The sequence below is a fragment of the Peromyscus maniculatus genome, chromosome 2 (genome assembly GCF_049852395.1).
Source record: "Peromyscus maniculatus bairdii isolate BWxNUB_F1_BW_parent chromosome 2, HU_Pman_BW_mat_3.1, whole genome shotgun sequence".
Lineage (NCBI taxonomy): Eukaryota > Metazoa > Chordata > Mammalia > Rodentia > Cricetidae > Peromyscus > Peromyscus maniculatus.
In genome coordinates this window covers 135,436,404-135,539,456 of record NC_134853.1, presented here as the reverse complement: position 1 = coordinate 135,539,456, position 103,053 = coordinate 135,436,404, and the positions used below count along the sequence as shown (strand labels likewise).

The 103,053-nt window shown below is 41.5% G+C and overlaps 4 protein-coding genes, 1 non-coding gene and 1 pseudogene across 15 annotated transcripts; 3 read left to right on the top strand and 3 right to left on the bottom strand.

The window, feature by feature from the left end:
* Positions 1-471: 471 nt before the first annotated feature.
* Positions 472-4,934, bottom strand: Ccdc17 (coiled-coil domain containing 17). 2 transcript variants are annotated; one of them, XM_042271657.2, is made up of 13 exons: positions 3,766-4,934; positions 3,617-3,691; positions 3,349-3,520; positions 3,108-3,270; positions 2,940-3,023; positions 2,726-2,844; positions 2,429-2,539; positions 2,089-2,234; positions 1,887-1,984; positions 1,542-1,745; positions 1,222-1,426; positions 1,043-1,153; positions 472-778 (listed from the first exon to the last, which is right to left on the bottom strand). In XM_042271657.2, exons 1-13 carry the CDS (start codon positions 3,937-3,939, stop codon positions 650-652), a joined length of 1,791 nt encoding a protein of 596 aa, XP_042127591.1. In that variant the 5' UTR covers positions 3,940-4,934; the 3' UTR covers positions 472-649. The 2 variants fall into 2 exon arrangements, with proteins under 2 accessions (XP_042127591.1, XP_042127592.1); XM_042271658.2 differs by having other exon boundaries at positions 1,887-1,981.
* Positions 4,935-5,090: 156 nt separating this feature from the next.
* Positions 5,091-59,063, bottom strand: Gpbp1l1 (GC-rich promoter binding protein 1 like 1). Of its 4 annotated transcripts, none has more exons than XM_042271661.2 (12): positions 58,958-59,063; positions 33,254-34,295; positions 32,096-32,208; positions 30,093-30,222; positions 29,241-29,527; positions 23,738-23,810; positions 21,316-21,509; positions 11,865-12,005; positions 10,520-10,678; positions 8,841-8,965; positions 7,707-7,809; positions 5,091-5,967 (listed from the first exon to the last, which is right to left on the bottom strand). In XM_042271661.2, the coding sequence occupies exons 3-12, from the start codon at positions 32,153-32,155 to the stop codon at positions 5,815-5,817; spliced, it is 1,425 nt and encodes a 474-aa protein (XP_042127595.1). In that variant the 5' UTR covers positions 32,156-32,208; positions 33,254-34,295; positions 58,958-59,063; the 3' UTR covers positions 5,091-5,814. The 4 variants fall into 4 exon arrangements, with proteins under 4 accessions (XP_042127595.1, XP_042127596.1, XP_006986633.1 ...); XM_042271662.2 differs by having other exon boundaries at positions 58,865-59,020; XM_006986571.4 differs by having other exon boundaries at positions 58,326-58,985.
* Positions 59,064-59,112: 49 nt separating this feature from the next.
* Tmem69 (transmembrane protein 69) lies at positions 59,113-64,465 on the top strand. 6 transcript variants are annotated; one of them, XM_042271667.2, is made up of 5 exons: positions 59,113-59,315; positions 60,226-60,306; positions 60,596-60,790; positions 61,422-61,557; positions 62,359-64,465. In XM_042271667.2, the coding sequence occupies exons 4-5, from the start codon at positions 61,516-61,518 to the stop codon at positions 63,058-63,060; spliced, it is 744 nt and encodes a 247-aa protein (XP_042127601.1). In that variant the 5' UTR covers positions 59,113-59,315; positions 60,226-60,306; positions 60,596-60,790; positions 61,422-61,515; the 3' UTR covers positions 63,061-64,465. The 6 variants fall into 6 exon arrangements, with proteins under 6 accessions (XP_042127601.1, XP_042127602.1, XP_042127599.1 ...); XM_042271668.2 differs by having other exon boundaries at positions 60,222-60,306; positions 60,596-60,719; XM_042271665.2 differs by having other exon boundaries at positions 60,222-60,306.
* Positions 64,466-65,744: 1,279 nt separating this feature from the next.
* Positions 65,745-65,820, top strand: Trnaa-agc (transfer RNA alanine (anticodon AGC)). Its single transcript has one exon. It is a non-coding gene; the product is annotated as a tRNA-Ala (tRNA).
* Positions 65,821-68,028: 2,208 nt separating this feature from the next.
* Positions 68,029-102,783, bottom strand: Ipp (intracisternal A particle-promoted polypeptide). 2 transcript variants are annotated; one of them, XM_006986578.4, is made up of 9 exons: positions 102,642-102,783; positions 99,231-99,572; positions 96,308-96,739; positions 90,468-90,623; positions 87,767-87,934; positions 82,953-83,090; positions 80,534-80,656; positions 76,494-76,714; positions 68,029-68,458 (listed from the first exon to the last, which is right to left on the bottom strand). In XM_006986578.4, the coding sequence occupies exons 2-9, from the start codon at positions 99,520-99,522 to the stop codon at positions 68,234-68,236; spliced, it is 1,755 nt and encodes a 584-aa protein (XP_006986640.1). In that variant the 5' UTR covers positions 99,523-99,572; positions 102,642-102,783; the 3' UTR covers positions 68,029-68,233. The 2 variants fall into 2 exon arrangements, with proteins under 2 accessions (XP_006986640.1, XP_042127589.1); XM_042271655.2 differs by having other exon boundaries at positions 102,062-102,670.
* LOC143271951 (glutathione S-transferase P pseudogene) lies at positions 68,744-72,918 on the top strand (annotated as a pseudogene).
* Positions 102,784-103,053: the final 270 nt, after the last annotated feature.

The window sequence follows — 103,053 nt, the reverse complement described above, 5'->3', positions numbered from 1 at the left end:
CATTGCTGTTATTTAGAGCAGTATAGACTGTGGGGTCAATGTACAGTTGAGGACTGGGTTGTGCTGAATGACATTTTTCGATTTGATCAGATTATTCCTCTGGACTGGTCACTAAGGCTGGGCTCATACTGTCTTCTTGATGTCTTTGCATTATATTTTAAGTCCTAAGTGTTTTTTCCCCATCATCTTTCCAACTGGAACAGACTTGATCATATTGACCAGTATAAGATATGACCAGTACAAGATCTTTGCTGATTGGATCTGTAGTTGGGTACAGAATGCAATTCTAGTATATGATCCTCTACTTGGTTCAATCTACTCTGCTATCTCAATCTTCAGGAGTTTCCTGTATGTTGGAAGCTTGAGATCGTAGATAGACTTCTGTCTAGAAGTTGGGAGCAGAATGAAATTTGACCATAAAGCTGGCTTTAGCAAAGCCTAGTTATTTTTAGAAATTTGAATGCCAGGCAGTTAGTGTGAATATCTGAAATCGTTTACTCCTCGATCTGCTTTACAAAAGGAAAATGGGTGCAGAAAAAGTCCTAGTTGGCTTGGTTGGACTTTATCATTACTTCCAGACCTCATTTAGAAGCTGCAGATCTAAATCTGCCTTTCTCTGCCTCAGAAACCTGATGTGTTTAGGTCAAAACTAGTGGGGGCTCAAATGCTCATCTTTATCCTTGACACTGACAAAAGCCTCTTCTGTGGGAGGTTGGGGATCAGCGAAGCCAGAACTGTGGGCGAAGGGACTGGTTTCCACTGAAGATGAGTTGGATACCTGTAGAACATGAAAAGGTAGGGTTTTTTGTTTTGTTTTAAAGCAAACTAGAGGTAAAAAGACAGATTTTAGAATTGAATTGAGGACAAAGTTTAAAAAAAAGCAGGTTCAGGTTAAGTGTTCTATTTCTGCCACACAGTATTTAATGGGTATGTTTTAAGGATCAAATGGGTTAATGTAGTCATTGATGCATATTAGCTAATAGAATTTGGTTAGCCAGCAGAAGCTGCTCAGTCATACTTCCTAGCTGCAGTGGACTCTTACCAGTGGTGGGTACTGGTATTCATGGGCACTTGCTGGATTGATCTCTGCCAATGTCTGAACATCTGCATCTCTTGAATTCACCAGCCTTAGAAAGAGCTCAGCTTGACCTGCCTGGGAGAGGGTAAATGGTACTCTTATCTGAATCTGGAGTAGACCCAGTCCCTACCCTCTGCACTCACCTGGGGAATCGCATTCAGCTGGACAAGGCTGAGGTTGGAGTTAGGAGGAAGGACCTTAAGTGGGAGGCGCCAACGGCCACTAAGCATATGCTTATCTTGGTCAAATAGCAATAGTGAGGCCCAAGCCTTTGGTTGTGGTGCCCATGTAACTCCCTGCCAGGCTTGTAGTTCACAAATCAAAGATACCAGTGCTGATGGAGGCAACCTGTACAACAATCAAAGCCTAGGGATTTTATAGGACTCAGCCCTCAGGGGCCAGGGGCCCTCATGTACAGATTAAATAGCATGAGGCGAGGCCTTTATGCCCGACCCCTACTGACCTGGGTACAGGCTGCCTGCTTGCAAGGATGGCACAATTGCCCATAGGTCCAGGAGTTGATGGTGGCGGTAGGCAAAGGGCTGGGGGCAATATTGTGGTCCCTCCTATATCCTGTCCATCCTGGGTCAAGCTTGTCATTAGCTGCACCCAAACCCAAGAAGCATCAAGGCCCCGAAGGAAGTCATAGAAAATGACAAGGCCAGCCCTGCAGAATACAAATCTCATTACAAAAACACCAAATGCCTCCCCCCAGCCAGTACTCCAACTCTGGATGTCTAATGTGGGTCCCGCTAAATGTCTATAGTGGCTGAGTTTAATAGGCTGTAAAGGAGAGAGGGTATCTCACCCAGGATCATAGGGTGCAGGGCCTAGAACATCAGATGCAGGTAGGAGGAAGTGACGATCCAGACTTAAGTTCCTTGTCATGGTTCCATTAAGTATCTGCTGTGGACAAGAGTTCAACCATAGAGAACTGCAAATTGCCCGTGCTCCCCAAACTGCATGTCAGGATTGCCAGCCTTCAACCCAGTTTCTGCCAACTTCCTCACAGACGTTGAAGTGCCACGGAAGTTCTGGACATTTATGGAACTTGTAAGTGGTGACATTGGGGGTGCAACTGGTGGAAGGAGGAGGGAGTTATCGCCCCTTCTACTCAGGTGTGACCAGAGATCAGGGAGTTGATACCCCCTGGGTCCTAGAAACAAACAAGTTGGTTTGAGCTGGAAGAAGCCTTAAACTGGGGAACACAGGGTCATATACCAAAGACACAGGGATAGGCGCACAGACACAAACCGATGATACAGACAAGGACTCATTCTCCAGGCATTCACCCCTTCCCTGGGTTGGGTTCCCTGGGATGGGCTAGGGAGGAGTTGGGTTTTCACTGACCCCAGGGTGCCAGACTCAGGCCCTTCTTCTGCAAGGTCCGGATCTCTGCCTCCAGAAGCCGGTTTTCGGCTTCCACTACTAGAAGCTCTTCAGAGGTGGCACTTGCTTTTTCTGAGATGCATTAAAGTGACATGTCATCCTTTATGTAGTTCTCCATCGTTAGGTTTTCTGCACAAGTCTGGATTTGTCAGCTGGCTCCCATACTGCTGGTGCGCTCCCTCACACCCTTTTCTCCTCCCAAGTCTAGGACCTCGGTGTGGAAAGGCCCTGTAGTGTAGGCTAGTCCCTTCTGTTCACCTTTGTGGTTCTGCGACCGCCGCAACTCCAGGGCTGACGCCTCCACTTGCAGCTGCCATAATTTGTCCAGAACTCCGGGGTCCCGGCCTCCACCGCGCACGTAGGCCTCACGTAGAGCCCTAGCAAGTAGGCGGCAGAATGCAGTCTTCCCAGACTGAAGAGCCTTCCGCTCCTACCGCCTCCCCCCCACATAACCCTTGTTCCGGGACCTCACCGGATCTGGGCGGGCAGCGTTCCCGGATTGACCGGTAGCGGAGGGCAACAGAACTCAGCCTCCTTGAGAGAGCCCCTCTGGATGCTGGCACGGGGAGATGATGTCACGGACCAGCGCCCAAGGCCCCGTCCCACCCGCGCTCCCGCAGGGCTCCGGAGAGAGCCTCACCTGGGCTGCGACTGGAGCGCAAGGATGCGCGCCCCCAGCATCTGCAGAGCGCCGCGCGTCCGGCCGGCCTCTGCCCTGAGTTCGCGGAGCTGGCGCTCCAGGCCGAATGGCGCGGATAATTCCCCCCTGGGTCCCGCTACGTCAAGGAGGCGCCGTTTTAGTTCTGAGGGAGACAGGGCTGAGTCAGGGTGAGTGCTCGCACGGCGGGAAGGCCCAGCGTCCACGCCACCCTACCTCTCACCCTCGCCGCGGCGCTCCAGAGCCCGGCTTTGCGCTTCAGTCTCCGCCACGCGCCTGGCGCGGATTCCCTGCAATGCCCGCAGCCTCTCGCCAGGGCTCCCTGCAGTCTGGGAGGTGGGACCCTCAGTTGCCCAGGGACTCTTTTCCCGTAGCGACAGCCTCAGCAATTGCACCTGCAGGTAACGGGACCCGCTATCCCTGAACTGGGTGATCTCCCGCAAGCATTATCTACAGATAATGAAATTTGTAGCTATGTTTATGTTGTGTACCTCCTCTGTCAACATCTTTAGAGCTGATTTGCTGGCCTCCTGCTCTGAACGGCTCAGTTGTTCTTGTGTCACAATCTGGGGACAGGGAGACTCCTGAGAATACTGTTTGCTGGAAAACCTAGCCCCAGTCATACATAGGCGACCCTTACCGTGGTGCCCCGCTGTTCCATGGCTACTGAAGGCTGTGTTCCATGTGCCACCTCCGGAGTCAGCCGGCCAATGCAGAATCGCTGGGTATGGGTAGCCAACAAAGCCCAGGAGCGGAAAACCATATCACAGAACTCACAGGTCAGAAATCCCGACTCCCCAGAGTAATCGGCCATGGGATGTGATCCCTTCCTGAAACCAGCCGAGTCCTACAGAAGATGTGGCAAAGGAGCCGAGAAAGAACAGAGAGGAAAGCCAACTCTATTACATCTCCAAGACCTTCCAATTTGTTTATGTTTGGGGAGGTGTCCAAGCTCCCTGGGCTGCAAGTACAGGCCTAGGCATGCCAGGAGGATGTATGCACCTTGCCAACTTTGGGAGGAGCCCCACTTGAGAAAGTGTCACCCAGTTTGTTCCACCCATCGCATGAGTTTGGCCAAGTCTGTGGCAGCAGCTTCGATTTCCTTGCCTATAGAAAAAGACAGCCCCCTTCACCTAACTGGGCCTTTATCACTTTGGTCATTTCATAGCCGGACAGGGAAGTGTTTGTGTCACTGCTGTTCTCTGAAGTGGACAGAATTCAAGTGAGTGCTTGCGATTCTCCACTGCAGGGAACACTTGAAGCTAGTTGTTCCTCAGTGGGAAGGAACCTTACTCCATCTTGCTACACCCCCACCCCCTGTCAATCACTGTCACTGCTGCATCTCCAGTCATTTCAGTCACTTGTCCGGACTGCAGGCAGCATGGGCTCCGTCACAGTCCACCTTCCTGGTCTTCATCGTGCAGTGGATAGATAGCCCGATACATTCACCTCCATCTTTCCGCTGGCCGAGCCCACACTACACTTCCTTTTTGAACATTGCACTCAAGCTTATATATTCCTCATTTCCCTGTCTTATCAAGGAATGATACTGATTTGTATCTAGTAGGGACAACCAAAGGATGCTGGTTCCAAATGTTAAATTTCTAGTCCATAAAACTTTGTTCTAAGGTTTCATCTTTTCTAAAACAACTACTTCACTGGCCACTCCCCATGTCCTCACTTCCTATTAACTAGGAAAACCAAGTCATAAAGTCCCCAAACCCATGCATACTGGTAAATCCTGGGCACTAAAAAAATTCTTTCAGGAAAGAAAATGTAGTTTCTTTATTATGAATAATTTATTGCACAGGTTCTTCTGCATCAAGAGTTTCTGCTGAAAGGAAAAGGAATTCAGGTGGTGCTGAATTCAGTTTTCTCCCAAAACTTCTAAAAGTATTTCCCCTAAAAAAAAGAATCCATTCTCTAATTTTAAAGAAAATATATTTCTTACACAAGACAATCCAAACTGATGCAAAATATTTATTCCACGTTAGTTATTTTATGCAGTAGTTTTTCCCCTCAACAGACTTGTGATAACCACATCTTTTAAATCTGTAAATAATGTTATCAAAATAATCTTAATCTTTGAAATCTCACAAAAATTCATATTTTACAATCCACCCTGAATATCAAGGCTGCAAGAATAACATTTCCTATATCCAAATATTTTACAGCTGTACCCAAAAAAGAAAAAAAGAAAAACAAAAACAAAAAAAAATAAAACAAAAAACAACCACATATGCTTGGTTAAGGGCTAAGTTACCCGAGCAGCCAAAAAAATAAAATAAAATATCCAAATTATTAGCATTAATTTAATACAATTATAACTTCAATAGTCACTTTGTCATTGACAATGATTGCTTGAGCACTGGGGTGAGTGCCCAAGGGCTGGAGGAGCAGCTGTGGAGCAGAGCCACGGCCCCGCATCTCTGCACAGCCAGCTTCCACTTGTGCACGGCCCACAGGTACTGTGTGTGTGCTTAAAAAATTCCACCACACAACTGTCTCTCTATTAAGCAGATAACAGAGAACAAAACAAAGCTAAGCAAGACAATTGCTCTCTCTTTGGGATGTGATTATTTCCCTTGTGCATGAAGTATTCCACAACATAAGAAAAGGAAAAGAACACTTTATATTCTCGAACACAAAGCTGAGCTCATGGGGCAGGTCAACCGTGAGCACTCAGTCTTCACTTCCAGGCGTCGTCATCCGATGTCTCGCTGCTGCTGGTTTCTGTGTCGGAGTCTTCACACTCGGGATTCATAGTGCTTCTCCAAGGAGAGAACAGGGTGGAACTGCGGCTCAACAGGAAGCCGTTCTTTCCAAATCCATTTCTTCGTAGCTATGCAGGAGAGAGAAAATAAAACCCTCCAATGACTATACTGGTCCATGAAGATGGAAGGAACTGCAGAGAGTGGAGGGGAATCCCAAAAGATGTAACATCTCTTCAATCTTTTCAAACAGCCTGCACACACTGCCCTGTGGTGGTATTGTGTTCCCCCAAATATTGTGCACCCTAATAAATTTATCTGGGTCAGAGACAGAACAGCCACTAGATACAAAGGCTAGAAAATGGTGGCACTCACACCTTTAATCCTAGCACTCCAGAGGTAAAAATCCCTCTGGATCTCCGTGAGTTCAAGGCCACATTGGAAACGGCCAGGCATGGTGACTCATGCCTTTAATCCCAGGAAGCGAACCTTTAATCCCAGGGAGTGATGGTAGAAAGCAGAAAGGTATATAAGGCGTGAGGACCAGAAACTAGCAGCATTTGGCTGGTTAAGCTTTCAGGCTTTGGAACAGCAGTTCAACTGACAGCCATTGGGATGAGGACTCAGAGGCTTCCTCCAGTCTGAGGAAACAAGATTATCTGAGAAGTTGGCCAGGTGAGGTTAGCTGTGGCTTGTTCCGGTTCTCTGATCTTCCAGTTCTCCCCAATACCAGGCTCAGGTTTGATTTTATTAATAAGACTCTTTAAGATTCCTGCTACACTGCCCCATTATGAGAATCTCCAGTGTCATTTATGCTTTAAAGATTATTATTATTATTTTTGGATTTTTTTCAGAGTTTCTCTGTGTAACTCAGAGATCTGCCTGGCTCTTCCTCCCAAGTGCTGGAATTAAAGGCGTGAGCCACTGCTGCCTGGCCAAGATTTTTATTTTTTATGTGTGTGGTATCCATGGAAGCCAGAGACCTCAAATCCTTTTGGAGTTACACGTGGTTGTGAACCAACATGGCTGCCAAGAATCCAACTCAGGTCCTACGAAGAGCTGGGCATCTTCTCCACCACCAGGCATCTTTCCCAGCCCATTATCTATGCTGCAGAGGAGGATATGCGAATGAGGGCTGTAGAAATTTCATTTCTCTTGTTCATTTTGGTATTGAAAACCCAGGATCTAGTGGTATTTTACTCAGCAAGAATCCAAGCATCAACTGAGTCAGTTTACATGAGCCTGTTGGTTACCTTGCTCTGGTCAGAGTACCAGAAGGACAGGGATGGTTTTCTGAGCACAGCCTTGTGGTTCTGGTAAGAGTTTAGAGCTGTGAGCAAGGAACCTGTTACTTAGTTTCTAAATCTGCTCACTGGCCTGGCCTCTATCTTCTGAGATTCCTACTGTAAAGGCAGTCTGACACCCACCGCTCAATTTTAGAGTTTCCTGGCCAGCTTCAGTAGGACATGGCTGTAATCTTAGCAACTTTGAGACAGAGGCAGGAGGATTGCTGTAGGTTCAAAGTAGCTTGGTCTACATTCCAAACTACCAGGATTACATAATAAGAACCTGTTTTATGTTCATTGGTGTTTTGCCCTTATGTAGGTCTGTGTGAAGGTTTCAGATGCCCTGGAACTGGAGTTACAGACAGTTGTGAGCTGCCATGTGGGTGCTGAGAACTGAACCCAGGTCCTCTGCAAGAGCAGCCAGTGCTCTTCACTGCTGAGCCATCTCTCCAACCAATGTAGACCTGGCTGGGATTAAAGCCGTGCATCATCACCACACGTGGTGTCTAAAGACAGGGTAGGAGACTGACTCTTAAGCAGTTAGTTTAGTGTCAGAGATGGCTCACTCAGGGCTGAGTGCCTACCTGTTCTGTTCTCATGTGGAACTCCTTGAGCTCATCCTCTGTGAGTGGAAGGCAACTCTCATCATTTTCAGGATATTCCTGCCATCCCATTGCTTTTAATAACCTGGAGGAGGCAAAAAGACAGGCAAGTCAACATGATGCTGGTAAGCTTGACCACGCAGCCTTACTAGCCCCCGTGTGACTGCCCAAGGCCAATGGATGTTACAGAAGGAATTCTGTCTTCTCCCTAGTAGATCAAGTTACTCAGTTGTTCATATCTAAATGGAGGCTCTTCACGGTTAAAGGGAAAGTGACCTATTAAAAGAGTAGAAACAGAAGATAAGATGGTACAACAAAACAAAAACAAAACCTTGCTACACAGAAGGCTTTCATAGATACAAACGGAGAAGGAGCAAGAAGTTAGTCTTTGTTCCTTGTGAACAAACTGCATACCTCTCTGGGCTCCACAGCTCTTTCAATTTTGTGGCTTTCTGGAGCTCTCACATAACCTCACTAAACCCTGAAGCGCCTCCAGACCAGTGGTTTTCAACCTGTGGGGTACAACCCCTTTGGGAGGTCAAGACCCTTTGACAAGGGTCACATACCAGATATCCTACACATCAGATATTTATATTATTATTCCTATAAGTAGCAAAATTACAGCTATGAAGTATTTACAAAAATAATTTTATGGCTGGGGGTCACCACAACATGAGGAACTGTTAGGTCCACAGTGTTAGGAAGGCCGAGAACCACAAGCTTCCTGTGAGAAGTACTGCCGTACTTGGCAGGTGCCATCTGCTACATGGCTGTAGAAGGCAGATTACTCTGCCTATAGACAAGGCCTTCAGTTAAAACAGTCGGGTCCATATACACGATTCCGTGGCTCCTCAAATTCCTTTTAAAGAGATTTTACAGTAACTGCTGGGTGGGGCCAACACACCCATAGAAAATCTTCTCTGCCCTGACTACATCCCTAAAACTGAAGTCTAAATTAAACTGCACAAATACAATGGGGACTGTGGAAAAAAGGTCAAAATCTGAGAGAAGGCCCAGTGGGCAAATGGCTAACGTGGGGCCAGGATTTCAAGGTCACATCTCTCTTAAGTTTTAAGTATGTCTAAGGGTCTTCTACACCATACATCTTATCCTCACCTGTGCTCTGCTTCCAGAGAGTGAGATAGGACTTCTCCTTCTTCTACAATGGGTAGAGAAAGACCGTTCTGAAGACAACCTTGTTCTCCATTTTCCTTTGGTTCGGGTGTGTGGCTGCCCTCCAACTGGAATAATAACAGGATGGACAGACTTGGTTCAATGATCATTTGTGGCAAGATAAGCAACCAGCCCAACTGAGAAGTTAGAACAGTGTTTCCAAGGGCACATCTCCCCGTCACCAACACAAGTTTTTCTCACTTCAAAACCAAGACCTGCTGTGCCAATAAACTAACTGGAGAGTCAGAAGATCCAGAACACGCAATGCTAAAGCTGTGTATGTGTGTGGGCTTCAACACAAAATCACTGAAGATAAGCAGGAGAGATCTCACACAGGTTTTAAGTAAGGCAGTGACTATTAGATAAAGCAACACATAACACATGAACAATACTTAACTAGACTTCACTGAAAACAAGTTTTTCTCTGTTAAAGACACCGTTTAGAAAATGATACGGCATGGCAGCATATGCCTGTAATTCTAGGATTGAGGAGGCAGAGGCATCAAAATCAACAATTCCAAGCAAGACCCAGCACTGCCCCTACATACACACACAGATAAAAAAATAGATGGGGAGGAAGAATTGTGAAAACCTTGTATGATACACAAAGAGCACTTAAAATTCAACATTAAGTAATTAACACTTTAATTCAGGAGGGGCTGGGAGTAGGTGCACATTTTTAACCCATCACTTGGGACACAGAATGCCTTCACTCTCTAAGCCATCTCACCAGCCTCCAAGACTACTTTTGGAGGAAAAATTTAAGAGATAGCAATTATAAGCTCCTCAAAATATAAATGGCATACACGGCAACCCCCACTCTGCTTCTTAGCATTGTACATCATTCTTATCAAATTCTAAGAATTAATGTAAAATGCTTCATGTTCAAATGTTCCTTCCAATAAAACCACACATGCAAGTATCAAGGCCAGGCTGGGCCAGGGGGTGCACACCTTTGATTTCAGCGCTCAGGTGGCAGAGGCAGATGGATCCCTAAGAGTCTGAGGCCAATCAGGGATACATAGTGAGACCCTGTCTCAAAGAAACAAAAAACAGAGACAGTGAGATGGTTCAGTGGGTAAAGACACTTGATGCCTGAAACCTGAGTAGTTTCCGGCCTCCACTAGTGGACTGTGGCACACGGCCATACCTACCTGGATTTTAAAAAAAGTTATAAAAGAAAGGAAACAGGGCTGGAGAGATGGCTCAGCGGTTAAGAGCACTAGGTGCTCTTCCAGAGGTCCTGAGTTCAATTCCCAACAACTACATGGTGGCTCACAACCATCTGTAATGAGATCTGGCACATAGGCAGAACACTATATACATAATACACAATAAATAAATCTTAAAAAAAAAAAAAAAAGGAAAGAAAGAAAGGAAACAAACAAAAAACCACCTGTAACTAGCTGGTGGTGGTGCATGACTTCAGTCCCAGCATTCAGGAGGCAGAGGCAGGTGGATCTCTTAGTTTGAGGCCAGCCTGGGCTACAGAGTGAGTTCCAGGACAGTCAGGACTACACAGAGATTGAAAAAAACAAAAAACCATAACAAACAAACAAGAAAGGCCCCATGTATAACAAACAAACCCAAACAGAGTACAACAGAACAACCCCTACTCTTACCCCCTCTAGCTTGTCACAGTCTCGGCTTTCTGAGCAGTCTCCATTTCGTTCATCCTTCAGAGTCTTCAGGAACTCACTCTTCCTGTCCGTGGTTCGGCGAGTCAATTTGGTCAGGCGAGAGGAGGTGATCTCAATGGGAGGGGTAGTACTGGAGGGACTCTGGGCAAACACCACAAACAGATTGCTCTTAACAGTAAAGGGCAAAAACTAGGAATCCCCGAGTCACTTTCTATACCATATTGATTCTGAACTTTTGCTTGAATAAACAGGGCTGGAGATAAGCTCAGTGGTTGAGAACACTGGCCATTCTTCCAAAGGACCCAGGTTCAATTCCCAGAACCAATGACGCAGGTCACAACATTCTGTAACTCCAGGGATCTGAGACATACATGTAGGCAATACACCCACATGCATAAAACAAAAACTCCCCCCACAGCAGCTCATTTAAAAACACTGTAATACAGACTCCTGATTATCTCATACACCTATTTTAACCCTTCCACAGAAAGCGGGGAGGTCCAACCTTGGTTTATTGAAGCACTCTCACCACCCAGTTACCGTGTACTTGACAACTATGAGCGTCGGTAAAGAAGCAACTGTCAGAAAAGCACAGTTACGGCAGAAATGGTGTCTGTTGTAACTGCACCACACATTGCACAAACAGTACAAATCAATGGAAAGGTCCAAGGGTGTTGTGTGTGTGTGTGTGTGTGTGTGTGTGTGTGTGTGTGTGTGTGTGTGTAAAGATCCCACTGTACAGCCCAGGCAGGCCAGGAACTTAAAATAATGCTCTTGCCTCAGGCTGTACTGTGATTTAGGCATTTAATACCACATATTGCTCCGAAATGACAACTTACACAAAATTATTCTTTTACAATTTTTAAGAAATAGTTAGGCTCAGCAGTTCAGAGCACTAGCTGCCCTTCCACAGGACTTGTGTTTGGTTCCCAGTACCCATGGCAACTTAAAACTGCCTGTAACTCTAGAACCGGTGGTTCTGACACCCTCTTCTATGTATACATACATATACATCCAGGTAAAATGGAGGGATAAGCAGGAGGATCAGATGTTGAAGATTGTCCTCAAAGTCACTATGGGCTACATAAAATCCTGTCTTCTTAAAAAGAAAAAAAGAGGGGCTGGAGAAAAGGCTCAGTGGTTAGGATCACTGACTGCTTTTCCAGAGGACCTGGGTTCAGTTCCCAGCACCCACATGGCAGCTCACAACAGTTCCAAGGGAACTGACATCCATGGCAAAACACCAATGCACATAAAATAAATACATAAAAGAAAAAGGAAAAAGGGCAATATTTGAAAAGGCTGCCCTATAATTATCCTCACTCACCTCTTTGGGAGAGTTCAGAACTATACCAGCAGCTAGTACCACTGGTTTAGTAACAGAAATTGGATTGGTAAAAGCAGATTCCCGGCTAGAGGAAAGGGATCCTGATTTGTGTTCCATTCTGTTAGCTTTCCATGCGTTGGGCTATATGGGAATAAAGAAAAATGTCAGTCAAAAGCAGCACACAGTCAGGAACTTAGCTTGCAAAATCATAAGAAAGTGAGAAATGTTAATGTGGGAATATAAATTACCAGAGCTTACCTGTCAACATGAATGAAACCTTTCTGAGCTTAGGCAGATGGGGAACAGATAGGCCATGAGCTGTGTGTGGGTAGGTTTAACAGCTTTCTTTATGGTGCTAGTTCTCAAAGCATTTAATTGCCCGAAAAGGAGACTTTCCACTCATTCACAACCCGACCTCTGTAATTTTGTATGTGTTGTTAACTTCCACAAAGCACCTCAGAAAAAAATGTAGTTTTCTAGAGATTTTGATAGTGACAGGAAAGTTCCATGCTAGGATGTATACTGCAAATGGCACACAGTCCTTGTTTAAATCCAGAGGCCCTTTTTTGGCTCGGTTTGGGGAGGTCTGGCCATGGTCCCAACCATAACAACATAGTACAGTTGGAATACTCCATTATTTTAGTCAACCACACTGTCTGAAGAGATCAAAGAAGATGATACAGGTCAACAGAAAGGATAAAAGTAATTGCAAAACTATTTATTCTCCAACAATGAAACAGAAGTACGAGATCTTCATGAAAAAGGAAGAGCCTGAATGAAAATAATTCCTTCCCATGATGTATTCTTGGATGCAGGTTGTCCAGATGACAGAACAGTTTTAGGAAGAAAACACACTAGACAGCATATCTACCACATATCAGGGCGTTGCCATAATGTTACTTTTACTTTTTTTTAAACATAGGGTTTCTGTGTAGCTCTGGCTGTCCTGGAACTTACTCTGTAGGTCAGGCTAGCCTCGAACTCAAGAGATCTGCGTGATTCTGCCTCCCAAGTGCTGGGATTAAAGGCATGAGCCAGCACCACCCAGCTCTTTTTTTATAGTTTATTTATTTAATGTATATGAATAATCTATCAGTATGGATAGATTTACATCAGAGGGCATCAGATTGCACTAGATGGTAGTGAGCCACCCACCATGTGTTTTTGGGAACTGAACTAAGGACCTCTGGAAGAGGAGACAGTGCTCTTAACTGCTGAGCCATCTCTCCAGCTCTGCTGCCTAGTTCTTTTTTAAACATTTACTTTTATTTGTTTGTGTCTGCACAAGGGTGTTGGATCCACTCCAACTGGAGGGAGTTACAAGCTGTTGTCAACCACCTCCTATGGGTGACAGGAGCAGAACGTGGGTCGTATGTGCTCTTAACCACAGAGCCTTCTTGCCAACCCCCATATTCTTTAATTCTTAAGACAACTACGTACGATGATTATGTTTACATTTACTGAGGACACTAGAGTTATGCAGTTTGAGTTCTAGAATTAGAAACAAGCCACCATGTCCAGCATCTCCTACTTTTTATTATATGATCACATAGCAGAAGTATTTCCCCTCAATCTTACACTACCATCATTTTACTGCCAACATACAACTGCAAGTCAGTGATCAGCTACTGTGGACTCATAGTCGCTAACAACTGCAAGTCAGTGATCAGCTACTGTGGACTCATAGTTGCTAACACTTAGTTTCCTCATATTTGCATTTAATCTATTCTATAAAACAGCTGTTTTATAAATAAAACTTGTATCCTTATATTAAAACTTTCAAAATACATTAGAGAATGATATATTGCTCATTACTAAAAATTTCTAAATCTGATTCCTTTCCAGTACACATTCATTCTCTATGTTCAGTTTTTATCTCCAGAATTCCTATCAGTCGTTATAATGGGCATAGTCTTCTAGGCTCAATATTATCCTAACTTTTAAAAATAATAGTTTCATTGCTTTTGTATGTATGCATTCATGTACATGTACATGTAATTCAGGATAACTGGTGGGAGTCAGTTTTCTCCTTGCACAATATGGGTCCCAGGGATTAAACTTAGGTTCTCAGGCTTGATGGCAAGTGCCTTTACCCACACTCAGCCAGACCATTCTGTTATCTTTTCCTTTTAGAAAACAGTAACCATTCAGTTTCAGTTGCTCAAATAATGTAAATATGTAAGGCTGCCTCTATTCACTCTCTTTCCATACTGAAGGTCTTTCTTCTCCATTGCTTCCCACATTAATCACTTGCTTTCACTCTGAATATGGCATTTCCTGACTCCATTTTGGTGTATACGCATGCACGCGTGCACGCGTGCACGCTCTGCCACATGCACATGAGTATGAAGTGGAGGCTCAAAATCAACACTGTGAGCTACCCTGGATCACTCCTCACCTTCATTCAGTGAACTCAAGTTTGCTGCTATAGTTAGTCCAGCTAGCTAGCTTGCTCAGGAGACCCTAGAGATCTCCACTTTTTGAGCACTGGAACTATAGGTATTAAGGAACTATCAAGCCTACTTCAATGTACTTGAGACAGACCTACTGATCGACTGCTGAGAATATGTATGCTGTGTGGATGAAATATTCTCTTGACATATGTAAAGTACATTTGGGCGATGGGGTAGTTTACCTCTGAGGTTTCTTTGATTTTAACTTTAATAAGCTCTCTAGAGATGAAAACCTGGTACTGAAAAATCACCCTCTTTCCAGCATTTTGGAGGACTGCTGTCATCCTCATCCTCATCATCCAGTTTCTCAAAGAGGGTTCTGGGATCTACTCCATCTTTTTTGGTGCAGCTAAAAGATAGGGATGGAGGAATTTTGTGCTCTTTTTTGAAAAATAGGCTACCAATATGAGCTCTGGGAGTTTGGGAACCACTAACCCAAAGCTTTTGCCTATGAATTCCTTCTACAATGGTTGCTAGACAAGCTGCTTTATTAGGATGCACTAACTTAGTCTATGCGACTGAATGTGCATTATTTGCCATGATTTCCTCTTTAAAAGGATGTACATAACAAAGACAGGCAGATCTCTGAGTTCGAGGTCAGTCTGGTCCACAGAGCAAGTTCCAGAGGGCAGAGAAACCTTGTCTCCAAAAAATAAAAATTAAATAAAAATATCAATCTAAAAAGGCATACATAAGCCTAGCATGGTGCTGCACACCTTTAATCCCAGCACTGGGGGAGGCAGAGGCACATAGATGTCTGAGTTTGAGGCCAGCCTGGTCTACAAAGGGACTTCCAGGACAGCCAAAGCTACACAGAGAAACCTTGTCTCAAAAGAACCCAAAAATAAATAAGTAAAAAAATACTCATATGTATAGGTGTATAGACCCACAGACAGACAGACACAGACACATACTTTCTTGTCCTGCTGGGGGTCAAATGCCATAAAATAATCTTTTTGATCTTTTCATAAAACCCTTCAAGTGACCAGAGAAACCTAGTGTGAGGCTGCTGAGCTGGAGGGAGCTTGAAGATCACCAAATCCCACACTTAGCTGAGGACTGGAATGCCTGCATACCCATCCTGCCAAAGATCTCTTCAGCCTTGGCACTTCAAAGGACAAGAAACTGGCTCCCTCCTGACAGCTGTGACTCTGAAAGCTGATTCTTCCTGGTTTTCACTGATTAGGTCTAGATCCAGAAAATCTATGTGCTTCCTTGGCTCCAGGAAAGCATCCCTCTGCAAACTGGGACCATCTCCTTAGAGGCATTTCAAGCAGCATGGCCCCAAAGCCGTTGGCTGTTCCTTATGAGGTCAGTTTTTAGGCACCTAATCAAGCCTGGAAGCAGAATTGGACATGGTGACCTTCATTCATCTTGGCTTCCTCCTGTTCCTGATGACAGCAGTCATGAGGCATGGCCACTGCTATTCTGAAAGGTGAGGACAAATGGACTGGAGCTCTGAGGGCTGGAGACAGCTTTCTTCTGGGGCTCGTTCCTCAGAGCATACTAACATGTCTTGGTCTCTCTGACATTAAAACAGCCTCCTACTCTCTATCAGGTTCTCTTTTGACAAACTTCTCAACTTCCAGTCAAATTGTCTGTCTGTCACCCTTGCCCTTTCTGCCCAGAAGCCACAGCCGATCCATTTGGAAAATTCTTTTCCGGTTTCCATAACGGTGCCCTGTCCTGTTTCCTGTTTGACATTTCTTCTCACTCACTCCATCCTCTGCTTCCCTTTAGACATTGCCGTCCTCTAGGGCACCGACCTCAGTCATCTGCTTGCCACCATCTATTTGAGGGGTTCCTTTCCTCTTTTTGGGATGTGATTTTTGTCTCCTCCCACCCTCATTTGGAGCTAGAGACTGGACCCAAATTTGGTAACGATTAGAAAGTCTTTTTTGTGGTGTGCACTGCTACTGTATTCTTGAACTTCTCATACAGCCCAGACTGGTACAACTGTTTTCTCCAAGTGTTCTGCCAGTAGGCATGTGCCTGAGGGACACAGCTGGTGGTAGCGCAGGGAAGAAAAGAACCCCAGGAACTGGAGGACAGAGTTGTGAGCCGCCATTCTGGTGCCAGGAACTGAACCTCGGTCCTAATGTGAGAGCAGCCAGTGCTCTGAACCACTCTCTTCAGCTAGGGCTTTAAAATATTGACCCCACTGCCTCCTGGATTTTGGGATTATAGGTTTACAAAACCGTTTTGCTATGAAATCTTTATAAATTCTTTACTTTTGTTTTTTGATACAGGGTTTCTCTGTCTAGCCCTGGCTATATCGGGGCTTTGTAGACCAGGTGGGCCTCAAACTAGATCCACCTGCCTCTGCCTCCACCTCCCTAGTACAGGGATTAAAGGTATATTTAAACTACTATCCAGCTTTATAAATTCTTAAGGATGGGTAAAATGTAAAGTGTGCTTGCCATGTTGGTAATAAGCACTGTTTACATTGGCATTTACTGTATGCCAGTTAAGTACTTCACAGAGTGTCAGCTACTTCTCACTGAAAAATTAAAGGTTGAACATTACCGCATCCACTGTGTATCTGCATCCACTGTGTATCTGCATCTCTACTGTGTATCTGAAATCCCAGGTGTTAAATCCCTCGGAACTGAAGCTGCAGGTGGTGGTGAGCCACCCCAATTGAGGTGCTCGGGACAGAACAAGGTTCTTACTGAACATCAACAAGTGTTCTTAACAGTCCCTAGACTGTCTCATTGTAACATTTACCCTTCTCATTTGAATATATTGTTTTTCTTATACAGCAGAAGCATAAATGTCCTAAATATTTTACAAAGATAATTGCTGCAGGGTGGATGAGATTGCCTCAGCAGGTGAAGGCACTTACAGTCAAGCCTGACGACAACCTGAGTTCAATCTCCAGGATCCACATGGTGGAAGGAGAGAACTCTTGACAAGATCTTGTCATTGGACCTTCACAAGTACCATGGAATGCAAGCACTCACACACACATGCGCACAATAAATAAATAAATAAGTAAGTAAGTAAGTAAATAAAATAAAATAAAATAAAAGCAGTAACAATAAAAAGGGTACTATCAGGCCAGGTGGTAGTGGTGCATGACTTTAATCCCAGTAGGCGGGAGGCAGAGGCATGGAAATCTCTATGAGTTCGAGGCCAGCCTGATCTACAGAGCAAGTTCCAGGACAGCCAGACCTCTTACAGAGAGAAACCCTGTCTCAAAAAACCAAGGGAGGAAAGAAGGTAACTATCTATTTAGATTTAAAATAACCCTAAAAGCCCATATGTAGATGAATTGGTCCCCAGCGACAGGAAAGTGTTATATGGTCTTGAATGTGTTACCAGTTTCCTGGATTCTTTTTGTGTCATCTCTTTCTGACCACCACAAGGTAAAAAGACTTTCTCTAGAACTCTGAAATACCACCCATGATGTACTCATATGAAACAGACCACCGTCCTTGAATGGCTTCTCTCTGCAGTACTGGGGATTACATCGAGAGCCCTGCATGTAAGAAGTGAGGACTAGCCCTGAGCAGTACCCCAGTCCTTCACAGGCATTTAAAGTTGCACCAATGACTGCTGCCTAAAGATTTCTTTACTTCTTCACTTCATTTAACTTTACTACCATCTACATCGCAGGGTCTTGTCATGCAGCTTAGCTGGCCTCAAATCCACCGTCTACCTGGCTCAAATGCAGGTATGAGCCATTAAACCTGCTACTTTGTATCTCTTAAGGCCTCAAGTCACCAAAAGTTTTCTAGTTGCAAACAGGAAAAACTTATCTTGGAGACAAGGTACACTTGTCCGGCCTGGAACTCGCAAACCCGTCCTTTAACTCAACAATTATCTGCTACCTATGCTTCTCGAGTGCTGGGATAAAAGGTGTGCAACATAACATGTGGCCTGATCCAAGTCATTGTCCTCAACTTGCCAGCAGCCAAGTGACAAAGGATTGAGAAGCATTATTGCTATTGTAAACATAGCTCTCTGGATTTCTGTGATAAATTTTTTTCTATGTATGATTTGTAACTTCTTGATAGTATTTAACTGTGTCAACTAAAGTTCTTTCCCCATACCTTACTGTCTATCCTCTTGCCTAGATAATCTGATCTACTGTAAGAGAAACAATCATTTTTACTGTATGTAGTAAGCACTCTGTCATGGGACTAGGTAGAGAGTTGTTGGATAAGCTGTTGGCTGCCCAAGTAGTGTCAACACCAGAGTTTGGATCCCTAGCACTCAAGAAAACATGTATGTAAATGCAGTACAGATGTGGTAGGCCTCCTGTAATTCAAGCACCCAGAAGGAAGACACATAAAATCCTAAGGCAAGCTAGTTAGACTAACTCAATCAGCAACCTCTAAATTGAGTTGTTTGATGTTAACCATATGCCTCCTACATACAAATACACATAAATCCATGCATGCACAACATACAAAAATACAGTTTTTAAAAAGACAGGTTCCCAGTCTTAATATTTACCTTAAAATGCTACTGAGGGGATTAACATGGCCCAGTCACCACCCACCCTAGTGTTTGCTGGTCCTAGAACTTCTGTAATCATCACTTCTTCGATGTCAAACATTCTCCAAACTCTGCTTATCTACCATACTCCAAAGATGCTTGAAATTTTTTGTTTCTTTAAGTAAAACCTTGATGAATGACCACAGTCTACACTGGTCTTGCTATTTTGGACTATATTTAATAATTAATTTAATTAAAATGTATTTAAGAGTCTTAAAAAATGTGCTGTTTAATTCCCAACCTGTACTACTATATCCAGCCATTACAGCACCAAGAGCATAAGAGATACTTTGTACTGCTCTTAATGAGCAAGCACATCCAATGTGCAGAATGGAAAGTGAACTGCTGCTCACTAGGGTTTGCTCTCAGTAAACAGCACATTTCACTTCAATCAGTACAGATCGAAAATCATCCAAGCAATTATGTGGTTTAGTTAAGTGTGCTTCTTAGAAATAAGAGTATTTCTAGCCTTAAGGTTACATCAAGAGGAGGAAAATAAATCGATGTGATGAGTGCTGCGACTGGGGAGACCCAGTGCCATGCAATGATGGAGGTGGAAGGCCTGTTCAGATGTTTAGACACAGAAGATGGCATAGCCTCATTAGGGATTTCTTCCTAGCTAAGAGAAAAGGGCCAATAGAATATACTTATGGGCCAAGCATAGTGGTGAACGCCTTTTATCCTAGCACTCAGGAGGTGGAGGCAGGCAGATCTCTGGAGGCCAGTCTGATCTATAAGAGTGAGATTCAGGACAACCAGGGCTACACAGAGAACCTTGCCTTAAGAAACAAATAATACAAACAAAAAGCAGAATGGGGGCCTGGAGAGATTGCACAGCAGATAATATGACTAGGTGGTCTTCAAAAGGAGCTCAGTTCCCAGAACCATTTAGGTGGCTCACAACTGTCTGTAATTCCAGCTCCAGGTGATCTAATGCCTCTGGCCTCCCAGTGCACCTGAACTTACATATCTGCACATAATTTAAAAAAAAAAAATAAAAATAGACCTTTACCACTGACTGCTGACAGGTATGATTCCTTATAGCCTAAGTGCTGGGATTAAAGGTGTGCACCAACATGCTGGACTTGTTTTTATACTTTTAAAGGGATGAAAAATTAGCAGCAGCAGTAGTCTTAATAGACAACAAAAGCTAGAGCAGACTAAAACATTCATGTGTGGCTCTTCAGCAAAAAAGATTTACTGTTCCGGGGTGGGGTGGGGTGGTGGGGTGGTAGTGGTGGGTGGTGGCACACACCTTTAATCTCAGCACTCAGAGGTTGAGGCAGGTGGATTTCTGTGAGTTCAAGGCCAACCTGGTTTACAGAGTGAGTTCTAAGACAGGCTCCAAAGCTACAGAGAAACTCTTATCTTGAAAAACCAAGTTTGAAGCCACTGAACAAATTTAGGAGTGGAATGATACACTCTATCCCTACCCCCAAGACACTCCATGGAGTCTTTTGTTATGTTGCCCAGACCTTGAACTCTTACAATCAACTGATTTTTCTGCACCAGCCTCTTGTGTAGCTGGTGCTACAGGTGTGTGTCAATGTACCCAACTATTTAAGAATTATCATTTTAGCGGGTCTGTGAAATATGGAGATTAAAAAAATAGAAGGGTATATGACTTAGTGACAAAGTCCCATCATGAGGTGATGGCGCACACCTTTAATCTGCACTTGGGAGACAGAGGCAGGTGGTTCTCTGAGTTAGGACAGCTTGGTATGCAGAGTTAGTTCGAGGACTATACAGAGAAACCCTGTCTTGAAAAACAAAATAGAGATCAAGTCCTAAACATTCTGTAACTGCTTGGCTGAAGGGAGTCAGGGTAGGTAGATAAAGAATATGAGGGGCTGGGCAGTAGTAGTGCCTTCCTTTAATCCTAGCACTTGGTATGCAGAGCCAGCCTGGTCTACAAAGTAAGTTCTAGGACAGCCAAGGCTACAAAAAGAAATCCTGTTTTTTGAAACACCAAAATAAATAAATAAATAAATAAATAAATAAAAAAATAAAAAAATAAAAATAAAAAAAGTCAGAAGGAAGCTGAAGGCAATGTATTCAATGTGATTGATCAGACAGATGTTAATACTATTAAAGGAATAACAGGGTGATGGCATTTTATCAGAGGAATAGAAAAGTAACTAAGGGCTGGAGAGATGGCTCAGAGATGAAGAGCACTGGCTGCTTTCCCAGAGGTCCTGAGTCCAATTCTCAACAACTACATGGTGGTTCCCAACCATCTGTAATGAGATCTGATGCCCTCTACTGGCCTGTAGACATACATGCAGGCAGAACACTATATACATAATAAATAAATAAATAAAAAAGAAATAATAAGGAACAAGCTTACAAAATGAAGGTAGTGAGTTGGCACTGGCAGACTGGCAATTTGAGTATAGTTCTAGACATGTAACAGGTACTGAATAATTTGTCAGAAAATACAAATATATTAAATGGAGTATGACTTATCAAACCCGTTTTTGAAAGTTCCTACTTACCTTAGAGGGAGGTGGTGCAGGCTTAGGAACCAAGTTCTTATAGACACTTGGGACCATGGTTGACACTTTGTTCCCATTTGCATGGTGGGATCCTGATGAGGTGAATGCAGCAGAGAAGGCAGCAGCAGGATCCTCTTTGGAAACTTTTTTGATGACTAGCATCTTTGAGGGTTGCTTGGCACTAGGTGGATTTTCTGTGAAATATAAGAGTGGAGACACAAAAGAATGTCACATTTGATAATTAACACAAAACAGTTTAAACAACAGCCTTACCTTCAACATAGGTGATGAAGTTGAGACCAGGGGACAACTATTACCTTGTGTTTATTTAACAACTACTCTGAAAAATGATAATATGGGTGGGGAGGTAGTCCAGCTGGTGAAGTGCTTCCCATGCAAGCATGAGTATATGAGGTTTAAAAACCAAACAAGCAGAAATCAGGTACACATGCTTGTGATCTTAGCATTGGAAAGATAGGTGAATCCCTGGGATTCTCTTGCCTGCCAGCCTAGCATACTAGGCCAATGAGACAGTGTTTTAAAAACAAGGTATATGGCTCGTGAAAAACACCACCCAAGGCTGACCAAGTCTTGCCTTTGTATGTGCATGCATGTGCTCATTGTCCCCCAGGAAAAAATAGTAACAATTTTTAAAATTTATTTTAAAAATGTATTTATTTAAGATGCATGAGTGTTTTGTCCGCATATCGCATGCATGCCTAGTACCTGTGGAGCCCAGAGGAGGATGCCAGATACCCTGGTGTTACAGATGGTTGTGGGCTGCCACATGGGTGCTGGGAATCCAAGCCTAGACCTCTAGAAGAGCAGCCAGTATTGTTAAACAAACATCTCTCCAGCCCCTTAATTTGTAGACAAGGTCTTACTATGTAGCTTTTAAAAGCCTGGAAACTCACTACGGAGTCTAGGCTATCTTCAAACTCAGAGACCCAGCTGTCTTTGTTTCTCAAGTGCTGGAATGAAAGGTCTAGCCATTATTATTTTTTTTAAAATAACATTTGTTAACTGTACAGAAAAAGGCAGTATATGAATCACGAAGTTTATAAACCAGTCTTGAATCAGAAAGATTAGCAGTCTAGTCCTTAGAAGGGTTTAGCTTGTAGGATAGATATGATGATCAGTCAGGTACAACCAAGTAAGAATGTATGCTAGTCATGAAGGCAGAGGTAGGTGGATCTCTGTGGTGGAGCATACTTTTAATTTAAAGGCAGAGGCAGGTGAATCTTGTTGAATTCAAGGCCCAGAAGGGCCACACAGTGAAACCCAGTCTCAAAAAACCACCACTAACAAAAATTATGAGAGCCAATGAGATGGCTTAGTACATACTGCACTAGCAGAAGATCTGAGTTCAGTTCACTGGACCCCCGTCACCTGTAATTCTAGTTCCAGGGGAGTCTAACATCCTCATCTGGACTTCCTAGGCCACCTGAATACATTACACACACAGACATACACCTCTCTCCTAAAAATAAACAAATCTTTAAACTCCCAAACAAGCCAAGTGGTGGCTGCGCATGCCTTTAATCCCAACATTCGGAAGGCAGAGACAGGCGGATTTCTATGAGTTTGAGGCCAGCCTGGTCTACAGAGGGAGATCCAGGACAGGCACCAAAACTACACAGAGAAACCCTGTCTGGGAAAACAACAACAAAAAACAAAACACACACACACACACACACACACACACACACACACACACACACACACACACCCCTCCTAAACAAACAAATCAAGCTAAAACTACCAGAAAACCCACCAAACAACAAAAACCCAAGTCTCAATTAGGATCCAACAAGCTTTCAATGGTTACACAATTATTATGCTTGGATAGTTTATGGAGATAGACCATTCTCTTTGTGAATGTTTAGTGAAAAGCTAACAAGTGTTAGCTACTCTAGGCAAAAAGATGAGAAACAAGAACTAAATTAAGAACAAAACAAAAACAAAAAAAGGAGGAAGAATATTTATTAGTCTACTCAGAATAACAATTTCAGGGTTGGAGAGATGGCTCAGAGGTTCAGAGCACTGGCTGCTCTTCCAGAGCTCCTGATTTCAATTCCCAGAAACCACATGGAGGCTCAAAACTATCTGTAATGACATCTGGTGCCCTCTTCTGGTGAAGGCATGCATGCAGCCAGAACATTGTATACACAATAGATAAATGTTTTTTCCCCCCGGGAGCTGAGGACAGAACCCAGGGCCTAGAACCCAGGGCCTAGAACCCAGGGCCTAGCGCTCTACCACTGAGCTAAATCCAACAATAGATAAATCTTCAAACAAATAAACAAATAAAAGCTATGCTTTTAAGATGGCAAAATCTACCTACCCCAACCCAACAATAGATAAATCTTCAAACAAATAAACAAATAAAAGCTATGCTTTTAAGATGGCAAAATCTACCTACCCCACACTCCAGAAGGGGTCCCAATAGGTCTGCATGGCTGATTCTGTTTGCCAGCTTCTGGATTCAAAGAAGGCTAGATTAAAAAAAAGGGGGTGGGAGGGGAGATTATGAGTGGTTGATAGATACAGAAAGCTCATCACTTTGGAATTTTCCACAAAGTATCCGTCGCCAAAGAAACTATCAAAAAATTATAAATTATCAGCTCCAACTAATTTAACAATATATTAAAAAGGTAAATTATGCTGAAATCTGAAATCAACATACTATGTTACTTGTAACTTTGTCATAGGATTTTATACACATAGACATACATAAAGCACAAATATGCGGTTTCTCGAACTGTAGCCATGAGATTGGATTCTCCAGAAGAGCTGCCAGCTAAAGTCATGCTCGGATCAAGAAAAACGGGCCTTGGCGGTTCATGTTCCGGTTCATGTTCCGGGAGTTGTATCCATGCCAGTGGATGTCCACACAATCCAGAAGAGAATGTGACATTGCTGCTGCCACTGTTGCTGTTATAACAATGGCGCACACCGCTGCTACTGTTTCTGGGATTACCATTTCATAATTGCTTACTACAGCTAGCACAGTTGAGACCCTGGCAACAAAAGTAGCTACTACAGTTAGTTAATCTTTCATTCTATTGGGCATGATAAATTTAATTCAGTAGTTATATACATCTCGATTGGCTTTGAAAATTATAAATTTATAAACTCAAGTTCCAGTTGCTTTTGGGATACTATCTTATAAGGACTCCAACGTACAGTATGGCTCGATAAGGAAGGGAATGGCTCAGTTGCCTTTAGCCTACTGGCTATGGGTGAGATAGGACCTCTGTTGGTCTTTTCTGTATCAAACACACAGATTGCAAGCCCAGTGCCACTTTGAGATCTTTGGCAGAAATTAACCATGCAGCTCACACACGATTAAGCCGGTATGATAATGAGTATTCAGAGATGGGTAATGCCTGGGGGGCACTCACCAACCTAAGACAGAGCACCTGTGTGGCCTGGGCAGGTGTCTCCATAATGGGTAAGGTGACCTGCTGACGTCCCACGCAACCCAAGTCAGAAGATCATTTTTTAATAAAAGGGGGACCTGCAGGGCCCCGGCCCCCGTTTTGGGTAACTGTTGCCTTGCTTGCGGACCTTGACCTTGATATCCTCCCAATGCTAATTCCCTGCCAGGTTCCACCCTCCTGAATGCTTAAGGGAAGTTCCTTGTCTGTGTATCCTGAATAATGGGCGTTAACAGCTTAGATGCAAGATTGTAAAACATCAGTAGCGAACTTCTGCCCTCCGGGGTCCTCCCATTGTGCTGTAAGCCTGTATTTAAGACCTCTTACCCCCTTCAAGAAATGACATTCGACATATTAAAATTTTATATATATATATATATATTTGAATGAATACTGTGAATGTAATCTACAAATACCACAAATGTGATTAATATGAGTGTAATTTAAAAATAAATAAATAAATAAAAAATGCGGTTTCTCATCTTTCTATAGGGTAGATATGCACAAGGAGGAGGCATAGGAAGCCACAGAACAAGAATGTGGGTTATTTTCCTCAGATTCAAGGAGAGTAATGTAGTCAGTGAAATGCATAGTTGTGGTGATATTGTATTTGTGCACCCCAGTAAAGCTTACCTGGTGATCAGAGGAAAAAGTCAGCCATTATATTAAATATAGAGGTCAAGGCAGTGGTAGCACATGCCTTTAACCCTAGCATTCAGACGCAGAGATCCATCCTGTGAGTTCAAGGACACACTGGGAACAGAGCCAGGCATGGTACAACATACCTTTAATCTAGTTAACCATAGAGGTCTGTACAGACAGACAGGAAGTGATAGAGCTGGGCGGAAAGAGGACGTGATGTAGCTGGGCGAAGACAGGAAGTAAGATGGCAGGGCACAGAAAGGTATATAGTCGTGAGTATACAGAAGTAGCTCTCTCTGGAGGCTGAGGAGTTGGTAAGGAGAGGTTGTCTGTGGCTTGTCCTATTCCTCTGATCTCTCAGTTTTCACCCTGATATCTGGCTCTGGGTTTTTTATTAAGACTGTTTAGCAATGTCTTACACAGTATTCACTGAAGTTGTAAGATGGCATTAGAATAAAAGAGAGCCATACTCCAGGGTTGTACAAGGAATAAAGACAATTAAAATAGCCCTTGTCCTCACAGGATTATTCATCATTACAAAGATAAAACTAATAACTAAGTAAGTATCATAAAAGGTCCTACTATGATAAAAATTCACACTGGGGAAGGACTACTGAGAGGGGTTGGATAAATCCTTGGCAGAGAAATGACAAGTTCAACTATAGGTGATGACAGTATGATTTCAAGAACTGAAGGCTCAATAAATACATCAAACCAAGTTTGGCATAGACTTAACTGTATAGAGGATAGAAAGGGTCAAACATAGTAGTGTCCAGAGTGGAAATTGTTCTTACAGATAAAAAAAGATTAAATACAGGGCATGGTGGAACACACCTTTAATCCCTGCATGGGGGAAGCATAGGCAGGCTTCCTCTGTGTGAGTTCAAGGACAGCTTGGTCTCCAGTGAGTATCAGGGCAGCCAGAGTCACATAATGAAACTCTATCTCAAACAAACAGATTTTAAAGTTATTTATGTGGATGTTCGTATGCTTAACTACAGAGCCATGCCACTAGCCCCTAGGAATGTGTTCTTAAATTGTATTCTATCTATAGTTCTCAGATGCTGTCCTCATTTATGCAGGATCTCCAATCTCATCACAATGATTTAACTTTTAATTATATGTTTATGTGTGCGTCTTTGTACCTCAAGTAAACGGGGTGGTGGTAAATGGGGGCAGCCACGCAATGTGAGCACTGTGAACCACATGTGGGTCTTCTGCAAGAGCAGTAAGCACTCTTAAACCCTTGAGCCACCTATCTAGCACATTGATTAGGTTTGTTTGTTTCTTTAGTTGTTGATTTTGGTTTCTTGAGACAAGGTTTCTCTGTGTGGCTCTAGCTGTCCTTGAACTGAGATCTGCCTACCTTTGCCTCCCAAGTGCTAGGATTAGAGGTTTGAGCTACCACCTTGAGGTTGATATTGTCTTTTTTTTTTTTGTAAATATAGTTTAAGAATGAGATAGACAACTGGGTTACAAAGACAGATCAAGAGAAAAAAGCCTGTACAAATGTGATGACCCAAGTATAAAATCCCAATACCCCAAAATGGAAAGAACTAAAAAAGTTCCCTTCTGATCTTTACGTGCTGGCTGTGGCACATCACTCAAACACACAAAAATAAATAAATGTATAAACAGATAACTACCACTCATTAAAACAAGTAGATTACTGACTAAACCAGGAACACTTAATAAGTTTTACCTCTACCCAAATCCTTCTCTTGTAAAAATAACTACCTAGACTTAAGGAATCATCTCTTTTCTTTTACTTCCCAGGTGTGCATTCATGACCATTTTTTTCTTAATTAATTTTTTCAAGATTTTTTTTAAAAGATGTATTTATTTATTATGTATACAGTGTTCTGCCTACATATATGCCTGCAGGCCAGAAAAGGGAGCCAGATCTCATTACAGATGATTGTGAGCCACCATGTGGGTGCTGGGAATTGAACTCAGGACCTCTGGAAGAACAGCCAGTGCTCTTAACCTCTGAGCCATCTCTCCAGCCCTCATGAACATTTTCTATAAGTTAAAGTTTACATTCTTGTTCCTATGGTGAAGGAAGTACAATTATGAACTCACGGATCTAACTATACTTAATGTAATGGAAACCATTATAGTTATCTTTAAATAATTTCGATCTTTTATTCATTTATGTATTTTGGTTTTTTCTTTCTTTCTTTTTTTTTTTGGGGGGGGGGGGCGGTTTCGAGACAGGGTTTCTCTGTGTAGCTTTGTGCCTTTACTGGAACTCGCTTTGGAGACCAGGCTGGCCTTGAACTCACAAGAGATTAAAGGCGTGTGCCACCACTGCCTGGTTCAACACCACATCCAGTTTTTTTTTTAATGTATTTATTTACTTTTTTAAATTTTTATTGTATGTATGCTTGTGGGCTTGTGGAGGCCAGAATGCCTGAGATCTTCCTGGAGTTGGACTTAATGGAATGATGTGAACCACTTGATGTAGGTGCAAGAAAACTGAACTCAGGTCCTTTGCAAGAGAAGTACTGTCTCTTACATGCTGAGCCATCTCTCCCTCCATCCACTTTTTTACATTCTTATCTTATATGTGAGTGTCTGTGTATGTATGTAAGGACATGTACCACTCAGTGTACACATGCAGTTCAGGAGACAACCTGTTAGTCACTTCTCTTCTGCGGCACAGACCCTAGGGATTGAACTCAGCTAGGTGGGCTTGGTGGCAGGCAACTTTATCCATGGAGTCAGCAAACTGGCCCATACATCTTTTTGATAGAGCCCTGGTAGCCTTTAATTCTTTCCCATGTAGAATAAAAAAATACTTCATCTTACAAATACCTAGTTCACAAATGTATTTCAAGACCACAATCTAGGTATTAGCTTGTTCACTGATATGGGGATTTGATTTGTTTTTATAGGGACATCCAAATTTAAAGACATATACCTAATAATTAACTGAAATTTCCAATCCAGTTAAAGTTGGGTTCAAGATTGGGTTTTGGGTTTTATTTTATATTAATGGGTTTCTTTGTCTGCATGTATGTCTGTGTTGCACATGATGCCTGTGGAGGCCAGAAAAGTGTGTTGGATCTCCTGGAACTGGAGTTACAGATGGTTGTGAGCTGCCAGTAAGCACTGGGAACTCAACTGAATCCTCTGTAATAGCTGCCAGTGCTCTTAATCATGGAGCCATCTCTCCAGCCCAAACTTAGAGCAGGGTGGCCTCGAACTCAAGAGATCCACCTGCTTCTGCCTACTGAGTGCTAATGTCCCACCATGCATGCCAGATTTTATATGGATGGATACTTTGCCTGCAAGTATATCTGCATATCACATGGAAGTCATAAAGGGTGTTTATCTCCAGAACTGGGGGTTAGGATAATTGTGCTGCCAGGTGCTGGGAACCAAACCTAGATCCTCTGTGAGAGCAAGTTTTCTTTTCTTCTTTAGGTTTTTTTTTTTTTTTGGTTTTTCGAGACAGGGTTTCTCTGTGTAGCTTTGCGCCTTTCCTGGGACTCACTTGGTAGTCCAGGCTGGCTCTGCCTCCCGAGTGCTGGGATTAAAGGCGTGCGCCACCACCGCCCCCGGCTCTTCTTTAGGTTTTTTTGAGACAAGTTTTTTCTGTGTAGCCTTGGCTGTCCTGCAATTCACTCTGTAGACCAGGCTGGCCTTGAATTCTCAGAGATTCACCTGGTTTATTTACTTTAATCCCAGAACTCTGAAGGCAAGGGCAGGTGGATCTCTATGAGTTCGAGGTCAGCTTGGTCTACAAAGTAAGACCATCACAAATAGAGACAATAGGGTCCTCTATTTTTAAAAGACATTGTTTGCTTTCAACTATGCATTTAAAAGCTTCATACTTACAAAGTCTTCCTCTTCAAACTGCAACTTTTCTACTTTATCCTCTTTTTTTTCTTCCCTAATCTCTGTTGGTGGTTTTTCTTGAAAGGTACAGCCTTTCCGAGAGTGGAAGCTGCCATTCCAGTGTCGATGGCTTCCTGTGCTACCTCCACTTCGTTGGCTTAGGCCATCATGACCTCGGGAAGAGCCATGCCAACCAGATAGATTCCCCGTGGTTCCAGAATATGTTCCCTTAGAGACACCAGAGTCCACAGAATCATGGCGGAATAAAGAGGGTTGGTGCCAAGAATCTAAAATAGCAAGGAAAATTAAGGTATTAGTTGTCTGTATCCTATAAATTCAGAAATAACTTGGCCAGATGATTCCTGCTTTGGTCAAAGTTACTTTCAAAAGAACTTCAGGAAACCTTTAAAATAAGAAGTCCACACAAAGAAACCATTAAATGCACCTTTCCACATGGTGCTGGAGATCAAACTCAGAGTCCTGCTGTGTTAAGTGCACATACCATGAGCCCAATTCCCAGCCCTTCTAAATAGTTCTTTGACTGAAAAGATGATCCATGAAAATGTGTTAGGTGCAGAAACCAGGTAATGACTATTTCTAGATTATGGACATATAAGCAACCTGAGTTTGGCCAAAACAGCAGTTTGTTGTTTTTGTTTTGGTCTTTTTGAGACAGGGTCTCACTATTTAACCTTGTCTGTCTTAGAATTAGGCAGACTAGGCTGGCCTGGAACTCACAGAGAGATCCATTTGCCTCTGTCTCCTGAGTGCTGGGATTAACAGTGTACACCACCATGCCTGGATCTAGGTAGCAGTTTAAATATATGGTCACAACAGCTGGAAATGACTCACCTCCTGTAGTCCGTAGAGGTCCATTGTTAAAAAAGCCATCAGAAGAATTATGTCGACGACGACTTACTCCAAATCTACCTTCTCCCCGGGGTAGGTGTTCTCCGTGTTTGTCTAAGGTGGCTGTAGATGACTAACATTATAAAATGTAGAGAGGCAAAGATTTAGTTTTTTTCAGTATATTATTGTGTTCTAAATCAGGTGTTAAAAACAACAGCCGGTTTGTGGTAGTACAATATCAGCATGAAGAAGACTGAGACATGACTGCCATGAGTTCAAGGTCAGCTACATAGGGAGACTTTGCCTCAAACTAAACAAGTAAACAAAAGCTAATAATTATAGATGTGAGCCATCATAACCAGTTTACTACAATTTCTGTTTTATGAGTCAGGGTCTTATTCTCTAACCCAAATGGCCTAGAATATACTATGTAGCCCAAGTTTGCATCAGACTTATGGCAATCCTACTACCTTAGACTCTAGAGTACTGGGAGTACAGCCATGATCTACCAATCCTGCATTACCATGGCCTTAAAATACTTCTTTCTAAACATTACTTCATATTTGTGGCAATACTATAATTTTAGTATTAGCATTATTTAACTTTATTTATGCATGAGGGAAAAATCAGGGTCATTAAGTCTTTGAATTTATACAAACAAAAGAAAGAAGCTTTTGGAAGACCACAGATTAACCCTAATATTCCTATTCCATAGGTTTTTATTTTAAGTCTCTTCTTTGGCGGTGTGGGGGTGTATGTTTAAGTGGGTATACAGATGCCTAAGGTTGACATAATGTGTCTTCTTTGCTTGCTCTCTACTTTATTTGCCAAGGTAGGGACTCTCACTGAACCTGGAGTTCACTTATTTAGTTAGTCGAGCTTGCCTGAGGGATCCTGTTTCCATTTTCCTAGTACTTGGATTAACATAAGAATTACTGGCAGAAGGCTGTACATGCCCAGGTTGTAAGCTGAGTGCTGGAGATCCAAACAAACCTCGATCCCCATCCTCATTCATCCAACCCTTTATAAAATGAACCTTCTCCCCAGCTTTCTAGATATGCTTTACCTCTAAGTGGCACTGATGGCTGATTTAAGTTGTCAGCTTCACTAGACTATGGGATGTCTAGGAAAAGCGATTCTTGAATATGATTATAAGTGGTTTCCAGCCGGGCGTTGGTGGTGCAGGCCTTTAATCCCAGCACTCGGGAGGCAGAGGCAGGCGGATCTCTGTGAGTTCGAGGCCAGCCTGGGCTACCAAGTGAGCTCCAGAAAAGGCGCAAAGCTACACAGAGAAACCCTGTCTCGAAAAACAAAACAAAACAAAAACAAAAAAAGTGGTTTCCAGAGAAAGGTTAGTGAACTGAGCTGACAAGATCCTGAGTTTTGCCGGCACTACCTACTTAAATGTGAGGAAAAAGGCAGACGAGCAAAGCACTGACTGTCCACCAGTTTCTGACCCTATCTAAACAAGGACCTTTCTGGATTTTCACCCTGTAAGGGAGAGACTCTATTTCTTAAGCCTTTAAACAGACTTGTGCCAGCCATTTTTCAAAGACCTTCAAGGGCACTTGCACATGTTTATATACACATTAAAGACAGACACAAACGGGGGGGGGGGGGGGGGGGGGGGGGGGGGGGAACGGACGGACGGACAGACAGACAGACAGAGACAGGTTTAGACACAGATGTGAACTGCAATAATTACTCATACTCTTCTTAAAATTTTTTTTAGATTTATTTTACATGTGTAAGTGTCTTGCCCGAATGTATGCATCTATGTGTACCACATACAGGCCAGGTGCCCAAAGAGATCAGAAGAGGGAATCAGATTCCCTATGGAAGATTTTCAGATACCCTATGGGTTCAGGGTATCAAATCTGGGTCCCTTCAAAATAACCAAACCAGAATAGCAGCACAACCTGAAACCTGAAACAGAAGCCACACACCAATCAGAATGAAAAGAACTGGTATGTTTGGGTAGTTACCGCAGAAATGGAAGAGGGTACCTTAGCTGACTGTGGCGTTGAGAAATTTAGCCAAGCAGGAACAAAGTCATGCTGCGCCATTTAGGTCCAGTGTCTTTTCAGCAAGATGAGGCATTCAACCTCATGGCCAGGATCTAAAAGAGACAACACAAATCACTCATGTATGACATAAAGGAGTCTGTGATTAATCTACAATCCTCCTTTACAAAAGACCTAACTTCTGAATTTGTCTACAGAGTACTTCCAAGATTCCAAATTTCACTGGCAGTGGTGACACATGGACACCTTTGATCCAACTACTTGGGAGGCAGAGGCAGGTGAATCTATGTGAGTTCGAGGCAAGCCTGGTCTACAGAGTGAGTGCCAGGACAAAAGCTACACAAAGAAACCCTGTCTCTGAGACTCAAGAACTATGAAAATACACACACACACACACACACACACACACACACACACACACACACACACACACACACACACAAATATGATGGTAATATGGAAGGCTATATGAAAGAAACAAAAATGTTCTTGAGTTTTAGCTAAAAATCAAACAAACATCTATTTAAAAAAATGGACAGTAGAAGCTAGGCCTGGTAGTGCACGCCTTTCATCTCAGCACTTGGGAGGCAGAGACAAGTAAATCTTTGTGAGTTCCTGGTCAACCCAGACCAGGCAAGGTTGCCTACAAGGCAAGGCCTGTTACACAAAGAAACCATGCCTCGAAAAAAATAACCCCCTCAAACAAACCCCAAAACCAGTAGGTACCTATAAAATATTGGTTCTCAGCCTGTGGGTCACAGCCCATGTAGGGAAAGGATCATTCACCAGGGTTGCTTATCGGATATTTATCCATGTTATGATTCATAATAGCAGCAAAATTCGTTATGGAGTAGCAAAGAAAATAAGTTACGGTTGGGGGGGTTATTATACCATGAGGAACGGTATTCAAGGGGCACAGAATTAGGAAGGTTGAGAACCACTGCTATAGAACCTCAAGAACTTTCCATTTACCTTACAAACATTTCCTCACACACCAACTTGTATTAGTTTTTCCTGAGATTCACTGATGTACCCAAAATTAAATTAAATTTCTCCAAAATTAACACTTCACAGCATAACATTTTTTTCATGGCATATACCCATGTATGTTTTTCCTAAAGACACAGGGATGATATTTACCCTCAGAGTGTCACCTCTGTGGTCCTGTTTCCAAAGTTGCCAGCTGTATCTTCCAGAGGTTTTCTTGTAAAAAGGGTGCTTAAGTAGCCTGGCCAGCAGCACGCCTTGTGATGAAGCACAAAGAAGCCCAGCTCTGTGTGGCTCACTCTCTTAATCCTCTCAATTACTCATCCTGAACTATCTAGTTCCTGACACGTTTTCAAAGGGGGAGGGGGGAGGGGAAGGGGGAAGGGGAACATAAGAAGTTATTTGTTACATTTAAAAAAGGGGGGAAAGGGGGAAAAGCTATGTCTACGTTCACCTCATTCAACTTCCCTGAGTAATGGCACTATGATGTTGCTTAAATAGGCAAAACACGGACATTTGCACAGTGAGTGCAAATACTGTTCATACCAAGACCATAGCTAGAAAGACAGGTGGCCTCAGGTGTGGGTAAGAAATGTCATCAAGGTGACAGATCAAAAGTGCAACAATAAAGCACTATAAAAGATCTTCTGAATAATCAATTCCAGTGGCAAAATATTCACGACAAAAGCCTTTAAAACACAAATCTCATTATCTTACACAACTGCTTAACACAGTGTGCAGATATATTCTTTTATCTGTCTTAAACTTCAAAATCTAAAGATACAATAAATCTTATTTTGGTGGGTTTTGTTTTGTTTTGTTAATTTTGATTTTTTTAAAGGAATCGGACAGAAACTTGATCTATCTTTCCTGCCACAGAATAGCAGCTTTCAAGGCAAATTTCTTGGTATAAAGCTTCTAAATATGTATCCTATTTCTTTGGTCTTTACTATTTATAAATTCAAAGCAAAATTGTAAGTAGAAAAGATAAGGGTCAAGAAGAAAGAGAATTCCAAAATGAGGGTTTCTTCTTATCAGTTTTCTGTATTTCACTTGTTCTCCTTCCCAAAACTGAACTGAGCTTCCAGAAGTGATATGAAGAATCTTCTATTGCCTTATTGAAGAAATCGATTTCTAATTTGGGTCCATCGCCATCATTACTCAATCATTAAAAAGGCCACTTGAGTGTACCAATCTATAAAAGAAGAAACAAGACATAATTATAAGAGGTAAAACCAGTCACATCTAAGTGCGAATGACTATATCAAACCACCATCTGGGCAGTGAAGTCCTTAAGGTCAACTTAGATACTAATTTAATTCGTCACTGCTTAAAACATGGCTACAAGTCTTTTTGTTGTTGAGACAAGGAAATTACTAGGCTGCCCATGTTTTCCCTGACCTCAACAGCCTCCTGTCTCAGTCTTCCAAGCACCCAAACTACAGGCATGACCTACCACGCTTAGCCTTTGTTTTGTTTTGTTTTGTTTTTTGAGACAGGGTTTCTCTGTGTAGCTTTGCGCCTTTCCTGGAACTCACTTGGTAGCCCAGGCTGACCTCGAACTCACAGAGATCCGCCTGGCTCTGCCTCCCAAGTGCTGGGATTAAAGGCGTGCGCCACCACCGCCCGGCTTACGCTTAGCCTTTGTTATTAAATCCTTTAAAGATTTTTTATTTGTCATCTGACCACAGATTTTTTTTTTTTTTTTTAATACAACCATTTCTCCGAGTAGCCATCAAAAGTAATTCTGAAATTCTGGGTCTTTTTACATGTAGGTTTCCAACTTACCTAATTGGTCAAAGCATATAATGTGTGTAAAAAAAACTACCAGTGGCATCACTATCTAATTTTTAGGTATTATTCAAAGGTAGATCCTTAAGACAACATATCTGCCTCATACATTTATACTGTACATATTTTAGATAATTATCTATTTAGAGACAAATAAAGCTCTTCTGATCTAACTTGTTATGTACAAAAATGATGCAAATATTTCTTTGGCCAATTTCCAACATCCTTCCAGGGGCTACAAACTTTTTGACAGGAGAACTTTTGTATCTTTGGGAAGGTTCTAGCAGGCTGACAAATCCTATGCATTACTGTGTTAAGTTCACAGAGTACAAAATACCATGTTCAAGACAGTAAGCATACATATCTGTGGGGAAATGAAGAGAAAGAACTATAAGGAGGTGCCAGAGGTATTTAATCACTGTTTCTCAAGTTGAGTACTGAATAAAAGACATTCACTTGCCAGGCGGTTGGTGGTGCACCTCCCAGCACTTGGGAGGCAGAGGCAGGTGGATCTCTTTGAGTTTGAGGCCAGCCTGGTCTACAAAGCAAGTTCCAGGAAAGGCTCCAAAGCTACACAGAGAAACTGTCTCGAAAAAACCAAAAAGACATTTACTTAGTCTCTATTAAGTATTAAAACAAATATATACAAAGTTTAAGTAAAAGATATATGCCTTTCACTGATCTTCATTGAATGTATGTGGAACAATCATAAAAACTGACCATATTGCTGGGCATGGTGGTATACACTATTTAATAGCAACACCTGGGAGGCAGATGGATCTCTGTAAGGTACAGGCCAGGTAGAAGACCTTGTCTTCTTGTGCATGTAATAGAACCTTGTCATGTTGTGGAATAATCTTTTTATACACTGTGAAGCTGTATCTTTGCCAAGGCACTTTCTGATTGGTTTAATAAAAACTGAATGGCTAATACTAAGCAGGAAGAAGTTAGGCGGGATTTCCGGGCAGAGAGAGAGATAAGAGGCGAAGAATCTAAGCATGGGAGGGATACCAGAGGACATGAAGAGGAAACAGGAGGTGCAAGATGGAAGGGAGGTAAAAAGCCATGAGGCAAAATGTAGATTAATACAAATGGGTTAATTAAAGTTACAAGAGCTAGCTGAGACAAGCCTACAATTTAAGCTGAACTGTCATAATTAATAAGTCTCTGTGTTATGACTTGGGGGCCGTGGGTACAAGAAAATCCATCTACATTGTCTCAAAATAAAAACAAAACAACCAACCAACTACTGAGCAGGGGAGTGGTAGGCGGCAGCACATGCCTTTAATCCCAACACTCGGGAGGCAGAGGCAGTCCTGAGTTCCAGGACAGACAGGGCTACACAAAGAAACCTTGTCTTGAAAAACCAAAACCCAAGCAACCAACCACCCAAACTGATTGTATACTCGTCAGAGAAAACCTCAACCAGTTCTAAAGAATATTCACTTTACTCTGACCATAGTATATTAAAATCACAAAATAACTTGCTCTTGTGCCTTCTACTCTTTCTTCTTTCCTGAAGAAATTCTGCACAAACTCACTACAAAGGCTCAAGCAAGGTAAAGGTATCTATCTATCTATCTATCTATCTATCTATCTATCTATCTATCTATGGCAAAAAATGAAGCTGCAGAGGCTCAGAGTGGCCTATCCAGGATATAAAGGGAATCCAAGTATGACTAGGAGTGAAGGAGGGAGGAAATAAACCATTGCAATTTCAAAGCATAATATCAATACTTTGAATAAATATGTAACATATGACAAAGTAGTACTTACTGGGAAATGAACTTTAAAAAACGTTAGCATTGAAACAGACTGCTAGAGTACTTGCCAAGCACACATGAAGCCCTAGGTTTTAATGACCCCAGCACCAGGTGTGATGGATGGTGCATGTGTGTCATCTCAGCATGTAGGAGGCAGAGGTAAGAGACTCATTACGTAAAGGTACCTATTGCCAAGCCTGATAACTTGGGTTCAATCCTCATGATCTACACAGTAGAAAAAGAAAAGAATGTAGTTGAAAGGTTCTCTGATGCTGCCCTCCCCTGTGGTCCCGAGTTCCTGGGGTCCCACCCAGCCCAGCAGGTCCCTCAGGCACTTATAAAATAATCATTCAGAGGTTTAATGTTAATTACCAACTGCATGGCCTATGGCAGGATTCTTGATAGCTAGCTCTTATAACTTAACCCATTTCTATTTATCTATAAGTTGCCACGTGGCTGTGGCTTACCAGTACTTTCCCATCTTGCTTCTCTTGGCAGTGCTGGCTTCTCTAGACTCTGCCTTTCTCCTTCCTGTCTCTCTCCTTGGATTTCCCATGTGCCTCTAAGCTGCCTTGCCATAGGCCAAAGCAGCTTATTTATTAACCAATGGGAATAACATATATTCACAGCATACAGAAAGTCATCCCCAAGTAAAAGAAGATTTTTTTAAATCGTTGTTTTGGGTTATTGTTGTTGTTGTTTTTCTTTGAGACAGGAGAGTCCCTCTCTGTAGTCCTGGCTGTCCTCAAACTCAGAGATCTGCTTGCCTCTGACTCTTTTAAGTGCTGGGATTAAAGGCTTGCTCCAGCACACCTGGCTGAGAACAGATTTTTTGAAAGTTGTCCTCTAACCTTCTTATTTACACTGTGGCATACACACCCATCCCCTACAAAAGAAATAAATCTTTTTTTTTTTTTTTTTTTTTTTAAGGTTCAAGAGGTTGGAGAAATGGTTTAGCAATTAAGAGCACTTGTTCTTGCAGAGGACCTGGGTTCCATTGCCAGACACCAAACACTGGCTCACAACCATTTGTAAATCCAGTACTCTCTTCTCAACTCTCTGGCACTAGGTACAAGTGCACACACATAAATGGAAGGAAACCTTTACACATGAACTGAAAAAAACCTTTAAAAATGTATGGTCATACTCTTCTACATAATGAGTTTGAAGGGACAGTCTAGGACACATTAAGACTCTGTAGGTTAAAAAGGTGAAAAAAATATATGAACAGTTATAAACTAGTACATGTGAACACACTAAACTGACAGAATAGAAAACCTGAACAAATTTTGTACGTCATTATATGTACCACTAGATACAAATGATTCAGAAAAATTGTACTGCCAAAAGAATCTCTGGTGAAAAACAAAAGCACGACTGATAACCTACTGTTTGTTTTTCTGGGCACAAGTTGGTATCTTGTTAGTGAGCTGTGAGATAGGCATGTTCATGCACTGAACTTTGGAGTTTCTGTCCAGCTTATAAAACAACTAGCTCATTTAGGGTTAATCCCTTGATAGTAATTATACAGCACATCACAGACAATTTATCAGGACTGTTGATAAGACAAGATTTGGGGAAGACCACACTTTTTAAAATTTTATTATTTTTAATTAGATTGTATAGGGGCCAGGTGTGCTTAGGAGATCAGAAACCAGAGATGGTTGATCTCCTAGAACTGAAGTCACAGTTTGTGAGTGGCCTGACGTGGGTGCTGGGAACTGAACTCTGGTTCTTTTTTAAATTTTAATTAATTAATCGATTGATTTATTTTTGTTTTTCAAGACAGGGTTTCTCTGTGTAGCTTTGCACCTTTCCTGGAACTCACTCTGTAACCCAGGTGTGCTCCACCACTGTCCAGCTCTTAACTCTGGTTCTTTTAAGAGGATTACACTCACCAGGCAGTGGCAGCACAGGCCTTTAATCCCAGTACTTGAGAGGCAGAGCCAGGCGGATCTCTGCGAGTTCGAGGCCAGCCTGGTCTACAGAGTGAGATCCAGGACAGGCACCAAAACAACACAGAGAAACACTGTCTCAAAAAAACCAAAGACATAATTATTTTTTTCTAGTACTCTGACTAAAATTACAAAGAACCTGAAGTTGAAAATAGGTAAATAACCTTCATTAAACACAAAGGGAAAAAAATGCGTTTTAAAACATCAATAATCGAGTTGGAGAGATGGCTCAGTGGTTAAGAGCACTGGCTGTTCTTCTAGAAGACTAGAGTTCAATTCTTAGCACCCACATGGCAGCTCACAACTGTCTGTAATTCTGGTTCCATGACTTATGGCACCCTCATACAGATAGACACGCAGGCAAAACACCAATGAACATAAAAAATAAAACAACCAAAAAAGTTGGCTAGCATTTCACAGTTGACACACCTTTTTCAGTACTAATCCTAAATTTTTGTAGCAGAGTTTAAACAGTGGTTACACAAGAATTATTAACTGGCTATGTTTTGCTACTACTATGAAAGCCTTAAAAGCTAGAAGTATTCCCTCATAACTACTTATCATATCATTATATGAACTGATTTATGTATCCATACTGTGAGCTGCCAGATTCTGGGGGCTAGGAACTGAAGTCTTCAAGAGCAGCAAGCCATTTCTCCAGCCCCTACCTCTTTCCTTGTTTTAAAATTTTTTTTGCTTTTTTATGCATATGAATGTTGTCTTCATGTATAAATGTGCATCATATACATACCTGGTGCCTATGAAGGTCAGAAGACATAGTAGAGCCCATGGAACCAGCATTTCAAAGCAAGCCACCATATCTGAGAGTACTGGGAACTGAACCCAGGTCCTCTGGATGAGCAAAAACTGCTCTTAACTGATGAGCCATCTCTCCAGCTCTGTTTTATAATATTTTTTTAAAGTTCAGGTTTTATTCAAGTTTTTTTACTCTTTCCTACAATATGTATCTAGATATATCTAGACAGAATTCCTGGCCACTCCCCCAGTTACATGACTGCATATGCGCTGTCCAGTAGCCAAGCATGAGGCTTAGTCATTCCAGAGTCTTACACCCTACATAACCTGTGCACTTAAATTGCGTATAGCATGATCACTTAATCTATGTGCATGTGTGGCATAGCTATGTGTAAGCCTGTAGTTGGAAATTTTCCAGTGTACCGCCTGATCTGCAGCTACTCAGACCCAAATAAACACACAGAGGCTTATATTATTTATATCTGCTCAGCCATTAGCTCAGGCTTATTACCAACTAGCTCTCATACTTAAATTAACCCATAATTCTTATCTACGTTTAGCCATGTGGTACCTTTTCTCAGTTCTGCCAAGGTACCTTTTCTCAGTTCTGCCTTGTCATCTTGCTTCTTCTGTCTGGCAGCGACTCTTGACTCAGTCCTTCCTCTTCCCAGAATTCTCCTTGTCTGCTTGCCCTACCTATACTTCCTGCCTGGCTACTGGCCAAACAATGTTTTATCAACCAAACAGAGCAACACATATTCACAGCATTCAGAACGACATTCCACAGCATAAGCCCATATGTGCACGTGCAGGGGGGATCCTATAAAAAGTGGGTTCCATCTTATCCCTTCTCTCTCTTCCTGCACAATCATTTCCTATAGGCCTTAGCACCCCCTTCTGTCTCCTTTCCCTAATAAACTCTTGCTGTGGATATCGCTCTATAAAAATAAAACATTGATTGGCCAATAGCCAGACAGGAAGTATAGGTAGGACTAACAGAGAGGAGAATTGAGGAAACAGGAAGGAAGGGAGAGACTGCAGGAGCCGCTGCCAGGACAAGGAAGATGTAAGGTACCAATAAGCCATGAGCCATGTGGCAAAGTATAGGTTAATAAGATTAATAAGAGTAAGAGCTGGAGAGAAAACTCTCCAGCTACAATCTCTCTCTCTCTCTCTCTTTCTCTCTCTCTCTCTCTCTCTCTCTCCTCCTCCTCCTCCTCCTCCTCCTCCTCCTCTCTCTCTCTCTCTCTCTCTCTCCTTTCTCCTCTCTCCTCTCTTTCAAGACAAGGTTTCTCTGTGTAGTGTTGGGGCCTGTCCTGGATATTGCTCTGTAGGAGAAAGCACATTGGGGAAGGTGAATATCTAGGGTAACAATTCTGGGCAGGTGGAGAAAGGAAGAGATTCAGACAGTACAGAAAGGGATGTCCAGAGGGACATAAAAAACAAACATCCAATTTTGGTTTTTCACAGGGCAGTATAATTTGGTAAGCCATAAAGAACTAAGTTGTGGAATAATTTTTTTGTACACTGTGAAGATGTGTCTTTCCCAAGGCACCTTCAGGTTGGTTTAATAAAGAGCTGAATGACCAATAGCTAGGCAGGAAGAGGTTAGGTGGGACTTCCGGGAAGAAGAGACTATGAGTCTAGGTGTGGGAGACGCCAGAAGACACAAAGAGGAAAAAGGAGGTTCAAGATGGAAGAGAGGTAAAAAGCTTTGAGGCAAAACATGTATTAATATAAATGGGTTACTTTAAGTTATAAGAACTACTGGGACAAGCCTAAACCATCGGCCAAGCTTTCATAATTAATAAGTCTCCATGTAATTATTTCTGAACTGATGGCCCAAAGAAAAATTCATCTACATATGGTGTCCAACATGGAGGCTCAAATATCTAAACATAGGGCCTGAGAAAGCTAAGAAAAGTTCTACACAAGGATATGGATGTGCCTTTCTAGTCCTACATTCTCTCAGGCTAGCCAGATTGTGGGCCAGAGCCAGTTGCCAGCACCATGTCCTACGCTAAGGCCACGTAGAAGTTGACATGGTAGTTTAAGATATGTCTCACGCAGTTACAAAAAATTAAATAGTTTATAAATGTTAAAATAAAGTCTTTAAAGAAAAAATAAAGTAATATAAAAAGAATAAGCACTCAGGAGGCAGAGCCAGGCAGATCTCTGTGAGTTTGAGGCTAGCCTGGTCTACAGAGTGAGATCCAGAACAGGCACCAAAACTACACAGAGAAACCCTGTCTTGAAACAAACAAACAAACAAACAGAGTAAGTCACATAAAAATAAAAAATATATGGGAGTCTGTATCCTGTATGGTGTTGTGTTGACTTTAATTTTTTTGAATGGTGATGAGCAAACGACAGCTGCTGAGAGACATGGGATTGTAAGAGGGACTGCTGAATTCAACCAGCATAGGACACTTTAGGAATGCCTTAACTTTAAAATGGAAGTCAAGCCGGGCGGTGGTGGCACACGCCTTTAATCCCAGCACTTGGGAGGCAGAGGCCAGCCTGGACTACCAAGTGAGTGCCAGGAAAGGCGCAAAGCTACACAGAGAAACCCTGTCTCGAAAAACCAAAAAAAAAAAAAAAAAAAAAAAAAAAAAAAAAAAAGGAAGTCAAAAAATGTATTACATTGGGGAAGGTTATGTTTTTCTTTCTACATGAAATGAAAGGTTATGGGTTCCTTTCAGGTTAATAGAGATCACATTTGGTTGGGGAAGACCCTCTGAAAATCTTAACAACTTACATAAAGAAATAAACCTTAAAAAAAAAAAGTAACATATAAAACAAAAAATCATCTCTGGCTGGCTTGTGTACAACACACAGTTCATACTTGTGTTAATGTAGATATGTATGTTACCTTTGAAAGTTTGTATGTTTTTAGAGCAATAAAAATGGATGGCCCAACTGATCCAGCCTCTCAGAGTGCCTGTGTTGCAGTTTCCTCAGAATTCTGTATCCAGAACAGCTTCAAGGTTGCTGACTGAGATGGTCCAGCCTCACAGACTGGACTGCAGATAAACCTTGCCACTTTCCCATTACACAGAGACTAGTTTGTAGCAAGAATCTTAGAAGTTCTTATTAATAAAATCAAACCTGGGCCAGTTATTGGGATGAAATGCTGGATGGTCAGAGAGAGAGAGAACAAACCACAGCTACCTCACCTCGCTGGATCCTCAGCTGGTCTTGTTTCCCCAGACTGGAGGCCTTCGAGTCCTCATCCAGAATGGGTCTCAGCTGAACTGTGCCGCTAGAAGCCTGAATGCTTAACCAGCCAAATGCTTAACCAGCCAAATGCTTCTAGTTCCTGGTCCTCACGCCTTATATACCTTTCTGCCTTCTACCACCACTCCCTAGGATTAAAGGCGTGAGTCACCATGCTTGGCTGTATCCTTGAACACCTGGATTTCTGCCTAGCTCTGCCTCCCAAATGCTGGGATTAAAGGTGTGTGTGCTACCACTGCCTATCCTCTATGTTTAATATTGTGGCTGTTCTGTCTCTGACCCCAGATAAGTTTATTAGGGTGCACAATATTTCGGGGAACACAATACCACCACACTAGTTGACAAATGTTCTGGATAGTTTTCCCAGGACTTGACCACCATCTCAATTTTCTGAAGTTCCTTAAAGATGCCAATACCTAGAAACAAGAGGAGGCAGTGTAGAGAATACAATGCTCACATTCCCAAGAAGTGGGGTGGGTGGTTTTTGATCAGTGGGTTATGGATGTTTATCATCATTTATGGGGGTTGGTTATAAACTGTTACTGGTAATGGTCAGGGAGAAAGCTAAACAAAGGATATTCGATTCAGGGAGCTCTTTCTGAAGGGAAAAGGGGGATATAGTATAGAAATGATGGGATAAAGGGGTGGATTTTTGAGTCTACTTTTAAACAACCACTAGTGTCTCAAATATTTTACATTGGTATGAATTTTTGTATGCTGATACAAATTTAAGGTTATTTTTGTTATACTGTATATGTTTCTACTCTTAAGGTATTGTACCCATGTGGCTAATTTAAAAACAAAGTTTTAGCCCTTGAAAGCTATTTAGGATAATACAGAAATACAGGTTAATAGTCATCTATAACAATCAAACTTACTGTAATGTCAGGTATGTTTTAAGGTCATACAAAGATATATTTTAGATAGGTGATCTTTAAACACTTCAAAGACACACAGATTATGGAATTTAAAAGGTCACAATAACTTAAGGCTCATCATGCCAATGAGACACGTCTGCTCCTGGCAGCACCAATCTACCTCAAAAAAGGATGATGGGGCTGGGTGGTGGTGGTGGTGGTGGTGGTGGTGGTGGTGGTGCACGCCTTTAATCCCAGCACTAGGGAAGTAGAGGCAGGTGGAACTCTGTGAGTTCAAGGCCAGCCTGGACTACAGATTGAGTCCTAGTAGAGGTGCAAACAAAACAACAAAACAAAGAACAAAAAAAGATGAAGGTCAACCTTCATATGGAGTTTGCTTTTATTTGTGGCAACTTTAGCCACTGAGCAAAGAAACTGCTCTTGCCTCAACTGCTGACAGAATGCTGCCCAAACTGGACGAGCAGGACACAAAAGGCAGCAATGGCTGAACTTTGCCAAGACAGGGTAGGACAGTCCTTCAAAATTCTTTCTTCACAGAAAAGTCTATCAGATATTTTAGGCTCATAAGCTGAAGACAGATGCCCCATTGTTGCAGAGGATCCTTGGTGTGAATATCCAGGCAGCCAAATATCTGTCATTTCTTAGTTTTAGAAGTTGTCTACTCTGCACTTCCTGTTTACTCAAGTAGTATTTTATTCTTATTGAGTTTCTGATGGAATTGAAGATGAGATAGTTAAAATTATAATTTTCTTTATTATTAAATTCAGAAAAGAAACTTACAAGAGATATGTAAAATATATAAGGTTGGGAGACATAAAAGCTTAAGTTGTTTAAGAAAATGTTTTAAGGCCTAAAAAGATATTTTTTAGGCTGGCAATATAAGCTTTGATAAAAAATATTTAGGTATAAAACTTTGGAGTCTAGCTGGGTGGTGGTGGCGCACGCCTTTAATCCCAGCACTCGGGAGGCAGAGGCAGGCAGATAGATCTCTGTGAGTTCGAGGCCAGCCTCGGCTACCAAGTGAGTTCCAGGAAAGGCGCAAAGCTACACAAAGAAACCCTGTCTTGAAAAACAAAACAAAACAAAACCAAAAAACAAACAAACAAAAAAAACCCCAAAAACTTTGGAGTCTAGACAAAGATAGGATAGATAATATAGTACTTTCTCCAAATTTGCCAAATACATATGGACTAGATATTGTGAATTTAATTCTTCCTTGAAAATTGTTCTTATTGTATATAGTTTTATTTTGTTAAAGTTAAAACCTTCCCTTTTCATTTTGGACAATACCTGACAATCTTTTTTTTTTTTTCCTTCCGAGACAGAGTTTTTCTATGTAGCTTTGGAGCCTGTCCTGGAACTCACTCTGTAGCCCAGGCTGGCCTCGAACTTACAGAGATCCACTTGCCTCTGCCTCCCAAGTGCTGGGATTAAAGGCGTGGCCACTACTGCCCAGCTGACAATTATTCTTATTATATATAGTTTTACTGTATTAGAGTTAAAAATCTTTTCTTTTTATTTAGACAAAAAGGAAGAAGTGTGTAATAATCTTTTTTTGTGCACTGTGAAGATGTGTCTAGGCAGAAAGAGGTTAGGCGGGACTTCCAGGCAGAGAAAGAGAGGAAGAGTACATGAATCTAGGCATGGAAGAGATGCCAGGGACAAGGAAAGGCAGGAGGTGCACTATGGAAGAGAGGTAAAAAGCCACGAGGTAAAATGTAGATCAATATAAATAGGTCAATTTATATTATATAAGCCTCTGTGTTTTTTGTTGTTTTTTTTTGGTGAGTGGCCCCACTCCAAAAATTTCGACTTCAGGCCTGGCAGAGAGAAGGGTAATTACCAAGACAGTAAAAGGTTCTTGTGGGGAAGTTCAGACCACTTTCCACAATGTTGATATACCAAAGTTTTCTAAGTTCCATTTTCTTGTTTGTTTTGTTGTTGTTTTTTGTCTGTTTGTTTGTTTTCTCAAGACAGGGTTTCTCCGTGTAGTTTTTGGTGCCTATCCTGGATCTCGCTCTGTAGACCAGGCTGGCCTCAAACTCAGAGATCAGCCTGGCTCTGCCTCCCCAGTGTTGGGATTAAAGGCGTGCACCACTGCTGCTGGGCGTTAAGTCCCATTTTCTGGCCACTGGCTATCAAGTTTATATTGTGCCCATATAATATTGCTAAAGAAAATCAAATTTGGGTTTTGTTTGTTTTGTTTTATTTATTTTGCTTGTTCTCACTTCCTCATAAATAATTTAAGGTTCTGAACAAGATAGCCCAATGGGGAGTCCGTAGATAGGTTAACACCACTGTGATGTTCCTTGACTATAGAAACTGTGAGAAAGAAAGGGAAAGAAAAACATCTCTGGGGTCTTTTATATTTACCTTTAAAGTTAAGATCAGAAATGACAGATCATCAAGATGAACTGATATAAAGTGAGTTTTGTAAATAATGGATGTGTGTTTAAGGAAAGAAAACTAAGAGTTTTCTAGGCTATACTGCACATGTATGTGCATGTATAACAAATAAATTAGGTGGTATGGGTAAAGTACAGGGGTCACTGGTGGTGATGGGTGCTGAATGACTTGATAAAGCAATCCCCCCCCCCCTTCGGGTCAGTGTACCTTTTATGTACCCAGGATTCAGCACTGCATGTCTCAATTTTTAAAATTACTTTTTATTTTATGTGCAGTAGTGTTTTGCCAGCACATATATCCGTGTGAGGGTGTCAAATCTTGGAATTACTGACAGTTGTGAGCTGCCATGTGGGTGTTGGTAATTGAACCCAGGTCCCCTGGAAGAACAGTCAGTAATCTTAACTGCTGAGCCATCTCTCCAGCCCTGCATTGTATGCTTTAAATATTAAAAATTCCAGGAGAAATGTGCCGGGAAACATTTCAGTCCATTAGTCTTTTAATAATGCCAGCCACTCATAGCAGAATAAACTAGTATATGGTAGAGACTTAGCAACTACTCACAGAAAAAAAGTAAAATCCTTACATTTATAGATTTTTAGAGGTAGGTATCTTTGTTTTTTGTTTTGTGTAGTTTTTTAGATAGGGTCTATTTAGTCCTGGCTGACCTAGAACTCTGCATGTAGACCAGGCTGGCCTCCTCCAACTCACAGAGATCCTCCTGGGATTAAAGGTATGTGCTGCTTCACAGTGCCTAGAGTTGTCACTGATAATAAAGGGAAAGGGTCTTTGAGTTTAGCAGATTAGTGAAGATATAAAATAAGATACAGTAAATTAGAGTTAGTAATTTAAGACACTGTTAATAAAAGGGAGTAATTTAGGAAATTAATCCTATTGCCCCACCCTACCTTGGGATGGCCACCTACTAGAGACATAGTTTAGGAGCAGTCTCTGAGATCTAACATATGTTTTAAGTATATATGAAATGGTCAAAAACCTAAAGAAAAAAGAAAAACCCTGGCATGGTAATAAGTTCTTATAAAACTAGGACTGGGGGCTGGTAACAAATTCTCCCCAAGTGCCTGCTTTGAGGGGATTTCTGCCAGGGTCCAGAACAGAAGCTACAAGCAGCTAATAATTCTAATCTGAGGGATATTCAATGAATCTAAGCACACTAAATTCTTTAGTCCGTTCCTTTATTCTTCTCAGTAAATTCTATCTACAAAGTTTCTTTTCTGTTCTCATACTTAGCTCCTCTCAGTCCTCCTGCTCTCAGTCCCTTCTGCTCTCAGTCCCTTCTACTGTTCTCTCATCATTCTACCTGGTTCTTTCCATCTCCGTCCTCATCAATCAATTCTTTTCTTGCTGCTCTCTCATGTCTATTTAGGTCTTTTCCACCTTCTTCCCCCTCTTTGTTTCCCCAAGCAATGCATGCATGCATGCATGCATGCATGCATACATACACATACACATACACACACACACACACACACACACACACACACACACACACACACATCCATATTCATTCATTAACAACTTGTTAGTAAAAACTACAAAGTAAACTCTCAGGGACAAGTATTCTGATAAGAGTCACACTTGGCAAAGACTTGGTCAGCTTAATTGGTGATTGACAACTGCAGGTTATAAAACATTCTGGCTATCTCTTAAAGGGATAGCTACAAAGGTTACAAGGAAAGAAATTAAACCAATGACAGATTTAAGGAAAAGGCAAAGAATAATGTACTATTTTATGTGATTAATAATATCCAGATATGCTTAGTCAGTTAACAGCCTTTTTCTGTTAGTCACCTGAATATCAGGACCTATATATAATTAGTCTTTTGAGCCTAAAATCTTGCATTGAAAACTGGTGTAGAAATAAGTACAAAGTATTAATTGTTATTTGAATCAAAGTGGGGAGGTGCTAGTGGAGGAAGCTTTGGGCAACACAGGTGCTATTGATCTCTTAAAAGACTAAGATATACCAAGGCCAGACACCTGCACTATCACTTCTGATTTACTATAATTCTTCTGAAGAGTTTTGATCTAACAAGGCCAGGTACCTGCAATTCCACTCTGTGGAAGTTCTACGAAGACACTTTGGCCAGTATTTACCTTGTCAGTGGCTAAGGATGGAGAGTAAGACCCCCAAGTGTCTACACTCCACATGGAACAATAGATACAGTGTGAAACATATTTTAGTATGTTTCTATTCATAAAAACTGCAGTTAAATAAGAAACCGTCTTCTAGACTATCCACAATTACGTGTGCTCATAAGATTGAGATGCAATCATGAGAGTACATGTACACATAACATGGAAATGCACAGTAAATGGGGAGAATCCTAGCTGTTATTGCACAAAAAGTTTATAACAGGAGAGACAGCCAATTGATTCAAAAGGCAATAATTCCATAACGCCTTGCATGATGGTTTCCTCTAACAGAACCCTTAGTTCTGATAGGTTGACCTTCTGACACTAGTTGTCACTGCTGTATACTTGCATGGACTTTTGTGATGAAAAGGGGTAGGTTACCTACCAGAGTAGCCTATTTGGCCAGTTCTAGGTCAGTGAGAGACTTGTCTTTAAAAAAAAAGGGGGGGGGGGCTCAGATTGTGCCTGAGGAACAACATCCAAAGTTGTCTTCTGACCTCCACACATACAAAGAACACGGGTATACACACAAAAAAGGCACCTTCGAGCAGGGGTAGGGGTGAGTTGTTAATGGACATAAATCTACATATTAACAAATGTTCCTCAAATAATCTGGCTGTTATGGTGTATATCTGTAATTACAGCAGGAAGATCACAAGTAAGGCCATGCTGGGTTACAGCATGAGAACTTATCTCAAAATGAATATACAGGCTGGTGACATGGCTCAACCAACCTATAAAGGTACTTGATGCTGGACAATACATATGTAAGCCTGATGACTGACCCAAGTTCAATACCTTGGACCCATGTAAATGAAGAAGAGAAGCACCAAGTCCAGCTATTTCATCACCTCCACAGAATTACCATGGCATGTGTGCCACACCCCCCATCATATACACAATAATGACTAATATTTTAAAAAACTGAGCTAGGCATGGTGGCATATGCCTTTAATCCTAGCACTTGGGAAGCAGAGGCAGGCAGATAATTCTTATACACTGTAAAGATTTGTCACTCAAATCGGTTTAATAAAACGTTGACTGGCCAGTAGCCAGGCAAGAACTATAGTTGGGCGAAAAACTAAGGATGACAGGGTGAGGAGTTGCAAGCCAGAAGCAGAGGAAGGAGATGAATGTGCCATGCTAATAAAAGTACCACCACGGGGCAGAGCTCAAATAAGGAATATGGGTTAACTTAAAATGTAAGAGCTAGTTAGTAATGAGCCTGAGCTATTGGCTGACTATTTATAATTTATATTAAGCCTCAAAGTCAATTATTTGGGAAGGGTTGTTGAGTATTTGGGAACAAACATCCAATTACAATAAAACTTTTAGTCAAAGTTGTATATCATTTCCTTTAAGATACTTATTTCTGTGTCTTATTTTTCTTGGTTTTGGTTTTTTGAGACAGTCTCATTATACAGCCATGGCTGACCTGGAATTCATCATGGGTGTTGCTATTGCTTCTGCCTCCTTTGCAATGGAATTACAGTACTTCCCCACCTTTAAATATTTTACATGGGAGGGTAAGTGGTTTGAATGGAAACATACCCCAGAGGCTCATATACACATATATTTGAACATTTGGTCCCCAGTTGGCAGTGCTATTTGGAAATTATGGAACCTTTAGGAGGTAGAGTCTTGCTGGAAGAAGTATGTACTGGGGTAGTGTGCAGTGGGGTAAGAGAGTAGAGGTGTGAGCTTATAGACTGGCCTGGCTTCCAATACTGGCTCTCTTTCTGCTTCCTGTGTGTGGATAAAAATGTAATCTACCAGCTTGCCATGCTTTCTCCATTGTTATGGACTCTTTCCTCTGGAACCATAAACCAAAATAATTCTTTCTTCTGTAAGTTACTGTGTGCGTGTGGTTTTTCAAGACAGGGTTTCTCTGTTTAACAGTCCTAGCTGTCCTAGAACTCTGTAGACCAAGCTAGCCTTAAACTCACAGAAATCCACCTGCCTCTACCTCCCAAGTGTTGGGATCAAAGGTGTGCACCACCACCACCTGGCCTCTAAGTTGCTTTTGATTGTGGTATTTTTATCATAGCAACAAAAAGGTAACTAATACAGGAAAGTAAGAGTTGAGGGAGAATGTAAGCAGATGGTTCTCTCCTGCCTGAGAGTTCTCCAATAACCACTCAGAGGCTTAATATTACTTATAAAATGCTCCGCCAATAGCTCAGGCTTATTATTATTATTATTATTATTATTATTATTATTATTGGTTTTTTGAGACAGGGTTTCTCTGTGTAGCTTTGAGACTTTCCTGGAACTCACTTGCTAGCCCAGGCTGGCCTCGAACTCACAGAGATCCACCTGGCTCTGCCTCCCAAGTGCTGGGATTAAAGGCATGCGCCACCACCGCCCGGCCAGGCTTGTTATTAACTAGCTCTTATTTTTAAATTAATCCATATTTCTATCTATACTTTGCCATGTGGCTTGGTACTTTATTAGCATGGCATATTCATCTGTTTGCTCTGTGTCTGGTTAGCAACTCTTGCCTCCACCCTTTTCCATCCCATCATTCTTAGTTTGGTCACCCCACCTATACTTCCTATCTGGTTACAGGCCAATCAGCATTTTATTAAACCAATTTGAGTGACAAATCTTTACAGTGTACAGAGGATTATTTCACAGCAGGAGAAAGTAATGGGGAGACAAATACTGCATGTTTTTACTCATATGGGGAATCTATATTTAAACATAGAGGACATAAGCCAAAGAGGAATATTTGGGAAGGGATGATTGTAGCTTAAGTTTTCTCGAGTTCTGCTCAAGCCCGCAGCCGTTCAGACCCAAGTAAACACACAGAGACTTATATTACTTATAAACTGTATGGCCGTGGCAGGCTTCTTGCTATTTAGTTCTTATACCTTTTTTTTTCTTTGGGTTTTTCGAGACAGTGTTTCTCTGTGTAGCTTCATGCCTTTCCTGGATCTTGCTCGCTATTTAGTTCTTATACCTTTTTTTTTCTTTGGGTTTTTCGAGACAGTGTTTCTCTGTGTAGCTTCACTCCTTTCCTGGATCTCGCTCACAAAGATCCGCCTGGCTCTGCCTCCCGAGTGCTGGGATTAAAGGCGTGTGCCACCACCGCCCGGCTAGTTCTTATATCTTAAATTAACCCATTTCTATTAATCTATAAGTTGCCATGTGGCTTATGGCTTACCCATACTTTTGTATCTTTCTTCCTCTGTGTCTGGCTGGCGACTCCTGACTCAGCCTTCCTCTTCCCAGCATTCTCTTCTCTGCTCCCGCCTATACTATACTTCCTGCCTAGCTACTGGACAATCAGCGTTTTATTTTTCAAACAAATCAAAGCAACACATTCACAGCATACAGAACGATATCCACAGCAGATGATTAGTAGGAGGGGATAAAGGAGGGTACAAAGGCCAAATATAACCAAAGTACAATGATAAACATATGAAAATGCCATCATGTTTTTTAAAAATAACCAGCTGGGCAGTGCTAGTACATGCCTTTAGTCCCAGCACTTGGGAGGCAGAGTCAGGCAGATCTCTGTGAGTTCCAGGCCAGCCTGGCTACACAGAGAAACCCTGTCTCGAACAAAATGAAACAAGACAAAACAACAACAAAAACAAAAACAAAACAAAAAAACCAAAAACCTGTCTGGGTCTTTGCTCCTAGTACTCAGGAGGCAGATCTTTGTGAGCTCCAAGACAGCCAAGCCTACAGAGACCCTATCTCAAAAAACAACAAACAAAACATACACAAAAGCTTTCAACTTCATGCTGTATTGAGACTACCATAAATAGAAATAATAAAATATACCAGAGAAAGCAAACTGTACAAATCAAGATCCTTTGCTGAAAACAAAATAAAACAAAACCACATTTAGGTAACTTAACCAGGATTTTATCAAACCACCAGAGTTCAGAAAATTAGGAGACTGATTTGGCAAATATATAAAACAACAACGGAAGCTAAAGCAGTTGAAACCAATGCAATGGTCGCAACACAGAAGAGCTGGCTTAGGAAACTGCCTGAGCTATCAATGCAACCAGCCGCCAAACGAATGAATTCTAAATAGTCTTTACTTCTTTGTAGCTCACTGGCACAGCCTGGGTATGCATATTCATGCACATAGTGGCTTCAGGATTCTCTCCCAGCAAGATTCATGAAAAACCAATATAAAAGGGGCTACAATGGCAGAGACAAAACAAACACTATGGGTTAGTGAGATCTCTGAGTTCGAGTCCAGCCTGGACTACAAAGCATGTTCCAGGAGAGCATAGACTACACAGAGAAACCCTGACTTGAAAAACCAAAAAACAAACAAAAAAAATCTCTTCTCAAAAAGAGATGTGGCTCAATGTCCTGAGACTGGAGAAGATTGTGAGCTACCACGTGGGTGCTGGGAATTGAAACTGGGTCCTCTTCAAGAGAAGTAAGTGCTTTTAACTGCTGAGCCAACTCTCTATCCCCTCACAGACTTTATGTGCTGTAAGAGTGGGACGCAGGGCCAGAATGGCTCAGCGGATAAAGGAATCTGATGTCAAGTCCAACAAATCTGAGTTCCATCCCTGGACCCACATGCTAGAAGGAAAGAATTGACTCTCGATAGTTGTTCCCTGGCCTCCACATATGTGCCAAGGCATGCATATGCCCATACAAATGCACATACACAAATAAATATGAAAAATTGTTTTAGAGTCCAATGTACAAGGTGTAGTGGCACATGTCTTTAATTCCAGCACTTGGGAGGCAGAGGTAGGTGGATCATATCTCTGTGAGTTTGAGGTCAGCATGGTCTGCATAGTGAGTTCCAGGACAACCAGAGTTACATAGTAAGACCCTGTTTCAAAAATACTAAAAGCCAGGTGGTGATGGCATATATCTGTAATCTCAGCACTCAGCATTTGGGAGACAGGTAGGCAGATCTCTTGAGACCAGCCTACAACAAGGGCTACACAGTGAAATCCTGTCTCGAGAACAAAAAAACAAACAAATAAAATAAATAAAAAGGAGTTTTATCTTTTTCCTTTCAACACTTGTTAAAAATATTTATTAATGGGGCTTGGTTTCCAGTACTCACATGAGTGAGCTCATAATTGCCTATAACTCCAGTTCCAAAGGATATTCCATACACTCACACAAACATGCAAATAGAAATCTTAAAAGAAAAAGGATTTAAAAATAGATAAATTATTCTGTAAGTGTACCTACAGATTCCAAGAAAGTCAAAGAAAATTTAAATTTTTAAGTACAAATAGGGATTTCAAGACAAATTTAAAATACAGTCAACCTCATGTTCAACTTTTTTTCATTCCAGTGATTTAGCCTTTATAGTCTTCTTAATAACAAGGCAAATGAGGTTGGCTGTTCTCATTAAGAGGATTATCTTCAATGTCAGTCCATGTCTTCTACCTTGTCGGAGACAGGCTCTCATTTGGTGCTGCACATGCCAGGCTACTAGGTCCCTGTACTTCAGGGATTCTCCTTTTTTCCATCCCCTTGCAGGAATACTGGACAACAGACTAGAAATGCTTTCACATGAGTTCTGGGGTTACAAATCCAAGTCCTCACACTTGTGAGGCAAGTACTTTATGCCCTGAGCCATCTCCCCAGCTCAAATTCCCTTTCTTTTCTCTTTTTCATTACACAGCATGCGTGTGGAGGTCAAAGGACAGTTTACTGGAGTTGGTTCTCCTAACGACCACACAGATTCCAGGGATCAAGCTCAGGTCCTCTCAGGCTTGGCAGCTACCCAACTGAGCTATCTTGTCCACCCTAAATTAGCCTTTCCTATAAACCATTTTTGTTAGGATGCCTTAAAATGCTCATGTCCCTTAATGTTACAACAGTTTAACTTTCATGTTTAAAGGCAGTTCAACTTTCATCACTGCAAAAACTAATGCAACAACAACAACAACAACAAACCCAACTAAGGTAAGATGTACTTTAACTCAAGCACTAGAGAGGCAGAAGCAGTCAAATCTCTATTGAGTTTGACACCAACTATGCCTACACAACAAATTCCAGGCCAAGCAGGGCTATAGAGTGAGACCAGGTCTCAAAACAAAACACAACAGCACAAAAAACCTCAACCAACAAGATCACAATAAAGACACCCCAGTTAAAGGCAGCAAGTCAAGCACCACGACAGTTCACTCAGGTTTTTGGGGCCTCAACTGTCTAGTAGCCAAATGATTCTTAGCCTCCTTTTTCTCAACTACAAAGTAAGGAATAAAACATCTGCTCAGCAAGGCATGATTTTGTACACATACAATCATAACTACTTGGGAGGAGGCAAGGCAGGAAGTTCACAGTCCAAGGCCTGTCATGGCAATTTAGTGAGAACTAGTCCCAACATTAGGGATACAATTAGTATAAGAGTGCTTGCTTAACATCCACGAGGCACTCAGTTCAATCAATCCTCAATACCACGTAGGTAAAAAAACAACCCCACAATACAGTCACAAAGTAATTAAGTTAATAAATAGAAAGCACTTTGATCTGGGCATGGTGGCACACACACCTTTGATCCTAGCCCTTGGGAGGCAGAGGCAGGTAGATCTCTGTGAGGCCAGCCAGGTCTACTGAGTGAGTTTCATGGCAGCCAGAGCTACACAGTGAGACCCTGTCTCAAAGGAAAAAAAAAATAAAATTTTTTTTTCTGGGTAATAGCCTCTCCCTGGCACATTAGCCTTAAATCATAAAATTATGATATGCTATCTTCTGAAAGATGATTGAGAATTGTGTTTTATCTTTAAATGAGAATTTAAAACTATACAGAGCTGAGCGGTGGTGGCACACAACTTTAATCTTAGCACTTGGAAGGCAGAGGCAGGTGGATCTCTGAGTTTGAGGTCAGTGGTTTAAAGAGCAAGTTCCAGAACTGTCAGGCCTATACAGAGAAACCCAGTCTTGAAAAAATGATAAATAGGGGCTGAAGAGATGGCTTAGCAATTAAGAACTGCTTTTCTAGAGGACCTGGGTTCAATTCCCAGCACCTACATGGCAGCTCACAACTGTCTGTATCTCTAGTTCCAGGGTACCCTCACACAGACATACACACAGGCAAAACACTAATGCACATAAAATAAAGTTAACTACTTAAAAAAAGGTGGGGGAAGCTGGAGAGATGGCTCAGAGGTTAAGAGCACTTGCTGTTCTTACAGAGGTCCTGAGTTTAATTCCAAGCAACCACATGGTGGCTCACAACCATCTGTAGATCTGACACCCTCTTCTGGCATGCAGGCAGAACACTGTTATTCATAATAACTAAATCCTTAAAAAAAAAAAGTGATAAATAAATAAATTATAGGGGTTAGAGATCTGGTTCTGTGGTTAAGAGCGCTTGTTCTTGCAGAGAACCTGGGTTCAATTCCAAGAACCCACATGGTAGCTCAAAACTGACTGTAACTCCAGTCCTAGGGGGATCCAAGGCCCTCCTTAGACCTCCAAGGACACCAGACATACATGTGATACACATACATACTAAGGCAAAACACGTACATTAAATAATAATAAAAATAAATTATAGGCTGGTGGTATATAGCACAGTGATAGCATGCTTGCAACATGCACTAGACTCTGGAATCAATCCCCCATATTGAAAATAAAAAGTAGCCAGATGTGGTGATGCATACTTTAATTCCAGCACTGGAAAGGTAGAAGCAGATGGATCTGAGTTCCAGGCCAACATGGCTCTACAGCTGTGGTTCTCAACTTGTGGATCACGAACCCCACAAGGGTCGTACATCAGATATTTACATTATGATTCCTAACAGCAGCAAAATTACAGTTATGAAGCAGTAACAAAATAATTTTATGGTTGGGGCTCACCACAACATGAGGAACTGTATTAGAAGTACTGTACTAATTCAGTAATTAGTAATTACTGAAGCATTAGGAAGGTTGAGAACCACTGCTCTACACAGTGAGACTCTGCCTCAAAAAGAAATGTACGTATATATGTACACACATGTACATGTACACACACACACACACACACACACACACTCATTTCCAAGATTTCTTATCATGCACAAATTATTGAAATGGTTGAATGTACCCAACTCTTCAACTAAGATTTTAAACAATCAAAGATAAGAATTGTTAAACTAGGGGCCAGAGAGATGGCTCAGACAGAAGAGCTCCGGATGCTCTTCCAAGGGTCCTGAGTTCAATTCCCAGCAACTACATGGTGGCTCACAGCCATCTACAATGAGAACTGGTTCCCTCTACTGGCCTGCAGGTCATATATGCAGACAGAACACTGTATACATAATAAATAAATAAATCTTAAAAACAAACAACAACAAAAAAAACCCAAATTGTTAAATTCAAAATAAAGGTTTCCTTCGAATATCCTCTCCCCAATTTCAAGAACTCTGAAAGAACATTGTCCATAATCAACTGAAAGAATGTTTAGACAAACAAACACAATTCATTTTGAGAACTCTCAGAAAAAAAAAAGTAAATTTAAAGTAAGGTCTCTCAAATAGTCAAAGTAATAATGTCAAACAGAAAGCAATTAACTTGTAATTTCTGAAAAGAACTTTACATGATTTTCTTAGAAGACCAACAAAAAATAAAGAATCTTGGGGCAGAAGAGATGGTTAAGAACACTTGCTGCTCTTCAGAGCACCAAGGTTTGATTCCCAGCACCCACATGGCAGCTCACAACTGTCCCTGACTCCAGTTCTGGGGGATCCAAGGCCCTCTTCTGACCTCAGTAGGCCCTGCATGTACATGTACACTGTACTCACACATACATGCAGGCACAATACCCATACACATAATAAATAAATAAATAAATAAATAAAATTCCTAGAAGAACAGACAAAAACCTTCCTATTTAAAAGAATGTATGAAAGTAATTGAAACCAACTCTCTGAAAGATAAGTTAATCTTGTGAATGGATTTTAAAGATCCATTCACAATTAGCATTCTACTTTATCTTTTGAATAGATAACAGCTACAACTCAATCACACCTTTCCAAAAACTAAAATTTGCTGGTGTTTCTGTTACACTTCTGGCTGTGTGGGTTTTTGTTTGTTCTGAGCAAACGAAAAGGTTGCTTTTTTTTTTTTTCTAACGACACAACCACCTGGCATTCCACTTCTGAGGATGTTTTCACTTGAAAATTTTTCTTTTTATTTCTTTATTTCACTTGCAAAATTGTTATTTTATAAATATCCAAACTTCATGGACTCTGAGGAGAAAAGGACCTTAAAAAAACATGAGATCTCCAACAAACTACAAATTTCGGTCTCCTGAGATCCAACACTCAGTATTTTATGAAATTTACAGAAGAAAGCGGATTATTACTAAACAAAAAACATGAACCACTACTAACTTCAGGTTTTCCGAGTAAGCAAGAAATATCAAAATTAAACTATTCAACACACTATACAAGCCAACTTCAGAGCACAAAAGCAGCAAACAAAACTGGTACCATAGCACAATTTCAGTACTATTCGCCACTACCAAACAACAAAAACAAAAAACCGCACCCATTCTTATGTAAACTTCTGAAATAAACTTCCTGAGCCTCACCTTTGTTTCCACCTACCCTCTCCAAAGAGCCCAATTGAAAAAAGGGTCAGTTAACGTCCAATAGGGAAAAACAACCGAAATGTTATTTTATTGGTACTTCCCCAGGCTACAGCCATTTTAGATTCAGTATTTTTTTTTAATTTTATGGGTTGGGAGATTTAGCATGGAATAAAAAATGACTAGTTAAGCCATTTCAAGACCAATCAATCCTCTTTCCCAATGGCACGGAGTTTGGTAGCTGGCTGATAAGACAATCTGAGGGGAAAAAGTCTCACTACCCCGGAGAACCCGGACTCCGGGAGGGAAAGTTCCCTTTCCCCCAGATATCCCACACTTGACTTACACGTCTTTTTCCTCGCTAAGTTTCTCTTAACTGGAAGACAGAAGCCTTCGGCTCTTATTTTCAAGGACGGGGAAAGAAACGAGTAAACGAAGTCACTCAACCACCACCAAGCCGGAACTCTCGGAAAGGAGCCCGAGCCGCAGGTGAGCGTTTCCGACCCAGAAGTTGAAGTCGGAGCGCTCTGGAACTGCCGCGGCGACGCTCGTGTGCAAGGCTCCTCCCGCTGGGGGGAGGGGGACGTTCCAACGAGACGACTCCCGGTTCCTCTCGTCCACCCGAGGCGGACCTACACCCAACCACCTGTGCAAGACCTCCTTCCAACTAGTTTTCATAGACGGCCAGTCGGGCAGCCGGCAGGGCCGGTGCCGGGACGACTCGAGGTCCACTTCTGCTCCAAGTCCAGAACTCGCACTCACCCGGCAGTGGCGGGGCTACGGTCCAGGACGAGCCGCGACGTCTAAGAACGCGTCCCCAGCTTCTCCGACCAGCAGAGGTGACTAGCCCACAACCATAACAAAGCTCTTCCCAAAATGGCTGCCCGGCCCACAAGGCACAGGAGGGGGCAGAGCGGGCGGAGGAGGAGCGACGACCGGTCGGGCCCGCCCCCTGCCACTCCGGCCCGCCTCCCACACGCCCACTCGCAAAGGCGCACGCGCAAGCGCAAGACCATGCTCCGGTGACTGCACCGGCGCCCGCGGCTCGCTCTGCAAACGTTGGGCCGCCCCAACAGCGGTTATCCCCCTGCCCCGCCCCCGGCGCCCTTCAGCGCGATACCCGGCTGGCCGGCTCTGCCTTCCGCAAAGCCTTTCGCCTTTCCTCGCGCCGTCCGTGAGGCAGGGACCAGCCGAATTCAGCACTTTCCCCTGAAAGCTCCCTGCCGGGACTCCGGCCTGGGAGCACGTGAATGTGGGTGGGTGTGTTTGTACTAGTTCTTCCCCGCCCGTTCTTTCTTCACCTTCTCACACCTCACTTGTAAGCCAGATTCTTCGCCAACTACCAGAATTAGCAAACCAGTTACGGAAGAGCGTGTTTTCCAACCCCTGCACACCTTTCGCTCCTCCTTTAACGTGGGCGCGTCGTTGAGACTCCAGCCCTCGGCGTGCCTTAGGTCCCAGCACTAGAAGCATGCGCAGTGGTGTCGTGCGCGCTACCCGCCGGGAGTTGTAGTTCTTGGGTATTGCAGGCGTCACGGAGCCACCCGGGCGCAGGTTGGAATTCTGGTCCAGCCGGTCTTTGCTAACAGACTCCTGGGTCTATTAGCACTCCATTGGGTATTGCACGACAGGAAGAGGCAGTACAACCAGACCAGAGAAGGAAATAAATGTGAAAGCCTCGGCAGCCACCCGCGTCTCTCATTACTAGAAGCTAACTCTTCTGCAAGTTTTACTACCACAGTGGGCCCCTATGTAAGTGAGCTCCTATTTGTTTTCAGCTTTTTGCACCAAGACCCAAGAACTCTCAGATTGTTTGGTACCTGTTCCTTTGGTCGGCTGATGGCAGACGGGAGGCAGTTACACTAAATCACACATTGGATAAGTTTAAAAAAATGATATGACTTCCTGGATGACCTCCAAGTCCAAGGCCCTAACGCCACACCTTAATTCATTGTGAATTTTGTTCCTAGCCCTCTGTATTCCTCAATGTAATTTCTAGGTAATAGTAAAGAGAATAATCGTCCACCCACCTCTGCCCAATAAGTAGTAAGACTCAAATGCAAAAAAAAAAAAAAAAAAAAAAAAGGAAGATGTGTCCAGCCGACTCAACCCTGTTGTATTTTGCAAAGTTAAGCGTTCTAGGCCAGCAGAATAACACATCTAAATGATATCTTGTCTTAAAAAAAAAAAAAAAAATGAAGTTCCGTAGATACGAATTCGGCCAAATAACGTCGGCCCAACTCCAAGTCTCCTCCTACCTTCCTGCACTACCATTAATGGGATTGTTTCAGAAATTGTACTCTACCTTCCTGAACTCCTAGATATATTCTGCTGCTTACGAATCCTGGCATAGAGACTCGACATCAATTAAAATTAAATTTTAGACTAGCACCCGGGGCCGCAGAGGTTGCTCAATGGTTAAAGGCGCTTACTGCTCTTACAGAGAAGCCCAGTTCAGCTCCCAGCACCTATACTGTAGGAGATCCGCACCTCTGGTCGTAGTTGGCACATACATTCAAATGCACGAACACACACATATAAAAATAACATAAAATAACTGAGGGAGGGAAGCGACCCAAAACCGAAAGAGAGTCGGAACTTGCTAAAACATGTAGTTCCCTTGTCTGTTCCCACCCGGACTCATTTTTCTGGCCTCAGGAAGTCCGGGGTTGTGTGATTCCAGTCGCCGGAAGTGCTGTTTCTGGTTGGGTTTGATCAGCTTTTCCCCGCGTGATGGTGGCAAGTATGTATAAGGGCTGTATGTATTTGGGCAGGAGGTTGTGGGGGGCTCTCTAAGGTCTGGTAAATAAGAGATGTACTGTCAGCTCAGACATCTCAAGGATTCTTGTGTCTAAATTCCGCTCCTATCTCTAAAGTGTTGGTTTGAGGCTCTCAGTGTGGTTGTTGCATTGGCGACATATTTGATCGTTTTCACGTAGATTTGCGGATGGAGCGTGGGCTTTCTATCCTTGATCTCCACATCACCTGCTGTCTCTGGGCTTTAGCCTAATACTTTCTTTAAATATTTCCAGATTCGAAAACACGTGCTACAGTTGTTACGGAGTTCCAAAAGGTGTACAGTTAATATATGGAAAACGTGTAGTTACCTTGTCCGTTCACAACTAAGCTACTATATTTGTGGCTGCTATCATTATTGTAAGTGTAACTTCCTAAGCTCCGAAGTAGACAATAACTAAAGAGGATAGACAAGTTAACGGGAATAAAAGGTATGACCGTCAGGTTTATTGATTTGTTTTTTTTCGAGACAGGGTTTCTCTGTGTAGCTTTGGAGCCTGTCCTGGATCTCACTGTGTAGACCAGGCTGGACTCGAACTCACAAAGATTCAAAGATTCGCTGGTATTAAAGGCGTGCGCCACCACCGCCCAGCTTTTGACCATCAGTTTTAAAGATGAGAAAACTAGCACCAAAGGAAGTGGTAGAGATGTTTACTAAATCCAGATGTTCAGGTTCTGCACATTGCTCTTTTTGGACAGCCAAAACCAAAATAATCAGGAAAACAAATTCTGATTTCCTTAATATGTTACTTTGAGGAAAAAAATTTTTTAAAAAAATTTATTTATTTATTATGTATACAGTGTTCTGCCTGCATGTATCCCTGTTGGCCAGAAGAGGGAGCTAAATCTCATTACAGATGGTTGTGAGCCACCATATGGGTGCTGGGAATTGAACTCAGGACCTCTGGAAGAACACCTAGTGTTCTTAACCTCTGAGCCATCTCTCCAGCCCTGAGGGAAAAAAATTTTTTTTCAAAATAAATTATGCTCCATCGAAGAGATTCTCATGACTTTACCTTTGTAAAATGAGGACAACTAAGTGATATGTTGTTTTCTGTATAGGACCTTTGCTTCAAATTCAGTTATCCGACTTAGCTGTAAAAATATATTAATCAGAACTGCATCTTCTGGAACAAGACTCTGAATAGAGACCAGTATGCTTCACTTCATCCAGAAATTTTCTGGAGCGTCTTCAAAGGTTGGTTGAGCACTATTTTTCAGTAACTGTCTGGCTGGGGCAGTAGCATATATATTCCTCATGTATTCCAGTGAGGGAGGAGAATAAGTAAAATATTACTGTGTCAAGTAGTAACTGCTGTGGAGAACTATACATTAGGGAAGGAGAATGGGGAATATCAATAGACAGGACCAGGAGAGATAGGCTCAGCCTTGCACATACTGCTGGGGCCTTAGTTTGATCCCAGCGCCCATGTTGGGTGGCTCACAACCAGTTATTCCAGTTCTAAAAGACTTGAAGCTTCCTCTGAGGGCACCCCCACTACAAGTAAGAATAAATTCTACTTGAAAATAATAGACAGGACATAAAACATAACATAAAAGGGTCAGAAATGAAAGAATGGCCATGTAGGTAACTGAAGGGAAAGCATTCTAATTGGAGACAGAGGAGTAAAGGCCAATATGACATCATTCTCAGCCTGCTTCCAAGACTCTTAAATAGCTGTTTCTCTTTTATGTGTATAATTGTTTTACCTATATGTATGTGTGCGTACCACTGCATGCAGTGCATGTGGAAGCTAGAAGAGGGTGTCAGATCTCTTTGGGACTAGAATTACAGCAGGTTGTGAGCCACCATGTGTGTATATGGGGTGGGGGGAGATCAAGCCTGGGTCCTCTGGAAGAACAGTCAGTGCTCTTAGTCACTGAGCCATCTTTCCAACCCCAAAATTGTTATATGTATATGGGGTTTTGCCTTCATGTATGTTTGTGTACTACATGTTCTAATTTTGAGTTTTATCTCCTGGTTCTATCTCCATTATAGATGCTGAAGTACCCTTTTACAGTGAAACTCAGAACCAGAAGAATAGATTTACTTGCTCCTAAGACATCTCCTCAGCAGAACCTTTTCCCTTTGCCTCCAAGGACTTGGCTTGCCCCATCATTTCAAGTGTATATGAAGAAGATACAATGCTATCATGCATCACCATGCAACTTTAAAAGACAACAGAAGGAAGCACTCCTTCCCTCTAGGCCACCAAGCACCATCACTTACCTACCTGATAGCCCAAAGCCAGCATTATATATAAGTCTTGTGGGGCTAATTCCCTTTATTGCTCCACCCCTCACCATGGTCATAACAAAGTCTTATATCCCTATACTAGCTCTTACTCAGATGGCTTATGGAGCCAGTTTCCTAGCTTTCTTGGGAGGGGTCAGATGGGGCTTTGCTCTGCCAGAAAGTAGTCCAGCCAAACCAGACTACATTAATTTAGCTAGTAGTATGAGCCCTGTTGTATTTTCATGGCTAGCCATCCTCTTTTCTGAAAGACTCAATGAAGCCATAGTCATGGTAATAATAGGTTTAGGGGTAGCATTACACAATGAACTTTTCCTTTTGCCACATTATCCCAACTGGTTCAAAGCCTTGAGGATAGTAAGTACTGTAGTGGCTTTTTGCTCATTTGTAGTCACTTTAATACTTAAAAGCATTTATCCAGAAAAAGGGACCAAGAAATTTGGTTAAGTAGAAATATAAAACTACTTTGCTGTGGAATAGCCCTTATGTACACTGTGAAGATGTGTTGCTCTCGTTGTTAATAAAGAACTGATTAGCTGATGGCTAGGCAGGATTTTCAGGACAGAGAGAATGTTGGGGAGAAGAAGGGTGGAGTTAGAGGAGGCACCAAGAGACTCAGAGCCTGCAGGATGGGAAGTAAATACATGAGGTAAATGAGCCTAAGGGCAGCATATAGATTAATAGAAATGGCTAATTTAAGTTATAAGAACTAGCTAAAAACAAGCTTAACCAGCATATAGATTAATAGAAATGGCTAATTTAAGTTATAAGAACTAGCTAAAAACAAGCTTAAGCTATCGGCCGAGCATTTATAATTAATATTAAGTCTCTGGTTATTTGGGGAGTGGCTGGTGGGACTGAAAAGAACCTAAACTACTTTACTGATATTTGCTACTTTGCTATAAGTCTTGTAAACCTGCTTTTTTTTTTCAAATATTAAAAAAAAATTTTTTTTTAAGTTCTGTCATGGGGGATATGTGCACAGAATACAGTGCCCATAGCACCAGAAGAGGGTATTGGATTCCCTGGAGCTGGAGTTACAAGCAGTTCTGAGCCACTCAAGGGTCTGGGCTGGGAACTAAACTTGGGTCCATAACATACATGGTCTTGACCACTGAGCCCTCTACCTCTTGCTTGTAAAGTTGCGTTTTAGCATCATACTTGGGTTCCTTGGTTGGCTCTTTTTTCCTCCAACTGGTGGGAATTTTATTCTTCAGAAACAGATTTTTTTTTTTTCATTTCTAAAAATTATTCCTTTTAGCCAAGAGATGTTGGCCCATGTGTTTAATCCCAGCACTCAGGAGGCAAAAGCAGGTGTGTCTGAATTCAACGCCAGCTGGGTCTATAGAGTAAGTTCCAGAGCTACACAGAGAAACCCACCCCGCCCAACCCCCCCCCCCCAAAAAAAAATTATTGTTTGTTTGTTTGTCTCACTATGTAGCCCTGGCATTTTATCTCTGGGAACTCCTTTTAGGTTGCTTTGAAGGTATAGAAATTAACTGGCTAAACTGTAAATAGAGAGTAAATAAAACTGCCCTAGGCAAAGGGATAGTACTACAGTCCTTTGAGGTTGGAATCCCTGCAGCTGCATAAGGCTAAATTCATTCTTAGGTATCTTTGAGTCTTCTCCCCCGACTCCCCATCTGCATGAACCCACATAATCTTGCTGCAGCTACAGAGACACTGAGATGATTAAATACTACTTGTAAGTAATTCATATTGAAAAATCTAATCCTTTATTGTGTCATATGAGGTTAGTTTTCATCACCTTTTTGTGAATTATAAGTCATCTATATAAACATTTCAGTGTTTTGATTATATTGAGAACAATAAAGACAAGATGAAAAATTTATTGGTCTAGTAAGCATGAAGTCACATTTCATGAAAAGAATACTCTTACTTCATTAGGAAGTCCATGACACCTTGAAAATAAATGTATTTTTGTCAATTTGAATAGCACTTGCCATTGGAAAGTGCATTTTTTTTTTTTTTTAAATAAGAGATAGGATCTCCCCGGGCAGTGGTGGCACACGCCTTTAATTCCAGCACTCGGGAAGCAGAGTCAGGCGGATCTCTGAGTTCGAGGCCAGCGTGAGCTATAGAGTGAGTACCAGAAAAGGCTCAAAGCTACACAGAGAAACCCTGTCTCAGGAAAAAAAAAGAGAGAGACATAGAGATAGGGTCTCAGAATGTAGCTCTGGCTTCAGTATGCAGCTCTGGCTGTCCTGGAACTCAATATATATATATATATATATATATATATATATATATATATATATATATATATATATATATATATATAGCCAGGATGGTCTCAAATATGTAGAGAACTGCCTGCCTCTGCCTCCCAAGTGCTGGGATTAAAGGCATGTACCACTATACCTGGCTTATCTAAGCTTATTTTACCTGACATAACTTAGTTTAATGAACTGAAATGATCTGTGGCTGTAAAGGTGGTAGACAGCAGTTTCATAACAAAAGACACTTTCACAGAAAAGCCGGACAAATTTCTTAGCTTTTGTTTTTTGGTGTTTTCTGACCAGACTTAGCCTACTGAGGCTTTTACTATAATAGCTTAGTGGTTAAGAGCATCATACTCAATTGCCAGCATCCACTGTTTAGAATTACATATATAATTAAGGTGATTCGTCTAACAATATACTGAAAGACTTTAGTAAAAAAAAAAAAAAAAATTAGAAATCACCGGGGAGAGGTGGTGACACACGCCTTTAATCCCAGCACTTGGGAGGCAGTGCCAGGCAAATCTCTGAGTTCAAGGCCAACCTGGTCTACAAAGTGAGTTCCAGGGCAGGCTGCAAAACTACACAGAGAAATCCTATTTGGGGGGGGGGGGGGAGAGGAAGAAAAAGAAAGAAATCATAGCCTTGAGCCAGCCAGTTAAATCTAAAGCATGCAAACCCTTAATAACATGGCTCTAACTGCCTAGCAAAAATAAAAGCAGTGATCACAGCGTTCAGAACTCAGCATAAAACAATTCTTAACAATGATTATCAGGAGAAACAAGTTTTTAGAAGCAGTTTTATTTTGTTTTTTCTCTGTGTAGAAGCAGTTTTAGATCCAAGATAGTTATAACTCACACAATCTTTGTCTATAAAAAAAAAAATTCTGGGGGTTGGGGATTTAGCTCAGTGGTAGAGCGCTTGCCTAGCAAGCACAAGGCCCTGGGTTCGATCCTCAGCTTAATTAAAAAAAAAAAAAAAAAAATCCGGGCTGGAGAGACGGCTCAGTGGTGAAGAGCATTTAATTGCTCTTCTAGAGGTCCTGAGTTCAATTCCCAGCAACCACATGGTGGCTCACAGCCATCTGTAATGGGATCAGATTCCTTCTTCTGGTGTGTACATAAAATACATGAGTAAATAAATCTTTTTTTAAAAAAATTCTACATGTACAGGTTAAATCTCTGATGAAGATCTGAAATGATTGGGACTGGAAGTGTTTTGGACCTCAGAATACACCAGATTTTAGACTATGTAGCATTTATCAGCTAAGCATCCCTATTCTGAAAATCAGAAATCTAAAATGATCCAAAACCCGAAACTTTTTTTTTTTTTTTTTGCATTGGATGTCAGCATTTAAAAGCTTTCGGGTTTCAGATTAAGGATGCTCAAAACTGTACCTATAGAGCCAAGTATGATGGTTCACGCCTGTTATCCCAGCACTCGGAAGGCTAAAGCAGGAAAATTGTTGAGAGTTCAAGGCTGACTTGGGCTGAATAGAGAAACTGTCCCAAAAGCAACAACAAACAATCAAAACCAACAAAAAGTTGTAACTACTATTCAGCTTTCTCCAAGCCAGGCAGTAGCATTATACTAAGCTACTACATAGGCTTACGCAAGTACAAATAAATTAAACAAAGCTTAATAATCTAAGAAAAGTCTCTCTTCTTAAAACTAAATAGATAATTTTGGTGACTATCTAGAAAATAAAGAAGAAACTTCTAAGCACATAATAATGCCTGGGGAATTCTTATACCCATTACATACTATTTCAATCAAGAACTGTTATCAAGGGGCTGGAGAGATGGCTTAGTGGTTAGGAGCACTGGATGCTCTTCCAGAGGACCCCAGCACCCACATGGAGGTTCACAACCATCTGTAATGCAAGATCCCAGACAAAACTGCAGGTAAAACACTCACACACATATTTTAAAAAAAAACTGTCATCAAGAGGGAATACAGCCAGGCTGTGGTGGCGCACTGCCGGGTGGTGGTGGCGCACGCCTTTAATTCCAGCACTTGGGAGGCAGAGCCAGGAGGATCTTTGTGAGTTCTAGGCTAGCCTGGTCTACAGAGCAAGATCCAGGAAAGGCGCAAAGCTACACAGAGAAACCCTGTCTCGAAAAACGGAAAAAAAAAAAAAAAAAAAAAAAGAGAGAGAGAGAGGGAATACAGAGATGGCTCAAAAGTTAAGAGCACTTGCTGCTCTTTCAGTTTCCTGCACCCACATCGGGCACCTCACAAACACCTGTAACTCCAGTTCCAGGGGCATATCACACCCTCTTCTGGCCTCAGCAGGCATCTATCTGTCTACACATGGTGCACATATAGACAAGCAGACACAAACACACACACACACACACACACACACACACACAAATTTTAAAAAGTAAACGTATTTTTATAAAGAACTTTCACCAAGAACTTGTATTGTCAGAATCAAAACAAAAAATACGAGTGGGTAAACTCTTCTCTTAGACTATCAAAAGCAGAAACTTTCCTCTCTAAACAGCTAGATATTGCTGGACAAGTGGCATAGGCCTTTAATCCCAGCACTTGGAAAGGTGGGGGCAGGCAGATTTCTGTGAGTTTTAAGGCCAGCCTGGCCTATATAGAAAGTTTCAGGACAGTGAGAGCTATGTGGAGACCCTATCTCAAAAAACAAAACAACAACAACAAAAAAAACCCAGATATATGCCCTTCCTAATCTTCTAGTGTTTTTACTTGGGGACAGTGAAAACTCCTGCCATTGAAGGACAGTTTCACTGGCTTTTCTCTGTAGGTCAAATGTTACCATGGAAACTATGTTCTGGAACAAATCATGAATTATAGAAATCTTTAACTTGTTTCGTGGAGATTATCCTTACATTGTATACAGGCTATGTTACAACTTGAACTGCACTAGAAAAGTAACCAAAGGTACTATTTCCCAGAAGTTTCTAGCAAACAATTTTTTTTGTTTTTTGTTTTTCGAGACAGGGTTTCTCTGTGTAGTTTTAGTGCCTGTCCTGGATCTCGCTCTGTAGACCAGGCTGGCCTCGAACTCACAGAGATCCGCCTGCCTCCACCTCCCGAGTGCTGGGATTAAAGGTGTGCACCACCACCGCCGCCTGGCTGCAAACAATTTTTACAACTAAGATTCTATTGATAATTGAATAACTGTAGGACACAAACACCATTTCTATTGTTGCTAAGCTTTGCAAATTAGTATGAGTTCTTTATTAAGATATATTCCATATCCATTCTCATTCAAAATTTTAGAAAAAAAATCACTCATCTATCTTCAATATATGTAATCCTCAAAAGAATCAAAAGGTCATATCACAAATATATCTTTGATTTATGAAAGGTCAGGACCTACATTTTCATTTATGCTTTCTGTGTCATAGCACAGCAACACCACCTTCACAACGACTAGTGATCATGTTACCAATTTCTGTCCATGTATCTGAATGAGGGTTGTAAACTTCAACTGAGTCCAAGGTACCTGGGGCCAAGAAATCATGGCTGGAAGAGCGGCCTCCAGAAACATACAGGAGACCATTGACTGCCACAACACACATGCCTGCTCTAGGCACTTTCATTGAAGCAACTTCAACCCACTTCTCCTAGTAAAGTGAGAAAAGATACAAATTAGTAGTGCCATAAAGTAATAATAAAATTTCTGAGAAATCATATATTCTAGACTTTACATGTTTAAATTTAAACAATCCGATTTAAGTAAGTATATACAACATTTTAAAATAAACTTTTTGGCAGGTATGATAAAACAGTAAGTCTAGAGAACAGTAAACATATCTGACTATAATATATGATTAAGAAATCATACAGAGGGACTGGAGAGAGGGCTAGTGGTCAAAAGTACTGCCTGGCTAGGCGGTGGTGGGCACACCTTTAATCCCAGCACTCAGGAGGCAGAGGCATGCGGATCTCTGTGAGTTCCAGGCCAGCCTGGTCTACAGAGCAAGTTCCAGGACAGGCTCCAAAAGCTGCACAGAGAAACCCTGTCTCTAAAAAACAAAACAAACAAACAAAAAAAAACAACAACAAAAAAGCACTACCTAGTCTTGCAGAGGACAGAGGTTCAGTTCCCAGCACCTATGTGGTGGCTAACAACAGTCTGTGACACTAGTTCCAAAGTACCTAATACTCCCTTCTGGACTCCGCTGGCATTGTATACATATGGTGCAAGACATTCATGCAAGCAAAACACCCACACAATGAAATAAAAAGAAGTAAATCAGTTTTAAAAATGTGTAGGAGTCATTTAAGTCAACACTCTGAGACCTGAAGTCTATGAAATATAAGTAAGTAATATATTCAAAACAAAGGGATGACAAAATTCTAAGAGAAAAAAGTTTATATATTAAAAGACTTTTTATCTTTAAAAGGTTCTTCAAAAATTTTATTTAGGTGGCTAGAGAGATGTCTCAGCAGTTAAAAGGACTTATTACTTTGGTAGTTTAATAATAATGGCCACATAAAATGATATTTTTGAGTGTTTCTTCACCAGTAAATGGTACTATTTGAAAGAATTAGAAAGATTAGGAGGTGTGCTCTTGTTGGAAGAAGTGTGTCATTAGGGGTGGGTTTTGAGGTTTCAAAAGCTAGCTCATACCAGCCCTAGGTGTTTCTCTCTCTCTCTCTCTCTCTCTCTCTCTCTCTCTCTCTCTCTCTCTCTCTCTCTCTCTCTGTGTGTGTGTGTGTGTGTGTGTGTGTGTGTGAGTGTGTGTGTCTGCCTATAAATCAGGATGTAGCTTCTAGCTTCTGCTCAGTACCTGCCTGCATGCCACCATGCTCTCTGCTGTGATGATAATGGACTGACCCTCTGAAACTGTAAGTGAGCCGCCCCCAATGAAATGCTATCTTTCGTAAGAGCTGCCTTGTTCATGGTCTCTACAACACTAGAACAGTGACTAAACCAGAAGCTGGTATCAAAAGGAGGGGTAATGCTGTGACAGGCCTGACCATGCTGTTAGTTGGAGGAATATGGGAGACTTTGGGAATTTGGAATAGAAAATCAGCTGGGTGCTTTAAGCTGGGTTTAACTGCCATACTAGTCGGGGCATATAAGACAGTATTTCTGAGAGCAATGTAAATTATGATAGCTCAGCCCAAGAAGTTTCAGAGGGGAAGAACATAATAATTAGTGGCCCAGAGACCATTCTTGTGATATTTTGGTAAAGAATATAAATGCTTTCTATCCTTGTCCAAAAATTCACTAGAGGCTATTAAGTTTCAAACCCAGGACAAATGGCTGAGGTGCCTATTTAACATATTGAAGCAGACCAGGCCACCAGGTTCTCCCAGAATTCCTCAGTCCCTATGAGGCTGGTATACCCCGCCCTCAACCCTGAACTCTCCAGCCCAGGGGCTGGGCTGCCCTTCCCCCAGAGGGTCTTCCCCATATAATCCAGACATTTTGGTTACTCTCCCTTTTTTGGGCTTTGGTCTTTCTGGCTGTGGCACCTGGTTTTCCTTTCTCCCTCTTCTCCCCACCTCCCCACATGGCCCAGCTCGGTCTGGTCATGTCCACTATGGACTCTTTCAGATGTCTGTGCCTCCACCTACACTCTCCCTTTTATCTACAATAAACCTTCTCCACCGTACCTAGGATCGGTCATGTCCTTTCCTTTCTTTTTTTCATTCAGAAGCTAAACTGAAGAGTTTTAGATTATTGGCATCAGCAGAGATTTCAAGACAGCCTAGTATTTATTGACTGTGTTACTCGATCAGTGGTCAAGGAGATAAAAAGTTTACAGAAAAGGCATCTGTGCCTAGGCTCTATCACTGTCTACAAAGTGCTGAGTCCATGTCTCCAACTGTGCAACAACCATGCCACCGAACACCACGGTCTACTCCCCAGCTTGAGGGTGCCATGAGGCTGTGCACACACTGCTGGCTAACCAGGGCCAGAGTTGGAAGGAGGAGGTGGTTACCAAAGACAGCTGGATGCAAGGCTTGCCCAAGCCCACCTGTCTGTGTGGGCAGCTCCCCAAGTTTGAGGATGGAGATCTCACCCTGTACCAATTCAATGCCATCTTGAGTCACCTAGACCGATCCTTTAGGCCTTATGAGAAAGACCAGAGGAAGGCTGCCCTGGTAAATATGAGTGGGGGGGAAGACCTTAGCTGCCTATATGTCACCCTCATCTACACCAAATATGAGGACGGTGAGGATGACTAGGTGAAGGCCCTGCTTGGACACCTGAAGCCTTTTGAGACCCTGCTGTCCCAGAACCAGGGAGGCAAAGCCTTCACCGTGGGTGACCAGATCTCCTTTGCCAATTACAACTTGCTGGATCTGCTGCTGATCCACCAGGTAGGTCCTGGCCCCTGGCTGCCTGGACAACGTTCCCTTGCTCTCTGCCTCTGTAGTGTATCTCAGTGCTACAAGATCAAGGCCTTCCTGTCCTCTCCCAACCATGTGAACCACCCCATCAATGGCAACAGCAAACAGTAATAGACAAAAGAGACAGGAGCTGCTTCTCCCCTTTCCCCAGGACTAATAAAATTTGTAGGACAGAAAAAAAAAAGGGTTTAAAGAAAACCCTGATGTTAAATGGAATAAAGAGAGTGGTGACCTCAGGATAAGACCCCAGCAAGCTAAGCTTCTAAACTTGAGAAAAGGAAATAACGGAAGCTTAAGCAGTAAAGGAAACCATCAACAACAGAAAGATGATGCAAATGTAACATGAACAAGAGGGGCAAGTTCCAACCCCATCAAACGGGAGAACTTGACAGCTTCAGCCATGTGGTTTAGCTTTAGAGTCAAAGATGCAAGAAAGGGGTTATGAAATATCCCTCTGTGGCTTTAGACGCTGAGGCCAGGCACGTGTCAGGGTTGTTCCTGCATGGAACTCAGACAGGCCATTGCGTGAAGCTGTGAAGATGAAGCCTGGATTTCTTTGGATCCCAAGACATTGGAGACGCCAGGGTTGTGGGATATCTGCGAGAGAGAGCTGCAGACCAGTTATGGAACCAGGCCAAGAGAGAGAAGTATGTTGGAGTTAAAAGAGCTGAAAGTAGCTGGAGATCTGAAAATCCCTTTGACGTCAGACATAGAAATGCAAAATTTGGGTGGGGATTTAGCTCAGTGTAGAGCACTTGCCTAGCAAGGGCAAGGCCCTGGGTTCGGTCCTTGCCCTATTGGGCAATTGAGAAAAAGGCTCCATAAGATCCAGCTATAGAGTATTTTCTTAATTAGTGATGGGAGGACTACTCAACCCACTGTGGGTGCTGCCATCCCTGGGCAGGTGGTATTGGGGTCTATCAGAAAGCAGGCTGAACAAACCACAATGAGCAAGCCAGTGTGCAGCACCCCTCCTTGGCCTCTGCATTGGATCCTGCCTCCAGGTTCCTGCCCTGTTTAAGTTCCTGTCCTGATTTCCTTCAGTGGTGGACTACAATATAGAAGTGTAAGCCAAATCAACCCTTTCTGCCCCAACTTGCTTTTAGTCATGGTGTTTCATCAAAGCAATAACAACCCTAACTAGCTCACATATAAAAATAATATTTGAGTATTTAAAAAAAATCTATTTCTTAGTTTGTGTGTCTGTGGACATGTATGACACATGCATGCATGTGGAGGTCAAATGACAACTTTCGTTATCTCCTTCCTGTATGTGGACTCTGGGAATTAAATTCAAGTTGCCAGGCTTGCTCTACAAGTGCCTTTACCCACTGAGCCATCTCACCAGTCCCTTTAAGAGGTTTTTAAAGTCTTATGCTAACAAAATCCCTAAAATTTCCAAGAAAATAATATAGTATATAATAGTCCTAAGATTTATTTAAACATGGAAACTTTATTTCAAGGACCATCAGGTAAAGTCCATAATCTGCAGAACATATTTATAAGGATTAAATACTATATTTTTATATAGCTTGAGAACAAGGACTGATTTTTCCATAGTGAAAAGTTATTTTTTTAAGGTTGGATGTGATGAAATACTCCTTTAATCCAGCACTCAGGAGGCAGAGGCTGACAAAACTATGAGTTCAAGACCAGCTTGGTCTAAATATTGAATTGCAGGCCTGCCAGTGTTAAACAGTGAGACCCGGCCGGGCGGTGGTGGCCTGGTCTCCAAAGTGAGTTCCAGGAAAGGTGCAAAGCTACACAGAGAAACCCCATCTCGAAAAACCAAAAAAAAAAAAAAAAACAAAACAAAAAACAAAACAAAAAACAACAACAACAACAACAAAAAAAAAACCCTCTTAAAAGAAAGAAAAAGTTTTAAAGGTTTGGGTTTGTTTGTTTGTTTTTTGGCTTTTTTTTTTTTTTTTTTTTTTTTTTTTTTTTTTTACACGTAGGGTCATCACAGAAACTTCACATTCCTTTTTTTTTCTTTCTTCTTCTTCTTTTTTTTTTTTTGCTGGCCTCGAACTCACAGAGATCTACCTGACTCTGTGTTTTGGCTTTTTGAGACAGGGTTTCTCTGTGTAACTTTGAAGCCTTTCCTGGAACTCATTTTGTAGCCCAGGCTGGCCTCGAACTCACAGAGATCCGTCTGCTTCTGCCTTCCAAGTGCTGGAATCAAAGGCGTGCGCCACCACCGCCCAGCCTTGTTTTGTTTTTTAAAGATTTATTTGTCCAGGCCAGGTGGTAGGTACATGGCTTTAATCCCAGCTCTGGGGAAACAGGCAGGCAGATCTCTATGAGTTCCAGGCCAGCCAAGGCTACACAGAGAGATCCTGTCTCAAAAGACCAAAATATTTGTTTATTTTTATTGATTGTATATGTTTTCACATGGATAAGTTTATGTGCACCACATGGGTGCAAATGTTAATGGAAGCTAAAGGGTGTTGGAACTAGGAGTTACAGTTATGAGCTGCCTGATGTGGTGCTGGAAACAGAATCCAGGTCCTCTGAAAAAGCAGTAGTGCTCTTAACTCATGTTTCATCTCTCCAGCCCCAGAAGTTATTTTTTAAAAATGAAGGAAGCCACTTGTGCACGCCTTCAAACCCAACACGTGGGAGGCAGAGGCAGGGGGATCCCAGTGAGCTGGAGACCAGCCTAGTCTAGACAGCAACTTCCCAGCCAGCCAATGATACATGGTGAGACTCTGTCTCAAAAAAAGTAATAATAATAATAATAATAATAATAATAATAATAATAATAAATAATAATAATAATAAAATATATATAAATAAGTTCTGATGTTGTCATATAAGTCTTTATGTTGTTGGCTGTATTTTTGCACTGGCGTCTACCCATCTCTTCCTCCGCTTGGTGCAGGCGGTGTCTGTGTCTGAGGGTGCCTCTCTTGTTCTAATTGATAGTCTTAGTCCACTAGGGGTTCTTGGTCAAATTGGTACTGTTGGGCTCTGTTTCTCTTGGAGCAGCTATTTCCTCTGTCTCTCTGTTGCATTTACTTCTTTGGGGCATACTGCATTTTCTTTTATTGTTTTGTTTTGTTTTGTTTTGTTTTGAGACAGGGTTGCTCTGAGTAGCCCTAGCTATCCTGGAACTCACTCTGTAGACCAGGCAGGCCTCGAACTCACAGAGATCCACCTGCCTCTGCCTCTCCAGTGCTGGGATTAAAGGTGTGAGCCACCACTTCCCGCTCATACTGCATTCTTGATTATATTTTAAAAATATCTTATTTTCATTTTTTTTAATTAGTGTTTTGCCTGTATGTATGTAAGTGCTCCATGTTTGCCAGTTCCAGAAAGGGATGCTGGAACCCTAGAACTGGAGTACAAGCAGTTGTGATACACCATTTGGGTGCTGGGAACTAAACCCCGGTCCTCTGTAAGAGCTGTAAGTGCCCCTAACCACTGAGCCATCGCTCCAGTCCCACTCTGGGTTATTTCAATTGTAGGTATAATATCCCTCTTATGTTTCACATGTTATGTCAGATGGGGGAGGGGAGAAATCAAACTTGATCATTATAACTATTGGATGTGACTTGATTTTATCCAGGTGGTGGTTGTTACTGTTGTTGTTTCCTTAATGTCTTTGCTTCTACTTCTCTCTCCTGAACCTGCCTTTCTTGCCTACTCATCCTTCCTCACAGTGTGGGTCATGACACATTAGAACTCCACATACCAAAGGTGTGATGCTTGGCCAACACGGGGGAGCCGTGAACTGAAGCCCCTACCCACCCCAAAAAAATCTGCATCTTGAAATATTTTACAGGTGAGATTGACTAAAGCTTCCACAACTGGGGAGAGCTGGAATGTCTCACATTGGAAGACAAATGATCTCAGACTATTTTTAGCCACTGAAAAGGCTCATCTCTGTGACCTAACATCTTCATATTAGTTAAATCTTTCAGGAATACATAAACAGACAATTAACTCCCACCAACCCAAAAGCTAAGAACTGGCCATTGGAGGACATGTAAGGCCCATAGCAGACACGTTCTTGCTTTTCTATCACCAACCTACTTGATGTTTCCACCAATGTGTGTAGTGTTCTGTGTATGCACATGTGTGCAGGTATAAGCATGTTATATGCCTGTGTCTGGAGGTTGGAGGTTGATATCTGTCATGGAACCTTGAGCACACCATTTCAGTAAGACTAGCTGGCCATTCTGCTACAGAGATCCTACATTTTCTGCCTCCCTAGTATTAGTATTACCAGCACACATAAACATGGATGACTTAAAAAGTGGTGCTTTGGCTTCTTGATGACAGGCTAAACTGTTAAGTTGATACAAATCCTTTCCTCCCCAAGTTGTGTGTGGACATGGTGTTTATCACAGTAACAGAAATCAAACTACAAAATGTGGCAAGCATTTTATCAATCTAGCCATCATCCCAGCCCCCTTCACTAACTTTGTTCTCTTGGTATAAAAATTTCATTAAACTGTTACCAGGTTGAAAAAAATATATAAATAAAAGGAAAAAAAAGAGAGGCTGGAGAGATGGATCATGAGGTAAGAGTACTTGCTGCTTCCAGAGGACCTAAATTTAAATCTCAGCTCTCATATCTGATGGCTCACCACCACCTATACCTCTGTTCCTGGGGGGTGATATCCTCATTTGACCTCTGCAGATATCTGAACACACATGGAAGACACAGACACACACATATAAAGAAAAACTTTCCTTTTTAAAAGGAAAAGAATATGCTAAAAGAAGAGACTGTGTACGGACCAAAAAGCCAATATATATATATCTGAATATATATATTGGAATATATATATATGAATATATATATATAGGTATATATATATGAATATATATATATATAGGAATATATATATTCGTGCTATTGCTGTGGATTGAACACAGGGACACACAGTGGCTAAGTAGGCCCTTAATTACTTAGTTAATACCCACAAACCAATAAAATACTTATAACAATCCACTGGTCCAAATAAAAATTGCCAGAGAAATCAGAAAATATCTTAAGGTAAAAATTAAAACTCAATAGTCCCGCAAGGCAGTGGTGGCTCACACCTTTGATCCCAGCGCTTGGGAGGCAGAGCCAGGAGGATCTCTGTGAGTTCAAGGCCAGCCTGGTCTACATAGTGAGTTCCAGGCAGGCTGTTACACAGAGAAACCCTGTCTTGAAAAAGAAAGAGAGAGAGAGAAGTTGACAAGTGATCAAAATAATGAGTAAAAGAGAATACATCCCTACAGATATAACAGGTATAGGAAGAAAATAAAACACTCAACATTTGAAATCCAACCTACCTCTTCAAAGGAGTACTTTTCTACAGTATGAAGAGCATCTTGTGTTTCATTCCACCCTCCAATAGCATAGATGCAGTCATTGAGTGCTGCTACCCCAAGATACGCTCTGCTGGTTCCCATAGGAGGAAGTGGAGACCAACGCTTGGAAAGTGGATCATAAACTTCAAAAGAACGAAGCTCCAGTCCCTCATTGCTGATTCCTCCAATTACATAAATTAAACCTGGAAAATGGAAGATTTGTGCTGTTTCTATTGAAAAGATATAGGCCAACCATGGTGGCCCATGCCTTTGATCCCAGCACTCAGGAGGCAGAGACAGTCAGATCTCTCTGAGCTCAAGGCCAGCCTGTTCTACATAGTGAGTTCCAAGACATCAGCTATAGCTACATAGTGAGACTCTGTCTTTAAAAAAATAAAAAATAAACTGGTTTTGGTACTTTCTCCCTATTTGTAAAAATAACTTAGGTGTTGATATGAGAGAAAATGACAATAATGGAATACTTCAAATACTTATTTTACTAAACAGCTACTTCTGACTATCTGAAATTTTTCCTATTTTTTAATAAAACATTTTATTTGTGTGTTTGTCTGTGGATCTGTAAAACAAAGATAGTATAAAACCAATCTGAACACTTACTGGTGGACAGAATGTTGTAGAATATTAATTTAAGATGTTACATTTGTTTATGCAGTGGAATTTTATTTAAAAATGCAAAGATATGTTGCATTCTTTTATGTTGCATTTGTTTACCTCTGTGAAGCTGAATGGTCAATAGCGAGGCAGGAGAAAGGATAGATGGGACTGGCAGGCAGAGAGAATAAATAGGAGGAGAAATATGGGAAGAAAGAATCAAGGAGTGAGAAAAGAAGGGGCCAGCCACCCAGCTACACAGCCAGCTACTGAGTAAGAAGTAAAGAAAGGTATATAGGATAAAGGTAAAAACCCAGAGACAAAAGATAGATGAGATAATTTAAGAAAAGCTGGCAAGAAACAAGTCAATCTAAGGCCAGGCATTCATAAGAAAATAAGAAGCTTCTGTATGTATTTATTTGGGAGCTGAGTGGTGGGCCCTCAAAGAAGAAAAACAGAAACAAAAAACAAAAAACCAACAACACTACAGTTTTAACAAAGAATGATAGATTGGTTCTTTGTGTCATATAATGAATACTGAGGTCAGAGGACAACTTATGGGACTCAGTTCTCACTGTCCACTATTGTGGAATATTAGTTTAAGATGTGTTAAGTTTGTTTATGCTGTGGATTATTTGTTCAATGATGCAAAGATGTGTTGCATTCTTTTATGTTGCATTTGTTTACTGCTGTGAAGCTGTGTTACTTTGACTGTCTAAAACACCTGATTGGTCTAATAAAGAGCTGGACTGCCAATAGTTAGGCAGGAGAGAAAAATAGGTGGGGTTGGCAGGCACAGAGAGAGAGAGAGAGAGAGAGAGAGAGAGAGAGAGAGAGAGAGAGAGAGAGAGAGAGAGAGAGAGAGAGAATCGAGAAAAGGAGAAGGAGAGGAGGACACCAGGGGCCAGCCACCCAGGCACACAACCAGACACGGAGTAAGAAGGAAAGAAAGGTATATAGAGAAAGGTAAAAGTCCAGAGGCAAAAGGTAGATGGGACAATTTTAAAAAAGCTGGCTAGAAATAAGCCAAGCTAAGGCCAGGCACTTATAAGTAAGAGTAAGTCTCCATGTGTTTATTTGGGAGCTGGCTAATGGGCCCCCAAAGAAGAAGAAGAGGAGGAGGAGGAGGAAGAAACAACTACACTCCACCATTTGGGTCCTGAGTACCAAACTCAGGTTGTCAGGCCTGGCAGCAGGCACATTTACCCACTAAGTCATTTCTCTAGCACCTATCTGAAGGTTTATTTCTTTATTTTGCTTTGGTTTTTTTTGAGACAGGGTTTCTCTTTGTAGACCAGGCTGGCCTCCAACTCACAGAGATCTACCTGCCTCTGCCTCCCAAGTGCTGGGATTAAAGGTGTGTACCATCATACCCAGGCCCTATCTGAAGTTTAACTTAGTTTTCTTCATTACAGGAAAATTATTCTAGCAATACAGAAACAAAATGTCATTAATACAAGAAGTAAAAGCCAGAATTTCTATATTACTAACACTAATTCTTTAATAGCAGTCTTAAAATGTATTGTGAAAATAGGGCCACAATAATTTTTTTAGTTTACACCTATTTAGTTTGTGTGCTCATGTGTACCTGTGTGTGCATGCCACAGCACACACGTGGAGGTCAGTGGACAATTTGCAGGAGATGGTTCTCTCCTTCTACCATGTGGGTTCCAGAAATCAAACTCAGTCAGACATGGTGGAAGCTCCTTTACCTGCTGAGCCATCTTATCTGCCCCTCAAGCTTTTTCTTAATCCCCCCAGAGCTGAGGACTGAACCCAGGGCCTTATGCTTGCTAGGCAAGTGCTCTACCACTGAGCTAAATCCCCAACCCCTCCCTCAAACTATTTTTATACACAGAATTTTATACACAAATTATACATTAAATTATACATTATACATATATACACAGAGATCTGCTTGCCTCTACCTCCCAAGAGCTGGGATTAAAGGTATGCACCATCATGCCTGGCTCCCCAAAACTATTTTTTTTCCATAAATTTTCTTTTGATTCTTTGAGAATTTCCCATCATGTATCCCAGTCCCACTCATTTACCAGTCCTCCTCTGTCTGCCTCCCAGCCAACATAAAAACAAAAACAAGCCAGGTGGTGGTGGCACATACCTTTAATCCCAGCACTCAGGAGGCAGAGCCAGGTGGATCTCTATGAGTTCAAGGCCAGCCTGGTCTATAGAGTGAGATCCAGGACAGGCACCAAAACTACACCGAGAAACCCTGTCTCAAAAACAAAAACAAAAACAAAACAAAAACCCCCAAAACCAAAAAAAAAAAAAAAAAAAAACCAAACATTTCACTCCTCTGTATTTCCCTTCTCTCCATCACATATTCATTTGTTCTATTGGCCTTGAGAGCTGCAATGTATTATATGCAGTATTTTTTTTTTGCCCAAACAGCTTTAATTTGCAAATGTTTATTGCAATGAGTTATTGATCTGGTTCAAGGCCTCTAGCTTCTGATATACTATCAATACTAGACCCTCACCAAAACTTCTCTTGGATATCCTGCTATTGCCCTACGTCATGGAGATCCTGTGTCTATGGTTCTACAGCACCTGTCCCTTTGTGCACTCTATCAGTTCATAGATGGAGTATATGGGGTGGACCAATTCAAAGCCTTGGATGTGAGCCTGGGCAGTAGCTGAGGTGGTCAGTCCAGGCTCCATCAGGACCAATCCCCTCAAGGAAGGGTCAGGGCTAGCTCTCCCATGTCCATGCCATCAAGGCCAGCTCTCCCATGGTTCCCAGTGGTAACAAACCCTCAGACATCAACAAAGACCACGGCTGCCATGGGGCCACAGACCCAGACATGGCCCTTGGCTGCAGCTCGGGCCTGGACATCACCATGGCCCTGAGTGGCAGCACAGGTCACTCATATTAGTATTGCCTCCCCCCTCCCCCTGTAGCAGCACGGCCCTTGTACGTCAATATGGCCTCAGGCCCAGACCACAGGCATCTGTAGGCCTTCTCAGGTAACTTGGGCCACGGACAACAACACAGACCCCAGCTGTGATAGGGCCATGGACCCAGGCAAGGCCCTAGGCTGCTGCAGCACAGGCCCAGATATCACTTGGCCCCAGGTGGTAGCATAGGCCACCCATATCAGCCTGTTCCTCACCTTTGTGTCTTCAGTTCTGCTTCTCCACAGTGCACAAAGCACTCTGCTTCTCCTTCTCTCCCATTTCTCCACCACACACCTGTTGATCACCGGCCATGGCCCGGATGCCAGGCCAGCCTGTCCAAAACTATGTTTTAACATGACTTCCATATCTTCAAAATTATTATATTAACCAAGGCCAATTCTAAGCCAACACACACACACATACATATATACCAAATGATAAATACTGTATTGCTGGTAACTGAACAGAAAAAATATCTTATAAAAGCATTACCTTGCATTTCACAGCACCCAAAGTAGTATCGAGACACAGCCATGTTGCCAACAACTTCCCATTTATTTTCATCAGGATCAAATCGTTCAATGGTGTTGCCAATCTCAGCTCCAACCCACCCACCTGGAACAAAACAAAAAATAATCATTTCTGAGATAAAGGAATCTTATTTACGACAAAGACTTTAGAAACAACCTAATCCAACTACTTCATATTACAGATGAGGTCACATGGACCAGAGAGGTGATCTGTCCAAGTTGACATGAAAAATCAAAATGTAGGGCTGGAGAGATGGCTCAGTGGTTAAGAGTGCTGGCTGCTCTTCCAGAGGTCCTGAGCTCAATTCCCAGCAACCACATGGTGGCTCACAACCATCTGTAATGAGATATGGCGCCCTCTTCTGGCCTGCATGGATACATGCAGGCAGAACACTGTATACATAATAAATAAATTAATCAAAAAAAAAAAGAAAGAAAAATCAGAATGTAATTATGAGTAAAGTTCAGATTTGCTCATGACAGAGTAAAACAAAAAATAGAAAAATTATCACAGTATGAGAAATATGATTTTTCCCAAAACTTTTTATTTTTAATTTTTGGAACAGGTTCACTACATAACCTTTGCTATTCTGGAACTCATAGAGATCTGCCTGCATCTGCCTCCAGAATGCTAGGATTAAAGATATGCATAAAAGACAGGTGGTGGTGGCTCACACCTTTAATCCCAGCACTCAAGAGGCAGAGGCAGAAGTATCTCTGAGTTTGAGGCTAGCCTGGTCTACAAAGCAAGTTCTAGGACAGCCAGTGCTATACAGAAAAATCTTGTCTCCAAAAACCTTAAAAAAAAAAAAAAGAAAGAAAGAAAGATATGCACTAATACACCTGACCCCAAAATTATTTTTTTCTTTTCTTTTATTCATTCTTTCCTTTTTATATTTTTTATTTTATACAAGGTCTTACCATGTAGCTCTGGCTGTCCTGGGACTCACTATATAGACCAGATTGTAATGACTCAGAGATCTACAGGCCTCTCCTTCCAAAGTGCCGGGATCAGGCATGGGTTACCATGCCCTGCTCACCCAAATTAGTTTTTAACATGACTTCTACATGTTTAAAATTGTTAATACTTACCAAGGCCAATTCTAAGTCAAACCACAGTATACTATTTCTTTAGAACGAATTTAGAGACTTCAAAAAGGCTTTTCATTTTTCTAAATATTCTCTGTTTGGTTGTTTGAGACAGGGTGTCACTGTATGCCCTCGCTTACTATATAGATCAGGCTGGCCTTGAACTCAGAAATCTGCCTGCCTCTGCCTCTGATGCAGTTATTTATGTGTTATATTTGTTCTTTTTTAAATTTGTTTATTTGTATTATTTATTTTATTTTTGATATTATAATTACATCATTTCTTCCTTCTCTTTCTTGTCTTCAAATTCTCCAATGTAGTCCTTGATCACTTTAAATTCATGGTCTCCTTATTCATTAGATATTGTAACACACACACACACACACACACACACACACACACACACACACACACTCCTAAATATATAAGTACAACCTGTTCAATCTATATGTTACTTATATGTATGTTTTCAGGGTTGACCATTTGGTATTGGATAACCAATTGGTGTGTTCTTCCCTGGGGAAGACTATTTCTCCTCTCAGCATTTCTTGGTTGCTGGTAATTCTTTGTGTAGAGTTGAAGCCTTGTTGGCTTCTCTGCATCCATGTTAGTTAGCATGTCTGTGGCTGCTGTCCTTGTTCAGCTCATGTTTGGGCAGCCATTTGGGTTAGTCTTTATGGTGCATCTTCTGACATTCCTAGAAGATAGTCTCATAGCAAACTGACCTACATTCTCTCTATCCTCCTCTTTTGCAATGATCCCTGAGCCTTAGGTGCTGGTGTTTTGTATTTTGAGAGAGGTATAATGTATCTCAGGCTGGCCTGGAACTCACTGTGTAGGGTTATTTGCAGTAATCCCTGAGAGTGATAGCTCGATTCTCTAATTTTTGATATTAAAAATATTCCCTTCATCCATGTATTACAGCCAACACCAACAGTTATAGCACTCAAGGAGGAGAGGCAAGAGAATGGCAAGTTCAATGTTTCTAGGGCAGCCTGAGCCTCAGGATGAGACCCTGTCTCAAAAAAAAAAAAAAGAAAAGGATTTACAAAGTTAAAAAGACACACTTGTTTTTTTTTCAAGACACGGTCTCACTATACAGCCCTCCGTGGCCTGGAACTTACTTTATAAACCAGGCTGGCCTTGAACTAACAGAGAACTACCTTGCTTCTTTCAGTCCTAGATCTAGATGCAAATTTCTTATATATGTTATAAAAAAAAAATCTCTAAAATTGTCAGATCCCAAGAATTTAATTAATATCAGCTGTTCTTAAATCAAACAGCATAATTACCCAAAGCATAGATAGCTCCGTAACACACACATACTCCCAAGCCACATCGGGGTTGATTCATTGAAGCTACAGTTGTCCATTGCTTCGTAACTGGATCATAGCATTCAGTACAGTCAAAAATCATCGAATCCTTTTCACCTGATTTTAAAAAAGAGACACACATCAGGTTTAGTGATGCTAAAAAAATTGAATTGGAAACAACATTCAGCAGCATTAGCATTCTCTGTTTTCAGAAATCAATCATTACGTCTAATTTTAAAATAGCCATTAAAAGTCTTTGCCTAGCAAGCAATATTTTCAATTCAAAGCACATGATATTCTAATTAATTCTAATTTTACCACCTAAACAATTCATGTAAACTTTGAGGAAACAATTTTCATTTTAACACTCCCATTTCTTTTCAGGTAATAATTTAGGCTTATGGCCTGGTACAATTTGAATTTTAAGGAAATGATAAGTCATATGTAGCAACAAACAGAAAATAAAATTTAAGAAACTATGTTCTTAAAATAGAATTTTAAAATACACTATACTTAATAGTCTAGGGTAGGTAGAGGAAAGTTGTTTTCTTCATTGGTTTAAGCACTGGAATGTCTACATTCTGGTAAATAATCTGTACCTATGTACATGCAAGCAACTAATTAAACTCAGAAGCCACTCCATAAACACCAAAAAAAAAATGAAAGTAGGAGAATGGCTGGGAAGAAGGGGTATGCTTAGCATCCATCCATGAACACTAGGTTCAATCTCCATAACACACACACACACACACACACACACACACACACCATAAATCTAGCCAAAGATTTACAAAACTCCAATTGACAGAATTTATATACCGAGATATTGGGGGCATGGTGGTTCACTGCTTTATTCCCAGTACTCAGGAGGCAGAGTCAAGGGGATTTCTGTGAATTCAAGGCCAGCCTGGTCTACATGGTGAGACCCTGTCTCAAAATAAAGTTCTTAAAATAAACTAGATAAAATTCTAAATTAAGGAACATCTAGAAAAATGAAGGTGCAGCATGTTCATAAACTGTAAGAGTCAGGGTGGGGACTAGAGAGTTGGCTCAGCAGTTAAAAACACTTACTGTTCTTGCAGAAGACCAGAGTTCAGTTCCTAGTACCCACATGATGGTCACAACCATCCATAACTCCCATTCCAAAGGATTTATCCTCTTCTGACCTCCTCAGGCATTGCACACATGTGGTACACGTATATACATGCAAGCAAAACACTCATATACACACAATAAAATAAATCTTTAAAAAAGTGTCAATGTAACTCTAAGAGGGAAAAAGAGACCTTAAGCAGGGAGAAGGAAAAAAACATGAAGGATAATGGAATACATGTGAAATAAAAGCAAAAGGGAGGACCACTTGGGGATGAAGGAGATCAGCAAGAAGGAGATGGAAGACAGTAGGGGAGAAAGACATAATGAAAACCTTTTTTTAATTTGGTTTTCCAAGACAAGTTTTCTCTACATAACAGTGCTGGCTGTCCCAGAACTCAATCTGTAGCCCAGGGTGGCCTCGAACTCACAGAGATCCGCCTGGCTCTGCATCCTAAGTGCTGGGATTAAAGGCATGTGCCACCACTGCCCGGTTGTTAAATATATTTTAAAAATTGGATTGACAGATGCTCACAGATATTGTCCATTTTACTTCTGCATGCAACTTTATTTTTGTTTTGCTGCTGTTAAGAAAGGGTCTGTAGGGCCGGGCAGTGGTGGCACACACCTTTAGTCCAGCACTCGGGAGGCAGAGGCAGGAATATCTCTGTGAGTTTGAGGCCAGCCTGGTCTATAGAGCAAGATCCAGGACAGGCACCAAATCTACACAGAGAAATCCTGTCTCGAAAACCCAATAAATGAATGAATAAATGAATAAATAAATGTCCCAATAATGAGTGGTTTATTGCTCCAAAACTACAGAAAGAAATCCTGTCTTGAAAAACCAACCAACCAACCAACCAACAAATAAATGAATGAATGAATGAATGAATGATGTCCCAATAATGAGTGGCTTGTTGCTCCTAAACTGTTTACATAAACAGTATGATTTATGCTGAACACAGGCTTTCCTTCTCAGCTCCTGAAAGCTGGTATTTATTTTATTTATTTATTTATCTATTTAATTTTTTTTTTTGCTTTGCTTTGAAGTAGGGTCTATTTAGTCCTGGCTATCCTGGATCTCTCATCTCTCTATGTAGATCAGTGCTGGAATTAAAGGTATGTACAATCATGCTCAGACTAATTTTTGTTGTTGTTTCTCTGAAACAGGGTCTCTCTCTCTATGTAACCCTAGTTGTCCTGGAACTCACTAGGTAAGATTTGGCCTTAAACTTACCTACGACCCAGTTTTTGGTGAGCATGTTTATTTCTCCTAATTAGAAATGGGGAAAAGGTTCTGAAAATCCTGCAGGAGTAGGATGTGAAAGAATTCTCAAGGCTTGTGAGATGAATCATCAGATAAAAGCTCCAAACCTGATAATCTGAGTTCTATCCCAAGATCTCACATGGTGGAAGGAAAGAACCAACTCCTACAACTTTTCTCTGACATCAACATGTATGTTATGGCACACATGTGCATATATATATACACACAAACATATAATAAAGAAAGTGTAAAAAGAAAAATTCTCAAACATGAGTCTGTAGGAACAAATTTACCATTTTTTGTTAAGAGTGTAGCCACCACTAAGTGTTTAAATTGGTTTTATATCATCTCTTTTACAGCCGAGAAAATTTAAGCAATTAAACTAGAAGATGGGTGTCTCTTCTAAGAAAAAAGGAAAACAGACGGTAAAGTTAAACACAATGAGAGGGAGAGTGGTAGACAATGAATTTTTCTTGAAAAACAAAAATATCATATATGAACCATAGAGTATATAATGAAAACTGGATTCTTCTTTTTCTTCCTTTTTTTTTTTCTTATTTATTTTGTTTGTTTGTTTTGAGACAGAGTTTCTCTGTGTAGCCCTAGCTGTAGACCAGACTGGCTTCGAACTCACAGAGCTTCGCCTGCCTCTGCCTCCTAAGTGCTGGGATTAAAAGCGTGCACCACTACAACCAGCCCTGGATTTTTCTTTTAGATTTTATTTTTATTTTATGTGTATGGGTGTTTTGCTTGCATGAACATCTTTATTACATGTGTTTCAGTGTCTGAAGAGAGAGGATGTCAGATCCTCTGGAACTGGAATTACAAGAGGTTTTTAGCCACCATGTGGATGCTGGGAACAGAGCCTGGGTCCCCTAGAAAGGCAGCCAGTTCTTTACTCTGAGCAACCTTCCTTTTTTTTTTTTTTTTTTTTTTTTTTTTTCAGATGGGTCACATGTAGCCCTGGCTGGCTGGCCTCAAACTACATGGGCTGTTGAGAATGACTTTGAACTTCTGACATCCTGCCTCTACCTCTTGATGTTGTGATTACAGCTCAGTTACCATTTGTGATTTATGTAATGCTGAGCACCCAGGGCCTCCTGCAAGTACCATACCAACTGAGCTTTATCTTCAGCCCCAGAACTGGGTTTTATTTTCAACAGTAGAGAGGGAGTCATTCTAGGGTTGAACATAGGACAAAACAGGGGGTGGTGCACATCTTTAATTCCAGTACTTGGGAGACAGAGGCAGGTGAATCTTTGTGAGTTCAAGACCAGCCTGGTCTACAGAGTGAGTTCTAGGATGGGGGGGGGGCTACACAGAGAAACCCTGTCTCAAAAACTAACAAACAAACAAACAACAACAACAACAAAAAGAGAATAGGACAATAACATGTTCATATTCATAATGCAAGAGCAGACTTTAGAGATAAAAACAGAACCATCACAATTTGGGTATTATAATGTTGAAGCATAAACACTGATGGACTGGCTAGAGGTATGAAAGAAAGACAACATGGAGGATGACCAAAGTTTTAAGGGAGGCTTTAGCTCAGTGGTAGTGGTTGCTTCACATACATGAGGCCCCAGGATAAATCACTCAGTACTGAAGGAACAAAAAAGGATGTTTAAAGCTTTGTTCTGACACACTAGGCAAATCATCATTACCATCCAGTATATGGCAAATCATGGGAGGAAAATACGGATTTTGGAGAAAATATAGACATGTTAAATATGAGGCTCATATAGGTCAAGTTCAAAGAGATGGTTATTATATTTTATAAGTAAATAATTTTTCATTAAAAACACCTCACGGAGAAGGGAGGAAACAAGAAAGAGTGAAGATGGTAAAAGTACATAGCTGCAGGGAGGGGGGGGAGTGCACATATACAATGTAGCTGAAGAGGCCTAACTTAACATCAGTGCAGCCATACAGGCTGCAGACTAACAACACTGGGACTAGGCCTCACCATTACAGTAACCAGGAAAAGCCAGGAACTGTACCCTGTGGGGGACCAATCAGAATTGAGACAAGCAAGTCTAGATGCTCTAAAACATACAGAATAGCTTATATAACCTGTAATATAAGTTGCCAATTTCCTTGCAGCAATGCCAGTACCAATCCCTGTTTATCAAGTCTTCCATTGGCCCACTCCTGCTCAATCAGGAGTACAACCCCATCTCAATCCAGAATTCATCTAGCCCCCCCCCCCCCAATCCTTTACTCCTTAAAAATCCTGCCTCAATTGAGCTCAAGGCTCTCCCTAATCCAACCTCTGTGCTGGATGAAGGGAGAGCCCAAGCTCAAGCTTGCAATAAAGGCTCTTTTTTTCCCATATGAACTCAGACTCCTGGTGGTCTCTGGGGGGCTTATGACACAGGCATAACAGTAGCCAAGTAGATTAATGAAAGAAATGAGATATTTTTATTGTTACCTCCAATAGCATAGACCATCCCTCCCAAAACCGCTACTCCAAGTCCACATCGAGCCTGATGGAGCGAAGACACAGTGGTCCAGTACTGGCTAAAGGTATCAAAACGTTCTACACAGCTGAGGGCTCTGCTGTCACTCCAACGGCCCCCCTGCAACCGTGTATATCCACCTAGACAGAGAAGAAAATTATATACAGCAAACCACTTATTGCCAAATATAAAAACGGCAGTAATAAAGAAAATCTATTCCCCTGTATCTAAACATTTATATAGCTTAGAGCCTGTCACCTCTATAAAAATAGTATATAAAATATGTAATTCTGAACTATGCCAAGTCCTGGAAATTATGGCTTGTATGCAACGAGTAGGTTAACCTCAGGGTTTTACCATATGATCTCAGTTATAATAGAAAGCTACATAAAATATAAATCTAGGCAATATTCTTTGTCTAATTATAAAGTTTAATTATGACTTTTATATGTCCCAATTAAAAATAGTGCATTGATGGGGCTAGAGAGATGGCTCAATGGTTAAAAGCACTGGCTGCTCTTCCAGGGGACCTGGGTTCAACTCCCAGCACCCATATGGCAGCTATGGCTGCCTGTAACTCCAGTTGCAGGGATCTGACACCCTCACACAGACATGCATGCAGGAATCATACACATAAATACACATCAATACACATAAATTAAAAATAAATACATAATTATTTTTTAAAAAGTAATACATTGAGAGGATGGTGAGATTGCTCAGTGGTTGTGTGCATATTATTGCAAAGGACTGGGAACCACCTGTAATTCCAGGAATCTGATGCCCTCTTCTGAAGTTTGCAGGTACCTGCACTCACACATGCAATTCCCACACAGAGATACACACATATATACACATCATTAAAAATAAGAAATATATCTAAAAAAAAAAAAGTGATTGAGGGCTGGTGAGATGGCCAGTTGGTAAAGGCACTTATCACATAAGCCTGAAAACCTGAATTCAATCCCTAGAACCCACATTAAGATCGAAGAAATAACTCACTCTACAAATGCTGTTCTCTAAGTTCCACATATGCACCACGGCATGTGCATGCACATACAAAGACCATACACACAATAATAAAAATAAGCTTTTAACAACTAGAGCAAAAGCTGGGTGGTGGTGGTGCACACCTTTAATCCCAGCACTCGTAGAAGCAGGTGGCTCTCTGAGTTTGAGGCTAGCCTGGTCTACATAGTGAGCTCCAGGACAACCAAGACTATTCAGAGAAACTCTGTCTTACAAAACAAAACAGCAAAAGAAGCAAGACACAGTAAAAATAGTGTATTGAAATCCATATTTTCCCTGCACACCCACTCAGCAAAAAAAGCCCAAAACTATAATATGTACTCCAAAAGACCATTTACATATTATAATGTGAAAATATGTATAAAATTAATTATGTATAATTATGAGCTATATTATGCATAAGCAATTATATAGAAACTACAGTATATTTAGATTTCTGGACAACCATACATTCTTTATCTATCAACTTGAATGGTTTAAAATTATAAATTTTGACATGTTCCTCTGATTTTTTTTTACACAAATCCACTTTTGAAAAATTTTTGAGACATGGTCTCTCTACATATCCCTGGCTGTGTACATTGCCTCAAACTCACAGAGATCTGCCTGCCTCTACTTTCTTAGTGCTGGGACTAAAGGCTTGCACCACCATGTCTGGCTTATAAATCCACTTTTTTTTTTTTATTTTTTTTTATTTTAAAGGGTGCTAGGCCACATTTCACAGAAAAGTGTGTCCCGTCCCCGTCCCGTCCCGTCCTGTGCCCCCCCCCCCCCCCCCGAGACAGGGTCCTGGATCTCGCTCTGTAGACCAGGTTAGCCTCCAACTCACAGAGATCCGCTTGGCTCAGTCTCCTGAGTGCTATTTGCTGTTTAGAACTTCTTTTCCCAGCAGGCTTCCATAGAAGCCAAGACAGCAGAAAAGAGTCCTCTGATATTCTTATGGATCATGCTGCCAGCACTTTAGAAACCACTTATCTATCATCCCTAATGACCACCTAAGACATGATGAACAGTGCAAATTTTTTAGATATTTTCCCTTGAATTAATTTAGTTAGTTTTTTTTTTTTTTTTTTTTAAGGATAGTGTCATACTGTAGCCTAGGTTGACCCAGAATTCACTATGTAACCCTAGCTGGCTTTGAATTCATGGCACTCCTGCCTCAGCCTCAGAGTGCTAGAGTTGTAGGCATGAGCGATTATGCCTGGCAAAATTGAACTTTTACAGAAATGTTTCTTGTGCTGATGAAGTAGCTCAACAGGTAAAGACAACTGGCTGTGCAGCCTGATGACCTGAGGAGAAAGCCAATTCCCATAGTTATCCTTTCCTATCCACTCACATACCATAACACATGTATGTGCATACACACAATAAGCACATAAATCTGCACAGTCATTTGATGGTAACTAGGTAATCAGAGACCAAAGATTTAGAACATCGAATGAAAGGTTGAATGAGAAGCTGTTAAGTTTTAAATGTGTTCATCCTATTACACAAATTCAATTTACTAATCTTAAGCCTAAACATGAAATTAAATATCCTTCTGATAGATTTGCATATTAGTAATACCTGCATAGTAATAACAACAAACTATTAAAAAGCTCTTATCCTGATAATAATTTCTATTATTTTTCAGATTTTTCTTACCTACTGCATACAGGTATTTTCTTGCTTTCTTCCGAGGTCGAACTTTGGATGTCTGCAGAAAACTACAAAACTTGTTCTCTTTGGGAGACTTGCAGACCTCACAATATTCTTTCAAAAGTGTTTGCAATGCAACTCGAAGATTAAAATCAGATACTCCTAAACAGTATTTAAAAAGACCATGTTTTAAAAGGTTTTCAGATATTACTGAAAAGAGACATTTCCTGGTCAGTCAGAGTAACACAAGCTGTTAATCCCAACACTCAGGAGGCAGAGGCATAAGGATCTAAATAGTGAGACCCAGTTTCAAAAATAAAAACAGACAAAACAAAACAAAAAAAGCAACTAAAAACAAGGAAAATACCCTCATCAGTGGTGTTGGAGAGAGGGTTAAGGGAGTGTACTGCTCTTGCAGAAGACCCAAGTTCAGTTCCCAGTTTATAAACTCATCTCAAAGAGCTCCACATCCACGAACACCCACACCCTAGAGGCACCCACACTCACATGCACATACCCACACATACATAAACATTATTTAGATAAAATAAATACTTCAAAAAAAAAGCCCCAAACTTATTATCAAACAACAGTATGTCCCTTACAATAGAAAATAATGTTTTTATCATTGCTGCTAAGGAATATACTTTCCTTAAATCTATCAAAATGTTTTAAAGAGGCCAGTGAGATAGCTCAACAGGTCTTAAAGGATTTGTTGCCAAGTCTGAAGACCTCAGTTTGACTCCAGGGACCTACATGGTGGAAGAAAAGAACCAACTCCTCATATTGTCTGCTGACCTCCACACATGCTGAGGTATACTGGACCCCCCCACCCCCCCCACACACACGTATACACACACAAATACATAAAAATGTAATTTAAAAGCTTTTAAAAAACAATACCAGCCAGGCAGTGGTAGCACATGCCTTTAATCCAAGCACTCGGGAGTCAGAGGCAGACAGATTTCTGTGAATTAGAGGCCAGCCTGGTTTACAGAGTGAGTAGAAACCCTGTCTTGAAAAACAACAAAAAATTACAAATACATGTATAATGTTTTCCAAATAAAGATGGCAAAATGAACTAAGTTCACAATTATAGGGCTAGGTTCAGTGGGAAGGCACTTAGCTAACGTGTGAGTATCTGGGTTCAAGCCTCAACACTAAACAACATTATCTAAGAAAATGCTTTAAAATTCACATGCTTTTTCATAAAATCTAACAACAAAAAGAAAATACATTTATGTTATAAACCTTCAAAAATGATAAGACAAAGCAAGAAACAAAAAACTTTTAAAACTTTTACAGTTAATTTTATTTACATGTACAGGTGTTTTGTCTACATTCATGTCTGTGCAATATATATATATACATATACACACACATATATATACATATACACATATATACACACATACATACACACATATGTATACACATATATACACACACACATATATATACATATACACATATATACACACACACATACATACACACATATGTATACACATATACACACACACATATATATACACATACACACACATATACATATACATACATATATATACACATATACACACATATATACACATATACACACACACACATATATATATGCCTGTCTACAAAACTGGTGTTTCAGTTCTCACTTTGTTTCTTAGCACTGCATCTCCTCCTATGCTCTTGTTTCATAAAATTTATATTTTTAAAGTAACTCTATTGTCTGAATTTCAAGAGGATTGTGTTTTTGTTTATGGCTCATCTCCCTTTCACCCCCACCCAACTCCCCTCAACCCAGGCTGAATTCTTAATTTCTTTCTCTTCTTTTCTCTGGGATTTACTTCAATAGATGTCTTTTTTTTTTTTTTTAGTATCTTGTTTACACGGCCTCCTTATTCAAACCCTGCTCTGACAAAGAGCTAATTCTCCCTTCCTCTCCTTTTATCTGGGTACAATTACTTTGTATTCTGCAGTACAAAATTTGAGTAAGACAAATTGTATTCTGTCTCTCTAACCTGAAACTTGAGGGTGGTGGTAGGGCTGATGTCCTTACTCTGGATCACATAGAGTGCCACAATTATGCTGAGCAAACCTCCACTGAGCTCTACCCCAACCAAGATACTCTATTGATTATTTTGTTTCTCAGTTTCCTCTGTTTTGCTTTTTAATTATTCATTCTTCCTCCAAATTATCCAATGATAATGGTCATGGTGGTGCACACCTTTGATTCCAACACTTGAGAGGCAGGGGCAATCGGATCTCTACATCCCTTACTAGTTCTTTTTTTTTGATTTTTCGAGACAGGGTTTCTCCGTGTAGTTTTGGTGCCTGTCTTGAATCTCACTCTGTAGACCAGGTTGGCCAGAGATCCTCCTGGTTCTGCCTCCGGAGTGCTGGGATTAAAGGCGTGCTCCACCACTGCCCAGCCCCTTACTAGTTCTTCATGAAAATCAGAAAATACTGCTCTTTCAGACAAAATGTACAGGTTGACTAACAGGACACTGGTTGACTTTCATCTCAAGTACACAACCTCAGCTAAGTATCCTTGGGCAGAAGCAACCTACCCGATCATACCCAAGGGACTTTTAGGAAATGCTCCTCATACCATCAGAATATTTTGTTTCTAAACTGGTTCTGGTAGGGCCCACCTGTAATCCTAGCACTTGGGAGGTAGAGGCAGGAGGATCAGAAGTTCCAGGTCATCTTTGTTTACATAATGAGATTAAGGCCAGCCTAGGATAATTGTGACCTTATCTCAAAAAGAGAGTGGATTGGAGGGATGGCTCAATGGTTAAGAACACTGGCTGCTCTTCCAAAGGAACCAGATTTGATTCCCAACACCCACATGGCAGCTCACAACTGTCTGTAAACCCAGTTCCAGGGGATAAAGAATGTTTTCTGGCTTCCAAAGGCACAGACATAGGCAAAACACACACACACACACACACACACACACACACACACACACACACACACACACACACACCACAGTTTAAAAAAGATGACTCCCAGATGATATTTAAAAGTATTCAGAAAGAAATTTCACACAAAAAAAACTTCCCCAAAGTGATGGGAAAATTAAACTTATTTTGTTTGTTTTTGGAGAAGTTTTTGTTAGTTTGAGACAGTACCAGGTTGCCCTAGAACTCACTAAGTAGTCTAGGCTGGCCTCAAATTTACAGTTGATTCTTTTGTCTTTGCTGCCTGTGTACTGGGATTACAAAAATGCATCCCACACTCAGAAGAACTTTCAAAAAAGAAAGAAAATATGATAAAATCTAATTAAAAAAAAAAACAAAGTTCAAAACAAAACAACAACAATAACACCAAGAATAATGAAAGAATTCTTAAGGCATTCAACCAGAAAAAAGAAATCACTGAAAACAAAACCAAACTATGTCTTATATGTTGGCAAGATGGCTCAGTGGGCCACAGCATTTCCCACCAAGCCTGAACAACTCAAGTTCAACCCCTAGGACCCTCAAGGTGGAAATAAAGACTCCACCCCATCCCTACAAGTTGTCCTCTGACCTTCAAATGCATTCTCATAACCCAAGGACAACCTACAAAATATCATAACCCCTCCAAAAAACTATGCCTTACCAAATTCAAAAAGAATAGGAATACCATCATAACTAAAGAACAGTATACAAATCTAAATTTAATTTTAAAAAGCAACACCCAGGAATTTTCAAATTTGAAAAGATTCAGGAACTAAAGAGCCATGTTTCTCTAGCAAAAAGACAGGCGTAGTGGCGCACACCTTTAATCTCAGGACTCAGGAGGCTGAGGCAGGTGGATCTCTGTGAGTTAGAGGCCAGCCTGGTCTACATAGAGAATTCCAGGACAGCCAAAGCTCCACAGAGAGACTCTATCTCAAAAATCAAGCCAAACCAAACCAAACAAAACAAAAGAAAGAAATACTTGATAAAAAAACAAAGTGAAAAAAAGTCCAGTCAACCTGTGGAGCTCAACAGTTAAGAAGACTTGATATTTTTGCAGAGGACCAAGTTCAGTTCCTTAGAACCCACACGGGAGCTCATAACTATCTGTAACTCCAGTTCCAGAGGATCTGACTCCTCCTCTTTTTGTCTCCTAGGGCACCAGGCATACACATGATACATAGACATACGTGCAGGCAAAATACACACATAAAAATTTAAAATAGTAAAAAGAAATTTTTAATCTGGCCAACTCAAACAATGAATAAAAAAGGAAAATACGGTAATGGAAACACCATACTTGAAACTGGGTATGATATCACATGCCTGTAATCCAGCACTTGAGAGATGGAGTCAGGAGGAACAGAAGTGTGAGGTCATTCTTGGGTATATATTGAGTTAATGACCAACCCAAGCTACATGTGGATCCTTTCTTAAACATAAACTACAACTGATAATCTGTTGGCATCAAAATCATCTGAATACAGAGATAAGGGCGTAGAGCCAAGGGACTCATGATTGCAAACATAAATATAAATAATGGCTATAAACCTTGAGGGTCTTGACAGAAAAGAGGATGGAAAGAAAAATAAAAATACTAAGTGCCTAATTTTTCTTAGCAGTGAGTTGTTACTGTTTAATATTAAAACTGTAATTTTTTGGGGGGGGCGGGGGTTGTGGGTTTCTCTGTGTTGCCCTGGCTGTCCTGGAATTCACTCTGTAGACCAGGCTGGCCTCCAACTCAGAGAGATCTGTCTACCTCTGCCTCTCGAGTGCTGAAATTAAAAGTATGTGCCATACCCAGAGTGTTGTTATTGTTTCAAGATAGTCTTGCATTATATCCCACACTGGACTGTAACTCCCTATGTAAATCAATCTCACCTCAAATGGCAATCCTCTTGTGTCAGCCCAAGTGAACCACCTGTGATGTGTCAAACTGATTATTCCTAGGTGGCTAACTGGGTAATTTATCACTAGGTGATTGGTTTTTGCTATACTATGGACTATACAGTTCAAAACCAATTGCTAGGTTATTGTGGTTTTTAAATATTTATTTCCTTTTTAACCTTGTGTGTGTGTGTGTGTGTGTGTGTGTGTGTGTGTGTGTGTGTGTGTGTGTGTGTGTTTCCTTTCTGATGTTGTTACTTCAGAACTAGAAACCCCACCAGGAAGATTGTGAGTTTCAGCCAGCCTAGACTACACCTTAAAACAAAAAATCTCCAACAATGAAAAAAACAAAGAAGAAAATGCTTAGAGCCTAAAGATGATTCAAAGTTTACATAGAAGCCATAATACAAGCAATATAAAACGCAAGTTAAGCCAAGTGGTGGTGGTACACACCTTTAATCCCAGCACTCGGGAGGCAGAGTCAGGTGGATCTCTGTGAGTTGGAGGCCAACCTGATCTACAAAACAAGTTCCAGGACAGCCAAGATTACACAGAGAAAACCTGTCTCGAAAATACAAACAACAACAACAACAAAAAAAAAACCTATCACATTTCAGATAAGAAAAAGCCACTGTGGTGCTAAAGAAATGTCTCAGTTTGCCAATTACTTCTGACCAGGATATATGGGACCTAAGTTTGATCCCTAGCACTCATGTGAAAATGTCCAACAAGGTGTCATGAGCCTGAAAGCCTAGAACTGGGGAGGTGGAGACAGCAAGAGCCCTGGGGCTTGTTAGCTAGCCAGTCTAGATGAAACAGCAAGCTCCAGGTTCACTGAGAGAGCCTGTCTCAAAAAACAAGGTGAAGAGCAACTAAGGAAGACACCTGAAGTCAGCCTCTGGCCTTTAAGTGCATGCACACACCCCTTCTTCACACTTATCTTCGCACACACAAACAACACACAAAAGAAAAAAATTAGTGATCAACTAATTTGATATATAGTAAAAGAGTTACCGTCTATGTACTTCAAAAGCCTCTGGGATGGTAATAAAGGGAATCGAATTGGATCTAACACTTCGACCACATGTTTTCTTCTCTTTCCCAGGTCTTTCAGAATCCACTGCATTGCAGCTAAGAAGACTTGGTATTCATCTTCAATGCTAAGCTCCTCACTTCGTAAAATTTTGATCAGCTGATCTTTTGTAAGTGCCAGGAACTCTTCTCCACTATGAACCTCCAAGAAATGGACATGAATATAGTTTTCTGTAAATTCCAAAAGATCATGGCAGGCAATTTGCTCAGAGAACTGGAAGAGTCCAATGCAGTTCTGTGGATCAATTTGTCCTTTCAGAAAATCACAGCAGAGATTAACAACTTCAGTCAACTGTAGCATGTCTGCTGCAACAATCAGCTCCTGAACATTGTTCACAGCTATGTTCACTAATCCTAGGGAAAGAAGTAGATAAAATAGTCATTAAATCAAAACAAACATTCAGCTTAATATTTTACTTGACTTCAATAATAGTTTAATTTTTGCAGAGTAGAAACTAAGTAAATAGGATATATGGTAAAAACACAAAATTTAAATGACAATGATATTTAACATTCATGGAACAACTAGGCCAGTGTGCTGGTGAATGTCTTCAATCTACCAGCACTTGGGAGGCAGAGACAGGAGGATCTCTGTGAGTTCAAGGCCAGCCTGGTCTACAAAGTGAGTTCTAGGATAGTCAGTGCTGCATAATGAGACCCTATCTCAAATAAAACAAAACAAAACAAACAAAAACAAAAAACAACCAACAACATTTATGGAACAACTATAATAAACCAGTCACAGTTTTAGCTGCTTTATACTCATTGAACATTCACTATATTCCTAGCTAGTAGATATAAATTTTCCTATTATTGTATTAAGTAAACAGAATTAGGAAGTTTAAATAACTCTTCTCCAAATTATATGACAGAAAGACTGGAGAGATGACTGAGCAGTCAGAGCATGTGCTGCTCTTGCAAAGGACCCAGGGTTTAGTTCCTAGCACCTACAGGGTGACTGACAGTGGCCTGTAACTCCAATTCCCATAGAAATCCAAGGCCCTCTCCGGCCACCGCAGGCACTGCATACATGTGATGCACATACATACATGTAGGTAAAAACTCATACACAGAACATAAACATAAAGAACTCTTCAAAAATGTTTTGAAAAAAGTGTATGATTGAGCAAAGTGCAAATTAGGGACTGACATTAAAGCCAACACTTTGTTTGCTTGTTGAGACAAAGTCACTATATGGAGCAAGCTGGCTGGCTTCCAGCTCTCAATCTTCTTGTCTTTGCATCCAGGGTGCTGGGATTAAAGGAGTGCACACTACATCCAGGTAAAGTTCATACTTTTAACACAGGTTATATGCAATTAACAAACTTACTGAGGTAGTGGGGAGGGAGAAGAAAGCAGGTTTACTACATTTATGATAAAATGTCATACAGTGTTAGTCTTTTAATATGAGGTATAATCAAGACTCCATAACATATGAGAAACTACTAAAAATCTGAACTGAATATTTGGATTTCTTCCCCCAAAGACTCCATGTTCATTTTCTTTTCTTTTTTAAGACAGGGTCTCAAACTCACTATGTAGCTGAGGATGACCTTGAATTCCTGATTCTTCTGCCTCTACCTCCCAACTGGGATTATAACTATGTGCCACCATGCTCAGCCTTACTTTTACAATTTATGTAATAACTTTGGAGGACATCAAATAGCTAATTATACTCAAGGTAGTATAAACACTACACTATAATTCTCTTAACTAATAAATGTTCCATTCAGTCTTATACATTTATCCCTTTTAAGAGTCTGTGGATAACCTAGAGCCTTGCACATAATAGATAAGCACTTTATTACTAAGCTATACCTCCAGCCTTTTTTATTTCATTTTATTTCTTTAGATAGGGTTTTACTGTGTAGCCCTGGCTGACCTGCAACTTGTTATGTAGACCAGGCTGCCCCTGAACTCAGAGAGCTCCTCCTGCCTCTGCTTCCTGAGTGCTGGGATTAAAGGTGTGTACCACCATGCCTGGCCACCCCCAGCTTTTTATAACAATCACTGCATTAAACTATTGGTCTGCTGTGGGATGTCTTTCTGTGCACTGTGAATATGTGTTGCTCCGATTGGTTGATAAATAAAGCTGTACTGAGCCGGGCGTTGGTGGTGCATGCCTCTAATCCCAGCACTCGGGAGGCAGAGCCTCGAGCTCTGTGAGTTCGAGGCCAGCCTGGGCTACCAAGTGAGCTCCAGGAAAGGTGCAAAGCTACACAGAGAAACCCTGTCTCGAGAAACCAAAAAAATAAAAAAATAAAAAATAAAGCTGTACTGGCCTATGGCAGGGCAAGACAGGTTAGGTGGTACATTCAAACTGAAGATGGAGGGTGGAGTGGAGGGGAGACGCCAGCCTGCGGCCCAGGGAGCAACCCACGTAGCCGCAGATGGATTAATAGAAATGGGTTAAGGTATAAGAGCTAGCTAACAAGGCCATACAGCTTGTAAATAATATAGGCGTCTGTGTTTACTTGGGACCAAGTGGCTGTGGGATGCGGGTGGGAGAGATTCATCATGACTGCAGGCTACACTGGTCCCAAATTTATTTTCTTGGTTCTATCTATAAGTTTGAGCTCATGCCTTTAGTCCCAGCACCCAGGAGGCAGAGACAGGAGGATCTTGGTGAGCTCAAGGCTAGCCTGGTCTACAGAGTAAGTTCCAGGACGGCCAGGGCCACACAGAGAAACCTTGTCTTGAATAACCAAAACAAACAAACAAACAAACAAACAAAAACAAAAAAAACCAACAACAACAAAATACTTTTACAAAGAAACAAACTTAAATAAGTTACTTTGGTCATGATATTTTATCACAGCAACAGAAAACTAATATATAGATATACCTGTGTAAATGAAATCTAGAAGCAACTGAAAGATTCCAGCTTCAACTCCTAGAATCTGTACAACATCTTTTGAGGACTCTTTCATTCCTCCAGCGAACAAAGCTGCAAAGTATGGACTACTGGCAGCCAGAACCAGACGGTGAACTTGAAAGGTTTCCTTCCCAACTTGTAGCTGTACATCACAAAAATGCTGTCCATTTCTCATTTTATTGATTTGGGCCAAGATGAGCTGGGCATGTTTCTCAGAGGAAAATGAACTATCACCAGCCTGAGCACACTCCTCCTTAGACATGATGATCACAGGTTAATTAAAGAGACTGTTGACCATTATCTGCTTCTACCCTGAGAAACAAAACACAAAGATCAAACAACAGATCTTTTTGTTAATATATTTTCTATTCACATATGGATGAAACATTCTCTATCATTTATTTAGGGTTTTAAAATACAGATCAAACAAATAAGAGCTAAAACTGTATGGTATGATTTCTAATATGCCTTCTGGTAATGGAATGTGTACATCAAAGGATGCTTCACAGAAGAAATAAGCACTAAATTGGGCACTAAAAGATAAATAGCAGTAAGGTATGAGGAACAGTCATAAACCCCTCCTTGGGTAAAGAAAGAAAGGTGCAAAGGCAGAAGATATATCATACAGTCAGGAAGTAAACATTTTAGGCATGATGAACTTCTAAAAATCAACTGTGACCAGCCCAAATGTCTGCTTAAAATCTTTCAATTTGTATGCTTCCCTTAACATACAAGGCCCTTGCGGATCTTTGTTATAACCCAGGACTGTTCAAATATAGCTTTCCCAGATAACATTTTCCTGTTTCTCTCTCCTCTAGACTTGGTGGCCACCCTAACCTTACCTATGTTATAGCCTATATTACCCCTGCCATCTTAATGCCAGCCCACACACATACACAAACACACACACAAAGTTCTTGAAAGATAGTCCCTTCATGACCAGGCACTAGCTTCTATTGCCATAGGACCGGTCTCCAACATATATCAGCATTTCAAATGTTTGTGAAATAAGAAATAAAAGGCTTGGGTTTTTGTTTTATGAGACAATATTTATAATGGCCCTCCTGCCCTCTGACACCCTAGTGCTGGGATTGCATGTGCTGCCAAACCTGCTTCAGTTGTTAGCTTCTTCACAAATTAGGCCAACTGTAGTTTTTGTTATCTTTGTTTGGTTTTGTTTTTTAAGACAGGGTCTTACCATATAGTCTTAGCCAGACAGGAACTCACTATGTAGACCAGACTGTCCTCAAACTCAAAATGAACCATCTGCTTCTGCCTTCTGAGTGCTGGGATTAAAGTTCTGTACTACCATGCCTCATCCTCAATTGTAATTTTTATAATAACTGAGAGACCAGAAGAAAAAGATAATCTTCTCTCAGTCCACAGAAAAGAAAACTACCAGGCTTTCGCCAGCATTAATGCACGAACAGTCTCATATTCATTTACTCTAAGCCTAGGGTTGTTCCTACCATATCATATTGCATAGAAATTATCAGATCGGGATATAGAGAATGGAACTCAAGTACAGAAACTTGAACCTAAATCTTTATAGGTTTAGCAAAAAGAAACATGTCAACAGACATTTCAGAACTCTTGGGTTCTTCAAGTAGGCATGAAGTATGAGATAACAAAAAGCCAATCCTTTTATTATTTAAGTCACAAAGGAAAGTTGGAGACAAATAACATAATAGATTGCAACAAGAATCAAAGGAATAAATTCAGGTTACTGAATAAAGTAATCATGAATTCTTACAATATAAGATAGGCAGATAAAGCTGGGTGGTGGTGGTACACGCCTTTTATCCCAGCACTTGGGAGGCAGAGGCAGGTGAATCTCTCTGAGTTCAGGGCTCTCCTGGTCTACAAGGTTAGTTCCATTACACAAAGAAACTGTGTCTCAAAAAAAAAAAAAAAAAAAAAAAAGGCAGAGAAAAATGTTAAAATGATTAAGGTCTTGTAATTTAGGCATGAAAGAAAATGAGTAATAAAATTGACCAAACTATTGTAAGCTGACATTAATATATATTTATATTTCATGGGGCTGGAGAGTGGCTCAGTGGATGAGAGCACTGACTGCTATTCTAGAGGCCCTGGGTTCAATTCCCAGCACCCACATGGCAGCTCACAATTGTCTGTAACTCCAGTTCCAGGGCTTCTGACACCCACATACAGACATACATGTAGTCAAAACACTAATGAACACAAATAAAAAAAAAAATTCAGTGTTTAGCATTCAGTCAAAATTATCAGTAAAAACAGGCTGGGACTGGGTGTGGCGGTGCAGAGGCAGGGAGATCTCTTAGTTCCAGGCCAGCCAAGACTACACAATGAGACCTTGTGTTAATAATAATAAAACTGATACTCATGGCTATCTAGAAACTTTCTGAGAGGCTTGAAGGGAGCCACTAAAATGTCACTTCAGCATGTACATGATGCCAACATCTTACAAGCAAGTCTATTTCCCTCCACGCAGAAATTCGACCTGTAGATGTTACTAAACATGGCATGGCTGTCTGGCTTGTTTGCGCTTTGTTCTCCCTGGTAGCAGAGTTTGAACCCGAGGTGTGATGCCAGGTTTCCTACTTTTGTCTCTTACTGAAGGTATCAAAGCACAGCCACTAAGTCAAAATGCCTCCTGTCACAAGAATCAGTTCACTGAATATTCACTCTGGCCGTAGAGAGCCGAAATGTTTGTCCTCACCCTCCCCAGTAAATGCTGATTCTATCCCACTGCCAGGGGAGTACCTCATCCCAAAATGTGGCATGGGAAATGACTGTACATACAAACAGGAAAAGCATACTTCTGGGGTAGTGCAAAGCGATCTAAGGACGCCTCAACAGATCCAACTTGGAAAGCAGTTTATTGGCTAACGATGGACACGATCTGAGGAATTAAAGAGGACCTATGTTTTGGTGGCCTCGATCGCCCTCTCAAGAGCATCTGAAAGTTGATTCAGTAAGGTGGCCAGAACTCCAGTCGAGCATCCAAACAACTGAGACTCTTTGTGCTTGAGTTGGACGCTGTAGCTAGAGTTCTCCCTACACTGATCGACACTACAGCCAGGAAATCAACTCGGTGCTCCCGGCGGCGCAAGCTTGGTAAGGAATTTCACCACAAAGCCGGCAGAAATCGGGGGGGCAGGGGCGGGCCTTGGGTTTCCCCAGTGGGGGTGGGGAGAGCAGAGGCCGCGGCGCTGTAGACCGGAGGAAGCTGCGGCGATGGCGAAAACACTTGGGCGGTCAGAGGGCCTCCGGAGGTGACAGGAGGAAAGCCGAGGACAAGTGCGCCGGGAAAACGCGCATCTTCCCGGTCCGGAGAGCCAGACTCAGGGAAGCTCCCAACCCTGTGAGAAACACACACGGGACGCAGGGCCTGCTTACCCGCCGCCTCCCTTCCCGCCGGCGCCCTCAGAGGCTCTGCGCGCGCAGGCGCGGCAGGCCGCGGAGGGGGCGGGGACAGCTTGTAGTGACTGGCCCTGCGCCCGCGGAAGGCGCAGCCTCTACGCTTCTACTGCGCGTGCTCGGCTTCTGGGCCCGCCCCCTCCCAGCCGCCGGCGCTGCAGACCTGGGTAGTCGCTGGCTGGTTGCTGTCGCGGGGTCTGCAAGCCTCCCTCTTGCCAAGGCTGGTGGGCTCCCCTAGTCCGTCCCGTGCACATTTTCTGTTCTTGAGATGTCCCAGGCTAGCCATCGATCTCGGCGTCGAGGAAAAACACGTGCACAGTGCTTCTCTACCAATTTTATTTGGACCATTTCCTGAGCCTCTGTTTGACGGACTCCTGCTTACTTTGAGGGA

Coding starts and splice junctions, on each gene's coding strand:
- Gpbp1l1 (XM_042271661.2), bottom strand. CDS start 32,155: ATGGCGCAGCATGACTTTGTTCCTGCTTGGCTAAATTTCTCAACGCCA. Junction 21,510..23,737: donor GACCCCTTCTGGAGTGTGGG/GTAGGTAGATTT, acceptor TATATTTCACAG/AAAATCCACCTAGTGCCAAG. Junction 7,810..8,840: donor TCTCTGGAAGCAGAGCACAG/GTGAGGATAAGA, acceptor TGCCTCCTCCAG/GTTATTAAAAGCAATGGGAT.
- Tmem69 (XM_042271669.2), top strand. CDS start 61,516: ATGCTTCACTTCATCCAGAAATTTTCTGGAGCGTCTTCAAAG. Junction 61,558..62,358: donor TTTCTGGAGCGTCTTCAAAG/GTTGGTTGAGCA, acceptor TCTCCATTATAG/ATGCTGAAGTACCCTTTTAC.
- Ccdc17 (XM_042271657.2), bottom strand. CDS start 3,939: ATGGCCGATTACTCTGGGGAGTCGGGATTTCTGACCTGTGAGTTCTGT. Junction 2,235..2,428: donor CCTGAGTCTGGCACCCTGGG/GTCAGTGAAAAC, acceptor GTTTGTTTCTAG/GACCCAGGGGGTATCAACTC. Junction 779..1,042: donor AATACCAGTACCCACCACTG/GTAAGAGTCCAC, acceptor CATGTTCTACAG/GTATCCAACTCATCTTCAGT.
- Ipp (XM_006986578.4), bottom strand. CDS start 99,522: ATGTCTAAGGAGGAGTGTGCTCAGGCTGGTGATAGTTCATTTTCCTCT. Junction 90,624..96,307: donor GCTTTTGAAGTACATAGACG/GTAACTCTTTTA, acceptor AATACTGTTTAG/GAGTATCTGATTTTAATCTT. Junction 68,459..76,493: donor AAAAGTACTCCTTTGAAGAG/GTAGGTTGGATT, acceptor TCACTTTACTAG/GAGAAGTGGGTTGAAGTTGC.